The 121,896-nt window shown below is 50.1% G+C and overlaps 2 protein-coding genes, 1 long non-coding RNA gene, 1 other non-coding gene and 1 pseudogene across 10 annotated transcripts; 2 read left to right on the top strand and 3 right to left on the bottom strand.

Moving 5' to 3' along the window:
* The first annotated feature begins 1,098 nt into the window (after positions 1 to 1,098).
* Positions 1,099 to 65,012, top strand: DHRS7B (dehydrogenase/reductase 7B). 3 transcript variants are annotated; one of them, XM_054709865.1, is made up of 7 exons: positions 1,099 to 1,425; positions 34,802 to 34,983; positions 50,615 to 50,724; positions 54,401 to 54,617; positions 55,399 to 55,491; positions 62,688 to 62,840; positions 64,618 to 65,012. In XM_054709865.1, exons 1-7 carry the CDS (start codon positions 1,406 to 1,408, stop codon positions 64,821 to 64,823), a joined length of 981 nt encoding a protein of 326 aa, XP_054565840.1. In that variant the 5' UTR covers positions 1,099 to 1,405; the 3' UTR covers positions 64,824 to 65,012. The 3 variants fall into 3 exon arrangements, with proteins under 3 accessions (XP_054565840.1, XP_054565842.1, XP_054565841.1); XM_054709866.1 differs by lacking the exon at positions 1,099 to 1,425 and adding an exon at positions 11,484 to 11,551; XM_054709867.1 differs by lacking the exon at positions 55,399 to 55,491.
* Positions 8,535 to 8,667, bottom strand: LOC114227974 (small nucleolar RNA SNORA42/SNORA80 family). Its single transcript, XR_003614068.2, has one exon. It is a non-coding gene; the product is annotated as a small nucleolar RNA SNORA42/SNORA80 family (small nucleolar RNA).
* LOC103299338 (uncharacterized protein C9orf85 homolog) lies at positions 44,830 to 45,308 on the bottom strand (annotated as a pseudogene).
* A 1,546-nt stretch (positions 65,013 to 66,558) lies between the features above and the next one.
* On the bottom strand, positions 66,559 to 82,554 carry TMEM11 (transmembrane protein 11). 5 transcript variants are annotated; one of them, XR_008554859.1, is made up of 3 exons: positions 82,316 to 82,554; positions 67,744 to 69,983; positions 66,559 to 67,622 (listed from the first exon to the last, which is right to left on the bottom strand). XR_008554859.1 is itself a non-coding variant. In XM_054709862.1 (2 exons), the coding sequence occupies exons 1-2, from the start codon at positions 82,552 to 82,554 to the stop codon at positions 69,467 to 69,469; spliced, it is 756 nt and encodes a 251-aa protein (XP_054565837.1). In that variant the 3' UTR covers positions 66,559 to 69,466. The 5 variants fall into 5 exon arrangements, 4 of the variants coding, with proteins under 4 accessions (XP_054565837.1, XP_054565838.1, XP_027994021.1 ...); XM_054709862.1 differs by having other exon boundaries at positions 66,559 to 69,983; XM_054709863.1 differs by lacking the exon at positions 82,316 to 82,554 and adding an exon at positions 81,786 to 81,893 and having other exon boundaries at positions 66,559 to 69,983.
* A 3-nt stretch (positions 82,555 to 82,557) lies between these two features.
* LOC129147487 (uncharacterized) lies at positions 82,558 to 84,810 on the top strand. The gene is made up of 2 exons (XR_008554860.1): positions 82,558 to 83,109; positions 84,092 to 84,810. It is a non-coding gene; the product is annotated as an uncharacterized LOC129147487 (long non-coding RNA).
* Positions 84,811 to 121,896: the final 37,086 nt, after the last annotated feature.

Raw genomic sequence — 121,896 nt, 5'->3', positions numbered from 1 at the left:
TACAAGCCCAGCACAAGTAGCAACCATCTGCAGACTGCTTTGTAGCTCATGCTGAGTGGCCTCGGGCAGAACACAGGCAGTGGCTGACCGGGGCCTGCACCTCCCTTGGGGCTCCAGAGCCAGTGCACCTAGTGGACAGCTTCAGACCACCTTGAAGCACCACCACCCAACCACTTCCATAAGCAGACACACTCAAAGGGCGGACTCTGTGAGCACTGGAGTCCCGCTAAAGTAAGTCGTGCTGCATAAGGTGGGCTCCTGTGTTAGGGGCAGAAATATCCTCAGGTGAGAATGAACAACAACAAAAAAGAAAATATGAATAATAACATGGCAATAAGTACACATATACCAACAATTGAATCTAAAAAGGAAATTAAATGAACAAGCAACCCTGGCCGGTTTGGCTCCGTGGATAGAGCATTGGCCTGCACACTCAAGGTCCCTGGTTTGATTCTGGTCATGGGCACGTATCTCAGCTCCTCCTCTGCCTGGCCCTGGTGGGAGCTTGTGCAGGAGGCAACCAGTTTATGAGTTTCTCTCACATCAATATTTCTCTCTGTCTTTCCCTCTCTCTAAGATCAATGGAAAAATATCCTCAGGTGAGGATTAAAAAAAATGAACAAGCAAAACAGAGGCAGAATCATAGATACAGAGAACACTTTGACGGTTGCTAGATGGGTGAAAAAGGTGAAGGGATTAAGAAGTACAAATTGGTACTTTTGTGACTAGAGTCATGGGGCTGTAAAGTAGAGCATATGGATTATGGCCAATAACATCCTAACAACTGTGTATGGTGTCAGACGGTGTGAGATTTACTGGGTTGATCACTTAGTAAATTATGTAATGTCTAATCACTGGGGTGTATATCTGAAACTAATATAATAATGTATGCCAACGGGCATTGAAAAATAGAAAAAAAGATTTTAAAACAAAACTAAAAACTTTCCCTTTCTGTAGTCCTTTGGAGCTCCTGTTAACTGGGTGGGATGCTTCCCCAATCATGAATCACTTAATAAACCCAATCAGGTCTTCATATTTACTTGTTGAATTATTTTTTACATCATTGATTTTTTTGGTTTATATTTGCATCAATGTCATAATATTTTAATTACTATGGCTTTCTAATAAGTCTTGGTAAGTGTAGCACACATGTCCAAATTTGTCCCCCCTCTGCCCCAAATTTGGGGAGCCCCAAACAAGACCTTCCCACTTCCCCTCCGGAAGGTAGAGGGGAGACACTCAGGTAGGAAGAGGCCCAGCAGACACCTGCGTCCGGCGCGGCCTACGTGCGCCCGGAGGGGCAGCACGGCCAACGCGCTTGCGCAGCCTGAAGGCTGTCATTGGATGGAGCTTGGCGCAGGGAGTTGACGTCACTTCCGAGGCGGAGGACGCGGTTGACTGACCCATGGTCTCTGCGGCTCCCAGGTAGGGGCCGGTGGGAAGGAGCCCCCGGGCAGGCGCCTGAGTCCCGCCCAGAGGCTCGGCGCGCGGGCGTCTCCGGGCTCTGCGGTCCCTTCCCGGGCGCGAGGCGGAGCGAGGGTGCCGAGCGAGCGGGCGCGGTCTCGGGGCGCCGGCTCGGCGTCCTCTCCGGGGAGCCTGCGGCTTCGTCGTGTTCGGGTTGCGCGGCTGGAAACGCGCGTATTGAGGCGGCGGCCCGGCTCGCGCCGTCCTCCCCGCACTGGCGTGTGCAGGCGGCGGACCGGGCCGGCCGCGGACGCGGTGGCCCTGTAGCCAGGTGTCTCGCGGGGTTAGCGAGGAGGTGGGACGGAGTGCGAGCCCGCACCCCCGGCCATGGCGGGTTCGGATGCCGCACCAGATCCTCCTTCCTCGGACGCTTTCTGGCTGTGCCACCTACCCCCTCGCCGCCCGCGTCCTCGGCCGTCACCTTGGAGGGAATACGCCCGCTCCCCGGGTGGTCGGGCACGAGGGAGGGTACGCGCGGCAGGTGCTCAGCCAGTGTCTGGCCCTGTGAGCCGTCCGGATGAGCAGTGGACTGAAATGTCTGGAGTCCTAACACGACTGTACAAAGGAGGCGTCATAAAAGCGCACACAGCCCTGCTCTGTCTCGGACGGAGTTCAGCCTCCTCCTTCAAACGTGGTTAGCCCTCTGGCTGTCCACAGCATGGGAGATGGGGGTTAGAGGAGAGAGAAATACCTAAATGTGAGGCTTACTCGGCATTGGTAATTTGCACTGCACAGCCGATAGACAGAGTGCCATTGTTGTATTTCATTATATTCGTCTCTGGTTTGCAAAAACGATTTAACAAACATAGTTTTAGCCCCACTATGGTCCAAGCCCTGTGTTAGCCACCTAGGACACAAACATGCATAATTTCCTTTCACCATGGATAATTTAGTTAATGTTTTATTTGCCTTCCATGTCAGATGCTACAATTGTTTTATCAACATTATTCTTAGACATGTGTGTTTAGCATCTGCTATGTGGTAGGCACTGTCCTAGGGTACAGCATCAGCAAATAGGCAGGGTCTCTATCCTTATGGGACTTAGGCTCCCCGTGGGGGCTGCAGGACCGAGGGAGGGAGGAGTCAGGGAGATGAAGTTGGAGGGGTAAGCAAGAGTCAGACTACAGCGCTCATGATGGGAAAGAGTTGGGTCTCATCTTAAGAATGGCAGACGCCATCGGAGAGTTCCAGTCACTGGAGTAGCACCAGCAGGTCTGTGTGTATCAGAGATCACTCTGGCTCCTCCGTGGAGGGCCCTTTAAGGAGGCATGCTTAGTGGGGCTTGGTATAGGTTCACTCTGGGGTGAAAAGGGTGAGGGAGGTGTCAGGGCTGAGTCTTCCTTTTCTGGCTTGTGCATCGGGAATGGGAAACGGGAAAGAGCATGAGTTCAGTATTGAGTAGAGGTGCCACAGAGGCAGTGATAGAGAAGGGCCCAACAGACAGCAGAATGGGCCGTCTCTAAAGCGCTTTGGTCGGAGGGATATTTTTCCTGATATTGAGGGCGAGAAAGCCGCAGTGAGGCGGCCCCCTAAGGAGTGGAGACTGTTCTTCACATTTATGTGGGAAAGGTTAAACATAGAATCTACCAGAAAACCTAGAAAATTGTTTCTAGAAATGTAGAAAGGAAGAAAATAGTCCTACTATTGAATAAACATGAACCCAGAATTACAAAAACAAAGAAATCCCATCATTTAAAACATTACACACAAAGTCTCCAGATTCCTTTTGTAAGAAGACTTGATGGCACCATCTACTATGTGTGCTTTTATAGTTCACCCTAAATTCACCTGCTAATTGGGGTGGTCATCTGTGCTAGTTAATTACCTTTATCTGAAGGAAAAATAGAAAATCTCTAATCTCTATGAGCAGGTAGTCATGTAACCTCCCAGGGTGACTGAGTTTCTTCCTTGATGTTTGCATTGAAAAGAGATGGCTTCTAGGCCCTTCAGAAAAAAGTTTCTGGGTAGTATCTGTGGCTGGAGCTAGTTTGTTTACTTATTTATTTATTTTTAATATATTTTTATTTCAGAGAGGAAGAGAGAGGGAGAGAGAGATAGAAACATCAATGATGAGCGGGAATCATTGATCGGCTGCCTCCTGCACGTTGGACTGAGCCCGCAACCCAGGCATGTGCCCTTAACCGGAATCGAACCTGGGACCCTTCAGTCCGACACTCTGTCCACTGAGCCAAACCAGCCAGGGCCTTACTTATTTATTTAATAAGTATATTTTTTATTGATTTCAGAGAGGAAGGGAGAGGGGGAGAGAGAGAGAAACATCAATGAGAGAATAATTGATGGGCTGCCTTGTCCACACCCCACACCAGGGATGGAGCCCACAACCCAGGCGTGTGCCCTGACTGGGAATCGAACCGTGACCTCCTGGTTCGTAGGTTGATGTTCAACCTCTGAGCTACACTGGCCGTGCTAGAGCTAGTTTATTTAGCCTTTTAAAAGATTTGCAGACATACCAAAGGAACAGGAAGGAGTTAAAAATACTGGGTTTTTCAAGGAAATGCTTTAAGAAGAAGGAGGGAGAAAAAGACCTCTTTCCCTTTGGCAAAAGGGAAAAGTTCCTTTTTAAAGTTTATTTACAGTGCAGGAAAGTGTTGGACTGCAGAACACACAGCCTGGGGACTATCCTGGAGATGAGTCTCAAGTGAGCACCTTGCAGCTGTGCATGGCTAGGATGCCCTCCAGTGGTTAGATCTAGCCCATAATTTCTTATACCTACGCTGATTTCATGAAGTGTTATCTGTGGTTCCAGATCCTGCTGAATTCCAGTCAAAAGTTTTGTCTCTGGTAGTTAACCCTTTGAGGACTTGTCCTCTTTCATGTTAATGATGTCATTTCTCACACCCACCCAGTTATAACATATGAGGCCTTTCTTTGGTTGGTAATGTTATGATTTTAACGGGGAAGTGAACTCTCCATTAACCTGTTCTGCAAGGCCATAAGCATGGGAATGAAAATTGAGATTGAATGTCCTGTAAATTTAGCTTGGAAGCTTCTTGCCACCCACCAATGTAAGAAGTTCAACAAATTCCTTTCGATTCTACCTTCTGCATCTTCTTAAATTCACAGTAGCCCAAGACTTGACTAATTGGAGGAAGAGGCATGCTGATGGCCGCGGAATTAATTGAACATTGCTTATGATAGTTTGAGGTTCTTGCTGCAGTTAGCTCCTATTTTATTCAGTAAGGACATTAAGTTTTGAATGGAAGTGTAAATTTTTCCAGGTTTATGTGAGTAGGGCTTAGCTGTTGCTAAATTGGAAATTACTGGTATATTAGTAAACTATTATTTAAAAATTCTCTATGCATATCCTATCTAATAAAAGAGTAATATGCAAATTGACCATACCTCCACTACACCCACAAGCCACACCCACCAGCCAATCAGGAGCGAATATGCAAATAAACCCAACCACGATGGCTGCAGCCATGGAGAGAGCAGGAGGGAGACTTGGGTTTCCCCGGCAATGGAGGAAACCAAGCTTTCCGCCTGCCCTTGTAGGCCTAGGCTTCCACTCAATGCTACAAAGTTTCAATGATAGAAGATAAATAAATCCCAACAAAAATGGCAGCAGCCACGGAGCTGGAGATAGCAGGAGGCTAGGGTTGCCCCTGGCGATGGAGGAGCCAAGCTTCTGCAGCCCTGGTTGGCCTAGGCCTCCACTCCAGGCTACGAAGTTTCAATTGTAGGAGATAAGTAAATCCCAGATACCAGGGCCTCCACTTGGGTCGCTGGGGAGCATGGCCGGCCTGCAAACCACCACAGGCCCCTTGCCCAGGCCGCCCCACGCCCCAAGGGAACCCCCACCCTGATCCGGGACACCCTTCAGGGCAAACCAGCTGGCCCCCACCTATGCACCAGGCCTCTATCCTATCTAATAAAAGAGTAATATGCAGATTGACCATCACTCCAATATACAAGATGTCTGTCCCCATGTGGTCAAAGATCCTGCCCCCATGTGGACACAAGATGGCCACCACAAGATGGCCAGCAGGGGAGGGCAGTTAGGGGTGACCAGGTCGGCAGAGGAGGGAAGTTGGGGGTGACTGGGCCTGCAGGGGAGTGCAGTTGGGGGGGACCCAGGCCTGCAGGGGAGGGCAGTTAGGGGCAAACAGGCTGGCAGGGGAGCAGTTAGGCATCAATCAGGCTGGCAGTGGAGTAGTTAGGGGGTGATCAGGTTGGCAGGCAGAAGCTGTTAGGGGCAATCAGGAAGGCAGGTAGGGGAGCAGTTGGGAGCCAGCAGTCCTGGATTATGAGAGGGATGTCCGACTGCCCGTTTAGGCCCGATCCCACCAGTTGGACATCCCTCGAGGGGCCCCAGATTGGAAAGGGTGCAGGCTGGGTTGAGGGACACTCCCCCACCCCCTGTGCATGAATTTTGTGCACCAGGCCTCTAGTAGTAGTACAATCCAGATTGGCTTAACACATTAGGTAAAGTAGCTCAAGGAAATTGTACCGAGTTCCTGTTAGGCAATGAGCTTATTTACAGTCAGTTATCTCATAAAAGCCTTTGTATTCTGTTTGGGTGATCAGACTGAATTTAGGGATCTATTTACCACCTAGACCAGTGATGGCGAACCTATGACACGCGTGTCAGCACTGACATGCGTAGCCATTTCTGATGACACGCGGCCGCATGCCGAGGATGAAACATTTGCTGCTCCTAAGGATGAAACATTTGCGACTAGAGTCTTGGAGTTAGTTTTTTCCTCAAAGTGACACACTACCCGAGTTATGCTCAGTTTTTTGGCGAAGTTTGACACACCAAGCCAAAAGGTTGCCCATCACTGACCTAGACAGTATTAGAATCCTTCCTCTTTAAGGCTTCATTCAACTAAGGATCTTTTTTACATGACCCCCTATTTGATGCACTTAAGAGTAAAAAGTGGGCTTTAGAGTCTAAATACCTGGTTCAAATCTCTCTTGCTGTTAAAACAATTTTTTTTTTATTGATTTGAGAGAGAGAGAAAATATCATTGATTGGTTGCCTTCTGCACGCCCCACACTGGGGATTGAGCCTGCAACCCAGGCATGTGCCATGACCAGATCTAACTGTGACCTCCTGGTTCATAGGTTAACGCTCAACCATTGAGCCACATCAGCCAGGCCTTTTTTTTTTTTTTTTTTTTTTTTTTGCCATTTGCTAGCTATGCGACTTAAGGTGTTTTCTCATTTAGCAAATGGAAATAACTATCATACCTACCTCCTAGGATTGCCATGAGGATGAAATGAGATCATGGGTATGAAGTTTATTTATAGCCCAGAGTCTTGGCACATTGCAAACACTAAAAAAGTTAGTAATTGCTATTAATATTTTTTTCCACAACAGCCATATATGATAACAGGCTAAAAATTAACTTTAAAAAAATATATATTTTATTGATTTTCTGCCGAGAGGAAGGGAGAGGGAGAGAGAGTTAGAAACATCAGTGAGAGAGAAACATCGATCAGCTGCCTCCCGCACCCCACCTCCCCCACTGGGGATGTGCCTGCAACCAAGGTACATGCCCTTGACCAAATTGAATCCAGGACCCCCCAATCCGCAGGCCGGTCGGTGCTCTATCCACTGAGCCAACCAGTCAGGGCAAAATTAACTTTAAAATTTTTTTTTTTATTTTTAGAATCTGTGTAGTAATATTTTTTTAGTTGTCATGTATTTTTTGTTTCAAAACAAAAATTAATTATATTAGAAATAAAAATGTTCTTTTAGTTTGGTGTTGTTATAAATTTCTTTCTACTGCATTTAAAGGAGTGAAGGGTTGTGACGTTAGATCTCACGGCGCTCTGTAATGTATAAAAAGCACCTAAACGCAGCACATTGCCTTTTCCTGTCAAATGCCAGGTCTTTATAGAGGATGAGCTTTTTCTCTCATGTTAGCCTGGAGATTTATGACAACAAAACAGTGGTTCGTACATACCTGTGTGTGTACCTGCGAAGGGTCCAGTCCAGCAGCTTGCACAAAAGAGTCGTAGTTTTTGCGGGCCGCTGACTCTGTGGAATAGCAGTGGGGCCCTGAAGTCCCAGTTCCTGAAAACCAGGAGATAGGCCTCCTGTGAGGGAGCCCAGTGGTCAGCGTGCTCATTTCTTATGTGCTGCTTGTTTGTTCATCGTTCGTTCAGCAACATTACTACACACGTGCTTTGTGCTCAGCACGGAAACATCAATGAAGCACTGCTTCTTAGAACACGGAGAGACCACATGTTGATGGATCAAGTGCAACAGTTTTCTGGAAGTTCTGGCAGAGGGCACCAGACAATTCTGGGTTTCCTCCTCAGTCTTGTGATAGAAGATTACACTGTGTAGAAGCAAATCAATTAATGAAAAGGGGGATAAAAAAGAGAAGGTCACTTCATTGTTCATTGGTACATAAGGAGAGAGAAGGAAATTTAAACTAATTAATTTGGCCATCCATTAGTTCTAGGCACAGCAAGGAATGAGATTGATATATTCCTTTTCTTTGTTTCTTCTCTGTACTCTTTCTGACATTACCTGCCATCTTTCTAGATAGAAAACCCAGCAATTGTTGTGATAATTGCTGTCATTTATCTGGGCTTCTTAACATACATATACTTATCTAATCCTTACTGCAACTGTGTAAGGCAGATATTAGATATATTTTGCAGGTGAGGAAACTGGTTGAAATATTAAATAGCTTATCCAAAGACACTCACTTAGCCTGGTTATTGGCATTCAAACCAAGGTCTGCCTGGTTCCAAACACAGTTTACTGTATCGATAAACAGTTGAAATTATTATTCACACCTCATTTATATTCTAATAGAAAAATGGTAGCTGGCAACTTGATCTTAGTGAAAAAGCAAGACAGACTTAAATTTAAAGAAATATTAGTTAGGGAGGAAAACCCACTGAATTGTAAGAAATAATTATGCCAGAGGGAAGGTGTGGTTGGACATCTGTAGCAGCTGACACCAGGCCAAGGGTTCAGTGAGGAAATGTGAATTTATACAACAAGAAGAAAGTTTTGCAGTGATTAGTATCTCCACCCCTAACATTAAATGACGGATAATTGCTTTTTTTCCTCTCAACATTTTTTCCCCTGTGCAACCTGCTTCAGTGCCTGCAGCCTAGGGGCAGAGGCTGGGCAATGGTTCAAGGCCGCAGCTTGCTCTGGCGTGGGGCATGTGAGAGACCCAGGGGCACAGGCCTGCCGTCAATCCAAACCCATGCACTCCTCTCAATGTTTTTAATTTAACTTGGCACAGAGAAGACATTTAAATAGGAATATTTGAGACACATTTCTCTTTGATTAGGTTTGTACTGTTGTCAGAGTATTTGTTTCTAGGAGTAGAAAAAATTCTACTTAAAAGTCCTTGCGATAGGGGAGAAGACTTCTGGTATGACAGAGTGAGGAAATTGGCAAATCTCAAAAAAACAGCAACTATAAAGCAGGATAAAATTGTCAAAAACAGTCATATCAGAGGTCTGGAAATCGACCAAAGACATACAACAAATTGGGAAACATTTTTTTTTTATGAAAAACCACTGAACATTGGGTAAGACCCGTGAGAATCTAGTATTATTATCTGGGGTGATGGCTTCCATCCCATAATCCTAGTTCATCAATCAATGCAGTAGTTTTGTTTTTGTGTGTTTTTTCTTAAATGTAGATTTTTAAAAAATGTTTTTTATGGATTTCAGAGAGAGGAAGGGAGAGGGAGAGAGAGAAACATCAGTGAAAGAGAACATCAGTCCTGTACACCCCCTACATGCGCCCTGACCAGTAATCGAACCTGTGACTTCCTAGTAAATGGGACGATGCTCAACCACTGAGCCACGCCGACCGGTCACTGCAGTCGTTGAACCACGGCAGGGCAAGCTGTGAAGACCAGCAGTCTCACTGTTGGAGGAGGCCAAGTATTTGGAACAGAAAACAGCATCATGCCAGAAACTTGGTCAGTAAGGGCAGCAACATGGGTGGCAAGTGAGTGCTGAAGTCTAACAGCTTTGCTAGTTTGAGGCTGTGGCCCTAATTGGGCAATTAGTGGGCGGGTGGACTAGCTGGAAGTTTCACAGGGGCCGGTAGTGAGACAGCTGTAGACGGGCTGCTAAACTCCCCCAGGTCCCGAGGTGCACATACAGAAGACGTGTGAGAGGGCCTGCTGGGAAGCGAAAGCTGAGGAAGACCTGAACATTGTCTGGACTCGGTGCTGTCCTCGCCACACAGACCCACCTGCAGAAGCTGGAAGCTGGTGTTTTTGTTTGTTGGTTTGTTTTGTGAGGTGTTTGGGCACAAACTTTGAGATATGTAATCGATTGTTACTAGAATGAGCTTTTGACCTAGTGAGCTTTTCCAAATTCTAATCAAGCTATGCTGCGAGCCAGGTACACCCACACAGTCTGTAGACAAAGGATGGGGCCATGGCTGTAATGGGCATTCTTATCTCCACCAATCTGAGTGCATGTTTATTTACCATGTTCATAGTTAGTTTTGAACTGTTCTGAGTTAACATGTTTAACCCCATTATAACCTATAGGTGACAAATCATATGTTGAAATTTCTGGTAATAAGAAACATGGGGTTATGCAATAAAGAAACATAAAATGTTTTGAAACTGACAAATATTGCAATTTGAGTGGTGAGTTGCAGTGGTTTTGAGTTGGAATGACTTTGGAGGAGAAAGATTAAACTGGACAAATTGAAGTATATTATGTTTCAGCAAGATTATAAAGTCATTGACAAAATGAAAATGAAACAAAACCCCCAAACCCCAAGTGTATCTTTTGGGAATGTGGCTGGGAAGTGGGCATCAACTCCTGTTGCCTTGTAGCCTGGTGTTGGTTCAGGAGAAGGCAAGGAGTTTGAGAACTGAAGAGCCAACCTCAGAAGAAGAGCTCCTCTGGAACTTTGACCTTTAGCGTCAGGTCCTGTGTCAAACTGGCCCCAAGTCAAAGGTGCAGATGAGGAGCTGGCAAGGTGTTCCCAGTGTCTGAGGCTTTGGGCGAAGATGGTTGGGTGCATTTCCTACAGAGAGAATGTTTGCAAACAACAGGAAGCGAGATAAAGGTAGGAATCTCAGAGGGCAGGTGAGTGTTGGTTGATGACTCCAGCAGAGAGTAGGAGAGAACCTGAGACCCAATCTTGAAGGTCGTGTGGGCCTCATCCAGGGGGCATTGAGGAGCTTTACAGATTTCAAGCAGTGCTGTCCCAGCTTAATTGCTACACCCTTCATGAGAATTTCCCCAGTCTCTCATCAAAATCAGTCACCTTCCCCTGTATGCTCTGTAACTAGAGTCATTAATTTATTTATCCAACAAATGTTTCTCGACACTATACCACATAGAAGGCAGTGAGAGGGAGACAGACAAGTAGACCCAGGGGAGAGATTGCTTTGTTAGAACACTTGGGGAATTACCAGAGCACAAAGTCTTCAGGGTCCGAATCAGGTTTGGGAATCTTGGAAGCATCCTGGAGTAAATACCTGAGGTGGAGGTAGTCAAACAAAATGGCAGTGGGAGAGGAGCTCATTAGCAGGTTTGAGATGGCAGAAGCAAGGATCGAGAAACATGAAAATATCAGTAGAAATTCAATATGAAGAACAGAACAAAGGTTGAAGATAAATTAACAGCCTCAAAAATCAGTGGGACATCGAATGAACTAACATTTGGGAGTCCCAGAAGAGTGGTGAAGGAATGAGGCAGAAAAAAATAACTTGAAATAATGTCTAACAATTGCCCAGTATGATGAGAAACACTGTGTTAGTTTCCTGTTGCTGCAGTAATGAGTCACCACAAACTCTAACAGTTTAACCCTCACAAATTATTGCAGTTCTGGAGAGCAGAAGTCCTAAAATCAGCTGTCAGCAGAGCTGGATTTCTTTAGCGGTTCCAGAGGAAAATCGGTTTACTGCCTTTCCCAGCTTCTACAGGCCACCAGCGTTCATTGGCTCAGGGACTCCTCCTCACATGCCTCCAGCCTCTACTGCTGTTGTCACATCTACTCTATGACTTCATCTCCTGCCTCTCTGTATGAGGACCCCTGTGATCTGGATAAGGCAGGATAAGCTCCCCATCTCCAGACTTTTATTCACATCTGCAATGTCCCTTTTCCCGTGTAAGTAAGATAATTTACACTACTAATAGGTTCTGAGGATTGTGGACATCTTTGGGGTATATTATTCAGGGCATAACACAAACATTAATATACAGATCCAAGAAACTCAATGAACTCCCGTAGGATAAACACAAACCTAGATACATCAGAGTAAAATTATTGACAAACAAAGATAAAACCTTAAAAGCAACAAGAGAAAATTTACTCCTTACATCTAGGGAAACAACCATATGATTAATGGCTAACTTCTTATCATAAAGAATGTTATGTACGTACTCTGTCCTTAAAGTCCTTAGCATGTAAGGAGCTTAGAAGTTGCCCTTTCATCATCATGAGTAAAAAGCTGAACAGACTGAAAAATCAACCAACACTTGCCCTGGCCAGTGTTCTCAGTGGTTAGAGCATTGGCCTGTGCATCCAAGGGTCACGGGTTCGATTCCTGATCAAGGGCACGTACCTGGATTGCAGGTTGGAGTGCCTGTGGGCGGCAACCACCAATGGGTCTCTCTCACAGCTATGTTTCTCTCTCGCTCGCTCGCTCTCTTTCTCCCCTCCTTCGCTCCTTCCTTTCCACTCTCTCCAAAAACATGGATGGAAAAAAAATACCCTCAGGTGAGGATTAACAACAACAAAAATCAACTCTTGGTAGATCCATCAGTTGAGGTCAAAAGGAAAACTACTGTCCCCACTCCCCCAAATTGGAGAGACAGGCGGATGCACGGAACCACAATGTGCTGGAGCAGAAGCCTGGGGTAGGAAAACCTGGACTAATTGACAAACTGCTGGCGGCTGAGTGTGGACAGTCTGGGAGTTAGAAACGCCAGAGGAGCCCAATCAAAAGGGGGCCCACACTGTGTGAGTTTTACCTCCAGGAGCTCTACGAGGCCCTCAGTGAATGTTGGGGAAAATGCCCTTGTGCTCCTGGCAGGGGGAGGGGGAAAGGAATGATTTTGAAATATGTCAGAGCATCCTGTTCTTCCTGAGGCCTCCCCTCAGGAGAAACTGTGTTAGCAGAGCCTAACCTACCTCGGGACGGGGAAATTCCTAACTCCACCTCTTTCTAGCCATCCTGGCCCACCTAAGAAGAGGAGGAAAAACCAACCAACCAACCAACAAACACTGAGAAGCACTGGTGAAGTTCACAGTCCAGGGCATAGTCTCACCAAAAGACTAAGACCTAATCATAGAAGTATATAACGCTCCCTTGCCCTAAATAACTAAAGGCCTCTTTACTGCAGTTCTTTTGAACTAGTATATCATGTCTGCCTTCAACAAAACAGGCATATTGCAAGGCAAAAAAATAATACAGTTTGAAAAGACTGAACAAGCATCAAAACCAGAGTCAGATATGTCAGGGAAGTTGGAATTATCAGACTTTTATTTTAAAATATATATTTCTATTGATCTCAGAGAGGAAGGGAGAGGAAGAGAGAGATAGAAACACCAATGATAAGAGAATCATTGATTGGCTGCCTCCTGCATGCCTCACAGTGGGGATCGAGCCCACAACCTGGGCATGTGCCCTGACCAGGAATCAAACTGTCACCTCGTGGTTCATAGTTGATGCTCAACCACTGAGCCATGACGGCAGGCAGACCAGTAATTTTTAAAAACTATGATCAAGATGCTAAGGACTTTAGGGAAAGAGTACATAACATGCAAGAACAGATGGATAATGTAAGCAGAGATGGAAAATCTGGGAAAGAATAAAAACAAAATTGTAGAGATTTTAAAAACACTATATGAGAAAAGAAAAATATCTTTGATGGGCTCAGTAGTCAACTCGGCATGGCTGAGGGAGGAATCTCTGAGCTTGAGAATACGATAGTAGAAATGTCCAAAACTGAAAAGCAGAAAGACAGTAGAATATCCAAGAACTGTGGAACAACTACAATGTGTGTCACATGTGTAATGGGAATACCAGAAGGGAAAAAATCCAGAAGCAATATGTGAAGCAGTAATGATTGAGAATGTTTCCAAATTAATCTGAGACACCAACTCACAGATCCAGGAATCTCAGAGAACACCAAGTAAGGCAGTGTAACCCCCACAAAAGAACCCCACAAACACATGACACCTAGGAATAATACCATAGGTAAACTTCAGAAAACCAGAGGGAGAAAAAATATTGAAGCCAAAAGAAGAAAACTACTTACCTCTAGGTAAGAACTACATCTGACTTAACATAGTGGAGTGAACTCTTTACAGCCTGGAGCGGGGAAAACAAGCCTACCAGCCTAGAATTCTGTGCCCTGCAAAATTATCCTTCAAAAGTGAAGCAGCAATAAAGACTTCTCAGACAAAAATGGAAGGAATTTATTTCCAGTAGACCTGCCTTAAAAGAACTTACAAATTCTCGTTCAGCCCATTTGTCTCAGTGGTTGAGCATCGATCCATGAACCAAAAGGTCGCTGGTTCGATTCTCAGTCAGGGCATATGCCTGGGCTTCAGGCTTGATCCCTAATCCCTGGTAGAGGGTGTGCAGGAGGCAGCCGATTGATGATGTTTTTCATCGGTATTTCTGTCCCTCTCCCTTCCTCTCTAAAAATCAATTAAAACATATGTATTATATATTTTTTAAATGTTCTTATTGATTTCAGAGAGGAAGGGAGAGAGAGATAAAAACATGAATGATGAGAGAGAGTCATTGATCAGCTGCCTCCTGCACACCCCCTACTGGGGATTGAGCCCACAATCTGGGCATGTGCCTTTGACCGGAATAGAACTTGGGACCCTTCATTCCCTAGGTCAAAACCCTATTCACTGAGCCATACTGGCTAGGGCTAAAATAATAATTAAAAAAAAAAAGTTCTTCAGAGGGAAGTTGATATAGGACAGAAATTCAGATCTATATAAAGAAAGGAAGCACATTGGTGAAGGAACAAATGAAAGTAAAATAAAAACATCTTTCTTATTGACCTAACACATAACAGTTTACTCAAAATAATAATAGAAAATGTGTTCAATTTAAAAATATGTATGTGTGTGTGTGTGTGTGTATGCATATATATCATATCTAGTAAAAGGGTAATATGCAAATTAACCATCACTTCATCACAAAGATGGCGGCGCCCATAGCCACAAGATGGTGGTACCCAGTCCTCTCAGCCCCGCCGGAGTCCCCCAGTGCTGGGGGAGGGAGCAGCCACGGAGAGTGGGCAGCGTGAGTAGCCTGGCGGAATGCTTGCTTCATCGCTGTGCCTGGCTCGGGCTGGCCCCCTGGAGCCGGAGTGGACACGGGCAGGGACAGGAGGTCCGGCCTGCAGCCTCTGCAGCCGAGTGCAGGCCCGGAGGGAGATGGTGGGCCCGCCTCCTGCGGAAGGAGTGAGGCTTCCTTCCACGTTGCTTCCGCCTTGTGTGGAAGCCGCACGCCTCCCTGCGGCGCGCTATGGTTCCTGCCGGCTCCTGCGGAACGTGACATTGCGCAATGGGCTACTAGTGTTTATATATAAGTGAAATGAATGACAGCAATGTTTTAAGAGATGGATGAGAGGAAGTGGGAATATTTTATGACTTATATTACCTGTGAAGTGGTATAGTATTGTTTGAAAGTGGGCTTGGATTCCATTCTCCATTGCAACCACTTTAAAAAGTATAATTGCTATGCTAAGGAAGGTGAGAAAATGAAACCACATAAATGTTTAGTTGAAACCACAAAAGGTGGAAAAACTGGAAGACAAAAATATGAAAAAGAAAAGGACAACAAACAAAATAGTTAATAAGTATGGTAGATATTAATTCAACTCTATCTATAATCACATAAACATCAATGGCCCAAGCACTTCAGTTAAAAGACAGAGATTGTCAGAATGAATCACAAAACAAGACATATCTATATGTTGTCTATAACAAATCTTCTTTAAGCGTAAAGACATATATTAAAGGAACAGAGAAATATACTAATTAAAGGAAAGCAAGAGTAGCTATATTAACCTTTTGCACTCGGATGTCGAGTGTGACTCGACACGGTTAGCATTAGAATAAAGGAATCGAGAAAAAAGCAAGCGAGTGCAAAGGGTTAATTCCAGACAGGGCAGAGTTCTGAGTGAAGAAAGTGATCAGGAATAAGAGGGCATTATCTCTATATATCTCTGTATATAAAATGCTAATATGCTAAGTGTCCAGCTCTCCGACCGGTCAGTATGATGTGCACTGACCACCAGGGGGCAGACGCTCAATGCAGGAGCTACCATGACACGCACTGGCCATTTACAGAGAAACGGCACCTTGGACCTGGTGCTGACAAAGCAACACTCGGCTCCCCCCAAGTGGAACACAGGCCCCGTCCCCACCCTGGAGCAACAGCCCACCAAATCACAGCCAGTGCTGCCAAGACCCCATGGCGCAAAATGCACCCACAGTCCAGCCCAGCCCAGCCCAGCCCAGAAATGGTGGCTGTGGGCGCAGGGTAATGACATCATGTAGCAATGCCCGGCTTCCTCTCCCTAGCCACAGGCCATTTATCAATGAACGGCACTGCGGAACTGGCGCCCACAAAGCAACACTCGGCTTCCCCCAAGTGGGACACAGACCCCGCCACACCCTGGAGTGACAGCCCACCAAATCATAGCAGACACTGCCGAGACCCCATGGCACAAAATGTGGCACACAGCCCAGCCCAGCCCAGAAACGGTGGCTGTGGACTCAGGGTAATGACATCACGTAGCAACGCCCGGCTTCCTCTCCCTAGTGACTAGCCTCCTTGCAGTTTCTTCACAACTTGCTTTATAGCCAGGTGCAAACATTTCACACTGTAACCATATGTCTGTGAAGTGTTTTCCATGCCTCATCTCATTTGATCCTCACAGAAGTCCTGGAGTAGGTCGATAGGAGACTCGGTGGAATCCTATTTTCTTTTCATTAGCCACAAAACGGAGGTTTAGAAAGCTTAGAAACTTGACCTGACTGAAAAGAAGTAAGAAATGGTGAATCTTGAAAATGACTTCAGGTTTTCTCACTGCAGAATATAGTCAAACACTTCTGCAGTTAAATATTTTACCCTTTGTTCTCCATGCGTGATCTACAATTATAATCTGCTTCGTGTTGATATTTACTGCTGTGTTGCTGACAATTACCTGAAAGAGAAGTTGGGGTGCTTCACTGGGCTGGAAAAGTTTAGCTACATCAGAAAGCAGGTCTAATTAAGCAAGTTTATTCTATATAAAAGGCTAAGTTGACTGGCGCATGCACAGTACATATAAAGCTCTTGCTGGTGCCAATCACACATGTGTGTTTCCATCTGTCATTGTCGATCATGAAGTTGGTTGACACTTCTATTATAGAGAAAGGGCAAATAGCGATATTAAAATATTTCTTCTAATTAATTTCCTTTCAATGTGCACGAATTTGTGACCTGGCCACTAGTATAAAGACAAAGGGTCAATGATCCATGAAGGCACAGCATTTCTTAACACATATGCACCTAATAGAGTGCCAAGATACCTGAGACAAAAATTGATAGAACTACAAAGAGAAATTGATGATGAATCTAATATTGTAATTGGAGACTTTAACACCTCTCTATCAGAAATGGAGAGATCTAGCAGGCAGGAAATCAGTAAGGATAAAGAGGAAAGCAGATTATAATAAGGAAGGTCCATAGGTGACCGTCTGACAGGAGTCACAGCAGGGTGGTTTAAGGGATGAATGAGAGGAAGGAGTGGAGAATAGTAGTGAGAAGCACAGATGAGCCCACTGTATCTTCCAGCCAGTATATGAGAGTTGTGGGAGAGAAAAAGGCCAACACTGCAGCGGTCTGCAGTGAAATCCATTTTCTCAGGAGGAAGTAGACGTTGTTGGAATAAGAGGTGAAGGGACCATTCAGAGTACAGATTGAAGATGCAGGGATTTTGCTGACGACAGACCAAGAGGACCACAGGTCTCAGAATATGGGGAGGGGTTGGAGATTGGGTCAGAACAGGGAGTGCACAGAATGATTTGGGGTTTGGGAGCCAGGGGATGTTGCAGGAGATATGGACTTCCTGTAGTGACTGACAGGGATGAAAGGGTTTGATGAGATTGGCCCAAGTCATTTCCAGGCAGACAGGGGTGGTGGGTTGGGCACTGCAATAGGAGTGGGAATGGAGGGCCTTCCTGGGAGCTTCCACTGACCTGTTGGTGAAGGTAGTTACTCTTTATCGTGTGGAGAGAGGTTTGCAGATAGCTTTGTCATCCCCAGGTGGCTCATTCTCTCTTGGTAGACAGCTATGGAGATCTTCAGGAGTTTCAATCTTTAGTACCCATTAAAACTACTAGAGAAGAGTATTAAGAGTCCAGATTCCCAGGTCTCATCCTTTGTGATATTATCAATTTCAAAGGTCTGCACTGGGCGAGGCCCTTGATTTACGTTTTTTAACAGGTGCTTCTAATGCAGGTAGTGATTGGATTACAAAGAGTAATGTGGCTCTGAACCATCTTCATCTTCTCTCTATATAAAAGCCTAATATGCAAAATGTCCCCTCGGGAGTTCGACTGACCGGGAGTTCGATTGCTCACTATGACATGCGCTGACCATCAGGGGATGGCTCCAAACAAAGGAAGGCTGCAGCCAGCAGCCGGGGAAGGGAGGCTCCGTGCATTAGGCCTCTAGTAAAATATATCAGAAAGTGAGGCCTGAAAAAGCCTTGTCACATACTCTGCAAGTCAGTCACCTGGTCTCAGGTCCCGTGAAGGGCCCAGATTAAGACCCCACCCACCATGCTGCCCCATGTAGATGCCACTATAACTTGACATTAGTCAGTTTGTTTCTCTTGGTGTTCTGCTTGGGGTATTTATTAGCTAATTTTATTTTACAAGGTTGGTACTTCTAATGTAGCTAATTAATCACTTTTCCTACTTTATTTTGGCAAAGTAGAGCATGAAGGAGAAATGATAGACATGTGCAAAGATGTACGAATTTAAAGTAATACAGCGAACCCTTATTTACTCATTACCCAACATCAACAACCATTAGTGTTTTGCCATACTAGAAGGAAACTTAAATCTTTCATTTTCTGACATATATTTGATTTTTAAATGGTTTGCTTTCACCTCATTCTGTGGCTGAGCTTATTAATGCTTATATGATTAGGGGGGTGGGGGAAGCTTTGTTATATAACAGTGTATATTGGCTTTCTAGTATAAATGCAATTTAAAAGATAGTCCTTATGCTATTACACTCTGACAATAATATTGTGAATGTATAAAATATATTTCCAATTTAAGGATTTTTTTTCTTTTAATATAGACTCTAAAATTTGTCAAATCTTGTTTAATTGAAAAGGCTTTGAGCCCTAACTGGTTTGGCTCAGTGGATAGAGCATCGGCCTGCGGACTGAAGGGTCTCAGGTTCGATTCCAGTCAAGGGCATGTACCTTGGTTTTGGGCACATCCCCAGTAGGGGGTGTGCAGGAGGCAGCTGATCAATGTTTCTCTCTCATCGATGTTTCTAACTCTCTATCCCTCTCCCTTCCTCTCTGTAAAAAAATCAATAAAATATATATTTTTAAAAAGGCTTTGAGAGAGAAATAGGTGGAAAATTATGCATGGGGAAAAGTTGGAAATCTGCTAACATTGGGTGAAATAAATAGATTGATCAAGTACTTACTGTGGACCTATCCTGACAAGGTGTAGCTAAGTCCTCAAGGAGGTATTTGCTAGGGTGCTGGGAAAATAAAGTGATAGGGCACTAACCAGGCTATCCTATCTAATAAAGAGGGAATATGCTAATTGACTGCCCTGCCCTCAAAGATGGCGGTGCCCACAGCCAATAAGGAGGGAATATGCTAATTGACTGCCACACCCTCAAAGATGGCAGCATCCACCTCCACAAGATGGTGGCGCCCAGTCCCCTCAGCCCCGCCAGGGCCGCAGGTGCATGGCATGGCTGGGCCTGCCCCCAGCCGGGTCCAGCCACTCCGCACGCCTGACTCCAGAGCCCCTCAGCCCCCCAGCCACCCAGGGCCAGCCCGAGGGATGACCAAATGACTGAACAACCAGGCTGCGTGGGGCAACCAGGCTGGCAGGGGCATTAGTGAGGGATGACCAAACGACTGAACAGCAGGCTGTGTGGGGTGACCAGGCCGGCGGGGGGGCTGTTGGGGGCAACCAGGCTGGCAGCGGGGGGGCAGTTGGGGATGACCAGACCAGCAGGAGGGCTGTTGGGGGTGACCAGACCAGCAGGAGGGCTGTTGGGGTGACCAGGCTGGCAGGGGGGGCAGTTGGGTGCGACCAGGCCGGTGGAGGGGTGCAGTTGGAGGCTACCAGGCCGGCGGGGGCAGGGGGCAGTTAGGGGCGACCAGGCAGGCAGGCAGGTGAGCAATTAGGAGCCAGTGGTCCGGGGATTGGAGTGGGTATAGGCTTGGCTGAGGGGACCCCCCCCCCATTCATGAATTTTGTGCACTGGGCCTCTAGTTTTTAAATGAAAGCATAGAGATTGGCAATGGAAAAACCCTCTCAGGTTGTTATGCTGTCTTTTTCCTTTAGTCCTTCCAGTATGTGAAATTCTTCTTTTATGTTTTCTGGCATTAAAGTCAGTGCACTAAAAGTTCTAAGTAGGAGCATTATGAAACCTGTTTCAGAATAAAGGCCATTTCTAGTTAAATTTCAAAATAATGTTTTCCAGGTCTAAAAATAGCTTGGAATTCAGGGTTACCCATCATCCCAAGTAATTACATTGAGGCAGATTGTCTGAGAGAGAGGCTGGTTAATCAAGTTCATGAAGGAAACCAAACAATTTGTTAAAATTCAAAATTATCTGATTTCAACCATTGATATTAGATAGCATTTAATATTTAATCCTATGTGAATGAAATAATTTTTTTTCCTATTTTTTCATTGTGATAAAATACACATAACATAAAAGTTACTGTCTTAACCATTTTTAAGCATACAGTTTGGTGGTATTAAATACAGTCATAATGTGCCACCATCATCACTGCCTGTCTCCAGAACTCTTTATCTTTTAAAACTTAAACACTTCATCTTTAAAACTTAAAAAAATAACTCTTCATTCTCCCCTACCCCAGTCCCTGGTGACCTCATTCTACTTTCTGTCTCTATAACATTAAAGAATGTAGAAGTGATTTCCTACAGTATTAGTCCTTTTGTGACAAATTTTGGCTTATTTCCCTTAGTATGTCTTCAGTGTTCATCCATGTTGTAGTATACAATAGTACTTCCTTCCTTTTTCTTGCCTTTTCAAAATATTTTTATTGAATTTTTAGAGAGAGAGAGGAAGGGAGAGGGAAAGAAAAGAAGAAACTTTGATGTGAGAGCAGAACATTGATCGATTGGCTGCCTCCTGCATCCTCCTAACAGGGATCGATCGAGCCTGCAACCTGGGCCTGTGCCCTAACTGGGAATTGAATCAGCAATCTTTTGGTGCATGGTACGATGCCCAAGAAAGACAGCCACAACGCCAGGGTTGAACTTCCTCCCTTTTTAAGGTCAAAATGTTTTATTGTATATACCAAATTTTGTTTATCCACTTATTGATTGATTGACATTTAGATTGTTTCCAAATTTTAACTATTGTGTATAATGCTGCTATGGGAAGATTAAAAATGGGGCAGAATAAGTGGATGTTGCATGGACATGCTTCCAGGACGAAACTGGAATTACAACTAAAATATAGGAAAATTTGCCCTAGCTGGTCTGGCTCAGTGGATAGAGTGTCAGACTGTGGACTGAAGGATCCCAGGTTCAATTCCGGTCAAGGGCACATGCCCGGGTTGCGGGCTTGATCCCCAGTTGGGGGCGTGCAGGAGGCAGCCAATCGATGGTTCTCTCTCATCATTGATGTTTCTGTCTCTCCCTCTCCCTTCCTCTCTGAAATCAATAAAAATAAATAAGTAAAAATAAAGTATAGGAAAACTTTCTGAATAGTCAACTGAAGACTCACTGGAGAGAACCCTCATATGCAAGGACTGAAAGTGGAGACCACATAGAGACTGGTAGGAGGGGTGGAGGCAGGACAAGGTTGGCTGGGCTCCCACAGACTGCAACTGAAGTTCTAGAGAGATATCTCAGTTCTGGGGGATTGCCATTAAGAATTCTGGGGTCTAATCCCCAAGTGGGCCCCCCGGTAGAGAGCACCAGAACTGAAAAGGGTACCCACATAACATCTGGCTATGAAAAGCAGCAGGGTTGCTGTCTGCCATGGACAGCAACCTCTTAAAGGCCAAAGCACAAAATTCTCTGTGGAGCCACCCACTGTGTGCTCTGGCAGAGGGAGGGCAGAGAGGACTGGAGCTGTGTGAGCAGAAGCCAGGGTTGGGGGCTCTGGGGTTAGAGCTCAGAAGGCAGACAGCCTGGTTTTCTGTGCTGAGTCATTCCCTCATACTGTGGAGGTCATCTTTTTCACATGACATTTGCTATACAGGTATCTTTGCCTGGGTGGAAGACAGTTGAGCCACCTATTGTAAAACATGTTGCCCCATGGTATGGAGATTTTGAGGCCCATTAAGAGACTGAAAATAACAATTATCCTCCAGGCAGAAGCAATTGCTCCAATCTGTTGAAAAAAACTCTCACACCTGTGGATGATTGCCTGAGGGCTATTCAAGACAAAATCCTATCAGTCTATAGGCAGAGGCGGTCTCTGGAGGCTTTGAGTCTTTGCCTGATCTAATTAGCTAGAAACAGCATTTGACACTGTCCTGCACTAGAGATTGAAAGGGGTAGCAGATCTGCCTAATACATAGTCACAAACCCAAACAGGCAGCCAAAATAAGGAGACAAAGAAACAACCTCCAAATGAAAGAACAAGAGAATTTTTCAGAATAAGAGATAAATGAAATGGAGATAAGAAATTTAAAATGGCAATAAGTAAGTCGTTATCAATAATAACCTTAAATGTAAATAGATTAAGTGCTCCAATAAAAAGACATAGGGTAGCTGAATGGATAAAAAAAACAGACCCAATTATATGCTATCTACAAGAGACCCACCTCAGAACAGAAGATACACAGGATGAGAGTGAAGGAATGAAAAAAATTTTCCATGCAAATGGAAAAGAAAAAAAAAGCTGTGGTAGCAATACTCATATCCAACAAAATAGACTTCAGAATGAAGGCCATCACAACAACGGTCACTACATAATTCTAAAGGGTCGATCCAACAAGAGGATAGAACCCTGGTAAACATATATGCACCCAATATAGGAGCACCTAAATATATAAAAATACTTCTAGAGGACTTTAAGGGAGAAATCAATAACAATGCAGTCATAGTAGGGGACTTTAACACCCTGCTGACAGCACTGGATAGAACTTCCAGACAAAAAAAATTAACAAGGAAACAGTGACTCTAAAGGACACAATGGATTAGATGGATTTAATTGATATTTATAGAACTTTCACCCCAAAGCTGCAGAATATACATTCTTCTCAAGTGCACATGGGTCATGCACAAAGATAGACCACATGTTAGGACACAAAACAAGTCTCTACAAGTTCAAGAAGATGGAAATAATATAAATCATCTTCTCAGATCACAGTGGAATGAAATTAGAAATCAACTACAGTAAAAACAAACAAATTTTGAACACATGGAGGCTAAATAGCATTTTATTAAACAATGAATCAGTTCCCAACGAGTTCAGGAAAGAAATAAAAACTTCCTTGAAACAAATGAAAATGAACACAGAACAACCCAAAATCTCTGGGACACAGCAAAAGCAGTCCTGAGAGGGAAATTCATAGCACTACAGGCCTACCTCAAAAAAAACTCACACAAAAAACACAAAAACAACAACAACAAAAGCCACAAGGAAAATCAACAATAAACTATTTAACTCTACAACTTAAAGAACTAGAAAGAGAATAACAAGAAAAGCCCAGAGTAGTGGAAGGAGGGAAATAATAAAGCTAATAGCAGAAATAAATGACATAGGGACTAAAAAGACAATACAAAAAAAAAAAAAAATCAGTGAAACCAAGACTTGGTTCTTTGAAAGGATAAACAAAATTGATGATCCATTAGCAAGATTCATCAAGAAGTAAAGAGGATCTAAAAATAAAATCAGAAATGGAAGTGGAGAAGTATCCACTGACCCCACAGAAATACAAAGGGTTGCAAGGAAGTACTATGAAAACTATAGGCCAACAAGCTGGGCAATGTGGATGAAATGGGAAAATTCCTAGAAAAATACAATCTTCCAAAACCAAGTCAGGAGGAATCAGAAAACCTGAATAGACCTATAACAAGTGATGAAATAGAAGCAGTAACCAAAGAATTTCCAGAAACAAAAGCCCTGGTCCGGACGGCCTCACAGGGGAGTTTTACCAAACATTCAAAGAACTGACATCTATACTTCTCAAACTATTAAAAAAAAATCCAAGGGGAAGGAACACTTCCAAGCTCTTTTTATGAGGCCCACATTATCCTAATTCCAAAACCAGATAACAACACTACAAAGAAAGAGATATAAACGCCAATATCCCTGATGAACATAGATGCTAAAATTTTTTTAAATATATATTTTATTGATTTTTTACAGAGAGGAAGAGAGAGGGATAGAAAGTTAGAAACATCGATGAGAGAGAAACATTGATCAGCTGCCTCTTGCACACCCCCTACTGGTACATGCCCTTGACCGGAATCGAACCTGGGACCCTTGAGTCCGCAGGCCGACGCTCTATCCACTGAGCCAAACCGGTTTCGGCTAGATGCTAAAATTTTTAACAAAATATTAGCAAATCGGATCCAGCAATATATTAAAAAGATCATACACCGTAACCAAGTGGGATTTATTCCAGGGATGCAAGGCTAGTACAATATTTATAAATCAATAAAAGTGATACATCATATAAACAAATTGAAGGAAAAAAATCACATCATAGCAATAGACACAGAAAAAGCATTTGACAAAAATCCAACACCCCCGTTTTTAAGAAAAAAAATATTTTTATTGATTTCAGAGAAGAGAGAGAGAGAGAAAGAGAAAGAAGACATCAGCAATGAGAGAGAATCTTTGATCGGCTGCCTCCTGCACCCGAGTCCCCAACATGGGCATGTACCTTTGATCAGAATCGAACCCGGGTCCCTTTAGTACAGAGGCTGACACTCTATCCACTGAGCGAACCAGCTAGGGCCAACACCAATTTTTGGTAAAAACTCTCAGCAAAGTGGGAATAGAGGTAGCATATCTCAACATGACAAACCTACAGCAAACATCATACTCAATGGTCAGAAACTAAAACCATTTCTCCTAAGAACAGGAACAAGACAGGGATGTCCATTTTACCACTCTTATTCAACATAGTATTGGAAGTCCTAGCCACAGTGACCAGACAAAAAGAAGAAATAAAAGGCATCCAAATTGGAAAGGAAGAAGTAAAGCTCTCATTATTCTCAGATGATATGGTATTGTACATAGAAAACCCTAAAGACTCCACCAAAAAAACTAGATTTAATAAACGAATTTGGCAATATAGCAGAATAAAAAATCAAAAGCAAAAAATCAGTGGCTTTTTTATACACCAATAATGAATTCTAAGAAAGAGAAACTTGACAAGCAATCCCATTTACCATTGCAACAAAAAGAAATTAAGATACTTAGCAATAAACTTAACCAAGGAGGCAAAGGACCTGTACTCATAAAACTACAGGACATTGAAAAAAGAGGTAGAAGAAGATATAAACAAGCTGAAGAATATACCATGTTCATGGATTGGTAGAATCAACATCATTAAAATGTCCATACCATCCAATGCAATCTAAAGATTCAGTGCAATCTCCATTAAAATACTAAAAACATATTTCACAAATCTAGAACAAGTACTCCAGAAATTTATATGGAACCACAAAAGACCTTGAATATCTAGCCATCTTGAAAAAGAAGAACGAAGTTGGAGGAATGACAGTATCAGATTTCAAGTTATACTACAAAGCCACCATAATCCAAAGAGCCTGATACTGGCGTAAGAACAGGCATATAGATCAAAGGAACAGAACAGAGACCCCAGAAATTGACCCAAGCCATTACTGCTCAATTAATATTTGACAAAGGAGGCAAGAGCATACAATGGAGTCAAGACAGTCTCTTCAATAAATGTTGGGAAAATTGGACAGATACATGCCAACAAATGAAACTAGACTGACAACTTACACCATCCACAAGAATAAACTAAAAATGGATAAATGTAAGTTGTGAAACCATAAAAATCCATCCTGTAAGAAAACATAGGCAGCAAAATCTCAGACATCTCTCGTAGCTATATATTTATAGATACATCTCCTAGGGCAGTGGTCGGCAAACACATTAGTCAACAGTGCCAAATATCAACAGTACAATGATTGAAATTTCTTTTGAGAGCCAAATTTTTAAAACTTAAACTTCTTCTAACGCCACTTCTTCAAAATAGACTCGCCCAGGTCGTGGTATTTTGTGGAAGAGCCACACTCAAGGGGCCAAAGAGCTGCATGTGGCTCGTGAGCCGCAGTTTGCCGACCATGGTCCTAGGGCAAAGGAAACTAAGGAGAAAATAAACAAATGGAACTACATCAAAATAAAAAGCTTCTGCACAGTAAAAGAAACGATTAACAGCCAAAGGGAACACACTGTATGGGAGAACATATTTGGCAATGATCCATCTGATAAAGGGTTAATATCTAAAATACATAAGGAACTCATACAACTTAACAAAAGGAAGACAATCCAATGAAAAAATGGGCAAAAGACCTAAATAGACACTTATCCAAAGAGGACATACAGATGGCGAAGAGACATGAAAAAATGCTCAAAGTCACTGATCATCAGAGAGATGCAAATTAAAACAACAATGAGGTATCAACTCACACCTGTCAGAATGGCTACCATCAACAAATCAACAAATGACAAGTGCTGGTGAGGACGTGGAGAAAAGGGAACCTTCGTGCACTGCTGGTGGGAATGCAGACTGGTGCAGCCACTGTGGAAAACAGTACAGAGTTTCCTAAAAAAATTAAATATGGAACTGCCATTTCACCCAGTGATTCCACTTCTAGAAACATATCCTGAGAAACCCAAAACACAATCAGAAAGAATATATGCACCCCTATGTTCATAGCAGCACAATTTACAATAGCTAAGATCTGGACACAGCCCAAGTGCCCATCAGCAGAGGAGTGGATAAAGAAGCTGTGGTACATTTACACCATGGAATACTATGCAGCTGTAAAAAAGAAGAGTCTCTTATCCTTTGAGACAGCATGGAGGGACCTGGAGAGTATCATGCTAAGTGAAATAAGTCAGTCAGAGAAAGACAAGTATCACATGATCTCACTCATATGTGGAATCTAATTAACAAAATAAACTGATGAACGGAGTGGATCCAGAGCCATGGAAGCATGGAACAGAGTGCGGAATCTCAGAGGGAAGGCAAGGGAAGAGTGGGGGCAGGGAGGTAATCAACCAAGGAGTTTTTATGCATATATACATGTCCCATGGACACACATGAGGCCATGCATATATAGGGTGGTGAGGACCTGGGGAAGGGGGCTGGAAGAGTTCAGTGGGGGCAAAAAGGGGACATATGCAATACTTCCAACAATACAATTAAAAAACCAAAATCCCAATAAAGATTAAAAATAAAATAAATGGTGGTCATCGAACGTAGAGGATGACTAGATCAACTCAGGGAGAACATCAACATATAGATAGTAAAAAAAAAATAAAAATCATAGAAGCCGTCAAAAAGAACCAGGCAGAAATTTAGAAGTCAATAACAAAAATGAAGGATACAGTAAAGGATCAAATCAGTGATTTGGAAGACAAGGTAGCAAAAAACACCCTGTCAGAACAGCAGGAAAAAGAAAGAGTTCCACCCCAAAAGAGGACAGTTTAAGGGACCTCTGGGACAACATCAAGTATCTCACCATTTGTATTATAGGAGTACCTGAAGGAGAAGAGAGACAGCAAGTGATTGAAAACCTATTTGATGAGATAATTACTGAAAACTTTCCTTACCTGGAGAAGCAAATAGACATACATGTCCAGGAAGCGCAGAGAGTCCCAAACAAGATGAACTGAAAGAAGCCCACACCAAGATACATCATAATTAATATGGCAATGGTTAAAGACAAAGAGAATTTTAAAAGCAGCAAGAGAAAAGCAGTTATCTACAGGAAGGCTCCCATAAGACTGTCAGTCAGCTGATTTCTCAACAGAAACTTTGCAGGCCAGAAGGGATTGGCAGGTAATATTCAAAGTGATGTATAAATATTTCTCTCTTTTCCACATCCAGCGCGGCTAGAGAGGGGTCCAGTTCCTGAGTAGGGGTGGCTGGGGATTGAGAAAATGAAAGAAAGAGACAGACACAGAGATGGAAGGAAAAAGCTGGGGCTGGGTGGGACAGCTGTCCTCTGATGGAGAGACAGTGACCCAGAGCCATTATAGCACATTTATTTTATACAGCAAAATACCAGGAAGTTTTACTAAAGCCCAAGACAAAGGAGATTATGTGCATTCTTGTGACTTCTTTGTAATCGTCACTTCTGGGTGGGCCTGGATAATCGTGTTTGTTCCTGGTGCCTGGCTGGATTTAGATACTGAAACCTACCCCCTGGCGCCTGAGCTGAAGGTCAGGGTGACAACATACCTGCCTCTGGCAAGGTATGTTTCCAGGACATGGCTCTGCCGGACACTGCTGGATTCAGATGACAATCAGCTCAGGGGCCTTTCACAGGTGCTCTCTACAGTGATGAAAAGCAAGTATCTGCAACCAAGATTAGTCTACTCAGCAAGGTTATCATTTAAAATCAAAAGAGATATAAGGAGACCTAGCTGGTTTTGTTTGGTGATTGGAGCATTGGCCCCTGGATTGAAGAGTCCCAGGTTCGATTCCGGTCAAGGGCAGATACCTCAGTTGCAGGCTCTATCCCCAGCCTTGATCGGGGCTCGTGAGGGAGGCAACCAATTGATTTGTCTCTCTCACATCAATGTTGCTCTCTCCGTCTCTTCCCCTCCCTACAATTTCTAAAAATCAATGGCAAAATATCCTTGGGTGAGGATTAACAATAACAACATCAAAATATATAAGGTACTTCTCAGATAAGGAAAAACTAGAGAAATTCATCACCACCAATTCAGTATTACAAGGAATGTTAAAGAGACTTCTTTAAGAAAAATAAGAGCAGGACAAAATGATATCTGAATAACAAAATGACAATAATTACTTATCTATCAATAATCACTTTGTGGTGAAGGCCCTGGGGGTGGGGGTGGATAGGGTCAGTGGGGAAAAAATAGGGACATCTGTAATGTTTTCAACAATAAAAATAAATTTAAAAAAATAATCACTTTAAATATAAGTGGTTTAAATGCTCCAATCAAAAGACATAAGGTGGCTAAATGGAGAACAACACCCATACATATGCTGTCTATAAGACACCCACTCTACCATCTACCATGTTACTCCTCACCTGAGGATACTTTCCATTGCTTTTTTAGAGAGAGTAGAAAGAAGAGAAAGAGACGGACAGACAGACATCAATGTGAGAGAGACAAATCCATTGGTTGCCTCCCACAGGTGCCTTGACCAAGGCCAGGGATCGAGCCTGCAACCGATGTACATATGCCCTTGACCAGAATCAAAACCATGACCCTTCAGTCCTCCAGCTGACACTCTAGTCACTGAGCCAAACTCAGTGGGTAAGGCAAGAGACCCGCTTTCGATTGAAAGACATCCACAGACAAAGTATTTTGGGCATTGTTGGTGGGATTATAAATTGTTGCTTTTTCTGCTTTGCCCCCACAATGAGCCTTGTTGGGTTTGTGTGTTTTCTAGGAAAAAGGTTGAGGTCACTCCGGCATCTTCCAGTCATACTAAGTTCATTTTATAAAGCACATTAGAAATCAGAATTGTTTTTGAGTCAAGATGTCTAGGTAGACAGCACAAGTGCTTGTGTGTGTGAGTGTGTGTGTGTGTGTGTGTGTGTGTGTGTGTGTTTAAGAGACTTCCAGTTTCCAGTGATAAAGTGCTGTTTTTTAAAAAACTGAACTAATACTTCGGCGCATAGTCAATGTTAGCCTCTGGCCCCTGTGGGCAGCCTGCATGGCAGGGTCGGAGGGGCCTGGCCCTGCCTCTGCTCTCCTGGTGGGGGCTGCGGGGCAGTGTGTGCCCAGCGTCTGGCTGGAGAGCAGAGCCCGCTCTCCCCGTTTCTCTTCCCAGGACTGGACATTCAGGAGCTGGTCTGGAATACTCTCCAGCCTTTCTTTGGCTTTTATTTTTACTGATGCCAGCCTGACTCATTTAAACCAGGGGCTCTAAGGCTGGCACCCCGAAGTACAGCCTACAGGCCACTCTGTAGCTCGATCCCGCATTCCAGAGGGGGCTGGCTGACCAGAAAGCGTCCTCTGGCCTCTAGTCTCCGTCACTCTGCCCAGGTCAAAACACGGGAGAGGACACAGCCCCAGGACCCACCTGTCACACGAACTGCTGTGTAAGGTCGGACCGTCTTTCTGTCCAGCCGAAGACAGCCTCGCAGCTGCTTCTCGTTTGTTTCACACCAAAAAAGAGCAGCTTCACTCTGGTTTTACTTTCTGAACATAGACACCTGTTTTCAGAAATGGGTCATAAGCATGGTCCTTAGCTTATGTCCCCTTTAACAGATGAGCTGCCTCAGGCTGTTCGCCGATAGGAAGTGTGAGCACGGGGGGTGTGGGGATGAGGCCCGACCTGCTCTTTGTGACACTAAGCTTCTTCTTGCCGCCTGATTTCAGCATCCTGCCCTTGAGCCTGCTTTTCTTCTGCATAACGTGAAAAATTACTTCATGACTAATCCTTTTACAGACCTGAGATTATTGTTAGTTCTTAACCTTGAAGGGTTTTCAGATTCCCTCCTTTGATTTTCACATGTGTCTTAGGGTTTGATTTCTGTGTGGTTTCAGAGTAGACGCCAACAATCCGTTTTTATTAATAGTACAAATTTAAATTTTTTTATAATTGCTTGAGGAAAGAAGGAATATTAGGAACTGATTCCATCTGTGAAATGTAGAATTTTGATCAAGTATGAGAAATGGAGCAAATGGCATACAGGTGACATTTCTGCTCAGTTGATTTCTTGATGATAGCCTTGTTTCTGGTTTGAAGTTCTGAAAGCCCTTTTAAAGAACCTCTCAGTGCATAGAGAGTTGGTCTGTGGACCAAGCGGTCCCAGGTTCGATTCCGGTCAAAGGCATGTACCTCGGTTGCAGGCTCCTCCCCAGCCCCGGTCCTGGTCAGGCTCATGCAGGAGGCATCCAATTGATGTGTCTCTCTCACATCGGTGTCTCTCTGTCTTTCCCTCTCTCTTCCATTCTCCCTAAAAATACCCTCGGGTGAGGATTAACAACAAAAGAACTTCTCAGTGGAAAAGCAGAGGGCAGCTGAGTTGTGATCACAGTGAGAGCCATGAGCTTTCTGGCTGCCCAGCCCCAAGGAGCTCTCCTGAGAAGGAGCTTTCCTCCTTTACACGCGTTGAAGTCTGTAGCTCCGTAGTCGTGATGCATTAAAATCCCAGCAGCTGGGCTTCGTGTGCGAACGCCAGCGGATGCAGCTCACAGTGTAAGGCCATGCTTCAGGCCACTTCCTGTCAGTGAAGAGAGGCCTGGCCGCCCGTGTGTCCGTCAGACAGTGCGCTCTACTTCCAGACCACGTGTGACCTGCGTTCCTGTTTGAGGGGGTGATCCCACCTTCTATCTTTTCTGGTCTCTCTCCCCCTCCCCACATCCTTGTCCTGCTTCCGGTGTGGTTCCTAGGGTGCTGGGCCACCTCTTCTCCTCTTTCTGCAAGCTGATCTCCAAATGCTGGGCGTCATGCGTGAGAGTCCCCCCAAATCCCCTTTTATGTCATCATCTTACCTCCCCAGTTAGACCTGAAACCAGCAGTTAAGAAGCCTTCTGGTATAAAATGCAACATTTACAAACATATTAAAGTCCTTGTATGCCATTTTCAGAGAAAACAGGCCCCCTTTGAACCTGCTTCGCACAGGAGGTTATTTCCTCACCTGGATCGTGGCCAGCCAGGACGCAGTGCTTCCTCCATCTGGGAGCTGCCCCTTCGCTTGGAGCGGGCCCCCAAGGCCCACAGCCCGCAGTGGGCTAAGCCACTCTGTGCCTCCTCTCGCGGCCGTGCTGCCTGCCCAGGTGAGGCAGGAGGGTTGGCTCCGCTGTCTCTAATTGCCCAGGGAGGCCGTGGCCCTGGGCACATGGTGACCACAAGCACTGCGGCGGGGAGATAAGTGGGCCCGTAGGAGTTTGAGAGACTCCCAGAAAGAGTTGCCATTGCTAACATGACCAGCTTCACCTGGTCAGGAAGGTTACCCTGAAACTGAACATGGTTCTCTCAAATGGACGGCTTGCTCTGGAGCGTCTTCCCATCATGCATCCTCATCTTGAGGGAGCTGGGCATGTCGTGCTGATTTGGAACTTCTCTGCCTTCTGATTCTGTGCGCCCTGGTCAGCCTGAAGGCAGATGTGTGCAGTCCCCACAGGAAGCTGGCCTGTGGGCGAGGCGGATCCTACCCGGCCTGGTGCCATGCTGGCCGGTGCCAGGAGGTCCTGGCTGGGCACGGTGGGCAGGTGCCCAGGGAACCTGGAAGTGTGCACACTGTGTCGCTTCTCTTTCCCTCGTGTCGGGGCTTGTCGGCTTGGGTGTGGACAGGCAGGCGCGTGCACGCGCCGTTGGCTAGCTTTGTGCGGCTCCAGCAGGAGCCTTGCCGGTGGCTTTGTCTTCCTCCCGCTCCTCCCTGGGCGAGGCAGACGTAGCAGGGACAGATCACAACGTGTCCGCTCTCCTGGCTGTGTTGGCCTTAATGGCTTCACAGCAGCCCAGTTTCTGAAACAAACCTTGGGATACAGGATCCTGATGTTTGACAAAGTTGTGTTTTTCCCCCTATTTGTTGATTTAATTAAAGGTGTGAAGGTATGAAATTTAATTAAAACCACAGAGAAGTATATGAGTTCCCTTTATTGAGAAGAAACCAGTTTTCATAAACTAGGGACGCCTGGACAAGCTTCAGATGGGCTGTCTGAAACCGGTGTCTGGGCCAGGAGTGAGCGAGGCGGTGGGAGGATGTGACGGCAGCTCCGCTTACTGGCACTCACCTGCACCAGGGCTGGGCACGCCTCTTCGTGAGCAGCTCGTCGGACTCACAGCAAACCTGTGAGTGGGACTTGCACCCTCATTCACAGGTGAGGGTTCTCAGGCTCGGCCGGCCGGGAAGTCCCTCACTGGCTGGGAAGTGGCTGAGCCCAGACAGGCTGGCGCCAGGCTCCTCCTGGGACCCTGCACTGCCTTTCCTCACACAGTTAGAGTGCATCCTCCAGTTGGTCCCTGACACCTCTGAGTTTCCGGAGGCAACAGGTTTGTTACCCTCCCCATACCCTTCAGTGTAGCGCGTGCGCGCGCACACACACACACACACACACACACAGCCTTCCGTGGAGCTTGCTCAGCCCCAGGCTGTAACACACACACATACACATGCACACACACAGCCTTCCGTGGAGCTGGCTCAGCCCAGGCTGTAACACACACACACGAACACACACACACACACAGCCTTCCGTGGAGCTTGCTCAGCCCCAGGGTGTAACACACACACATACACATGCACACACACACGCACACACACAGCCTTCCGTGGAGCTGGCTCAGCCCAGGCTGTAACACACACACACACACACACACACACACACACACACACACACAAACTCACACACAGCCTTCCGTGCAGCTAGCTCAGCCCAGGCTGCAGGTGGGAGCAGGCAGGCCTGGGCCTGTGGCGGGGAGCAGTGTGTAGTTTGTTCGCACCCGCTGACCTGGTGGAGCTCTGGTCCCTGTTGTGAGCAGTGTCCCCGCCCCCTGGCTGTTCTAGGCCCCAGCTGGCCCCGCGGCTTCTGGGCAGGCAGGGCCGTTCACGGCGGGACCTGCCTCACCTAAGGAGCTGGGGTTGCAGTGGGGAAAAGCTCTTCCCACACCGCCCTCCCGCTGGGCTGGAATCCTGTCCCATCCCCTCGCCCCAAGTTCATTACCTAGAACTTGTGAGCTATAATTACCTCGGGCCTATCTGTGTTTGATGTCAGTGCTATCATTTTCTGGTAAAGTGACACCAACACACTGGCCCAGCAGTCACCTCCCTGCTCCCAGGCGCCAGAGGGCCGTTGGGGCCCAGCACTACCCTGGGATCAGCTGGTCGTGGGCCAGAACGCCTGGCCTGTGCCTCCTGTTGGGGCGGGGCTGCCCTCAGTGCCCAGGTAAAGAGTCTGCCACCTTGGAAACCACTTCAGTTATCCGCTGGAGGCTTGGCACCATGGAGGGTGAGAGCGAAATGCAGCCACTTAGTGGACAGTGGCTGGGTCTTTCGGAAGCAGATTAAGTGGGGGTGGATGGCAGTCATTTTTACAGGTGCTTATCCGAGAATGTCAGTGCTTTTGGATAGTGACTGCGAATTTAAGTGCATTTGGAAAGCAAGTGAAAAAGAAACACTAAACTAGCTGGGTTCTCAGCTGAAGTTGGAGTGGAACCCTTTGCCGAAGAGCAGGTTCGTTCTGACAGGACGGCCCACCCCGACCTGGACCCGAGCAGCTCGGGGGGCGTGGGTCTGTGCGTGCTCAGTGGCCAGCTGGCTTCCCGGGCTGGTGTTGTCTGGGGAAGGGAGCAGAGGAGTTTAAATCGGAGGAGCTGCGGGGCGGGCATTTGGGAGGGGAGGGTGCTCCAGGGTTCCTCCCCGTTTGAGGAGTGACTGGAAGCTCCAGCCTGTCACAGGAGCTCCCCCAGGGTGCCAGCCTCTCTCCGGGGAGGCTCCCGGCGCTCCCAATGCCGCGGTCCTGGAGGTGGGCTGTGGGGGCCTCTGTGTGGCCGATGCTGGTCCACCTGGCAGGGCATTTCCTTCAAAGTGACCCACACAGTGGTGGTGCTCACTCACTCACCCTTGACCTTTAAATACCTTAAGTCTCCCCTCTTAGCTGTTGCTCTGGGCCTAGGGGCGTAGGTGAGTGATGGCGGAGGCCTGAGGAGGAAGGAAGTTGGAGGCAGTTGTGGGAGAAACAGATATGGCTCCTCAGGATTGACAGCACACTGTCTCCCAAAACAGGCCGAGGAGGGGAACGGTGAGGACTGGGGCCCCCTGGAGGCGCAGGTCCTGTCACCTGAGAGAGGCAGGACCACAGCCCAGACGGGTGTCTGCTGGACGCAGAGCCCAAGCCCTCCCGGGAGAGCTCGGGGCTCTTGTCCGACCCGGGCAGGGGGGTGGCAAGTTTCCCGTTCCCCGCGTTGCCACTAGTTTACTTGGTTTTGGTTCTTCCAGGAAGAGCTCGCTGACGGCGAGGGCCATGGACTTTGTCACCTCTACGGCCGCCCTGTCCCTGCTGTTGGGCTGCGTGGGCATCTTCAGCCTCTGCTTCCAGCTGCTGCAGCGCACGCGGATGAAGGCCCGCCTCCAGGGCGCCGTGGTGGTCATCACGGGCGCGACCTCGGGCCTGGGGCGAGGTGGGTCCCGGGGCAGTGCTGTCAGGCGTGGAAGGCGGCCTGGCTGGAGGAGCCGCTCAGCGCCATGGGGCCACCCCGCAGGTGGAAGTAGGTGGAGCCACTGGAGACTTGGGAACAAGGTCTGTCCCTGTGCTCAGTCCAGTTCCTAAAAGCAAGAGCGTCCGTGCAGGAGACTTCAGCCTCAGCATGGCGGCAAAGGCTCGGGAGGAAGACCGTGGCCCCCGGGAGGCGCATGTCCACCCACCGGGCAGCCTTGCTCAGCCCATGGTGGTTGAAATAGGGCTTTTCCCGATTTTCAAATATGGACAATTCAGGCCTCTGTGAGGGCCACACAGAGCACCCTGTTGATAGCCTTTTTGTGGTTGTGAATCCTCATCTGAGGGTATTTTTTCCATTGATTTTAGAGAGAGTGGGAGGGGGAGAGAAATAGAGAAATGTCGATGTGAGAGAGACACATCGATTGGTTGCCTCCCACACTGGGGCCAGGGATTGAACCTGCAACCCAGGTACGTGCCCTTGACTGGGAATTGAACCCATGACCCTTTGGTGCTCAGGCCGACTCTCTAACCACTGAGCACGCTGGCCAGGACTCCGCATCTTTTCTTGCCTGGGCCGTGCCTGCAGCTGTGCCCGGACACAGCGTGGCAGGGCTGGAGCCAGGATGCGTGGTGCCTCAGCTCCCAGTTTCTTCAGTCTAGTCCCTTCTAGTTCAGCGAGCACCTGAGCTGCTGGGTCCATCAGTCGCCGCCCCACCTCCCAGCAGGTGAGTTTGTAGAGCTGTCGTTAGTTCCCTTCCAAACCTGAGAAGGGGGCAGTACATGTCACCCCTCATTCACGCCCACCCTGCGTGTATTCATGTGGAGATAGTGAGACAGGTAGCGGCAGCCTTTCCCGAGTCCCACTCACGCTGCTGGCATTCTGCCCCTTGGACACGGTCGGGACAGGACTCCACGTATCTCTGGCCCTCCAGCCAGGGAAATGGGCCCAGATCATTTTGAATTAAAGTTACTTTAGAAACAGCTGGGGCAAGAAGGTCAGGCCACTCCGACCCTCCTTCGTTCCCTTGAAAGCAGGAACTGCATCTCCCAGGTGCTGTGAAGCTGTGTGTGGGGCCAGGTGGGCACTGGAAATATCGGGGACACTTTGTAAATTAGATGGTGGTCTAACCACTGGGCTGTGCACTGAAACCAGTGCAAACGCTATGGAGTGTCGGCTGAAACTGAGAACGTTCAGAAAGGCACCCCCCCTGCACCAGGAGGCAGAGGCCCTCTGGTCACCAGAGCTGGTGAGTTCAAGGATGAGAGGCTTTCTGAGCAAACCTGTGCATTCCTCACTGATTTACTGCTCACAGCGCCAACCTCTTGGTCTTGTCGGTTCTTCACAGATTTATTGTGTTTGTTTTTGTCTAAAAGATATAAAAGCTGCCTGCTCTGCTCACATCTTAGAGCTCCATATTTGGGGGAGGCTCCCGCACAAACATTACATTTTTTCCCTGAACCCTGTCTTACATCAAGTTAATTACAAGACCAGCCATAGAGCTGGGAGGGGCAGGAGGGAAGCACTCCTTCCTGCAGGGAGTGTACAAAGGCCACCGGCCCGGCCCTCGTTCTCAGCACCTCACACACATCGCATCACACAGCCCGTCGGCCACACTCGCGCTCGGGTCCATGCAGGCTCGCATTGCTGCCTCTTCAGTTGGCAGCAGTACAGCCGGCACTGATGGCACCTTCCCCGGCAAGGCTCTGGCAGGTGCTGGCCAGACAGATGGGAGAGGCTCCTGTCCCTCAGGAGGGAGAGAGGCAGGGACTTGCTCAGGACATTGCCGTTCAGGCGGGGATGATCGCAGCCAGCCTGGGAGCGCTGGCTGTGCTTTCTGTCCTGGATCCGGGCAGCGGAGTCAGGGAGGTCTGACCAGCCTAGCACTTCTAGCCTGAAAGGGTGAAGCCGAGATTGAAACCACATCTCTGACTTCAGAACTCAGTCTTGTCCGACCTGAGGGGGACACGGCTCAGGAAAAGGGAGGGAGGCATGCGGGCCAGGCCCGAAGCTGGGCCGCACAGTGTGCGGGGCTGTGCGCTCTGGTGCTGCGGGAACAGGGGAGCAGGTGGGCCCGTCTGCAGGGTGAGTGGCTGTGGGGCCAGAGGAGGGGGAAGCTGTGGGTGAGATCCCTCCAGGGGCCTGTGGTGCGGGCGAGTCTCTCCTCGGGACCTGGCCTGTCCTAGATCCGCAGACCTGCACAGGGCCAGTTGCCTCCAGGCCCTGGGCCAGCCGGTCCTCTGACCTCGCTCAGCACTATATATAGTCCAGTCAGCAGCTGCTTCTCTTAATCCCAGAGAGAAGCCCTCCTTCCGAGAGTCCTCGGGCATGTGAGAGTCGGGTGGCGGGGGAGGTGTGGAGTTGCAGGTGCTCCAGTTCTCATTGTCCTACACTTCCTCTTCCGGACACCACGCCCTGAAGGGAGCAGAAAATGCTGCTGGCATTCTGCCCCTTTAACATGGTCGGGACAGGACTCCATGTATCTCTGTCCCTCCAGCCAGGGAAATAGGCCCAGGTCAGGCCTGGCCGGTGTCGCTCAGTGGTTAGGGCGTTGGCTCACACACCGAAGGGTTGCGGGTTTGATTCCCAGTCAAGAGCGCGTGCCTGGGTTGCGGGTTCATCCCCAGCTGTGGTGGGGTCAGTGCAGGAGACAACCAATCGATATGTCTCTCTCACATCAATGTTTCTCTCCCCCGCACCCCCTTGCCACTCTTAAAATCAACGGGAAAAATAACCTCGGGTGAGGATTAACAACAAAATAGGAACAAAGTCTTACCCAGGCATCGCAGCCGCGGTGAGGAGGGCCGCAGCCCTGCGGTGGCCTGCCCACGTTAGCCGCTCCGGGGGCGGTCTGTGGCTCTGCGTCTCTCCCGTTGGTGAGTGAAGTCACACAGGTGTCCTTGTACCATGGCGGGGCCGCTGTCCAGAGGAGCAGCGTGTTCTGGAGGCCGCTCCGCCAGCCTGAGCCCTGAAGCAGCGAGCTGCCTTCTTGACTTGCAAGCCAGGAGGGCGCCTGAAGCCTAGACACATAGACCTGAGACTCCCTTTCCCCCGCCCCCCTGCCCCCCCCTTCCTGGGGCAGCTCTTTCAGACATGAAGATGGAGCCCTTCCGGCTGGTATCTGCCTCCCTGTCACTCCCGTGTGGCTTTAATGTCTCCCTGCTCTGCTAGGAAGCCGAGCTTACGAGAGCGCCAGGGGCCGTGGTCCGGAACCTCACCCCGCAGGTGCCTCCCTCCCCCTCTGGCTCTGCGTGTCCGTTCAGTGCCTGTGCCCTTCAGTGGCACCTCATAAAGTGCCCACTGTGTGGGGCAGGGCCAGAGGGGGTGAGGAAGCCAGCAGGACTGGACGTTCCTCATCTTGGGAATGGTTTGGTAAACTGGGGAGCAGTCCTGGCCTCAGGAATGCTGCCTCTCCACCCCCTTGGCCTTGCTGCCTGGTGAGAACAGCAATGCGAGATGGGCTGTGGCTCTGGCCAGACCTCCCAGGGGCAGGCCGGGCGGGGCAGGCCGGACAGGGGCAGGCCGGGCAGGGGCAGGCCGGGCAGGGGCAGGCCGGGCAGGGGCAGGCCGGGCAGGGCAGGCCGGACAGGGGCAGGCCGAGCAGGGGCAGGCCGAGCAGGGGCAGGCCAGGCAGGGGCAGGCCGAGCAGGGGCAGGCCGGGCAGGGGCAGGCCGGGCAGGGGCAGGCCGGACAGGGGCAGGGCAGGCCGGGCAGGGCAGGCCGAGCAGGGGCAGGCCGGACAGGGGCAGGCCGAGCAGGGGCAGGCCGGACAGAGGCAGGCCGGACAGGGGCAGGCCGTGCAGGGGCAGGCCGGACGGGGGCAGGCCGGGCAGGGGCAGGCCGAGCAGGGGCAGGCCGAGCAGGGGCAGGCCGGACAGGGGCAGGGCAGGCCGGGGCAGGCCGGACAGGGGCAGGCCGAGCAGGGGCAGGCCGGACAGGGGCAGGGCAGGCCGGGTAGGGCAGGCCGGGCAGGGGCAGGCCGGGCGGGGCAGGCCGGGCAGGGGCAGGCCGGACAGGGGCAGGCCGAGCAGGGGCAGGCCGGGCAGGGGCAGGCCGGGCAGGGGCAGGCCGGGCAGGGGCAGGCCGGGCAGGGGCAGGCCGGACAGGGGCAGGCCGAGCAGGGGCAGGCCGGACAGGGGCAGGCCGGACAGGGGCAGGGCAGGCCGGGCAGGGCAGGCCGAGCAGGGGCAGGCCGGACAGGGGCAGGCCGGACAGGGGCAGGCCGAGCAGGGGCAGGCCGGGCAGGGCAGGCCGGACAGGGGCAGGCCGGACAGGGGCAGGGCAGGCCGGGTAGGGCAGGCCGGGCAGGGGCAGGCCGGGCGGGGCAGGCCGGGCAGGGGCAGGCCGGACAGGGGCAGGCCGAGCAGGGGCAGGCCGGGCAGGGGCAGGCCGGGCAGGGGCAGGCCGGGCAGGGGCAGGCCGGACAGGGGCAGGCCGGACAGGGGCAGGCCGAGCAGGGGCAGGCCGGACAGGGGCAGGCCGGACAGGGGCAGGCCGAGCAGGGGCAGGCCGGACGGGGGCAGGCCGGGCAGGGGCAGGCCGAGCAGGGGCAGGCCGAGCAGGGCAGGCCGGACAGGGGCAGGGCAGGCCGGGGCAGGCCGGACAGGGGCAGGCCGAGCAGGGGCAGGCCGGACAGGGGCAGGGCAGGCCGGGCGGGGCAGGCCGGGCAGTGGCAGGCCGGACAGGGGCAGGGCAGGCCGGGCGGGGCAGGCCGGACAGGGGCAGGCCGGGCGGGGCAGGCCGGACAGGGGCAGGCCGGGCGGGGCAGGCTGAGAGGGCTGCAGGCGGCTGGGTCTGTGTCCTTTGTCGGGATGAGCCAGGGAACAACCAGCTGGAGCTTCGCCTGAGAATGTGCTGGTTCAGTCGCTCAGCACCTCCCCCTGGCTGTGCAGGAGGCGCAGGCCTGGGTTTGGCGGAGTAAACGCTGAAGAAGGGGCAGGGGTGCTGCAGGGCACAAAGGAAGGCTTTGCTCGGGGCGGTCCAGAGGTCAGCCTTCCTCTCCCCAAAGGTCTTGGCATTTCTTCTCCAGGTTCTGCAGCCTTTTAGCTGTCAGCAGGCTTCTCTCTGGGATTAAGAGAAGGGCTATCAGACCAGTGACCCTGCTTTACTCCGGAGAAGAAGTGACAGCCTGACCCTCACCCTCTCTGAGCGCCCCCGACCCCGCTGTGAGCAGAGGGCAGAGGACACCACGGGGCTGCCCAGCTCTGAGCTCTCCCTGACTGCGCTCAGCCGGGGCACAGGGAGGGCCTGTGCAGACTGCGGGCGGGCGGGCGGGTGCTGAGGGAGGCAGACTCGGGATGCCGTGAGGACAGGCAGGGGTGCCTCCTAAACCCTGGCCTTGCACGCCTCACCAGCAGTCTGGTTAACTAGTAGAGCGTTTAAAAAGGCGGCTGAGGCCCTGGCCGGTTTTGCTCAGTGGATAGAGCGTTGGTCTATGGACTGAAGGGTCGGTCCCAGGTTCGATTCCCGTCAGGGGCATGTACCTTGGTTGCGGGCACATCCCCAGTAGGGGGCGTGCGGGAGGCAGCTGATCAATGTTTCTCTCTCATCGATGTTTCTAACTATCCCTCTCTCTTCTTCTCTGTAAAAAAAATCAATAAATATATATATATATATTTTAAAAAGGGGGCTGAGCAATCCTGCAGTACTTTCTAAGGAGTGTTTGTACCCAGTCTACTTCAACGCACTCAGTTCCAGGGCTGTTTCTGTCTGTCCTCCCTCCGAGGAGAGGGAGACACGGCGTACAGCTAACCCAGGCCACAGGGCCAGGGTCGGAAGTCCGGTGAACACAGGCCGAACCCGTCCTCTGGCGCCCTGGGTGGTACTAGTTCCTATAAGCCGCTCGTCTCCAGGGCCTGAGCATGTAGTTAGAGTGTGTTTGGGGCAGGCCTCTCCCTCTGCCTCCCTCCTCCTCTGCAGTGGCCTGGGGGGCCTGCCCTCCTCTTTGACTCAGGGGAGTACGTGGGACCCCTGCTGGGCCAGTCCACACCAGAGCTCGGAGGAGACAAGTCGAAGCTCCTGCCTGGCAGGGAGCTGTGTGGACGTGGCACCGCTGCCTGGAGCCTGCACAGCTGGTGAGGAGCCGGGCTGCAGAGGGCGAGAAGGACGCCAGCCTGAGGGAGCTGCTTCCTGCTGCCACGGCCCTGGCGGCCACCACCCCGCCCTCCCACGTCTGGGCCATTCAGCTCTCTAGTGCGTGAGCTGTCCTGAGCCTCCTGATGAACCCTCCTGGCTTTGGCCCCGTGCGAGCCATGCCTCTTGCACTGAAAGGATGTGACTAGCAGAGGTGCCCACTTCCTCTGGCTGCGCCTCCGTCGTCCTAGGGGTGTCCTCACCATTGTCACCTGGAAGAGTAGTGGGCGCAGTGCAGTCCGGGCCTGTCCAGTCTCCTTCCTTCCCCGTGAGGAGGAGCCTTTAACGTGCAGCCCCTTCCTGCCATGGCTGCTGTAGACTCCAGGCTTCAGCTCTCTCCAGCTGTGCCCTTTCCCACCTAGCAGCGGAGGGACTCCCCACTGTCTGCCTCCATCCTGCCCCTCAGGGGCTCTGTGTGCTCTTCACCCCAGCACCCCTGCCCCCATCCCCTCTACCCCCTCCCCCCTCTGCTCCCCCAGCTCCCCCAGCCCCCTCTGCTCCTCCTGCTCCCCCTGCCCCCTCTGCTCCTCCTGCTCCCCCTGCCCCCTTGCTCCCTCTGTTCTCCCTGCTCCCCCTGCCCCCTGTTAGGTGGCCAAGGAGGAGGCCAGAATGATGAGGGATTACGGATTTATTCGATAGTCCGCACACCAGATGGAATGGAATGTGGTCTCAGCAAAAGGGAATGTCCATAGTGAAATGGCCTGAAGGTCAGTTCCCGGGGGAGGGGGTGTCTATTCAATTATTTGATCAGACCTAACACTCCAGCCTTTGTGTTTTATGGAATAGGGAAGAAGGTCATGTCTTCTGTATTTACTTCCTGCTGAGGGGGGACGTGGAGATCCCAGGGGAGTGGACTTCGATAGTAGTGAGCTGGACGAGGGAGGTTTGCAGCAGCATGATTTCCCCAAGAGACTGGTTGGTGAAGGCTTGAAAGTGGTCCTGAGTGACTTGGGAGGTAAAAGCTGGTCCTGAGGCGGCCGCAGTGTCACTTGTCTGGTTTTGCTGCTTTTCTGGGCCTGGAGCTGAAATACAACTGAGGCCTAGATGTTATCTTTAGGGAGGAAAAGATCAGGGGTCTAAGTTGCCTGACTAGTGATATGAAAGGGGAGGATAGGTTACCCTGGGAGTGAGGTTCTTGTTTTCCCAGTTTTGCCCCTTGCTGGGCATTCACATGTTTCCTGTAGGTCCTGAGACAGGGTTTCAAAGTAGGTAGAGCAGTGGTTAAGCTCCCTGTGGCAGTTCCAACTCCTGCTGTGATGCTGAGGGTTAGGAGGAGAGGGATGATCTGGACTGCCCTTTTGTGTTGGCTATGATAGGTTACGGGACAGGTAAAGACTGATTATTGGGGCTGCATCTACATTGGGTGAGAGACAGATGAGAGTACAGGCTCCTGTCCAGTTGGTGGGGAGGCAGATATATGTGTTCTCCCCACAGAGGAAGAAGAATCCCTAATCATGCCGATGAGCTATAAGGGGTAGGGAGAAGAGGTGACTAAAGGGTATGAGCTTCCCTTTCCTAGTTCTGCGCTCCAAACCGAGGGTCATCGCCATGGCGCTACCGATAAGGGTGACAGATGAGTGGTTGAGATTCCATTGCAGTGGAAGTGGGCAGGAACGCTAGGATGGGCTGTTATCCAAGGGAAGAGCGAAAGAGAAGGAAAGGAGCAGTTGAAGTCTCGGGCCTGGGTGGTTGGATAGGAAGTAAAACAGACCGGCTGTAGGAAATAACCACTGGCTTCCGGGAGACCTGGTAGTCAACCCACTGGGACCAACGGTCGTTTGGTAGTTCTAGGTTAACTGTGGTGTGGCCAGCTGATGATCGGAGATGGCTTGTTACACTGCCCTGTGCCCTTGTAAAGCATAAAGGAGCTTGGATGATTAGTGGGTGTAGAGTGTTAGGACCTGTGACGGGAGGGAGGGAGGAGCTGCCTTAGTGTGAGATAGAATATAATAACAGAAAAGGAGGGAGCCTGATTAGCCTGGGCTGCGGGATAATTCACTGGACTGCCTTTTTGAGAAATACAGTTTCCTTTCCCTTTTTATAAGCCAGAGTGGTTTTTTTCTGATTCCCTCTCTTGATTGGGGTAGGGATGGTGGTATACGCTGAAGAGGAGAGGGAAAGGCAGAGCCAGCAGTCCTGGCTAAGGAGGGAATGAGGGAGGATAAGTGTTCGAATTGAGTGGAGGTGGGAAAGTTCGTTAAGGGAGTAGGAGAGGAGGGCTGGGATAGGATGAGAAAGAGAGCTAATCCCCACTTCCAGGCAGGGATGGTCCCAAGGGGGGAAAGGGTATGTTCGGGATCTAGAAAGAAGGAAATCTCGCCCCATGGGTAACCCAAGTCCCTTTGTAGAAGGCAGTCCCATGGAAAGGTGTGGATCCTGATGCAAAGGGAGAGGGGGCAGCAGCTAGGACCGGGAGGGTTTGTACCGGGAGAGGAGGGGGCTTTCCGGGAGGTCAGGGTTATTAGGGTACATAAGGAGCACCTGCAGGAGTGCTCACTCCTTCACCCTCTTCTGGGGTGTGGGTAAGGCGGAGTCTGGGGGCCCCAATCTGGTGGCAGTAATCTTAGGGGACTCTAGCTCATGTGATGGAGGTGTTCCTGAGATGGGTTTGACCTGGAAAGGTGGAACCATGGGCTGTGCCCTGATAGTTTAGCTGCATTGGGGCGGTTCAGAGTACCTGGTAAGGGCCTTGCCCTCAGGCCTGTAAATTATTGGTGGATTTCCTTTAGGAGGAGTAGGGGGGTGTCTCCTGTAAAAGGTCGAGGGAGGACCTGATCAGCATGTCCTTCAGTAATGGAACGATGATATTTAAGATGGGGACACAGTCTCCTGGAGGGGTCTCTGTGGAAGGGAAGTTTCCTAATAAGAAGGGTCTTCCATACATGAGTTCAAGGGTCTTCCATACATTAGTTGTAGTTTTGAAATTGTTGTGCGAGGCAGCAGTTTAGGTGCTTACCTATGCCGCCATCTTGGTTTCTGTCTGATGATATATTTTTAAAAACTGCTACACACTTGTTAAACATTATTATTTAAAAAATTAACTTTTTGCTTTATAAAGCAACCAAACATTAAGTAAGGGAGCTTTTGTTTGAGTCATTTACTTGAGATAAATTTATCAAAAGGTACATATCTGAGGACCAATTTTTGAGGCTAGCAGTAATGTCATATGATTTTTTTCCCATGAGATAGTTCTTACAAAACCATCAATTCTGAATCTTGTTTACTTTTATATTCTTCTAAATACTCATTTGGCAGGTCTTCTAGCACCATGGTCAGCAAACTGCGGCTCTTTGGCCCCTTGAGTGTGGCTCCTCCACAAAATACCACGGCCTGGGCGAGACTATTTTGAAGAAGTGGCGTTAGAAGAAGTTTAAGTTTAAAAAATTTGGCTCTCAAAAGAAATTTCAATCGTTGTACTGTTGATATTTGGCTCTGTTGACTAATGAGTTTGCCGACGACTGCTCTAGCATATGCTATTTGGAAATTTATTGTAAGAAAACTGCATACGTTTTATAATTGTTCAAATGCCATACACAATTTATATTGTCCATGTATAAATGTTATTATTTTCTATAGGTTATTCTAAATTCTTATTAGGATTTCACAGTATTTTTCTATAAAACCCTCAAAGTCTAAAGTTGTTCAGAATGTTATGTTTTCACACTGACTTTTGATATATTAATCTATTTGATTGTCATCTTCTTCTGAGTCATCTAAATCGATATCAAAATCTAAATCATCATTTTCTTCTTTATTTCTTCTGCAGCTTCTTCTACAACTGGAATGTGGATTATTTTAAATGTTTTCTGACTTTTCTGGTTCTTAATTAAACGGAGTAACAATGTCTTCTTTCTTTCCACATTTCGCGCAAACTTCAAGTTCACAGGCACCTGGTCTCTACACATTATGTGAAAAGAATTTTTCACGGTCTTTTGTAAACATTTAACACATTTTTTAGGCTTTGACAATGGTTTGTATTTGCTGTATTTTACACGCCGTTCAAGAACTTCTTTACAGCGCTGACATATTCCATCATGAAGTTTTGTATTAATTTTCTTGGCCTGAACACTCTTATCAAACTTGTCATTTTTGAAGCTAAATGTATTTTGATGTTTCTGAGGCCTGGAATGGGTCACGTTCCCTCCCTGGGAGCTCATCACGAAATCACAATCACCAAATGCTGGGACAAGGAAGATTCCTATGACACACTTTAACCACACTCTTACTTTCAAGAAGATATACATTCAACCAAGTACAAGAGACCTTCTGACATAAAAACTAAGAGCAGGCAAATTAAAACTCATCTAGCAATCAATGTTTCAGTATTTTATGCTATTGTAAATTATTTAGATGTTTATCATTTAATCCAGCAACGCTCCCAAGTCTTTAAGTTAATGAAGACTTTGGAAAGTTATGTGTAGGCATATGAGGTTGGAGAAGAGAACGGGGGGAGGAGGGAGCAGGCCCAGCAGCTTGTTCCCAGGCCTCTAGCAGCTTGGATTTAAAACTGCCACATTTTTCCTTAGAACATGATAAGGTGTGGGTGATAATGAGTTCAGCTTCTGATAATAGCTGGACTGTTCAGTAAGCCTGTGCAGTAAAGAAAGTTGTTCTTTGGGAAGGGTGGAGTGATGGGGGTGAGAAGGCGCTGAGGTGAGAGCAGTTTTCAGAGCATTAAAGGGGTGAGAATGCGGCCTTGGGATCTGAAGGCTCAGTGAGGGGTCGCCATGTCATGACATAGAGGGGCTTTGGGAGAAGTCTGAAGTTGGGAACCCGGAGGTGAGAGTACCCAGTGAGCCTGAGAAAGGAGACCATTTCTTGTTCAGAGGAGGGGACAGTCATGGAGGAGATAAGGTGTTTACAGTCCAAGGAATGGCTCCGCCTTGTGGGGTGAGAGTGAACTGCGGTAGGGGACTGAGGTTTGGGAGAGCTGGGCTTTAGGAGGGGGTGCGTAGCCCGGTCGGTCACTGAGGTAGAACAAGAAAGGAGTGGATAAAGGGGGTGTCTAGTAAGATGCAGTGTAGACGTGAGGTGGCTAAGTCCCAGGGGGTCTGGGAGCTCCAAACCGGATCCAGCGGGCGGCCTCGCTGGATTGGCCGGGGTCTGACCGGGAGGGGCCAGACTACAGTCTGATTTCCAGTGGCCTTCCCTTCCGCACCTTGGGCAGGGCCCAGGCGGGGGCTTCGGGTTTGGGCAGGACTTGGCCCACGTCCTTCCTTGCTGCCTTTGAAGCGTGGGCCCGGAGGAGGCTGAGCCCCTGCCTTACCCGCGGTTGGAGGACCGGCACTTCGTTTGGGGTTCATGAGAGAGGTGGCCAGGAGCTGGAAGGCCTCCTAATGGGCCTCCGCCTTGGCCTGATCTCACTTGAGTTTTTGGACTTGGGTCTCTTTGTCTCTATTATTAAAGACCTTAAAGGCCAGGTTAATGAGGTCTTTTCGAGGGGTTTGTGGACTTGTGTCTAGTTTTTGAAGTTTTTGGCATATACCAGGAGCTGATCCTATATAATAAAAGCCTAACACACAAATTGTCCCCTCTACTGGGAGTTTGACCACTCACTGATGTGTGCTGATCACCAGGGGGCAGCGCAGAACATGGTGGGCATTGGCCACGTGGTGCTGGCAGCAGGCAGTGGAGGCGCTGCTGGCCCCGATGGGCCCTGACAAGAGCGGGACCACAGTGGGATGGTGGAGCAGGCGAGCGGGCAGCGCCAGGCCAAGGCAGGTGCGAGTGGGACCAGAGGCGACGGTGGTGGGGCCCGATGACTCAGGCAGAGGGGGCGTGTGGAGGCCCTGGGGGCCCGGGTGCTGCCCAGGGCCCAGAGGCCAGCTGGGACCTGCCCTTCCACACCAGACGCTCGTGCTTCTATTGCCGGCCGGGTTTCCTCTGGGGAGTGGGGTCTAAGGTGGTGAATTTCTGCAAGGCCTCCGTGAGGCAGGAGGAGAGCTGGGTCTTCGTCAGGGCCCTGAGTGATCTCATTAAGTTCGTCCTATTTGACCACAAAGCCCTCAGTTCCTGCGGCCTCCCTCAGGGGTAGGATGGGCGCGGGAATAGAAGAGGCTGTTGAGGGTGGCCTTTGGGTGGCCAGAGAGCGAGTGTTAGGTGGGAAAAGGCTGTTTTGGAGCTTGAGTTCTTGGGATTTGGGCTCTCAGGGGCCGGGGAGAAGATGGCTGCTGGTTAGGAGGATCTGGGTTTTGGGATCTACTGCAGGTGAGAGAGGGGATGTGCAAGGGGGTGGAGGTCGGTGGTCTATGGGGTCCAAAGTAGATTGAGAATCAGAAGTGTTAGGAATATGATGTTCGGTGTGAAGGAGAAGGATCTGATGGTAGAGCAGGACTGAGAGAGAGGATGGGACTGTAAGGTGAAAAAGGCCTGGACGTAGGGAACCTCTGACCATTTTCCATTGCGGTGACAGCAATTATCTAAATTGTGCAATGTGTTATAATTGCAAGTCCTGTTTTCAGGCCATTGAGACTTATTATCTAGTTTATGTTGTGGCTAGACTGTGTTACAAAAGAAAATGAGGTGCTTGGGTCTGATCTCCCCTCTGAGTGTGCAGAGGGAGTGTGGTGTGGCCCACGAGAGAAGAAGGGTGAGTGACCACAAATCCCAAGGTGACTGTTTAGGGCAGGTGTCCCCACTGCTAAACAAATCGCCAAAAGAAACGAGAGGGACCCTCTGGACTGGGCGTCCCCTATCCAGAAGGACCCAAAGCCAAACGGCTGAGGAGACTTGTGGCCTAGCGCTAGGACTTTTGAGATGAGAGACTTTCCAGAAATCAGGGAGAGTGAGTGGGCAGAGGACTCCAGACAAGGGAGTGTGGCGTGTCACTCACCTAGAGAAGATTGGCGGGTGTGGAATGGAGGGTCAGCAACTGAGAAGGAGAGATTCCCCCTTTGCTTCCCCTGCCCCTCTGCTCCCCCTGCCCCTCTACTCCCTCTGCCCCTCTGCTCCCCCTGCTCCTCTGCTCCCCCTGCTCCCCCTGCCCCCTCTGCTCCCCCTGCCCCTCTGCTCCCCCTGCCCCCTGCTCCCCCTGCCCCTCTGCTCCCCCTGCCCCTCTGCTCCCCCTGCCCCCTGCTCCCCCTGCCCCTCTGCTCCCCCTGCTCCTCTGCTCCCCCTGCTCCTCTGCTCCCCCTGCTCCTCTGCTCCCCCTGCCCCCCTGCTCCTCTGCTCCCCCTGCTCCTCTGCTCCCCCTGCTCCTCTGCTCCCCCTGCTCCCCCTGCTCCTCTGCTCCCCCTGCTCCTCTGCTCCCCCTGCTCCTCTGCTCCCCCTGCTCCCCCTGCTCCTCTGCTCCCCCTGCTCCTCTGCTCCCCCTGCTCCTCTGCTCCCCCTGCTCCCTCTGCTCCTCTGCTCCCCCTGCTCCCCCTGCTCCTCTGCTCCCCCTGCTCCTCTGCTCCCTCTGCTCCCCCTGCTCCCCCTGCTCCTCTGCTCCCCCTGCTCCCTCTGCTCCCTCTGCTCCCCCTGCTCCCTCTGCTCCCCCTGCTCCCCCTGCTCCTCTGCTCCCCCTGCTCCTCTGCTCCCCCTGCTCCTCTGCTCCCTCTGCTCCCCTGCTCCTCTGCTCCCCCTGCTCCTCTGCTCCCCCTGCTCCTCTGCTCCCCCTGCTCCTCTGCTCCCCCTGCTCCTCTGCTCCCCCTGCTCCTCTGCTCCCTCTGCTCCCCCTGCTCCTCTGCTCCCCCTGCTCCCCCTGCTCCTCTGCTCCCCCTGCTCCTCTGCTCCCTCTGCTCCCCCTGCTCCCTCTGCTCCTCTGCTCCCCCTGCTCCCCCTGCTCCTCTGCTCCCCCTGCCCCTCTGCTCCCCCTGCCCCCCTGCTCCTCTGCTCCCCCTGCTCCTCTGCTCCCCCTGCTCCTCTGCTCCCCCTGCCCCCCTGCTCCTCTGCTCCCCCTGCTCCTCTGCTCCCCCTGCTCCTCTGCTCCCCCTGCCCCCCTGCTCCTCTGCTCCCCCTGCTCCTCTGCTCCCCCTGCTCCTCTGCTCCCCCTGCCCCCCTGCTCCTCTGCTCCCCCTGCTCCTCTGCTCCCCCTGCTCCTCTGCTCCCCCTGCTCCTCTGCTCCTCTGCTCCCCCTGCTCCCCCTGCTCCTCTGCTCCCCCTGCTCCCTCTGCTCCTCTGCTCCCCCTGCTCCCCCTGCTCCTCTGCTCCCCCTGCTCCCCCTGCTCCTCTGCTCCCTCTGCTCCCTCTGCTCCTCTGCTCCCTCTGCTCCCCCTGCCCCTCTGCTCCCCCTGCTTCCCTTGTCCCCTCTGCTCTCCCTACCCCCTCTGCTCCCCCTACCCCCTCTGCTCCCCCTGTTTCCCCTACCCCCTCTGTTCCTTCTGCTTCCCCTGCTCCCCTGTTCCCCCTGTCCCCCCTGCTCCCCCTATCTCCTCCGGTCCCCCTGCCCCCCCCCGTCCCTCCTGTTCCCTCTACCCTCTCTGCTCCCCCTGCTTCCCCTGCCCCTCTGTTCCCCCTGATCCCCCATCCAATCTGCTTCCCCTCTCCCCGCCCCTGTTGTAGATAAGCTGGCAGGCAGAGCGGGAGAATAAGCGGGGTCAGGAGGAGCCTTTACTGCAGACCTGCAGGTGCACTAGTGCGGTTACTGGGGACCCAGCCTCCAAAGCCTGGGTGATGATACGGAGGAAACATTCCTTTTGTCCCCCACACATGGACCAGGCTTCCCGGCTTTTCATGAGCTTTGTGCTGACAACCCCCTCTGGAAGGCTTATATGGTTCATGCTTTATGGCCTCTAAAATGGGAGTATTCCGGGAAACAGGTTCTGCAAGGCAGGACAGGCATCACAGATAAGAATGGAGCTAATGATCTCCTAGCAAGCATGTGAGTCAGAATACTGGTTACTGGCACAGATTCAGAGTGCCAGTCCCATATTGTCTTATATTCCCCTTCCCCTCTGCTCCCCCTGCCCTCTCTGCTCCCCCTGTCCCCTCTGCTCCCCCGTCCCCTCTGCCTTATCCACAAAGAGCCCCTCAGGCCCCCCAGCCCCTCTCAACAGAGCCCTGTGTCCCTGGGTTTCCACAGACCCGTGTGAGGGCCCTGGTAGATCGTACCTGTTGCGTTAAAATGACTTGGGCAGCACTTGGGCTGTGCTAGCATTAGGCCTAGGCCAGCACAGCACAGTAGCTTGCACTGCCTGGTTGACCTTTCTGAGCTTCCTCCGTTGTGAACATGGGGGGAGCTCACAGGTTATTCGGAGCTAAAGACGGGATGCGAAGTTCTGAGCACAGCACCTGGCAAGTCTGTCCGCCAGGCGGCCTCCCCTCGCCCTGAGATGCCTGTCCAGCCCCAGATGCGAGCTCTCTGGGGCTCCTTCATCACTGGACCCCAGTTCCTGGCTCCATGCCTGGCCTGTGACTGGGGCTAGCACATACATGTTCTGTGCATGTAGAAACGATACAGGTTATGGAACATGGGTAAGTGGGAGCTGCACTGGGGAGGCAGGCACTGAATTGTCTCAGACATCAGGTTCTCTTCTCCTTCCAGAATGCGCCAAGGTCTTCCACGCTGTGGGCGCCAAGCTGGTGCTCTGCGGCCGGAACAGAGAGGCCCTGGAGCAGCTCGCCAAAGAACTCGCCGCTTCTCGGGCCTCCGAGGTGAGCCCACGGGCGCGTCTTCTGGGGCGAAGGGTCGGTCCGTCCTCTGCTGAGATAGTGGCCCCTGGGCTGCTGGACGTGGTCCCTGTACAGGTGGCCGCAGGCCGCCACAGCAGCTGCTCCGCCGCCGGCCAGACCCCCCACCCTGTTAGCACTGCTCCCTCCCCTTCCCCGGCGGGCACCTGGGCAGGTTAATGATGACTTTTAAAATTTTAATTATGGAAAAATAGGTATAACACAGTGTTTATCAGTTTACCCATTTGTAAGTGTACCACTCGGTGGCATTAAATACACTCACAATGTATGTAATTATCACCACTGTCTCTACCCAAACCCGTTGCATCATCCCTGACAAAATTTGTACCCATTAAACATGGATTCATTCTTACCCCCTCTCCCCAGCCCCTGGAAACCTCTGCTCTACTTTCTGTCTCTGAATCTGCCTGTTCTAGGTACCTCATGTAAGTAGAAGAAGACAGTATTTGTCCTTTTGTGTCTGGCTACTTCACTAAGCATCATTTTTTAAAAGCTCATGTTGTAGCGTGTATCAGAACTTCATCCTTTTGTGTCTGGCTACTTCACTAAGCATCATTTTTTAAAAGCTCATGTTGTAGCGTGTATCAGAACTTCATCCTTTTGCTGGCCTGTGTGGCTCACGTTGTCCCATGCACTGTAAGGTTGCCCGTTTGCTCCCCAGTCAGGGCACATGCCTGGGTTGCGGGCTCAGTCCCCGATAGAGGGGAGGCAGCCGATCAGTTTCATTCTCACATTGATGTTTCTCTCTCTCCCTTTCCTTCCTCTGTCTCTAATAAATTAAAATATTTTTTAAAATTTCATCACTTTATGGCAGAAAAATATTTCATTGTATGTGTACACCACGTTTTGTTTATCCATTTATTTGTTGATGGACACTATAGTTGTTTTTACTTTTTGGCTATTGTGAACATTGGTGTGCATGTATCTGTTTGAGTCCCTGCTTTCGATTTTTTTTGGATATACCAGGTGTACTGGTTAATAATGCCGATTTTTTTCAATAGATGGAGTTACACATGTGTTGATATATATGCGATTTGATATGTATGCTGTTTTGTCAAGCCCCGTGGATGGGGGGCGTGGCCTGAGGTCACTCATCAAGCCCCATATGGCAGGGGGCGTGGCCTGAGGTCTCCCGGCCTGGCACCAGGGTGGGGGGCACGGCCTCAGGTCCTCTGGCCCGGCACTGGGGGCGTGGCCTGAGGTCCCCCGTCAATCCCTGCTGGGCAGGGGGCACGGCCTGATGTCCCCCAACCTGGCATTGGGGCAGGGGCACAGCCTGAGATCCCCTGCCCTGGCCCAGCGCCACGCACCCTCAGGTCCCTGCTGATTGCTCCTTGAGGCTCGTTACAGTAACTCGGCCTCCTCTGTGGGCGCAGCCATCTTGTGTTACGGGATCCCTGCCTCTGCTGTGGGCACAGCCATCTTTGTTATGGTGTGATGGTCAATTTGCATATTCCCTCTTTATTAGATAGGATTCTTCAGTTTCTTTCATCAATGTCTTATTATTTTCTAAGTACAGGTCTTTTACATCCTTGGTTATATTTATTCTGAAGTATGTGTTTTTTCAAGCAACTGTGAATGGGATTGCTTTCTTTCCTTTTTTTTTTTTTTTTGAAAATTGATCTGTTTTAATTTTTTAAAAACAAAAAACACAACATGACATCGAAGTATGTTTTACATCTACACTTAGTTATATATTCAGACATTCTAAGCCCACACACCAGAGCAGGGAATTAAAATGAGGTGCACAGCCGAAACCGGTTTGGCTCAGTGGATAGAGTGTCGGCCTGTGGACTGAAGGGTCCCAGGTTTGATTCCAGTCAAGGGCACGTACCTTGGTTGCGGGCACATCCCCAGTGGGGGGTGTGCAGGAGGCAGCTGATCGATGTTTCTCTCTCATCGATGTTTCTAACTCTCTATCTCTCTCCCTTCCTCTCTGTAAAAAATCAATAAAATATATATATTAAAAAAATGAGGTGCACAAAGGCGAATGCTGAAGATCAAAGCACCAGCTGTGAGTCACAATCTCTATTCAAACACCCAGTGCTGCCCTGGCTGGTGTGGCTCAGTGGATAGTGTCGGTCTGCGGACGGAAGGGTCCCAGGTTCGATTCCGGTCAAGGGCACGTGCCTGGGTTGCGGGCTCAGTCCAATGTGCAGGAGGCAGCCAGTCAGTGATTCCCTCTCATTATTGATGTTTCTCTCTTCTTCTCCCTTACTCTCTGAAATCAATAAAAATACACTTAAAACAAAACAAAACACCCAGTGGTTTTCGTTTCACAGTCTGTGAAAGGGTTTTACGGGGAGTTCTTTAAGATCCTCTCCTCCAGTCACCGGGTGTCTTCAGGGACACCCGGCGCCGTGGCGTGGCTCGTCCGGCAGGCACACGAAGTGGTTTTACTTTCGTCTCTTGGTAGCGCCGAGAAGCTAGCGCCCAGCCAGATCCTTCGGTCCCCAGCGCGGGAAGGAGAGGGGAGAGGCGACGGCTCTTCCTGAGGGAGGGAGGGCGTGCCTTCAGAGTGGTGAAGCCGCGAAGGCCACGCAGCCGCCAGTGCTAGTCGTCCCTTCTCAGAGGATAAAGGAAATACCTAAGGACATAAAAACGGTCCGAAGATTCTTTCTGCGGTTCGTGCTCCCTCCAAAGAAACAATACAAAACGAACACGTAAGGGAGGCGGCCCCGCTGAGGTGCCAGTGCAGCGTGGCTGGCCCCCACAGAGAGGGGAGCAGGCACTGAGGTGTGTGAGATGCCAGTCGTCACCAGGGGGGTCATGGCCGCTTACTGGAGGCCCGTCCGTCGGCCGTGCCTGGTGTTTTCGGGCTGCCGTGCTCTGACCGCATTCAGCTACTTGGGAACTTCCTAGGAAGGAGCAAAGTACTTACCCCGAGATCCGTGTGCCGGGGTTTTAGCTCCCGTCTCCTGGGGGCCCAGAATGTGGCGGTGCCGGGGCTGCTGTTTCCCAGCCGAGCCGTTCCCGAGGGACCTGAGAAGCAGAGTGCCCTGGTCCTGGAACCTCAGGAAGGGGCGGGGCCCACTGGGTGGAACACAGGTGGCCCAAAACCTGGGGGTACGGGGGGGGGGGGGGGGGGCAGGCGATGTTCCCACAGCCCGGGGCCTGGGGCGGCGCAGCGGCTGCCGAGGGGGAGCTCCCGGCGCCTGGGCCGGGCTCCGCTTGAGGCCCGTCTGGCTCTGTCTTTCCCTTTCCCTCGGCTGCCTGGGACCTTCCCCTGGCACGTCGTGGTGCCAGCCACGGGCCGTCCGCTGAAAGGACTGCCCTGCAGCGGCCGCGGCAGCCTGCCCGTGGCCATCGTCCGGCCTCCAGAAGGGTGGGGTGACTTCTGAGGTCTGTCGCGGGAACGGGGTCTCAGGCTGGTCCTCTGGCGGGTCAGACGAGGCACAGTGTAGCCGCCTAGCAGCTGCAGCCACAGGGTCGGCGACTCCGCCCTGTCGGTCTCCAGTGCTCTGGGCATCAGCGGCCCCTGGTCCGTAAGCGCCTCACGTGTGCGGACTCCTCCGCTCTCCCTCCTTCCACCGGGCAGGCATCAGCTCTGGCGGGTACCCCAGCCCAGCTCTGGTGGAGGGACACGTGCCCACATGCCTGTCCCTCTGAGGTGCGTTTCGTTTCTGTCCTGTCTGACCAGGTGCAGACACACACGCCTTCCTTGGTGACCTTCGACCTGGCAGACACCGGGGCCACCGTCGCGGCCGCAGCTGAGATCCTGCAGTGCTTCGGCCACGTGGACGTGCTCATCAACAACGCGGGGGTGAGCTATCGCGGCGCCGTCCTGGACACGCCCGTGGCCGTGGACAAGAGGGTCATGGAGACGAACTACTTCGGCCCCGTTGCTCTGACGAAAGGTAACGTCTTCGATGAAAGAAAAGGACGTGTTGGTTTTGTGTTTTCACTTCACTCGGTTCCCTGTTAGCCAGACGTTGCCTGACCTCCTCCTCGATTTCACCCTGGGAACGCGCTGTCATTTACAGCTCGGTGCTTGTTCCCAGGCTTTTAAAAAATAGCTTTTTATTGATGTCAGAGAGAGGGGAAGGGAGAGAAACATCAGTGAGGAGAGAGAAGCATGGATCGGCAGCCTCCTGCCACTGAGGATGAGCCCACAGCCCTGAGTACGTGCCCTTGGCCGGAATTGAACCCTGGACCCTTTGGTCCGCAGGCCACACTTTACCCACGGAGGCCAACCGGCCAGGGCAGCTTTTTCAGACTTTTATCTGCGTTTCCTTTATCTGCTTTCTGGTCTGAAGTCAAGGTGGTCTCCTCAGTGGCACTTCCTTTGTAGAGCATCGTCCCCTTCCTCTGGGGGCGCGGTGAGCCCTGCAGAGCGGAGATGTCCTTGTGCCTGGCCGGGGCTCCGGGGAGGCTCTCCCCGGAACAGGAGGGCCGTGTGCGAGCTCTGGCTCCGCCTCCCTCTGCGGGGTCTGTGGGTGCAGGAGGCCCAGCAGTTCCCCGGACACGGACACGGCCCTCCCCACCCTCCCCCCTGAGGGCTTCCCCGTGCACCTGCTGGTGCCATGAGGTCCAGTGTCGCCTCCTCTCGCGCGGGCCGGGGGGGGGGTGGGTTGAGGGGGGGGGGCCGGGGAGCTGCGGCCAGAGGAGCTCCTCTCCTGAAGCCCCCTCTCCCCCCAGCGCTCCTGCCCTCCATGGTCCAGCGGCGGCGGGGCCACGTGGTCGCCATCAGCAGCGTGCAGGGCAAGATCAGCGTGCCCTTCCGGTCCGCATGTGAGTCTCCCCTCCGGTGCTTCTGCTGCTCCTGCCTGAGGCTGGGAAACCCTTCCAGCCGGGACTCGGCCTGGGAAGTGCTGGGTGCAGAGTGAGCAGCCTCCTGAGCGGATGGGATGCCCGGGTTCACGCAGGCCCAGCTCTGCCCCTTGCCCGCTCCGCACCCCGTCTCCACCTGCAGTGTGGGCCGGGCCGTCAGCCCTGCGAAGTCAGGAAGGGCGCTGGCCTGTGAGCTGCTCAGCGGAGGCGGGGGCAGCCGCGCAGCGTTCCCCACGGTCGTCAGTCCCATGTCCCCCAGGTCCTGTCGCCTCACGTCCCCGGGGTTTATGCCTCCAGATCTAACGCCCAAAATGAGTCCCACTACGCATGCTGTTTTGTGGTCTGCCCATCTCACTTGACAATGTGTCTTTCTACAGCAGCACACGGGTCTGCCGAGTGCTTCTCAGTGGACATATAGCGACTCAGTGAATAGGTCCATGACGTAATTGAGCCAGTTTCCTGGGCACTTCGTTTTCCCCTTCAGTCTGACCATCTACAGTGATGCACATAGGACATCGTAAATACTTGTATCTCTAGGCACGCAGGGAGGGTTCGGTAAGATGAATTCCCAAAGGGGAAACGGTAGGACCAAATGATTAAAACTGCCAGATTGACGTCCAGTTCACACTCCACCTCCATGGATGGGAGTGATGATGCCAGAAATTTGAGATAGCATTTCATTAATCTGTCTGCCATCATGTAGCACCAGCAAGCAAACTGAATCTGGGTTTTTAAATTTCTTTAAAAAATATTTTTATTGACTTCAGAAAGGAAGGGAGAGGGAGAGATAGAAATATCAATGATGAGAATCACTGATTGGCTGCCTCCTGCACGCCCCTTCTGGGGATGGAGCCCCCACCCCCCGCATGTGCCCTGACTGGGAATCGAACCTGGAACCCTTCAGTCCGCTCTACTCACTGAGCCAAACTGGCTCGGGCAGTCTAGTTTTCTTAAAAGATTTCAGAGGAATTTCTGTCCTAGTAACTCTTCCTTTGCTCCACCCTCTGGAAGTAAATACTTATAACAGACCCCTCTGCTCTCACCACCTCCCGTGCTGGGCTGCGCGTGCCCTCCACCCGCCCCCCGTGAGCCCAGGAGCGTGGCTGGGCGGAGGCTCACTGTCCTGCACCCAGCTCGCCGCTTGGCTCTAGTTGTATGTCCTCAGGCCGTGACGTGCCCGCAAAGCTGTTTGCAGGGAAACCAGACCTGGAGGTGAAAAGCCCCTGTGAACTGCAGAGCCCTGGCCCTTGCTTCTGGGTGGTGGTGTGGGTCAGGGCCATGGCATCGGACAGCCATCTAAGCTTGCCCGAGCCCGGGGATGACGACGTAAATCGCAGATGGTAAGGCACACGATGAACCGTTCATCATAGGTACATCAGAATGAAGGATGGTCCATGTTCCTGGTGCAGAATTATTTCCACACTTTACTTCGGTGTAATCTGAGTTCTGTTCTCCACTTGGCCGGTGACTGAAGGAGGGCATAGTGGTTGGTCTGGGCACTGTCATGACCAGACTAAACGTAGGGGCTCGGCCGCCGTGAACCCCGCTCTGAGCTGCTGTTCTGGGGACGAGGTGAGAGGAGCCAGTGTGCTGAGCAGGTGCCTGGCGGGCAGCAGGGCCGAAGGCGGCCGTCCCCGGTGGTGGTGAGTCGGCGGCCTGGCTGCAGATGCAGCGGAGGCTCGGGAGACGCCCTGCCAGGTGCAGCCTCTACCTGGGGCCCCAGGAGGACCCACTCTTCTCAGTCCCGGGGCCTGGGCAGCACTCCTGGAGCCCGCTGGTGAGCAGATCTCTCCACACCTGCCCGCCAGCTGCTCGGGCAGCCAGCAGCCTGGCCTGCCCCGAAGAAGCTGGCCCCAGGCCAGGTGGAAGGTCAGAGTTTCTCATGGGGCTCGTTTTATTGGCTGATGGATCCCCCCTTTCCTAGGGCTAAAGCACATGGAAGTCTGAGTTGGAGGAAACTGGTTTTCAGTGGAGATGCGCGTCTCCCGACACTGTCCTGTAGGGTCTGTGTCCCCGCGGAGGGCCTGTCCCGGGCTGTGAGCCAGCGGAGGAGCAGCGGTGGCTCCGGGGCGGAGGTGGAGCCGGCTGGGTAGCTCCTCCAGGTGAACGCGCCGCGTGGAAGCTCATCAGACAAGATACCTGGGAGAGCCGGCTGAGGCTTCAGGAGCGCGTGCCACGTGCTCACTGGGAGCCAGCCTCTGTGACAGACCTCGGGGCAGCCTGTGATGGCCCCTCCGGGCTGGTGCCTCACCCGGTGCCTTGTGGGGTGCGGGCAGGTCTGTGTGGCAGCGTGGAGGCCGTCTGACCAGTCTGCTGTCACCAGGTGCAAAAAGCTACTTGCAGGAATAACATGAATAGTATGAGCTCATTCTGTAAAAAAATTACTTACATGCAAAGTCACATGTGTGTACATAGGATATAAAAACTAAGGCAGACCATTCGCATCAGCTGCCGCTAGAGAGTGAGATTGGAAGGCAGGGCTTTAACTTCTCGACTTTATATCCTCTGTCCTATTTGAATATTGTACCCGTTAGGCATGAAGTGAGGTGTTTTTTTTTTGTTTGGGGTTTTTTCCTTTTTTAAAAAAAAAAAATCTTTATTGTTCAGATTATTACAGTTGTTCCTCTTTTTTCCCCCATAGCTCCCCTCCACCTGGTTCCCACCCCACCCTCTGCCCTTACCCTCCCCTCCACTGTCCTTGTCCATAGGTATACGATTTTTGTCCAGTCTCTTCCTGCACCCCCACAACCCTTTCCCCCGAGAATTGTCAGTCCACTCCCTTTCTATGCCCCTGATTCTATTACATTCACCAGTTTATTCTGTTCATCAGATTTTTTATTCACTTGATTTTTAGATTCACTTGTTAATAGATATGTATTTGTTGTTCATAATTTTTATCTTTACCTTTTTCTTCTTCTTCCTCTTCTTAAAGAATACCTTTCAGCATTTCATATAATACTGGTTTGGTGGTGATGAACTCTTTTAGTTTTTTCTTCTCTGTGAAGCTCTTTATCTGCTCTTTATCTGCCCTTCAATTCTGAATGTCAGCTTGGCTGGGTAGAATAATCTTGGTTGTAGGTTCTTCCTATTCATCACTTTGAATATTTTTTGCCACTCCAATCTGGCCTGCATAGTTTCTGTTGAGAAATCAGCTGACAATCGTATGGGTGCTCCCTTGTAGGTAACTACTGCTTTTCTCTTGCTGCTTTTAATATTCTCTCTTTGTCTTTTGCTCTTGGCATTTTAATTATGATGTGTCTTGGTGTGGTCCTCTTTGGATTCCTTTTGTTTGGGGTTCTCTGAGCTTCCTGGACTTGTAAGTCTATTTCTTTCACCAGGTGGGGGAAGCTTTCAGTCATTATTTCTTCAAATTGGTTTTCAGTATCTTGCTCTCTCTCTTCTTCTGGCACCCCCATAATTTGGATGTTGGTACGCTTGAAGTTGTCCCAGAGGGTTCTTACACTATCTTCATATTTTTGGATTCTTTTTGCTTTTTGCTTTTCCGGTTGGGTGTTTTTTGCTTCTTTGTACTGTTGATATTTGGCTCTGTTGACTAATGAGTTTGTCAACCACTGCTCTAGTCTGCTGTTGGATCTCTGTATATTATTCTTTATTTCAGTCAGTGTATGCTTAATTTCTAGTTGGTCCTTTTTCATATCCTCGAGGGTCTCACTAAATTTCTCGGGCTTTTCTAGAAAATTCTTGAAAAACCTTATAACCGTGGTCTTTAACTCTATATCCAGTCATTTGCTTTCCTCCATTTCTTTCATTTGTGACCTGATTCTTTGTCTCCGCATTTTGGCTGCTTCCCTGAGTTGATAGAGTGGCTTTGTGTGCTAGGTGTCCTATAGGGCCCAGTGGCTCGGCCTCCCCAGTTACCTGAGGTGGACACTCTTGGTACACCCCTTTGTGGGCTGTGTGCACAGTCTTGTTGTAGTTAAGCCTTGATTGTTGTTGGTATCACTGGGAGGAATTGACCTCCAGACCAATTGGCTGTGAGAATCAGCTGTGTCTACAATGGGAGAACTTCTGTGCTGGAGACACCCTTATGAGGCAAGACTTGCTTCAGTGGGGCTTTGGTGCTCACTGAGTCTGCCCCCTGAGTGTTTCCCTTATGGATCTGAAGAGTTGTAATCTGTATGGTCCCACTCTGACCCCTGGGTACACTGGCACTTGGATCTCCAAGGAGGTACTAATTTAGCCTCTGCCTGAGGCTACCCAGCAGGAGCTACAGAGAGATCTGCAGATTCCTCTTCTTTGTTTGGGGTTTGGAGGTGCCCAGATGAGGCCCAGCTGTGAAGCAATGCAAGCTGCTGTGGGGCCTTGGGCCTTCTATTGGATGTTCTGAGTCTCACTGACTCAGCTGCAGTTTGTTAGGTAAGTTTAGATTGCAAAGGGCCCGGCCATTCATATGCAAAAGCCTCTGCGCACAGATTGGATGGGGCGGAGTCTCAGGGCGGAGCAAACAGCAATGGCTTCCCATCTAAGAGGGCCCTGGGTCTCAGTGTCCCGCGGTAATCACTGCAAGCACCTCTGAGAGAAAGCCGCCCTTGAGTTTGGCCCGCTGCCAGACAGTCCAGTTTCACCCAGTATGAGTCTGGGTCCCCAGAATTTCACCAGGAACTGGAGTTCAGAGCAGTCGGGAGCTTGTGTCCCCCTCCAGATTGAAAAAGCCAGCCGCGTACTCAGTTGCCAGCCCTCTCCATGCTCAAGCCTCCATACCTCTGCACCTCCTCTGAGTCTCAGTGTGCTTTTCTCTTCCCTTCTAGTTGTAGAATTTCCACTCAGCCTGCCTTCCTGTGTTTCTGGATGATGTCCGTTTTGTCTTTTAGTTGTAGTTTTTTTTTCCCTCAGTGATGATTTATTTATTTATTTATTTTTTTAAATTACTTTATTGATTAAGGTATCGCATATTTGTCATCACCCCCCCCCCCGTTCCCTTCCCAAACCCCCCCACACGCATGCCCCCCTCCCCCTGTTGTCCGTGATCACTGGTTAGGCTCATATGCAAGCACACAAGTCCTTTGGTTGATCTATCTCCCTTGTCCCCACCCTCCCCTACCTTCCCTCTGAGGTCTGACAGTCTGATCATTGCTGTTCTTGTTCTTCAGTCTATGTTGTTCATCATTTCCCCTAGATGAGTGAGCTCATGTGATACTAGGAACACACTTATAGGAACCAAAAATGAGACAAGCAATAATAGTTATGCTGAGAGGCAAATGAATCAGTCTATAGTGAGTTTCTTTCTGGGCCAACAGTTCTTTTGAGTCCCGGTTTCTATGTCCAACAGTTGTTTATGTGTTCATAACAGCAATGATATTTCAGTTCTGGATGGTGGACAAATGGTGGTATTGCAGGTCCAACCCTCTCTGGTTTGGTCCTGGGCAATCTGCAGTAACGCATATCTGCTGACTGCTAGTATGGCAAGGCATTGTCAGCGTCTTCCATCTCTGGACTGTTTCTCTTCTGACTTCATGGCTGGAGCACTCCTGTCAATTCCTCTCTGTTGCAGGAATCCACATGTCTTGGAGTTGTTTTCTGAAAATATACAAACATATTCTCGACCAAAAGTTAATAAAGGAATATTTTCTATAAATTTGACTTGCGATCCTTTTTCATTTTTTTGCCCAAACGATTTTCCTTTGGCTTGTTTTGACACCATGTATGTTTTACCTGGGTGACTTGCTGTTAGCATTACAAATGAAAGTTAATTTTCTAAAGTAAAAATTTTCTAGATGTAATTTATTTACAGGATATTTTTCCTTACATGATATTCTTCTACTATCCCCCCTTTTTTGGTTTAAATATTGGGAGGCTTTTGGAAATTTTATGCTGTAATCTTGATAGCTTTTAAATTTTACTTTTTTGCACTAAAATGTGACTGCTTTAGGTTCATTATATGTTATGCAATTTTACCATGAGATGAACTACCAATAAAAATTTTAGTTAATACTTAGTAACAGCTTTTTTGTCCAGTACAATTGATTTTTCTAGAGTATTTGCTTATTTTGATTGGCCAATTTAAATTAGTCTGAAAACTTGACTACTATTTTACTGTCAAATTTAATACTCTAACAACCATCTTGTTTTACCCTGTAATTATTAGTGGAGAGGATTATTAGCCTTCTTGAGTAGGCCCTGAGCATTCCTGGTGCTAGGCTGGATTTAGATATCATAGACCCCAGTTCCCCGGATCCTGGGTGTAAAACATCTCCATCAAGTCTTGTTGCAGTGAGAGGGCATCTGCTGTCGGTGAAGTCTCTGTTACCTGGGTCCCGATTTGAGCTGGGCATGTGAAGCTGAGCAGCCATGGGGGCAGGAGATCTCCTTCAGCAGGGGTGAGGGTTCAGGCCCCTGCAAACTTGGGGGGGTGAAGGTCTGTGCCCCACCTCTGTTGACCCCCAAGTTCTCTCCTGATGGCCCCTATGCGACTGTGCCTGTCTTAGGTTGTTCCTTCCCTGAGGAATCTTACCCGTCTTTGGCTAACCAGCCATCCTCCGGGACCAAGCAGGGTGATGTGAGGTTTAGTTCTGTCTCCTTGGTAGCCTATGCCCCCATGGCCTCCGCGCCCAGCACCTGCCTTGGCATCCCCTCGCCTGCTGGCAGGGTCCCAGCACTGATCACATATCTTGTGGAATCCAGGTTTCTTCTCCAAGGAGGCCCAGCTCACTTTTAGTTGTAGTTTTGAAGTAGTTGTGCGAGGCAGCAATTTCAGGTGTTTACCTATGCCGCCATCTTGGTTTCTCCGAGGTTTTCCTTTTAAAGTGGAATAATTTCTGACTTAGAAAAGTTGCAGAAACAAGAGCCCCCATTGTGATCTTCACGCAGATCCCCAGTTGTTAACATTTACATGTTTGCTTCATGTTCTCTGCATGTGCACATGTATGTGTATATGAAGTTTATACTTTTTCTTTCCTGAACCATTTGGGAGAGTTGGAGACATGTCGTTCCTTTCCTCAGAAATACTTCAGGTACAAATCCTAATGGTGAGGATGCCATGTGCTTCTCTAAGGAGATGGGTGTTGCTATGATACTGTAATTGTCTAAGTGTAAATTATAGGGCCAGTTTCCTAAATAAGAGAGCATGAATATGTGGTCTCAGCCCAGGCCCTGCCCCACCCCAACTCACACCCTGTCTTTGGCCACCACCTTTGCAGATGCAGCCTCCAAACATGCAACCCAGGCCTTCTGTGACTGTCTGCGCGCAGAGCTGGAGCAGCACGGGGTCGCGGTGACTGTGCTCAGCCCTGGCTACATCCGCACCAACCTCTCCCTCAACGCCATCGCCGCCGACGGCTCCAGACATGGAGGTGAGGCTCCAGTTCCTCTTCCTTTATAAAAAGCCCTTATCTGATGATTGTTTGCTCACTCAGCTTAATGTATAAAAACCCTGGGTCCGTCACATCTGCAACGACCTGGAGGCTTGACCGTTCGCCAGGCTGCGCGCGTAGCAGGCAAGCCGGATGAACTGCTGACCTCTCGGAGAGAGAGGCGGGGCTGATCAGCAGTGGCAGTGGCTGCTGGCGAGGCCGGGAGAGAGAAGCAGTCAGACATCCCCCGAAGGGTCCCAGATTGGAGAGGATGCAGGCTGGGCTGAGGGACACCTCCCCCCCCCCCTGCCCCCAGTGCATGAATTTTGTGCACCAGGCCTCTAGTTTGAATATAATTTTAAAAATGAAAACTCACTGGGTGTTGGTCATATGCACTACCAGGTAATTACTACCAGGTAATCTTTTACCCCACACCACCCACTAAAGCCATCGGGCAGGACTTGCCGGCTGGAGGGCAGCCCCGAGCTGAGATGCTGCACTCTTCAGTGAACCCCTCTCAGTGCATTGACGTGAATCTAAAGTGAACAAACCTCAAGCAAACGATGGGTCGCTTGACCCAAGAGGTACCCTACCCACAATGCTTGAGAAGTAACTGATTGCAGGGCACTCAAACCAGTGAGCTTCTGGGGTGAGGTGGGTGCATCCCTCACAACCTCCCTCTGGCTTCAGCCAAAGAGAGCTGAGCTGACCTGTCACCCCCAGTGGCCCAGCTGCGGCCCAGGATGCAGATTCAGGCCGCAGAGACCAGTGGTTGTGCCTCTCAGGTAGGCTGGCCCGTGGGGTGTGCTGCGGTGGGAGCCAGCTCAGCTTCCCCCAGCGCGACAGGCCTGCTGGCCCCGAGCGCCCTCTGTGCTGCCTCCCTGGGTGTGCGCTCACCGGGCCTCCTGGCCCTGCGCGCTCCCCAGTTGGCCTGAGCCAAGACTGCCTGTGCCCTGGGGCAGTGGCTCTCACTCATGAGGCAAGACAGAGGCATAGACCCAGAGAGATTCATCTTTATATTACTTCTACTTAGAAGAATCTTTTTTAAAAACTCCCTCTGGAAATTTAAAATAAGCAACAATCAGAAACCTACCATTCTGTGTTAACAAAAGCACAATGAGAACAGATGCTGGTGGGAACGAACAAGCAGTTTCTAATGGTCTGTGACAGTGGCCTCCTCAGTGCCTGCCCACGGGTCCTAATTTTTTGGCACAATTGTCAGATGACTAGGGAAGAAGGAACCAGTTACTGTTAACCAGCCTAACACCTAAACTCCCACAGCTGTTACTAACCCTAACCCAACCCTAACCCTAACCCTAACCCAACCCTAACCCTAACCCAGATTTCTTCCTGCTCCGTGTGCAGGGAGCACCTGACCCTTTAGTGGTGGGAGCGCATGTGGGCCAGGGCCTTCCCCCACTGGCTGACCTCAGCAGCCGCCCGTGCTGACTGACGCTCACCTCCGGAGTCGTGGGTGCTTTCAAAGGCGCAGATTCTTGAGGCCGGGAAGCCCCTCCTGGGCTGTGGTGAGGGCCTGACTCTGACTCCATCTGGGCTGGTCCTGGGCACTGGCGGCTCCCCCTCCCTGTTCCATGTCCTGAGCCGTGGAAGGGCCCTCCTGTCCTGGTGCAGGGGAGTTAGGATGGTGGGTGCCGCTGCCTCCTGACAGACGGGAGGCGCTGCCCGATGGGAAAGCCGCACCTCGGTCTGGTCCATGCCAGCTCAGCCGGGAGGGCCTTGTGTTTCCAAGTTCATGGGTTTCTTTTGTCTCCGTTAGTTATGGACGAGACCACAGCCCAGGGCCGAGTGCCTGCGGACGTGGCCCGAGACGTCCTGGCTGCCGTGGGGAAGAAGAAGAAGGACGTGGTCCTGGCCAGCCTGGTGCCTTCCCTGGCCATCTACCTGCGAACGCTGGCCCCCGCGCTCTTCTTCCGCCTCATGGCCTCGCGGGCCCGGAAGGAGCAGAAGCCCAAGGACTCCTAGTGCCAGCAGGCTGCTGTCCGGGTCTTGTTCGGCCGGAGGCTGGGGGCACGCTTCCCCTGCAGAGCCCTGGCCGCCTGCTGGGCGAGACCGGCACACAGCAGCCACAGGCCCCCGCCGCGAGGCCAGCCCTGAGGAGTAACGAGCTGGGTTTTAACGCTGAGAACATGAAATAAATGAGTGGACACACGAGGCCTGGTCCTTGAGGGCTAGATAACTGCGCCTCCTTCGGATCCCAGCCTCCGCCGGCTCCCAGAGCGGGTTCCATCTGGAAATCAGCAGACATCCTGACGTTGCCTCGGCCTCGCGGTCCACATCTGACTCGCCCAGGACCACTCGCCTAATGGTTTTGGCAGAGTCCACTTCCCGTCCCCAAGGGAGAAGCCTGTGTATCAGATGCCATCCTTCACACCCATCCCAGGGGCTAACGTGGCCGTCACTGACCTCCCGGATGGCACCAGCTCTAGGACCAGAAAAGGATTCCCATTTCCCTGCTGACCCCCTGCCCCCCCCCCCCCCCCCCTGTCCCCCACAGCCCTGCAGGACCAGGCGCCACTCCGAGGAGATGCACTAAGGAGACCACCATCTGTGGGGAAAGGACACGCGCTCCACGGTCCTCTGGTGTGAGGTTTGGAATCTGGTCGCGGGTGGGGCTCTTTAAAACACAAATTTTTTTTTTTTTTATTTCAGAGAGAAAGGGGGAGGGAGAGAGATAGAAACACCAATGATGAGAGAATCATTGATCTGCTACGTCCTGCACTTTCCCCACTGGGGATCAAGCCCGCAACCCAGGCAGGTGCCCTGACCGGGAATCAAACCGTGACCTCCTGGTTCATAGGTTGACGCTCAACCCCTGAGCCACGCCGGCCGGGCTGGGGGAAGCAGCCGTTGGTTGGCTGTGGTGGCTGAGAGGAGCCAGAGAGGGTGCCCTGTTAGACTTACCAACAGTACACGGTTGAGGTTCCTTAGGTCAGCTTCATACCTCAAGTTTAGAAGGAAAGTTTCCCCTGCTGAAGCTGACAGTGGAAACGGTGGGTCCATTGTAGAGGCTTCCCCGCCTTGGACTAAGTCCCCTAGCATCTGAACCTATGGAGCTTGCAATTTAAGCAGCTACTCCCCAAATAAAAATGGCCAGAGCAGCCTGTGATTTGGGTGTTCAAGGCTCTCAAGTTTCCTGGAAGTTGGGGGACAAGGAGTGGACAGACGTGGTGACCTATCCCAGCTCCCACATGCCCCAACATCCATCCTGGACCCATGGCTGGAGCGTGGACGGATATAGACACAACACATGGCTTCTCACTTCCTCAGAAACCATCTCCCTCCCTCCTGGCGCCCTTCCTGAACGTTCCCACGAGGAAAGAGTGGGCTAGAGACGGCAGTGGCGGCCATGCTGACGCGTGGCTGGTCAGACACACCAATGCCAGCATCCCTCAGGGAGGCAGCCAGGACGCCGTCTCTGGAGGGGATGAGAACAGCTCTCCCTGGACACTCCTTGGCGGGTCCTTTCTAAAGGACCTTCCCTCTCCATTAAGTAAACAGCCAGCAGCTGGGCCAGTGGGGGGCCCTGCCCTCCAGGGCTGCCCGTTAGCAAGTGCAGGCGCCGCAGCGGCGGTCTGTGGAGGTGGCTGGTGTGGGAGCAGCTGACAGTGGCCTCAGCTTAGGCTGGGGAACAGCTTGGAGCAGACAAAAAGGGTCTAACCCAGATATGACACGGGAATCATTGAAGTATCACAATGTCTACTTGCCTAACGTTCTTTTATTATTTTTAAAATATATTTTTGTTGATTTCAGAGAGGGGGAGGGAGAGAGAGAAACATCAATGATGAGAATTATTGATGAGCTGCCTCCTGCACCTCACCCTGGGGATGGAACCTGCAACCCGGGCATGTGCTCTGACCAGGAATCAAACCTCCTGGCTCATAGGTCGATGCTCAACCACTGAACCCTATGGGTTGAACTGCCTAACATTTTTTTTTTTTTTACTTACGCTGCTCACTGTTTAAGGCTTAATGTAGAAACTTTGTATTCTACCGTATAAATAGAAAGTAACAGAACACAAACAAATCCATAAAACTAGCTGGGCCCACTGTCTGCCCAGCTCTCGGGCCGGCAGGGTCCGAGGTTCCACAGGTGTGCTCGCTCCACCGGTGCTCTGGCCTCAGCGACTAGGAAGAGGACTGAAGGGCCAGTGGCTCAGGGCCCTCTGATGCCCAGGGGACACCTCAGCCCTCCGGGGCGCCCTCCCTGAGAGCAGGCGGTAAAGGGGGGCTGCTGGGGCTGTGACGTGGATGGCAGCGAGCACTTGCTGAGGGTGAGTGCACCCCGCACAAGAGCACCCCAGAGAGGGAGCTGGGCCTTTGGCTCAAACCCACGTTTGAATGTCTGCCACCAGGGGTAGTGGTGTCCAGTTTCTCTCGTGTCCTTGGAGGTGGTTTTCCCATCTTTTATTCTTGACTTCAGATGGGTAGGTTGGAAAAGGACGATTCTGACTTAGTTCTGCCTTCAGATAAAGTTCAAAGACACGGTCCACTTTACAAGACTCTTGGTGTTTCACTGGTCCGAGGGTAAAGGCAAGCTGTCCTGTGCTTTATGCCAAAATCAGAGGCTGAAAACAAAACCGAGTTTTTCCCGACCGAGGCCGTGCACACCTGTGCCGAGGGACAGCGGTTCGTGTGAGGTGCACTCGGCCGGCTCCCAGCAGCACTGGACCAGCTGCCGAACCAGATGTGCACACTGCTCTGGCGGGAGCTGACAGACGGGACCAAGGAGAGACCGTCCAAGCTTGCCGGGGTCTGCTCTTCCCTGAAATGGGAGAGGCGGGTAGTTAAAACCGGACTCGGGTACTAGGTCAACTGCATGACCTCGTCACACACACACACACACGGACTCATGCCTGTGGGCTTGCAGAGGCGGCCCACCTCACCTGGCCTCTACCTCCTCTCAGGTGGCAGCGACTTCGTTTCTTCAGAGTGCTGTGGCCTGGAACGTGAGCATTACCCGTGTCAGCTGTGTCCAGGGGGAAGGTGGCACCAGCAGAGGGCCGGACACCCCTGTGTGGGAGGTGGCTCTACGGCTCCTTCCCTGCCTGGGGCACCGCTCAGCTAGAGTCTGTGCTCACTCCATGGACACCCGACAGCCATCACTTTGTCCCTCGTCCCTGGCCTCCGTGTCTGGTGAGGGCTCCTGCTCAGCAGACCTGGGGTGTCTGTCTGCCGCCCCGTGAAATCTGACTTGCAGGCAGGGCCGGGGGCTCCCTGTCCAAATCTGGGCTCCTGGGAAAGCACCGACCATTCCCGCCCAGCAGGCTCAGGGGCCAGCAGTCAGGCAGCCCAGTCGTTGCGGGCCTCACACCGTGGAGCTGAGGGCTGTCTGGGCTCACTGCCCATTGACCTGGGTCCGGTGACCAGACCTCCATGGAAACGGCAGTGTTTACCCAACACCGTTTCTGGCCCCGGCACTCAGCTGAGTCTTAGTGTCTCCAGGGCCGTACAATTAAGGCAGCTTCTCAAGCTGGGCGGCCGGGGGTTCCTTCTGTTTTGTCTTTGAATTTTTAAGCGTTTATCTGAACCAGACTGACAACACTGCCCAGGAGCAAGATCTCAAATGCTTGCCCCACCACGGGTCCCTTCCATCTTTAAAGCTCTGGGTCCCCCCTGGAAAAATGTCCATCACCCGAGGCTTCGTACAGATCGTCACTGCTCTCCAGTGGGACCTTCCAGATGGGCCTTACTCCGGAAGTGCTCCACAGCTCTTCACGGATGGCCGGGAGCAGGTTAGGAAAGCTGCCATTAAGGCAGGGGCCCACCTTCTTGGAGGGATCATTTCCGTTTACGCAAAGGCTTAGAGGGAACGTGGGAGACGGCGCTCACAGGCCTTTCGGGGTGGGAGCAGCACAGGACTCGGCGCCGCGGAACAGGCCTGTTCAGGCCACGTCAGGAACAGCTTCAGTGCTTTCAGTATGTGCAGGCATGAGCTTCTCGTGTCCTAAACCCACATCTGGGCAAGAGGTCACACCCCAGTTCTCCACATGCACCAGGGACCCGGCGACCTCCAGGCCTGTCACCCTCCCCTGCCCCATCCCTGCACGGCAGTGAGCAGTGCTGGCCTGGGAACCAGGCTGGGTGAGACCGGAGATGGCGCTGGGTGGGTCTAGGCCTGCCCTGTTCAGGGCCTGCTCTAGTCCCATGCTGGCACAGGCTGCAGCCAGACGCAGGGCGGCCTCTGCTGCCCATCCACGGGCCGACGGCAGCAGCTACCGGCACAGTCATGAAAAGCAAAGACACCTGGAGTTGAAATTCTCATCATTTTAATGGTCAATTGCTTCTGGTTGGCTCTGGAAGGTAGTTAAACAATCAACTTCAAGACCCCCACCCGGCGCGCACACACCCCTCAGCTTCCATCAACATTCCATGCCGTCAGGATCCACGGCCGCAGACTCCCTGTGGGCTGCGGAAGGCCACAGCTCAGTGTGGCGAGTTGAAAAAACCCTTGGTACATTTGTGATCTGTGTTATTTTTAAAAATAACAACTATTAAACCAAACACCTTCCCGGGCTCTGTTGCCTCATGGAGCAAAAAATGTCCCTGCGCGACCTGCACCGTCGGCTGTCTCCGTGGGCCGGCGGCCTGCTCGCTCGGGCCGTGCGATCATACGGCGTAGAGCTCGTACACCTTCTTTACACAGTACACCAGGGCGGCGAGCGCTATCGTGTTGTGCAGTCTCTTCCTGTGCAAGTCGTCCTTCCGGACCAGCACCACGGGGGTGGAGGAGGTGAGTGTGTGCAGGGGCAGGCGGGACAGTTTATAGGCGTCGTACTCCACTTGGTACTTGCAGCAGGGGTCAAACTGCCAGGAGATGCCGTAGAGGGTGCAGCAGGCCAGGCTCAGCACGCCCGCGGGCAGGGAGATGTAGTGGGAGTAATCTAGGGGCAGTGCCAGGGGCGTGAAGAGGCAGGCGGTGCCGGCCAGCACGGTGGTCTTGTGCAGACAGTTGCCCACGGTGATCCAGCGAGCGGTCTCATCTCCGATGCGGGTGGGCTCGATCACGATGTACTTGTACTGGGCTTCCAGGGCCTGCTCCAGCTCATACTCAAACTGGTCCTGGGCGTTCTCCCCATTGTAGATCTCGTGCACAATGTAACAGTCTGTGGCCGACAAGCTCACCCTTAGGAGGGAGAGGCAAGAAAAAGACAAGAGTTAGCTGGGAGCACTTGGGTGTCTTTGCTGAGACGCGGAGGGGAAGGCACTGAAGCAGAGTCTGGCCTCAGCTCAGCCGAGAGCCTGTGCTCTTGAAAACACCACGCCTCACTGAAGTTTCTATCACCCTTAGAACCCAATATTCAAGATCATCAGTAAAGAACTGTTTTTCTGAAAGAATACAATAATGGAACATAAAAAGGTGCAGGAGTACCCTAACCTCTAAGATGACAACCTGCAGTATCACTGCGCCAGGCGGTTGGTCTGCTGCAGTGGAGGGACAGGTCTGAGTTAGCTGAGCTCCAAGGAAACAAGGATGAGGTCAGCCCCGAGTCGCATTAACACACCCAACACCGAAGCCCAAGGTCAGCAGGGTGAAGTCAGGGCGACGGCAGGACCTGAGGCAGATCCCACCAAACACCCTGCCCGTGCATGGCTCAAAACCAGTCCCCTCGGGTCCGCTGGGCGACTGAGAACCAAACTCCTCTGACCCTTGTGGAAGGACACGCTGCACAAAGCCCCCGGCCCTCCCCAGCCAGCACCCCCAAGCACCCCAGCACACTGCTTAGCGAAACAAGCCCTTTGATTTAATCAGGAAAAGACACATCTCAAGAACAAGTGACTGACACTTAATGGACCTGGGAACCCACGCTGACCTGTACGCCAGGACTGAACTGACTCTCACTCAGAGACCCACTCCCAGGGGCTGAGCTAATCTGACTCCCCCCTGGGACCAGGGAGAGGTCACAGGACCCTCAAAGTGGAGGCTTACACATCAAGGCCAAAGGGCAGCAGGGAGGCAGTTTCCGGGTGCTCAGCCTGAGGGCCTCTCTACCGCCAACTTCCCACCCAGAGCACTCTTCCCACGCCCTGACGGGCACGCCTCCTTACAGACCTGCACACCTGGCGTTTTGGTGTGGCTTGTTGGGCCTGGCCCGATCGTTCTGAATCTCCACACAGCTGTCCAGGACAGCTTCTTCTCTCCTAGCTCTGTCACCTGTTCATCTGCTCAGAGGCCTTCATTAGCCCAGCCCCTGACAGGACACTGCTAGACACAGCTCTTGAGGCCAGAGCAAGTTGCTCAATCCATATTATTACGAGGCTGTGCAGAGCCACCTCGTCACGTGCCTCAGTGAAAAGCAGCCCTTGGCCCTGGCCGGTCGGTTGGGCGTTGTCCCAGGCACCGAGGTTGCTGGTTCTATTCCCAGTCAGGGCACATGCCTGGGTTTTCAGGCTCGAGCCCTGGTGGGGGGTGTGCAGGAAGCAGCTCAGCAATGTTTTACTCTCACATAAATGTTTCTCTCCCTCTCTCTCTAAAAATCAATAAAAAATCTTAAAACAAAATAACAGCCCTAGCTGGTTTGGCTCAGTGGTTAGAAGTGTCGGCCCACAGACTCGGGTTTGATTCTGGTCATGTACCTCAGTTGCAGGTTTGATTCCCGGCCCCGGTTGGGGGGACATGTGCAGGAGGCAACCAATTGATGTATCTCTCTCACATCAATGTTTCTCTCTGCACCCCCCTGCTCCCGCCGGCTCCACTGTCTAAAAACAAAAATTCAATGGAAAAAATATCCTCGGGTGAGGATAAACAACAATAAAATGTAAGTGATCATCCCCTAGAAGTGGAGTTCAGCATGAAGGGAGTCTCAGGCCTCCTTCAAAGATGAAAGCAATTACATGGTAGGGCTGGTGGGAACGGGATTGTTAGGGGCAGACGCTAAGGAACAAGGACGAGATCAGAGAGCGAGACTACAGCGACGCCACCGGTCACTGCCCCAGGCGGGACTCGGCACACGCGCCACCCGCAGAGGAGGCTCTCCCTCAGGCTGGATGTCTCCCTCTCCTGTGGCCGCGTCAGAAATGAGGAGGCACTGGTGCTGGGCTGGCGGTGCCACCAAGTCGGGGAGGAGCTCTGCTGAGAGGCCCCGCATGCCTGGGGCTCCGGACCAGGGAGCTCTTACCCTGAAAAGGTTCCCGTCATTCAGCGAGGCTGGGGAAGCCGCCGCCTCCACTAAGTCACCAGCCTCATTCAACTGCCCTGGGGTCCGACAAGCGGCCTAAACATGGATGCTGCCAAGGCGCCTGCTGCGTGCCCGTGGCCGGGGCTGCCTCTCCGGCGCGGTGACGGACGTTCTGTAAGAACCCACCGGAAGTGCATGGAACGGGAAACGTCGGTTTTCCTCGGGAAGGCCTTTATGGAGCTTTTCCATCTGATTTTAATTCAGAGAGAGAAGCAAGAGGCCATTTCAATCATCACTCCCAGGCAGGGATCAGCACTGAAGGCGGCAAAGAAAACCTCCTCGGACCACCTGGAACAGGCTGCCGGTCCCAGTTCCTCGGGTGGAGGACACTGGTTTCCAGGCGGATCACCCCGGCCCAGAGACTTCCTTTATGTTCTCAAGTTCATTAGCCAAGAGAGACAGAGGGGAGAGACAAGAACAAGGGAATGAAAAAAAAAAAAAAAAAAAAGAACAAGGGAATGGGGGTGGGTGCGGTGGGGGGTGGGGAGGGGTGGTCAACTCATCCATGAAGTGGCAACACTGCAGTCAGCTGTGTGTCCTGCTAGCCACCAAGGAGGCCAGGGACAGCGGCTGCTGCTGGAATCCGAGGCGAGCTTTCTGGCCAGAGTCCTCTGGGACACTCAAAGCAAAATGCAGGTGTCAAGGCTGAGATTCCAGAATGCTCTTGACAAACCCCAAAGCTACCTTAGTCACTCAGTGCCCTTCTGTACCCAGCAGATCATCGCTGTCCTGTCATGAAAAAACCCACCAAAATGCTAGTTGGGACCACAGCACCTCGATATACTACTTCATTTGGAAACTCAGTGAGCAGATCCCACCCCCCACCCCACGCTAACCGAGTCCTCTCCGGTCCTTCCCCGCTGCCCTGGCCTCTGTAAGCCCAGCTGGCGCCCAGGCCTTCCCAGCCATCCTGGGGGGCTGTCCCGGGTTCCTCGGGCAGGGGTGGTAGGCAAGGCCACCCGTCATTTGTCACCACAGGTGAGTGTGTGGGTCCACAGAGCCTGGGGACGTGAGGCACGCCACTGTCAGCCCAACAGCACAGGCGGCGCGCACCGCGGCTCAGGAGCGTGTGGGCCCGGTGCGCTCCTCGTGCGCACACCCTGCCAAAGCGCCCGCACGCCTACCGCCATCGCAAACCAGCTCTCCACGGTGTGCAGACGAGCACAGCCACACCGAGGTCACCCCCGGCACCTGCACACCAGGCAGGCGCGGCCAGCCCAGCGGGCGGTGCCCACACACGGCCACGGCCAGAGACGCAGCAGTTCCTTCGTCAAGCAGAGCGGCCACACCCAGGGCAGCGAGGGATGTGTCCCCGGGAAGGCATGGGATCTGGAGCCTAGAAGACTCCTCGGACCCCGATGTACAAAAAGGAAACAGCAAGGCTCCAAACAAACCCTGTGCCAGAGGCCGCCCACCGAGCAGTCAGCAGCGCCCCTTCCACCTGGGCTGTGGCAGCTGGGCACCGTCAGACCCTGCCATGTAGCTTTTCAACGCCCCATCACCAGACTCCACTCTGCATGAGGGCACTTCAGAAACCTGGTGACGAAGGATGCCCAGGAGAGTCATGTCCACAACAGCCCAGCTACCCAGCCATACACACACACACGCACACACACACACACACGCACACACACGAAGGATGCCCAGGAGAGTCATGTCCACAACAGCCCAGCTACCCAGCCATACACACACACACACACACACACACACACACACACACACGCACGCGCGGCTTGGTTGTTTCAAGGAAAGCACCCAATCAGAAGGTTGCCTTGAACCATTCCAGCCAACCCCCATGAACCTAGCACACGAGAGCAGATTGCAGAAAAGCTCATGTGATCCCGGGGCTTCCTAGGAGACGATATTTTAGCTTTTTATTGCAGTTGTGAAATATCACTAAGAGAGCGTAATAAAAAGAGTTCTAAAAAGAGAGAAAGCACTGATAATGGAAAAGTCTCTAAGAAAGAAAGTTAAGCGTCAGTTACACAGCAGTGTTTTGGTATACTGCCTTTAGTGTGTTTTTTAAACAGCATACATTTGCTTTTATATGCACAGGACCCTCCTGGACAGATAGACAAATACCTGAGGACTATGTCACTGGGGAGGGGACGGAAGCGCTTCAGGTAGTACTTACAGAGCAGGGCTGCTCTCCCAGACGCCTCTCCCGGGCTGGCCTCCCGGCCTGCCGGCAGCTGTGGGGCAGCTCCCACCTACCTTAACCCCGGGCGGAGGCTGCAGACACTGCCCCGGGATGGGCTCTGGAACCTGCTCCTCCTCCACCTTCAGCCAGTCAGCCGAGACCCGAGACCCCTCCTCGGAACCTGCTCCAGCTCGGGCAATGCGGGGCACTCACCAAGAGCCCACAGACACCGCCTCCCACGACAGGGCGGCCACCAGGAGGGCCGCAGACAGACTCCGCTTCCCTGGCTCTAGGCCAGCGGTCGGCAAGCTCCTCAGTCAACAGAGCCAAACACCAACAGGACAACGACTGAAATTTCCTTTGAGAGCCCAATTTTTTAAACTTAAACTTCTTCTAACGCCACTTCTTCAAAATAGACTCGCCCAGGCCGTGGTATTTTGTGGAAGAGCCACACTCAAGGGCCAAAGAGCCGCATGTGGCTCGGGAGCCGCAGTTTGCCGACCACTGACCTAGGCCCTTCTTGGTCCCCTGACCCACTGCAAAGCCGATCTCAAAGGAATCTGGGGTTACTGAAGTAGTCACCAACATGGGGTCCCCAAATCTAGAAACACCTCCCCACAGCCAGAGCTGCACTGCTTGGCCCCCATCGATGTGACGTCCTCCAGAGGGAAGGTAGAGGAGTTCCGGGGAGGGGGGAGGGGGGAGGGGAGGGGAGGGGAAGGGGAGGGGAAGGGAAGGGGAGGGGAGGGGAGGGGAAGGGGAGGGGAGGGGAGGGGAGGGGAGGGGAGGGGAGGGGAGGGGAGGGGAGGGGAGGGGAGGGAAGGGGAGGGGAGGGAAGGGGAGACGAGACGGAGCGGAGCAGGTGCCGGCCAGGGGACATTTCACACTCAATCCGAAAGCACACGGACAGAGGGTGTGCCATGAGGGTGTGTCTGTGCGCTGCCTGCGGAGAGAAGCAAGGAGAGCACAGACACCTCGGGGAGCAAGGTGCCGCTGCCGGGGGGGGGGGGGACACGTGGGCCAGGGTAATGCTAGTTTTCTGTTTCTCACGCTTAGTGGCGAGTACACAGGCTTATTAATTTTTTAAAATAGGGTAAAATACACAAAGTACTATCTGAACCACTTCTGATGAGCAGTTCAGTATCGGAAGGCACCTTCATATTGTTGTGCAGCCTGCCTCCAGAACCTTTTCATCTCGCAAAACTGAAACTGTCCCCATCCAACACTCGCACCCACACCGCCACCCCACTTCTGCTTTATGGACGCGCCTGTCCCAGGGCCGTGTGTGAGTGCAGTCACACGGTCTGTCTGTCCTCTGGTGACTGCTCACTTCACTTGGCACAATGTTTGCCAGGTTCCTCTGTTACACAGCGCGTGTCCGAGTTCCCTTCCTTTAAGGGTGAATAATATTCCAATGTATGTATAAACCACATTTTGTTTACCTCTTTGTCCACCGATGGACACTTTTCTTTCCACCTTCCAGCTATTGTGAGTAATGCTGTGAACGTGGACGTAAAGCTATGTTTGAGTCTCTGCTTTCACTCCCTGTGGATATATACCTGGAAATGGAACTGTTGGGTGGTAGTTCCTAGTTTCCTTTTCTGAGGAACCGCCATGCTGCTCCCCACTGCGGGGCGCCACCTGACCTCCTCGGCCGCCAGTGCAGGGGCCGCCCCCAGCCTCGCCCTCACGGGGTTCACAGCAGCCATCCTGACGGCGTGAGGGGGAGCTCACTGTGGATTTCATTTGCACTTGTTAAGATAATGGCTTTATTGAGACAAAATTCACACACCATGGGATTCACCCACTTAAGTGTACAATTCAACAGCTCAGCACTTTCACCCAGTTGTGCAATGACCACAATCAATTTTAGGACATTTCACCATCCTGAAGACCTGTCAATCCTCATTCCCCACCTCCCAGGCCCTGGCAACATCCATCTACTGCTCGACTCTGCGGGCTGCCTGTTCTGGGCCCTCCATGGACCTGCACGCACCCGTGCCCTGCTTCTATCACTCAGCATCATGGTTTCAAGGATCATACGTGTGGTGGCTAGTTTAAGACTTGTCAGAAATATACTTCTGAAGTGTTTAATATCATTTAAAAAAATCCAAGACAAATGATATGGGGGGCATCAAAGGTGCTATATACAAAAATGGTCAATAATGGTTTTGTTTGAATAGTGACATAGCAGGTGATTCTTAATTTTTTCCTCATGCTTAGAATTCTGTATTAAAAAATATAAATATGTGCTTTTATAATGGGAACATTATTATAAACATTTTCAGGGGAAAATATTGTTCAACAGCCCTGTATCCTTGGGGCGAAGAGACCAGAGAGCCACGCGCCCCCAAACGCAGGGGAACGGGAGCAGCCCGCTGGGCGAGGCTGAGCACAGCAGCTTCCGTGCTGAGGTGTGTGCGGCCTCACCCCGTCCTCAGCGAGGAGGAGATCCCAGCTCCCTGTTTCACACAAGCCAGCACCGCCACGCTGTCCTGTCCTGGCAACGCTAGAACCAGAGCCAAATACACAGAGTGGACGCACGTGCCGTAGACCCATTTCCCAGCGGGCCCTGGGCTCACAGGCAGGGCTGAGGTGTGAGCTCCCATCCCAACTACAAAAGGCTGTTGATTCTGAGTTCCCTGAAAGCAGAGGCAGCATTCCCCCAGCATCCCAGCCCTGGGCCTGGATGAGACAGGCGTGAGCAGAAGTGCGTCTGAAATGAGTGACGGAGAAAAACAACTGCAGTCATTAAGGGAACGGGTGGCTGAAAATTCAACCAGGTCCATATTCACGTTGCTTTCTCCTTAAGAAGCACGTGGTCACCGGTCACCCATGATACGTGAGGTGCTGGATTCTACCTCTACCCCCAAGTCTAGGAAAACCCACTGTTGGCTAACCAAAAACTGCTTCCTCCAGAGCCGCTGTGGATTTCAGGGCCGGCTGGGACAAAAAGGCACAGACACGCAGCCCCAGTGTTGAGGACAGTTCCAAATCGGACAAGGAACTTCCTGCACGGGCAGGACAACACCGCCCTCTGCTCGGTAGCAGCAGCCGCTGCTCTGAGAACAAGAACACCGCGCATCGAGGTGGGAATCGAGAGGCCCGCAGTCAAGTTCCCTCCCAGCCGCTCCCCGGCTGTGTGTCCAAAGGCAACCCCCGGCTGCTTGGAGCCAGCTTTGCGGGCCAAGTGGGTAAAGGCCCCGCTCTCCAGGGGCGGCAGCAGAGGGGGGGGCTGGGCGTCCAAACCAGTGACCGCCGAGAAGCACCCCCCGAGTTTGCACTGAGTAAAATCAGAGCGTTCAGTCCTCAGACACACGAGCCACACTGCAAACGCTTTCGAGTCCCAGTGGCTAATGGCTGCCCTAACCAACAGCCGGAGTGAAGGCCGTGAGGACTGCTAAGTGGTTCTGGGCTTTCCCCAGAACCTGGGCCGCATGGCTGCTGCTGGCACCAGGGACAGAACCCCGTGGCAGCTGGAGGGTCCTGTGTGTTCACTCTGTGGAGCCCTTCCCCGCCCCTCCCACTACCCTCACTCACTGAGGTGCATGCAGATGCACACACACACACACACACGCACACACACACACACGCACACGCACACGCACGCACACAGAGGCTTGGGCAGAGAAGCCAAACTCAGCCTTCTTCTCACCTCCCTGGACATAAGATCATTCCTCTTCTTCAGAAAGGTGGGCCTGAACTGGAATGCAGCCTAACAAGTTACCACAGCTGGAAATGCAGGTTGCTCAAATGAATCAAGTGAAACAAATTTATGCGTAAGAGGATGCACCCCAGCAGACCTAACCCACAAGGCCCAACTTCTGGGATCAGAAAGTATGGCCAGCCATGCACAACTCCACCTCCGGGGGCCAGCTGGACGGGACCCACCACCCTCCTGGCTGCACATGGACAGACATGGGTGCAGATGCTGTGTGCACAGCTCCTCGGGACCAGGAGGACACCGACTTTCAACCACACAGCAGAGCCGTCAAGGGCGTCTTTCAGGAGAAATAAACCCCTAAGGTTCTTCAGTGCTAAGAGGAAAGGAGCCGGTCAGAATGAGGGGATGTGCCCTGCCACGCGGCGCATGGGCCTTCTGTGCGGCTGGACTGGGAACTAAACCCTCCACAGCCATCCAGAGCCACATCCGTCTGGTTCACAGATTAAAGCGGAGCTGTCAACAGATCAAGTACCAGGAACAGAGCGTGAAAGACATGCAAGGAACCCCCCCGGAACGGGCTGCCTGAAAATGCTGCACAACCAGGGGAGGGCCAGGACGCAAAACGTGATTTCACCCTAAAACCCGAGCATTTGCTTCAGCGGGCCTGGCCCTCGGGACGCCACAGGCCTGCGAACAGCGCTGCTGCCCCAAGTCATGTTCGGCATCAGATCAAACACACCTTCCAGATAAACACAGGAACTGAGAGCATGTAGCTGTACTCACATTCCAACAAGCACGGAGAACTCGGGGTGCGCAGGGCCCCGAGAGAAGGAAGACAAGGAGCCCGAGGGACAGGCGGGGCCGTCTGTGAGCTGATCCGGGCTGGCGCCCAAGTGGCCGAGCACACAGGTACCTGCACTGTGCCTTCCTAGGTGGGCACGTGTCTCAGGGACGTCGACAGGCCAAGTGGCAGTCTGTTTCGTGTGCTGAATTCTGGACAAGAATTCAGGTTACAGCTCAGAGTCTGCTGTTCTTCATTACAAACACTGCTGGTTTCCTAGATTTAATGGAGTGGAGAGAAAAATCAACATGCAAGCAGCTTTCGTTTTGCTCTTTCCACCCTCTCCTAGTTCAGTCTAGACCAGCGGGGTCCTGGCGCCAGGACGTCCTGCACCGATGCCTGTCCTGTCTCTATCCACGACACAGTCACAGCCACAGGTGGCTGCCGGCACCCGAAATGTGACTAGTGTGACTGGGGAGCTGAATTTTTCATTTTACTTAATTTTAATTAATTTAAATGTAACTGCTACATGTGACTAGTGGCTACTGCAGTAACACAGTTCCAGACTCAAGAACCAGGTAAAGCAAGAATCCATATACTGTGTATCCCAAACTCGACCATCTGACGACAGAAATTCTCATGGACAATTTGGCACTGGAGCCTTTAAATACAAGGCATCCTGTGGACTCTGCAGCCACTGGCAATTCTAGAAAGTTTGCCCAAAGCATTGCTCTGCTCCAACCCGTGCACCAAACAAGACAGTTTCCTCCAGTTTCAGCATAAAGCAGATTCCAACCAGGTTTGTGCAGCAACTCAGGGAAGTGGTCTTACAACGTGGAGCTGAGGTCTGAATCAGCACAGATGTGACAGGGAGCAACGTCCTTTAGGAGAGCACTCAACAGCCACATTTCAGTTCTAAGAGCCAATGATACACGTGGGCCTCAATCTACGGTGCCTGCCAATCCACTAATCCAGCCTGCCCCACCCAGTCTGCCCACCCACACAGGCAGGAACGGAGGTCTGCCCAGGAGCCAGCTAGCTGGCAGGGGCCAGGGTGTGTGGGAGGGTTATGTTTCCATTCCTTGCTCACATGGGACACTGAGGGAAACCAGGTCCCCAGCGAGGGCCTCACAGCCAAGGCAAATGAAGTCCCCGTGTCCTCCCACCCGCACCTCCACCACGTCACCTGGAAGGCAGGTGGCGCAAACAGAGGGTCCCCCTTCAATAGTGCATGATATAGAAGGAGAGCTGGTGTCCCCCAAACCCACAAACCAGATGCCCATTGCTGGCTAGCACATCTGCATGTGTGAGCAGAGCCTTCCGTTCCAGGCCAAAGGTTGCAATCTGACACCTAAGGAGACCAGGCAGGTAGCCGCAGTGAGTCAAAGTGTCAGGTGAAGAATGATGGATGAACTAGAAAGCACCAGGGACAGAACCCCGTGACCTGACCAAAAAAGTCGGCCCCTACTCAGCTTTCCAAGTGGACCTGTGTGTGTGTGTGTGTGTGTGTGTGTGTGTGTGTGAAATCCCTCAATCTGAAAGTGCTGGCAACTAATCTAAATTCTCTTAAAGGCAGAGGGCCTATAATCAAGGAATGGATTCAGTCTATAGGCTGCTGGTTTGCAAACTCAGTTTTGAATTGATTGTCTCAAATCAAGGAGAAAAAAATCCCCAATATCTCATTTATTTTCTTTTAATGGTGTTTTTTTTTTTTAAATTGATTTCAGAGAGAGGAAGAGTTAGAAACATCAAAGATGAGAGAGAATCATTGATCAGCTGCCTCCTGCATGCCTCACACTGGGGATCAAGCCACAACCCCAGCATGTGCCCTGACTGGGAATCCTCCGGTTCCTGGATCCATGCTCAACCACAGCCACACCGGCTGGGCCCCAATATCTAATTTCTTAGGTCGGTTAAAGCTTAACAGCCCCTGCCTGGGGCATCCCAATATGGCCCCTTCAGCTGTTTTTATCCAGTAAGGAGAAATGCCTTTCTCTCTGATACTCTTAAAGTTTTCTAAACAGGTTATTTCCTATTACTAAAGGATTAATGTTTGCATTAAAGACCTTGAAAATGTTTCCTAGTTTTTAAGACGATTGGAAAAATCCTCGAGGTCACTTCTTTCTATGTCTGATCTAAGAAATACAAGGTCGGAGTTGGGGAAAAACAAAAATATATCTGCTTCCCATTCACTGCTTTTCCAAGAACCAGGAAACGCAGAACCCATGACACTGGATCTCTGAGCTCGGGAACAGAAGGCAAGCTGAAGGGCCCGTCTACCCCAGGGTCGGCGAGGCTGGGCACCGTCTGCGGGCGCCCGCGATGGACGTGGGGTGGAATGGCCCAGAGAACAGGCATCGCAGAATGGGGCAGCTGAGAGCGGTGAGGGAGGGAACTCTTCTTGACAATCCTCACCAAACAGACAAAACTGGTAAACAAAACAACTTTCCTTCCCGAGCGGGGCCCCCGCCGAGGCCCGGTGCACATCCTCCCTTCCCGCGGCTCCGGCGGCGGCCGCTTTCCAGAGGCAGGAACTGCACGTCCGGCTCGGCACCCGCTCCAGCGCCCCTTCCAGAAACCAGCCCTCCGAATGGAGGTCCTCGGAGGAAGGCACGCTCCCCGCTCCCTCCCAGCGCCATTCATTAGGAAAGGTCACTGTAAAGGACTTCCACCGCCGGCGCCCGCGGAAACCACCCAGAGTAGTCCGAGTCCGCTCCCGGGGCGGCGGCGGCCCGAGGCCCGAGGCCCCTGGGGAGGGCGGTGGCCGCCGGCCACGGAGCGGACCGCGTCCCCCCGCTGCGCCCCTCCCTCGGAGTCCGTCCCCGCCACGTCAGGGCCGCAGCCGGGAGGCGAGCGTGGCCGGCGGGACGGGATCCGGACGCCGCTCGGCCCGCGGGCAGCAGGCGGGCTCCTAGGGCCTGCGCGGCCCGGCCCGGCCTCGCTCCGGATCCCGAGCCCCCGCGGAGGCCGCTTCGGCACGGCTCCCACGCGGCAGCGGGTCGGCCTGCACCGGAGCCCCGCGTGCCCGGCGGAGGATCGGGAGGGAGGTGGGAGCGAAGGGGGCGCCCGGGGACGAGGGCAGGGACGGCGCTGCAGCCACAGGCGGCCTCGCTGGCCACGCGCCCTGCGCCTCAAGCCGGGGCAGCCGCCAGCGCCGGGCTCACCTCTCTCGGGCGCCTCCGCTGCCCGGGCCCAGGCGCCTCCGTCCCCACGCGGCCATCTTGCAGACTCCGGGCTCGCGGACGCCTCGCGCGGCGGCCTGCGTGGCGCGCGGGCCGACGGGAGGTGTAGTCCGGACCGCAGCCCGGGACGGCGCGGGAGGCGGGGACGAGCCGCCCCGGACTACAATGCCCACAATGCACCGGGCCGGCAGCCCCCGCCCCGCGTCGCTTGGGAAAGGTGGTACTTGCTGCGGGCGGGTGAAGCGTCGGCCTCGGCAGAGTGCGGATGGGCGCCTCCTTAGAGATCGAAGTTCTCCAAGTTCGCTGCCTGGGAATCAGGCCCCACCCGCTCCGACGCCCCGGGTTTCGGGAGCGGGAGCTGTGGGGGGCGCCCGGCTTCTCTGCCCACCGCTCTCTGGCGGGCCCGGCGTCTCGCTCCCTCCGCGAGCGGCCCTCCTGCCTTTCCCGGCCGCCTGACCGTTAAGGTCACCGGGCGGGAGGCGCTGCTCCTCCTGCTTCAGCCCCCAAATTACCTGGGTTCGGGGATCCTTTGGAGACCAGGCCGGCGGGGTGCCTGCTGCACGGAGGTGCCTGCTCGCAGGTGTGGAAGAGAAGCAAGCAAAGGAAGAGCTACGCCCGTGGTCCCTGCGGTGGAGGAAACGGCTCTGCCTGGAGAAAGCCCATTTAGGGCCGCAGGGCCCCTCAGCCCGCCACACCCCCGTGGACGCAATCTCAGAGTTTGGTGCCTGAAAGCGCTCGCCGAGAGGATCATCCCACCTGGTGGCGATAGCTGTGCTGAGCTGGTTATTAATCACAGGAAGGGAGCAAAGGGAAGGCCCGGCACTGCAGGCCTGGCATTTGTAAGGTGACCAGACGTCCGCTTTGGGCGGGACAGTCCCGATTTTTAACAATTTGTCCCGGGCCCGCGGCGTTTTAAAAAAGTCCCGATTTTTGGAAAGAATGCACGACACGCTAGGGAACAGCGGGAGAACGGGAAGGGAATATACGGTTTTCGGAGGCCATGTGGCTATTTAGCCAGGATATGAGTTTTATATTATTTTTGTTAATTTTATAATGTTAAACTTTAATAATAACAAATAATTGTTGAGAACTGATTATCGAGAACTGCTTATCAAAGTTCGCATTGTTGATCAGTTGTTAGAATTCGACCACCATTGTTTGGACTTAATGAACAATGGCATTTTTTGAGATTGGCAACGAGGAAAACATTTTGTAACTGTCTCTCAGACGATACACATCGTACTGCGTGCTAGTGAGCTAGTTAAACAAGTGATGTCATTACAAATCAGCTGTTCAGATAATTTAGGTAAGTTATTTATTTCATAAATACATAAATTTTCTTGAATTTAGCAGACAGTACTCATATTATTTATATTTTATAGTGGCGGCAAAAAGTCTAGCGCCGGCCTTGAAAGTGACACTTACGACTTACGTTTCGGCAAATTCAGAGGAAAAATAATACAAGTTAGTATTGTTATTATTTAGAAAGAAATATAGGATTAAAATAATTTTTAAAATATAGTTACTTTATAACAATCTAATTTAATTTATAAACTAACAATAAAATATGTTCATGTAATTATGTACCTACTTACTGTTTTTAAGCAATATGTATATATAATTTATAATATAATTAAAAAATTTTTTTTTAGATTTTTAACATGAGTAAGAAAAGAGGATGCAAATTCAACGATGATCTAAGAAGTGAATTTCCTTTTATTAAAAAAACCAAAAGCGATTACAATATAGACCAAATTTTTAATCAAGAACCTCCCCCCCCCCCCCCTCCCCGCCCAAAACCAGTTTGGCTCAGTGGATAGAGCGTCGGCCTAAGGACTCAAGGGTCCCAGGTTCGATTCCAGTCAAGGGCATGTACCTTGGTTGCGGGCACATCCCCAGTAGGGGGTGTGCAGGAGGCAGCTGATCGATGTTTCTCTCTCATCGATGTTTCTAACTCTCTATCCCTCTCCCTTCCTCTCTGTAAAAAAACAATAAAATATATTCCCCCCCCCGCTTCCGGTCAATAGTGTTCCGCTTTACCAATGTTAAAATCTGGTCACCTTAGTCATTTGGGCAACTTCATCAGGAAGCTGCAACTTCACACCCCCAAGGAAGGGAAGATGGGTGCATGCCCAGTAAAGTTGGGGTGACTGGAGAAGGTACTTGTCTGTCAATCATACCTGGATGGGAATGGTTGGCCAAAATGGGCATGGCCACTGCTAGCTCAGTGGCTTAAACAGAAGTTCGCTCTCTTATTGCTCTTCCCTCTTGGGCTCTTGTTGCTCCAGGTGTGTTCTCCTGCATTTGCCTGCATGGCCCATAACCGTGCGGACCCCATGCACAATGGACTGAAGGACTGCAGCGGCCTGATGCTGTATTGGACTATGTGAATATGGACCGGAAGCTCTGGACTCGCTCTGATTTTAGCTCTACTGAAACCTCAGCTACACTTCTAAGACTGGACTGAGGGAAACCGAGGGGTGTCATTCCACAGAAGTAAAGCTTTCTACCATCTCACATCCTCCCATGGGGGCTCTGGAAATGCTTATCCAGTGGCACCCCAAGAGCCCCACTTCCACCAGCAACCGGGGAGACAAGTCCCTCTCCTACTGTAATAATGGGAACCTGGGCAGAACCCGGCGTTTTCCTACCTGGACACTTGGAGAGTCAGGATGAACCAAAGGAACCCAGTGATTGCTAGGGACTTCTGGGCTAATTTTGGGGGAAATCCTTTGCAGGTTTTGAACTTCTAGCCCTATCCTGCTTTCCCTGGGCAATATTGCTAGACATTAATTGGTTTCATAAGTAATTGGTTTCATAAGTATTTGAGCAACTCCGGCCTAAATCTCCAGATTCAGAGACAGGAAGAAGCACAGCGCCTGCTCTCAGCACCCAAGTGTGGAAGAACTCAGCCAGCAGGGCGGGAGGGCCATCGGGTGTGGATGCAACTCACCATGAGGACTGCTGGGTTTCCTTCCGGCTCATGTTCTACAATAGTTTAAATGTTTGACAATCTCTCCGTTCCTCATTACCTACACAATGAAATTTAAGCTCAGCACAATCTAGAAACTCCTCCATAGTTTAGATGTTGCTTACCTCTCCAGCATCAACTGCCCCCCTTACCTGCCTGAAACTTACCAGGCTGGCCACTGCAGAGGGCTCGTAGGGCTCCAGACGGTTGGTGCTTTGCCTAAACACCTCTCAGTCAGCTATGCTTGACCAGCGATTTTCAGCCTGTGTGCCGCAGCATTTTCTTTTTAATCCTCCCCCAGGGATATTTTTCCATTGATATTTAGAGAGAGGGAAAGACAGAGAAATATCGATGTGAGAGAAACATATAGATAGGTTGCCTCCTGTATGTGCCCTAACCAGGGCCCGGGCTGGGGAGGAACCTGTAACTGAGGGATATGCTGTTGACTGCAATCGAACCTGGGACCCTTTAGTCTGCAGGCTGACGCTCTATGCACTGAGATAAACCAATACCTGACAGTTGAGTCAGGGACACTGACCTCTTTTCTCTGAGATGGTCTGTAGACAGTGCCTGGGAAGGCACATGGGCATTTCTTTAATTATTGTCAGCTGAACCCAAGGCGACAGGCAAAGCCGCGTCTTGGATCCACATTTACCAAAAAGGCAGATGTGTTCTCAGCACTGACTCTTACCTTTGCCCAGGTGTCGGGTAATGGGACTTTGATATGTAAATCCAGTCAAGCACCAGGAATGCTGGGGCCTACTCAAGAATGCAAATAATCTCCTTTGTCTTGACCTTTTGGTGAAGCTTCCTGGTATTTGGGATATAAAATAAACTCAATAGATTGGCTCTGGGTCATCGTCTCTCCAGCAGAAGAGGGCAGCAGTCCCACTCGGTTCCCAGCTTTTTCCTTCCATTTTGTGTCTTGTCTCTCTTTTATTTCTCAATCCCCAGCTGCCTCTACTCAAAACCGGTTCATCTCTTTTTGTGCTGGACGCGGAAAAGAGAGACCCCGCCATAATTGTCAAATAAGAAAATGTCAACATCCAACACAAGAATAGCCCTCTGTGTGAATGCCTTGTCTAAATATATAGGTCATATAATAGAATTGCACCTTATTGATCACGTCACGTAATAAGGTTGCATCTGATTAGTTAATTTTTGGTACTGAAGTCCTTATATACAAGTATAAACAGCTGAGTTTTTAAAAAATCACTTTGGAGCAAAAAGGATTTTGTAAATCAAAAGTACACCTTTTTTGGTCAGATTGGGAAAAAAATTTTTTCTGGTGTGCTGCAGAATTTTAGTGATTACGTGCCATGAGATGAAGAAGATGGACTATCGCTGTTGCTAGATCTCAGGCCTGTCTCAGAGTAACACACCTGTTCTCCTGCAGGGTGTTCTAGAGGGCACTGGACAGTTACCCCGCTGCGTGTCACTCCCTGCAGGTCTGGTTTCCGCCGGGCCGGTGTGATGAAGCGTGTTCCTAGGGATTCGAGAACAGCTGGGCTGGAAGTCTGACGCCACACTGACCGGGGCTGCTTTCCCTCACGCTCTGTTGGCAGCAGGAGGCTGGGATCCGCACCTCTCCTCAGGGACTGCTCTGAGCGTGACCGGATGGTGACACATGTCTGGGACTCAGAGCAGCACACAAGGCAGCAGTGAAAACTTGTCAATGCAAACCCTGTTCTAAACAGTTTAAGTTATTTACCTGGATCTTCACAACAACCCTCTGAAGGCGATGCGGTCCTGCCTGGTCCTCAGAAACCACCTGTCACTTCTCTCTCTACCCTTTTCACTGGTTCATTCTTCTAGCAAATACTTACCAGAGCCCCCGCAGCGGGTAAGGCACAGTGTTCCTGCACAGGTAACACTCCTGGGAGGCTTTCAGTTGCGCACCTGCCATCCACGGGATAAAACAGTTGCCACAGGTTTGCAACATGAGTCTGCGAAACATAGATTGCTCATGACTTACCCTGTGTCCTGCTCAGGGGCAGCCAAGAGCAGCCGGCAGGAGTAATGACCCACTCGGAAGGCGTGGGATTCTTTGGGGAGGTGCCACTCATTTGCGTGTCACCAAACCTTCATGAGCACCTGCCCTCGTGACAGAGGGATAAATGGACAAGGCCCGCGCCTTCCACCATCTCATGTGGTGGCCCCTCGTTCAGGGCTGTGGGCGAGCACAGAACATAGATACAGAGGGTGACATGGGGAGTCAGGGTTAGGACAGGGAGGCTCCTGGGCACCCTGGGCCATGCTTACACGAGTGGCATGAGCAGGGCACCATGGGCTGATGGCAACAGGGCCTCTGCAGCACAGCCCGCTTTCTAGCTCCTGGCACCCGCGCGACAAGCCAGGGACGTGGGTGAGACATTTACTAATGTTTTGATTTCACGAACAGACTGGGGCTGAGGGATGGCCAGGGAAGTAGAGAAATTTAAGATATTCTCAAGGCATTAAAACATATTCATATCCCTTTGCTAGGGCTTCCATAACAAAGTACCCAACTCGGGGGTAAACAAATTTATTGTCTTCGGATGCTGGAGGCCAGAAGTTTAAGATCAAGGTGCTGGCAGGGCACCTCTCCTTGGCTTGCAGACCACGGCCTCCCTGCTGTGTCCTCGCATGGCCATCTCTCTGCGTGGGTGCACCGGGAGTGTCCCCTGGTGTGTCCACATTTCCTCTTAGGAGGACACCGGTCAGGCTGGATTACAGTGTGACCTCACTGCACCTCACTTACCTCTTTAAAGATGCTGTCTCCAAATGCAGTCACATTGTGAGGTACCGGGGCTTAGGACTTCCACGTGTGAATTTGGGGGACACAATTCAGCCCAAAACACACTCTTTCCCAGGTTGGACTGAGGCCACAAACTGAAGCGAGGCCCTTCCTCACCTGTGCCCTGACCAGAAGATACTGAAGATCAAAGGGAAGGCTGGTTTGGGACAAGGACACGCGGGCCAGGGCACTGATTCTGGGTTTCCTAGATTGGGGCAGAGAGAGTGGTGGGTGGCCACATGCAGAGGCACCTAAAGGGGAGACGCTGCCTGTGGAGCTGGGCACAGAGCAGGAGGGGTCTGTGCTGGCGCCTGTGCCATTCCCCAGCTGGGCAGAGGGAGGTGGGCATGAAAATCTAACACTGTTTCACATTCTGTCCTGCCCAGGGGACACCTGAGGGATAAGGGCCCCACTGGGAAGATGGCCACAGATTCCGAGGGCTGGAAAGAAGAACCGAAAGGCTGGCCATCACAGGAAGTGGCAGGAAGAGCTTTGGGGTGGGACCTCTGCAAAGGCAGGGCAGCGACCATGCAGCACCGTGTTCGCAGCGATGCCTGTCCACTCTGTCCTCAGCAGCACTGTGTGTGATCGCCGAAAGGTGGGACAACCCAAATGTCATCCATGGGTATTGAGCCAACAAAATGGAGTAAAATGGAATGAAGTACTGACACACGTTGCTGCATGAATAAATCTGGAAAATATTTTGCTGAGTGAAAGACGCCAGTCACAATAGGAAATAGTGTGAGATTTTATGTGTGGGACTCGCCCACAATAGGCAGATCCATAGAGATAGAAAGGAGGTTAGTGGGGCTGGGGCTGGGAGGGGCATGCGGAGTGGCCGCTGATGGGAACCAGGTTTCTTTGAGAATGAAGAAAATGTTTGAAACTGGAGAGAAGGGGTGGCTGCACAACATCGTATATGCACGATAAGCCACTATACACCAGTCTTAAAATGGTTAATTTTGTTATGTGAATTTCACCTCAATTTTTAAAGAAGTTATCATGGGAGTGAAATTCAGCTTTAAACATCTGCTTTGCCAAGGAGACCACTGAGGGCTCAGGGGGAGCTCTGGCCCCTCATCTCCCTCCCACCCTGCCCACCAAAATGCCAGGCTGTGGAGGACTGTGGGGTGGCACACCTCACTTGCTCACTCACATGCTCACTTGCTCACTTGCTCACTTGCTCACTCGCTTGCTCGCTTACTTATTCACTCGCATACTCACTCACTCGCTCATTCAGTAACCAGTACAATTTTCCCACTAGGATGGGTCCGGAGATGAAGGAGACACCATCTCTGAGGGCTCCAGTCTAGCTTAGCACTGGCAATAAAGACATTGTACAGCCCACATATGTTCTTGTAAGTTTTCCAGTAGCCACATTTTAAAAACTAAAAAGAAACAGGTGAGTCATCTGTAATTGAAAAATAAAAATAAATTTAAAAAAGAAAATCCATGGATTTGTTAAAAAAAAAAAAAAAAAGTGGCAGGAGTTTAAAAATGGCGGCAGAGTAAGTGGATGTTGGACCAAATTGGAATTACAACTAAAATACAGAAAACCATCCTGAATAATCAATAGAAGACTCACTGGAGAGAACCCTGATAATCAAGGATGGAAAGTAGAGACTGCATAGAGACTGGCAGGAGGGGTGAGATGCAAAAGGGCTGACCACGCTCCCACAGACAGCAACTGAAGTTTTGAAGAAATATCTCAGCTGTGAGGGGTTGCCACGGAGAACTCTGAGGTCTAATCCCCAAGCTGGACTGCCCAGCAGAGAGCACCAGAACTGAGAAAGGTACCCACATAACATCTGTGAAATGCAGCGGGGTTGCTATCTGCCAAGAAGAGACAGCTGGAAATTCAGGCAGCCTTTTAAAGGGCCAATGCACAAAATTCCCTGTGTATCCACTCACCTTTGCTCCAGCAGAGGGAGGGCAGAGTGGACTGGGGCTGTGTGAGCAAAAGCCAGGTTGGGGGCTCTGGGGTTTGAGCTCAGAAGGCAGACACTCTGGTTTTCTGTGGTGAGTCATTCTTTCATGCTGTGGAGGTCATCTTTCTCACGCAGACAATCCCTATCCAGGTGGTTTTGCCTGGGAGGGAGACAGCTGATCCACCCCATTGGAAAACACCTTGCCCCACAGTGTGGAATTTCTGAGGCCCATTAAGAGACTGAGAATAACAATTAGCCTCCAGGCAGAAGCAATTGCCCCACCCTATTGGGAAAAAAAACTCATCGCAACTGTGGATGGTTGCCTGAGGGCTATTTAAGACTAAATCCAATCAGTCTGCAGGTAGAGGCAGTCTCTGGAAACTTTGAGTTTTTGCCTAATCTAATTAGTCAGAAACAGTGTTTGACAGGATCCTGCACTAGAGAATGAGAGGTTAGCAGATCTACCTAATACATAGTCTCAAAACCAAATAGGTGCCAAAATAAGGAGACAAACAACCCCCTAAATGAAAGAACAAGAGAACTCTCCAGAGGAAGAGATAAATAAAATGGAGATAAGAAATTTATCTGATATAGAGTTAGAATAATCATGGTAAAGATGCTCAACAGCATGAGAAATGATATAGTAACAATGAAAACAGAAATAAAGAATGACATGACTCAAAGAACACACTGGAAGGAATACATAGCAGGGGAAGCTGAGGATTGAATCAGTGATTTAGAAGACAAAGTAGAAAAAAATCACTCAGAGAACCAAAAGGAAAAAACAAAAAACAGGAGGACACCAGGAATGCTCAGGACCTACTCAAGAAGGCAAATAATCCTTTCCACTAATATTTACAGGGTAAACTAAGATTGTTGGCAGAGTATTAAATTTGACAGTAAAATAATAATCAAGTTTTCAGATTAATTTAAATAGGCTAATTGAAATAAGTGAATATTCAAGAAAATTTAATTGTACTGGACTAAAAGCTGTTCCTAAAGTAGTAACTAAAATTTCTATTGGTAGTTCATCTCATGGTAAAATTCCTGAACATGCAATGAACCTAAAGCAGTCATATTTTTGTGCAAAAAATTAAAATGTAAAGTTATCAAGACTGCATTATAAAATTTACAAAAGCCTCCATTAATCAAAAAAAGGGGGGGTAGTAGGGTAATGTCATGTAAGGAAAAATATCCTATAAGTAAATTACATCTAGAAATTTTTTACTTTACAAAATTAATTTTCATTTGTAATGCTAACAGCAAGACACCCATGAAAAACACACATGGTGTCTAAATAAGACAAAGGAAAATCATTTGGGCAAAAATAAAAAGGATCCCAAATCAATTATATAGAAAAGATTCCTTTATTAACTTTTGGCCGAGAATATGTTTGTATATTTTCAGAAAACTCCTCCAAGACCAGGTGGATTCCTGCAACAAAGAGGAATTGACAGGCCTGCTCCAACCACAAAGACAAGAGGAGAAACAGTCCAGAGATGAAAGACGCTGACGACGCCTTGCCACGCTAGCTGTCAGCAGCTGTGCGTCGCTGCAGGTTGCCCAGGACCAAACCAGAGAGGGTCGGACCTGCATTGCCACCATGTGCCCACCATCCAGATATCATGGCTGACATGTACACATAAGGAACTGTTTGACATTGAACCGGGGACTCAGAACTGTTGGACATCGAAATTGGGACTCAAACATTTTTTGTTATTATATGTTTATTTATAGTCTGCAGAGGCAAGATTTTTTAAAGGAAAGAAATGAGGGGGGGGGGGAATAGATACAGAGACAAAGAAGCATTGAACAGACTGTCAAACTACAGCGGGAAGGCAGGGGAGGTTGCGGGGTGGGGGCTGTAAGAGATCAACCGAAGGACTTGTACGCTTGCATATAAGCATAACCAATGGATACAAGACACTGGGGGAGGGGGCAGGTGAGGGCATGTACTGCGGGGTAGGGGAGGCCGAGGGGAGGTCAATGGGGGGAAAAAAGGAGACATATGTACCACTATTTGTAATACTTCAAACAATAATAATTTTAAAAAAACCACAGGAGGACAACTTAAGGGAGCTGTGGGACAACATGAAACGTAACAATATTCACATAGCAGGTGTGCCAGAAGAGGCAGAAAGGGAGGAAGGGATAGAGAATGTGCTTGAAGAAATAATAGCAGAAAATTTCTCTAACCTGGTGAAGGAAGAAGTCACACAAGTTCAGGAGGCACAGACTGTTCCAAGCAAGAAGAACCCAAACAGGCCCACGCCCAGACACATCATAATTAAAATGCCAAAAATTAAAGGCAGAGAGAGCATCTTAAAGGCAGCAAGAGAAAAGCAAACTGCTACCTACAAAGGCGCTCCCATAAGGCTGACACCTGATTTCTCATAGAAACTCCACAGGCCAGAAGGGAATGGCAGGAAGTACTCACGGTAATGGGAAGCAAGGATCTAAGACTGAGATTACTATATCCAGCAAGACTGTCATTCAAAATAGACGATGAAATAAAGAGCTTCCCAACAAAAAAGGCTAAAGGAGTTCATCACCACCAAGCCAGCATTACAAGAAATGCTAAAGGGCTGCTGTAATGAGAAGGATAAATATAGAGAGAAACCTAGGCATACAGAATTAAGATGGCAATAAATAAGTACCTTTCAATAATAATATTAGATATAAATAGATTAAATGCTCCAATGAAAAGGCATAGGGTAGCTAAATGGATACAAAAACATGACCCAAGGATATGCTATCTACAAGACACCCACCTCAGAACAAAAGACTCACACAGGATGAGAGTGAAGGGATGGGGAAAAATTTTCCATGCAAATGGAAAAAAAAACCAAACTGGTGTAGCAATACTCATATCTGACAAAATAGACTTCAAAATGAAGGCCAGCACATGAAACAACAGAGGTCACTCCATAATACTAAAGGGATTGATCCAGCAAGAGGATAGAACCCTGGTAAACATATATGCACCCAATATAGGAGCACCTAAATATATAAAAATACTTCTAAAGGAGTTTAACAGAGAGATCGACAACAACACAGTCATAGTAGGGGACTTTAGCACCCCACTAACTTCACTGTATAGAACTTCCAGACAAAAAATTAACAAGGAAACAGTGACTCTAAAGAACACAATGGATCAGATGGATTTAATTGATATTTATAGAATGTTTCACCACAAAGCTACATTCTTCTCAAGTGCACATGGATCATTCACACAGATAGACCACATATTAGGACACAAAACAAGTCTCTATAAGTTCAAGAAGATTGAACTCATATCAAGCATCTTCTCAGATTACAGTGAAATCAAATTAGAAATCAACTACAGTAAAAACACCCCAAAACATTCAAACACATGAAAACTAAATAGCATGTTATTAAACAATGAATGAGTTACCAATGAGATCAAGAAATAAATCAAAACTTCTGGAAACAAATGAAAATGAACACACAACCACCCAAAATCTCTGGGACACAGCAAAAGCAGTCCCGAGAGGGAAGATCATAGCACTACAGGCCTACCTCAAAAGACACACACACACACACACACACACACACACACACAAGAAAAATGAATAATAATCTATTTAACTGTACAACTTAAAGAACTAGAAAGAGAACAAGAAAAGCCCACAGTAAATAGAAGAAAGGAAATAATAATAAAAATTAGAGCAGACATAAATGACATAGAGACTAAAAAAAAAAAAAAAAAAATACAAGAAAGCAATGAAACCAAGAGCTGATTCTTTGAAAGGATAAACAATATTGATACACCATTAGCTACATTCATTAAGAAACAAAGAGAGAGGACCCAAATAAATAAAATCTGAAAAGAAAGTGGAGAAGTAACCACTGTCACCACAGAAATACAGAGGATTGTAAGAAAATACTATGAACAACTACATGCCAACAGGCTGGACAATGTGGATGAATAGACAAATTCCTAGAAAAATACAATCTCCCAAAACGGAACCAGGAGGAATCAGAAAACGTGAAAAGGCCAACAACAACCAATGAAATAGAAGCAGTAATCAAAAAACTCCCACCAAACAAAAGCCTAGGGCCCGATGGTTTCACAAGGAAGTTTTACCAACCATTCAAAGAAGAACTAACACCCATCCTCCTCAAACTATTAAAAAAAAAAAAACTCTAAGAGAAAGAAACACTCCCGATGTCTTTAAAATATATATATATTGATTTCAGAGAGAAAGGGAGAGAGAGATGGAAACACCAATGATAAGAGAGAATCATAGATCGGCTGCTTCCTGCATGCCCCCTATTGGGGATTGAGCCTGCAACCCGGCCATGTGCCCTTGTTGCATGTGTTCCTGGAATGGAACCTGGGACCCTTCAATCTGCAGGCTAACACTCTGTTCACTGAGCCAAACCACCCAGGGCCCAAAGTCTTTTTCTGAGGCTGGTATTATCCTAATTCCAAAACCAGATAAAGACACTACAAAGAAAGAGAATTACAAGCCAATATCCCTGATGGACACAGATGTGAAAATCCTCAACCAATTATTAGCAAATCAGATCCAGCAATATATTAAAAAGATCATATATCATGACCAAGTGGATTTATTCCAGGGATGCAAGGCTGGTACAATATTCGAAAATCAATAAATGTGATACATCACATAAACAAATTGAAAGACAAACATCATATGATCATATCAGTAGACACAGAAAAAGCACTCGACAAATTCCAGTACCTATTTTTGATAAAAACTCACAGGAAAGTGGGAATAGAGCAAGCATTCTCAACACGACAAAGGCCTTACATGGCAAACCCACAGCCAACACCACACTCAATGGGCAAACACTAAACCATCTCCCCTGAGAACGGGAACAAGACAGGGATGTCACTTCACCACTCTGATTCAACATAGTATTGGAAGTCCTCGCCACAACAATCAGACAAGAAGAAGGAATAAAAGGAATCCAAATTGGAAAGGAGAAAATAAAACTTTCATTATTTGCAGGTGACATAATATTGTATATAGAAACCCCTTAAGACTCCACAAAAAAACTACTAGATTTAATAAATAAATTTGGCAATGTAGCAGGATACAAAATCAACACCCTAAAATCGATGGCTTTTTTATATATAACAATAATGAACTCTCAGAAAGAAAAACTAAACAAACAATCCCATTTACCATTGCAAAAACAAAATTAAGCTATTTAGGAATAAACTTAACCAAGAAGGCAAAAGACCTGTACTCGGAAAACTACAGGATGTTGGAAAAAGAGAGAGAAGAAGATATAAACAAGTGGAAGAATATACCATGTTCATGGATTGGTAGAATCAACATCATTAAAATGTCCATACTACCCAAGGCAGTCTATAGATTCAATGCAATCCATATTAAAATACCAACATCATCTTTCACAGACCTAGAACAAATACTCCAAATATTTATATGGAACCAAAAAAGACCCCGAATAGCTGCAGCAATCTTGAGAAAAAAGAACAAAGTTGGAGGAATCACAATACCAGATCTCAAGTTATACTACAAAGCCACCGTAATCAAAACAACCTGGTACTGGCACAAAAACAGGCATATACATCAAAGGAACAGAACAGAGACCCCAGAAATCAACCCAAGTCATCACGCTCAATTAATATTTGACAAAGGAGGCAAGAGCATACAATGGAGTCAAGACAGTCTCTTCAATCGGCTGGGAAAATTAGACAGATACATGCAAAAAAATGAAACTAGATCACCAACTTACACCACACACAGGAATAAATTCAAAGTGGATGAAAGACTTAAATGTAAGTATGTAAACCATAAAAATCCTAGAAGATTCCATAGGCAGCAACATCTCAGACATCTCTTGTAGCAATATGTTTACAGATATATCTCCTAGGGCAAAGGAAACTAAGAAGAAAATAAACACATGGGAGCATATGAAAATAAAAAGCTTCTGCACAGCAAAAGAAACCATCAACAAAACGAAAGGGAAAAAAAAAAAAAAAAAACGAAAGGGAGCCCACTGTATGGGAGAACATAGTTGGCAATGATACATCTGATAAAGGGTTAATATCCAAAATGTATAAGGAACTCATGCAACTTAACAAAAGGAAGACAAACAATCCAATTAAAAAATGGCAAAGGACCTAAATAGACACTTCTCCAAAGAGGACATCTGAAAAAATGCTCAAAGTCACTGGTCATCAGAGAGATGCAAATTAAAACGACAATGCGGTACCATCTCACACCTGTCAGAATGGCTATCATCACAAATCAACAAACGACAAGTGCTGGTGAGGATGCGGAGAAAAAGGAACCCTCGTGCACTGCTGGTGGGAATGCAGACTGGTGCAGCCACTGTGGAGAACAGTATGAAGTTTCCTCAAACAATTAAATATAGAACTGCCATTTGACCCAGTGATCCCACTTCAGTGAATATATCCTAAGAAACCTGAAACACCAATCAGAAAGAATGTATGCACCCCTGTGTTCACAGCAGCACAATTCACAATAGCTGAGATCTGGAAACAGCCCAAGTGCCCATCAGCAGATGAGTGGATAAAAAGCTGTGGTACATTTATACCATGGAATACTATGCAGCCGTAAAAAAGAAGACTCTCTTACCCTTAGAGACAGCATGGAGGGACCTGGGGAGTATCATGCTAAGTGAAATAAGTCAGTCAGAGAAAGACAAGTATCACATGATCGCACTCATATGTGGAATCTAATGAACAAAATAAACTGATGAACGGAGTCGATCCAGAGCCATGGAAGCATGGAGCAGAGTGCGGAATCTCGGAGGGAAGGCAGGGAAGGGTGGTGGGTGGGGGGTAATCAACCAAAGGCCTTGTGTGTGTATATGCATGGCCCGTGGACACAGCCATTGGGGTGCTGATGGCCTGGGGTGAGGGGCGGGGGGCGGGCTGGAGAGAGTCAATGAGGGAAAAAAGGGGACACATGTAATACTTTCAACAATATTTTTTAAAGTAAATAAATAATAAATAATGGAAAATAGAAAAAAAAGACAGGTGAAATTAATTTTAATAATATAGTTTATTTAACCCAATACTTTAAAATATCCCCAAATACCCCCAAATCCCTAAATATCCCCCAAATCCAACATATCAATATGTAATCCATTTGGAATCTGTGAATAAGGTATTTCACACTCTCCTTTTTCGTACCAAGTCTCCGGTAAGTGTGGACTTTCCCAGGAGAGCCCATCCTCCTCGGGAGCCTGGCCTGTGGGTGGGGGTACAGTGGAAAAGCAGGGCCCACACCCAAGGTGTTGCAAACATACGAAGTTTCCAGTCAGTCGGTTGCATATTGGTTTTAACGTGTATGTTCAAAGGGAGAACTCCCCACCCGGTCGCTGAGGCAGCGGCTCGGTGACTTCCGCCCCTGCTGGGTGAAGGAGCAGGAAAGCTGGGTGCTGGGGTGTCTGACGACAGGCAGGGACGTCTCCATCTGGTGTGAGGGAGGACAAACTCCCGCAGGGACGGACGGACGGACGGACGGACGGACGCAGAGAGGAAAGCTTGGTGGCCGTGGTCTGGGAGCCGGAGCCCCTCTCACTGGCTCCTGCCTCCGCAGCCCCCGCCCCGGGAGGGAAGGAGCTGGAGGAAGGAGAAGCAGGATCATGCCTTCAAGGGTCAGCCTGTGCCGGGTCCCACTGAGCCCCCCGCCCCAGGGTGCACACAGAGGGGCCCCCAAAGCCGTGGGGCTTGGCAGCAGGAAGCCAGTCCTCAGAGCCAAAGGCGCCGGCCCCCCAGCCCTGCTCGCCCACCGCTGTGCACGGGGCAGAGTGCACCTGAGCCTGTGTCTCCTCTGATCTGGGGTTAGGGTGTAAGGTTCATTCGTGGAGCTTCGTGGGCGGGAACCAGGACCGGGGACACACACGGGTCCTCAGGGCCCAAGGCCACGGGAAGGACGGCCGCCCCTGTGCGGCTGGAAACCAGACGCGGTGCCGGGTCTGAGGACAAGGCTGGGAGGTCCCCGCCGTCCCAGCGCTCACGGCGAGGCTGTCCTTGCTCGTGGCCGCGTCGCTCCATCTCTGGCTCTGGCCCCGCCGCCTCCACTTCCGCGTGGACCCTCTGGGCCAGGCGTCCTCAACTACGGCCCGCGGGCCACATGCGGGTGTTTTTGCCATTTTCTTTTTTTACTTCAAAATAAGATATGTGCAGTGTGCATAGGAATTTGTTCATCGTTTTTTTTAAAACTATAGTCTGGACCTCCAACGGTCTGAGGGACAGTGAACTGGCCCCTGTTTAAAAAGGTTGAGGACCCGGGAGGAGAAAAAATGGTGACTGAATAGAGTCGTGTTTGGAGTCTGGTCCTGGGGCGGAGAGTAGGAGCAGCAGAGGCTCGCAGAGGGAGTGTATGTGGGCAAGCCAAGGGACAGCTAAACTCCAGGAGAAGGCGGGGGAGTGCTGGGCAGGGTTCCCCTGACTGTGCAGCACCCACAGGGGCTGGGTCCCCTCCCGGAGCTGCGGGCTCGCCGGGCGCCTCGCCATCTTGCAAGGAAAGGAGGATTTTATTGGAAACCTGACTTTCCGCGACAACAGCAAACACTGAACTGCTGGGAGCACCAGACCACCGGTCCCCTATCAGCGCAAACATTCGGATTCAAAGGAACTCTTCACTGCACCACGGAAAGGTCAGATTTCGCCTGAAATAAGGTGTGGTTTCTAATCCCCGAGGTGGGTGAGGGAAGCGCGCGCCGAGCCACAGGACCGGCAGGAACCGGGAGATCTGTGCCTAGAAAAATCGGCGGCAGTTGGAACTGCCGTGATCCGTGAATGTGGAAGGGGGTCCTCTGAGCTGCTAACAGAAGTGACCTCTTAAAAGCAACTCATTTTAATCTGACGAGGAGGGTCAGACTAAGAATTTTCAAAGGAGTGCAGGATCCTTAGTCTGGCGCACAGACCCACTGTCCGCACACTTGGGCTCTTTCCGACTCTGATTACTAAGCCCAATACAGAGGAAAACCCAGGTGGAAAAACCCTGAAAGACTGCAGGGGGAAGTTGTTTTTTCGGAACCTGGGGACCAGGGCTGGGTGTGACCATCAGAGAGACAGCTCTGAGGCGCACACCTCCACAAACGGGTAGTGAGGGCCATAGAGGGGAAAAAAAAAAAAAAAAAAGCTAGAGAGGCCCGGAAGTCAAGTCAGAAACACTGCCACCCAGGGGCTGAAACGCTAATTGTCTCTGGTGTAATCAAAAATAAATACGAGAAATTAAGACACAGCCGGCTTAAAAAGCAGGACTGGCTTACAACACTGAGGAGCAGTGGAACGAAGCTGAACTGAAATACCACCCAGACTGGGAAACAGGCATACCAAACAGAATAATAGAGGAAGTGAATGACAGCCGCTACTGCACATTTTATTCTTCCTATTTTTTAATTTTAAATTCTTTTTTCAATTTTTTTAAATTTTTTTATTCTAATTTTTTTATTTTCATTTTTTGCATCTTTTACTTAAGAACCTAGATTTTTTTCTTTTTCCTCACTCGATCTTCACCTTTTTAATTATTACATTTTTATTTTCAATCAGCATTATTATTACTATTATTTTACTTTTTTTTTTTTAATGTCATTTGATTTTCTCTTTCTTTTATTTTGGGATTAGTGTCCTACATTCTATTTGCATCTTTCCCTTACAATCGTTTTAACCTATCTCAACGCGAACATTATGCCATCACTCTCCTCCTAACCTTTCCCCTTTTGGTCTCCTGTTTATCTTAACCCTTTCTGGCTTTAGATTTTCCCTACTTTTTCAGTTTACCCTCTGCTAAAATTTCACCCTACTTATATATCTAATTCCCAACCCCCTGCTCCAAATCCATACAAACCTCTCTCTACGCTACCTTAAAAAAATTATCTTTCTCTCTGGCCTTTTGTTGTTGTTTGCTTGAATGTTGATTAGATTGAATTTTTATGCTTTTTTATGAGATTGTTTTGATTATTCTTTTTGTTTGTTTGGTTGGCTCTTTTGTTTGCTTTGTTTTTGTTTGTTTTTTACTTTTGTTTTCCCTTGCCTCTCTTGATATTAGTTGGTGTTGCAGTTTGTATTAATCTCCAGGCTCGTGTTGCTGGAATTTGCTGGGAATACTGGTTGTTCTAGTGGAGTTTACTCCCCATATATATAGTTTGTTCCCCTTTTCTCTCTTAGTATCGTTCTTATCTCTCTTACTTTTTTTTCTTTTCTTGTTTTTTCTGCTCTTTTCCCAAGTTCAGATTCACACTCTTTCTTTTTTGTTCTTTCTTTTTACTCTCCCTCTTCCACTCCTATTCCCTAATTTGTCTTTCTCTGGTGGTTACCTTTATTGGAGGTTATTAATATCGTGAATGCAATTCTGTTCAGTGCCTTGTGTGTTGTGCCTGGTTGTGTTGTATTTTGTACCTTTAAATCAACGCTGGAGAGAGAGATCTATATAACCAGACATCCGGAGAAGAGAGACCATGGGGAGACAAAGAAATAGCCACCATAGGAAAGAAAAGCAGGCATCACCAGAAAAGGAAGTAAACGAATTAGACTCAAACAACCTATCAGAGAAAGAAATCAGAGAAATGGTCATAAGGTGGCTGAAAAGGATGGAAGACAAATTCAACAATATGAGTAAGAACCAAGAGGAAATGAAGAAGAACCAAGAAGAAATGAAAAATGACATCGCTGCTGTAAAGAACTCAATAGAAAGCATGAAGAGTAGACTAGAAGAAGCAGAGGACTGCATAAGTGAGCTAGAAGACAAGATGGAAAAAAATACCCAATTACAACAGCTTCTAGAAACAAAAATTAGAAAGCATGAGGAGAGCCTAAGGGAACTTCGGGACAACACAAAACAAAACAACATCAGGATAATAGGGGTACCAGAAGGAAAGGAAACTGAGCAAGGAATAGAAAACCTGTTTGAAGAAATAATAACAGAAAACTTCCCTGATATAGGGAAGAAAAAACCCACACAAATCCAAGAAGCTCACAGAGTTCCAAGCAAAATGAACCCCAAAAGACCAACGCCAAGGCACATTATAATTAAGTTGGTAAACACCAACGACAAAGTAAGAATCTTAAAAGCGGCCAGAGAGAGACAGACAGTTACATACAAAGGAACCCCCATCAGACTAGCAACTGATTTCTCAACAGAAACTCATCAGGCCAGAAGGGAATGGAATGAAATATACAAAGTCATGCAAAGGAAGGGTCTAAATCCAAGAATACTGTACCCAGCAAGGCTATCAATCAAAATTGAAGGTGAAATCAGGAGCTTCACAGACAAAAAAGGACTAAGGGAGTTTATCACCACCAAACCAGCAATGAAAGAAATGCTAAAGGGTCTGCTGTAAAAAAAAAAAAAAGAAAAAAAGAAAGAAATAGGAAGCAAAGAAGGAACACAGGGGTATAGAATAAAAATGGCAACAAATAAGTACCTATCAATAATAACTTTAAATGTAAATGGATTGAATGCCCCAATCAAAAGACACAGGGTAACAGATTGGATAAGAAAATAAAACCCATATATCTGCTGTCTACAGGAAACCCACCTCAAAAAAAAAGGACACATACAGACTGAGAGTAAAGGGATGGAAAAAGGTTTTCCAGGCTAATGGAAATGAAAAAAAAGCTGGGGTAGCAATACTTATATCTGACAAATTAGATCTCAAAGTGAAGGACATAACAAGAGATAATGAAGGCCACTTCATAATACTAAAGGGAAAAATCCAACAAGAAGAAATAACTCTGGTAAACATATGTGCACCCAATACAGGAGCACCAAGATACATTAAAAAAACTCCTGAAAGATATCAAAGGAGAGATTGACAGCAATACAATCATAGTAGGAGACTTCAATACCCCACTATCACCATTGGACAAATCCTCTAAACAAAAATTAAGCAAAGAAACATCAATCCTAAATGACTCACTAGACCAGATGGAATTAATCAACATCTTCAGAACATTTCACCCCAAAGCCACAGAATATACATTCTTCTCAAGTGCACATGGGTCATTTTCAAAGATAGACCATATGTTAGGACATAGGCAAAGTCTCTCCAAATTTAAGAAGATAGAAATCATATCAAGCATCTTCTCAGATCACAGTGGCATTAAACTGGAAATCAACTACAATAAAAACAACCCAAAGAAATCAAACACATGTAGACTAAACAGCATGCTATTAAACAAGGACTGGGTTACCATAGAGATCAAGGAAGAAATAAAAAACATCATGGCAACAAATGACAATGAAAACACAACAATCCAAAATCTATGGGACACAGCGAAAGCAGTCCTGAGAGGGAAGTTCATAGCTCTACAAGCCTACTGCAAAAAACAAGAAACAATGGTAATAAATTACCTAACCCAACAACTCAAAGAGTTAGAGAGAGAGAAACAAGAAAAGCCCAGTGTAAGCGGAAGGAAGGAAATAATAAAGATCAGAGCGGAGATAAACGACATAGAGACCAAAGAAACAAAACAAAAGATCAACAAAACCAAGAGCTGGTTCTTTCAAAGGATAAACAAGATTGATGAACCTCTATCCAGGCTCACCAAGAAGCAAAGAGAGAGGACCCAAATAAACAAAATCAGAAATGAAAGAGGTGAAATAACAACAGACCCCGCTGAGATACAAAGGATTGTTACAAAATACTACGAACAACTCTATTCCAACAAACTGGACAACCTGGAGGAAATGGACATATTTCTAGACAAATACAACCTTCCAAAACTCAATCAGGAAGAATCTAAACAGCTCAACAGGCCAGTAACTATGGAAGAAATTGAAGCAGTCATCAAAAAGCTTCCGGCAAACAAAAGCCCGGGGCCAGACGGCTTCACAGGAGAGTTTTACCAAACTTTCAAGGAAGAACTAAAACCTATCCTCCTCAGACTATTCCAAAAAATTCAAGAGGAAGGAACACTTCCAGGCTCCTTCTATGAAGCCAGCATCACCCTAATACCAAAACCAGATAAAGACAACATAATGAAAGAGAATTACAGGCCAATATCCCTCATGAACATAGATGCCAAAATCCTCAACAAAATCCTAGCAAATCGGCTCCAGCAGTACATCAGAAAGATCATACACCATGACCAAGTAGGATTTATCCCAGGAATGCAAGGATGGTACAATATCTGCAAATCAATAAACGTGATACATCACATAAACAAATTGAGAGATAAAAATCACATAGTTATATCAATAGATGCAGAAAAAGCATTTGACAAAATCCAACACCCTTTCTTGATAAAAACTCTCAGCAAGGTGGGAATAGAAGGAGCATACCTCAACATAATAAAAGCTATATATGATAAACCCACAGCAAACATCATACTCAATGGGCAAAAACTAAAACCATTTCCCCTAAGAACAGGAACAAGACAGGGATGCCCACTCTCACCACTCCTGTTTGACATAGTACTGGAAGTATTAGCTATCGCAATTAGGCAAGAAGAAGAAATAAGAGGCATCCAAATTGGAAAAGAAGAAGTGAAGCTGTCCTTATTTGCAGATGACATGATATTGTACATAAAAAACCCAAAAGATTCCATCAAAAAACTAATAGACTTAATAAATGAATTCGGCAATGTAGTGGGATACAAAATTAACGCCAAGAAATCTATGGCATTTCTATACACCAATAGTGAACTTACAGAAAGAGAGACTAAAAAAGCAATCCCATTTACCATCGCACCAAAAAAATTAAGATACCTAGGAATAAACTTAACTAAGGAGGTAAAAGACCTATACGCGGAAAACTACAGGACACTGAAAAAAGAGATAGAGGAAGACGTAAACAGATGGAAGAACATACCATGTTCATGGATTGGTAGAATCAACATCATTAAAATGTCCATACTACCCAAAGCAATCTACAGATTCAATGCACTCCCCATCAAAATACCAACAGCATATTTCACAGATCTAGAAAGAACTCTCCAAAAATTCATCTGGAATAAAAAAAGACCCCGAATAGCCACAGCAATCCTGAGAAAGAAGAATAAAGTAGGAGGGATCTCAATACCAGATTTCAAGCTGTATTACAAAGCCACTGTTCTCAAAACAGCCTGGTACTGGCACAAGAACAGACATATTGATCAATGGAACAGAATAGAGAATCCAGATATCGACCCAAACCACTATGCTCAATTAATATTTGATAAAGGAAGCATGAACATACAATGGAGTCAAGACAGTCTCTTCAATAAATGGTGTTGGGAAAATTGGACAGATACATGCAAAAAAATGAAACTAGATCACCAACTTACACCATACACAAAAATAAACTCAAAATGGATACAGGACTTAAACATAAGACGGGAAACCATAAAAATACTAGAGGAATCCACAGGCAACAAAATCTCAGACATATGCCAAAAGAACTTCTTCACTGACACTGCCCCTAGGGCAATGGAAGCTAAAGAGAAAATTACCAAATGGGACTACATTAAAATAAAAAGCTTTTTTACAGCAAAAGAAACCATCAACAAAACAACAAGAAAGCCCACTGCATGGGAGAACATATTTGCAAATGCTATCACTGATAAAGGTTTAATCTCCAACATCTACAGGCAGCTTATGCAACTTAATAAAAGGAAGATAAATGATCCAATAAAAAAATGGGCAACAGACCTAAACAGAATATTTTCAAAAGAAGATCGAAGGAAGGCCAAGAGACACATGAAAACATGTTCAAAGTCACTTATTATCCGAGAGATGCAAATCAAAACAACAATGAGGTACCATCTCACACCTGTCAGAATGGCTATCATCAACAAATCAACAAACGACAAGTGTTGGCGAGGATGCGGAGAAAAAGGAACCCTCGTGCACTGCTGGTGGGAATGCAGACTGGTGCAGCCACTGTGGAGAACAGTATGGAGTTTCCTCAAAAAACTGAAAATGGAACTCCCATTTGACCCAGTAATCCCACTCCTGGGAATATATCCTAGGAAACTGGAAACACCAATAAGAAAGGATATATGCACCCTATGTTCATAGCAGCACAATTTACAATAGCAAAGATTTGGAAACAGCCTAGGTGCCCGTCAGCAGATGACTGGATCAGAAAACTGTGGTACATCTACACAATGGAATACTATGCTGCCATAAAAAAGAAGGAATTCTCATCATTTGCAGCAACCTGGATGGAATTGGAGAACATTATGCTGAGTGAAATAAGCCAGTCCATGAAAGAAAAATACCACATGATCTCACTCATTTAGGGATAGTAAAGGACATTATAAAGTGATGAACAAAAAGATAGATACAGAGGCAGTAAAGCATCAAACAGTCTGTCAAATTACAGCGGGAAGGTTAGGGAGAGGTGGGGGAGATAAGAGATCAAACGAAGGACTTGTATGCATGCATATAAGCATAACCAACGGATGCAAAACTCTGGGGGGTGAGGGCATGTATGGGTGGGGGGTGGGGGGCAATGGTAAGATATGTACACATATAATACCTCAATAAAAAAATGTCAAAAAAATAAAAATAAAAAGGTTGAGGACCCTGCTCTAGGCCTCTCTCGTAGCTACAAGGACACCTGTTGGGTCCAGAGCCCACCGGGGAATTGGGACGATTGCCTCCGCTCAAGTCCTGTCCTTACCTGCACTGCGAAGACCGTTTCCCAGGAGCTGAGGGGCCTGGGCTTTGGGGGCTCAGGCATGGGCATACTCAACCCGATACAAAGTGACGGGGTAGGTCTTCAGCTGGGGAGACCCCGTGGCGATCAGAGCTGCCCCCAGGCAACGGGGCTACCTGCCTATCTAGAGGGGCGAGGGCCGGAGCCCGTGGGCCCAGCCTGGGCCTGCACGGGGTGTGGAGGCTGCAGGAGGCGCTCAAGCCAGTGCCCCCAGGACAGGAGCCCACATCTGTGTACCTCTCCATGAGCTGCACTCCCCTCCGGCGAGTGCTCTGGAAGGTTCTAAGTGGGGCGCCCTCTGCCCCATTGCAGGCGTGTGAGGGGCGGGAGGCCTGTGTGGGAAAACTAGAGCCCGGCTTCTCTCCGACATCTTCAGGTTGCAGTGGCCAAAAGTTTAGGAGGGGTCCGATCTGGCCCATCTAACCTTTTTTTATTGAGAAAAAAGTGTAGTTTTCTTCATTATCTATTCATTCAATAGTCTTCACCTCCTCCTGTGAGTGCCTGCTCTGTCTGGTCTTGTTTGTGAGGTAAGTCCTATGGGCCAAGCTTGTGTGACGGTCAGTGTTTCAGAGGGCGCGGTGCCCTGTGAGTGCACGGGCCGCCTGCTCCCCGGCCCCGCCGCCCTCCACACCCGCGGGCAGCATGGAGCATCCTGTCTGTCAGCCCCGGGCAGTCCGTCTGCCATTGTCACTTGGGTGCCGTGAGGGCACCGGCAGGGGCAGACTGGGGAGCCTCTGGTAGCACCCCCACCCCGTCCAGCCCGTGGACATGGCCCTGACCTCAGCAGGACATCTGCCAACAGGGCCATTTCTGTTCCCGTAAAGCAGGTCGCCATGGGAAGGGCTGGCCAGCATCCTTGTCTCAGAACGCTGTCTAGGGCCACGGAGCCTGCGGCAGGCACGTCAGACCTGGGGCAGAGGCAGAAGCTTGAGATGGGGAAGAAGAGACCTGGGCTCTGGCCCCAGTGACCTCAGGAGTTGAAAGGGCCCTGGGACCGCTCAGAAGTGAACAGGCACCTGAGTCTGCTCTTTGGGCCAGATCCCTGCTGACTCTGAACACCGAACTATGAACATTTAAGGGGAAACTCTGCCGCCTGTATAAATGCGGCATCTGTAAATGAATACAGAAAACGCAAAAGGTCATTAAATCCAAGTTAGACATCGCCACCCCCCATCCCTCCCTTGCTTACAAGGCTGGGAAATGCCACTGAACTCGGGGATGGCACCCCCAGGATCGTGTCTCCGGCCAGCCCACCTTCGGGAGATGTTGCCTCACACTCTGAGCAGGGAGCACCCCACAGATCCCAGTGTGGGGATCAACACCTGGGCTCTCCCTTCCCGTGCCTGGACTCCACCGGTGGATTTGGCCACTGCTCGTGGCTGCCTGGGTTCCTCACTGAAAGGGCCATGGGGGCGGGGGATACACTGGGATGTGTCTAGGCCCATGAAGGTGAAGGTCTGGGTTCGAGTCCTGCCTCTGGCACTAAGCCATTTAGGGGACTGTTCATTCATTCCACAAATAATTGCTGCGCACTTCCTATGTGCCAGACACTGCCGGGCTCGGGTTTGGCAGGAGCACAGCTGAGACCCTGCCCTGGCCCGGCATTCGGAGCAGGGCAGGAGATGGCTGCCACTCGGGATGCACGTGAACGCCGAGAAGAGGGGTCACGGTGTCACCTGAGGAATGACCTTCGGTAGAAGGAGCAGCACGTGGGAAGGGCCTGGGGCAAGAACAAGCTGACGCCTCTGAGGACAGAAAGGCAGGGCAGCTCCGTGTGAGGGGCTGGAGGGACAAGGGGCAGGGGCTGCACCCAGCTCCTCGGTGTCCCCTCGGGGCGACGGGTAGTGGGGAGTTGGGAGCAGGAGAGAAACACAATTGGACTGAGGTTTAGGAAGGTCGTTCTGGCTCCCGTGTAGAGAGCCATCCACAGGGCAGGGGAGCAGGCAGGAGAGCCGCAGGCCGGGGGGGCGATGGGCCCGGCCTGGCTGGCCTCGTGGGTGGACTCTCGGAGTCCTGTGTGTACACACACCTCCACACACAGGCCCTCTTCCCCCGGACAGACCTCCCACCTGTCAGGCGTGGGACTCGGGGAGATGTTACTATGAAGCCTCAGACCGCCCCGTTTCTCTCCATCACACCCCCTGCTGGAGCCCAGGACACCCTTCTCCCTCAGCTAGGATCTGCACGGACTCCCAGCCCACATTCTGGTCCTTTCTCCACACCCCAGACACGATCATTTCTTTAAAGCAAATATGATCATGACTCTTTAATGGTTCCATAACCCCCAGCAACAAGTCTAAATACCTGACCACCGTCTTTGTATTAGTCAAGGGATTGTAGTCTAATAAATAGACTGAGTAATACTTCAGAGATCAGACAGAACCCAAGTCAGCGCTTCCTTCACAGTCGTCAGGAACCCTCTTGCCAGCGGATTCAGGAACCCAGGAGGCTGCCTCATGCCTCCATCACTCCCCATTTGTGTCCAGTCAGCAGAAGGGGAAGGAGAAAAGCAGGAAGGCACTGCTTTTTGAAAGCCTCAGTCCACATCTGTGACAATTAACTACTTCAGAAGCTAGAAAATACAGTTTGTCCAGGAAATGATTTCTGGTGAATTGCTGAGTCTGCACAGTCTTTCCTCTGGCAACCAGGGACCAGGGAGCAGGAATTGCTCCTGGGCTGTGTCTCATGAAATTGAAGAATGAAGCCGTGAACCAGAGAAGTTCAAGCAAGGCAGGAGTTTATTGCGGGCAAACGCAGACTCCGGCTCAGGGCGGGGACCCAAATGGGCTGCCATTAAAGCATTCTGCTCTCCCCCGTATGTCTGCTGAAGGCCCGCTCTTTGTCTGTCTGTGCCGCTCTCTGATTGGTTCCTGGCCTTTCTGCAACATTTTATTTCGCACTTACAAGAAAAACATCCTTGTCTCAAAACATCCTATTTTTCTGCTATCCTGTTTTTCTGCAAAACATTTTGTGGTTTCAGCGAGCTACATGCTTCCTCCTCCTTCCAGCCCTTATCCTGTCGGCCTAATCCTGCTTCTACCTCCTCTCACTCCCCCTCTGATCAGGAACCCCAACTGCTGTTGGGGGCGGGGCGACTACCGCTCTGGCTGCTTCCTGCTGAGTGGGAGCATCAGTTGGAAGCGGCTGTTGGGGTGCCATCGGAGGTGGGCGATCGAGGGGTCCACAGGAGAAGGTTGCTTAGGTTTGTGGTTCCGTTTGTAGGAGCATCTAGAGCTTTATGGCCTGGATAAGAAACAAAACCTATTAGGAGGCTTCTTTCCAATTAGTTAGAATTCCACCTTTTTAAAGAGATATTTCAAATAAAATACAGTTTTGTTTTCTTTCTTGGCAGGTGCCAGAGCTTCACTCAGGACAGATGGATCCAGGAGTCGCTGCTGCTGACTTGACCGCTGTGGGCGTGGACACGACCATAGGACAAGGACCCTCCCGTGGTGGTCCGGAGTGCCGTCCTCCTTTCCCTGGTGCAGTAGGGCTCAATGTCCTGTAGGGAGTCTTCCCAAACCGGGGTGCGGCGGGGGGGGGGATTCCACTGCCCACAAGGGTTCTCGAGCAGCGGCCTTGGCCTCCAAATCCGCTCGACAGGTTCCCTCTGTGATTCTTCTGTTCCCTCCTGATGGCCTCTGCAGTGTACACGTGCCACCAGTGGCTGGAAGACGCCAGAGAAAGGCCATCACAGAGAGGTGTGGCCTCGTTCCAGACGGCCCACGGCAGGTGAAGCCAGCAGGCACGTTGGGAATCAGTGCTGACATTCACTCGTTTCCCGCCGCAATCCTGGGCTCGGGGAGAGCAGCTCGCTCCGCTAGCTGGGCACCTGTGTCCGGGGAGAGGGCTGGCTTCCCACAGCCTCAGCCAAAGGAACTCCTGCACACCCTGCCTTTCCGGCACCGCGCTCCACGGAGGAGCTGCCGTCGGGAAAGAGGACGGAGTCGGGATGCCCAGGGGTTTCTCTTTCAAGGCCTCTCTGGCAGCATCTCCTTCTCCTTCCGGAAGGAATGGGGTGGGGTCAGAGCAGGACAGGTCCTATCTGGATGACGGGCCACTGAGAGCCAGGGGCCGCCTTTGGAGTTTGGAAGGGCGGCTGCATTGTGTGGCGTCTACACAGTCAGATCTCCGCCGAGTGCAGCTGGACGGCGTCAGGTATCAACGGGCAATGGCAGCACCACCCTCAGCTGAAGAAGCCCTTGGCCACAACATCAGCCTCCTGCTGAGGGGCCTGTGGCTGCGGAGAGAGCCGCTGTGGCTGGGTCAGCACTCCCAGTGCCACCCCTCCCTCCCTACACATACAGGGTGCACACCTGTCCTGTCCTGTGCCATCCCTCCCTCCCTATACATAAAGGGTGCACACCTGTCCTGTCCTGGGCCATCCCTCCCTCACTATACATACAGGGTGCACACCTGTCCTGTCCTGGGCCATCCCTCCCTCCCTACACATACAGGATGCACACCTGTCCTGTCCTGGGCCATCCCTCCCTCCCTATACATACAGGATGCACACCTGTCCTGTCCTGGGCCATCCCTCCCTCCCTATACATACAGGGTGCACATCTGTCCTGTCCTGGGCCATCCCTCCCTCCCTATACATACAGGGTGCACACCTGTCCTGTCCTGGGCCATCCCTCCCTCCCTATACATACAGGGTGCACACCTGTCCTGTCCTGTGCCATCCCTCCCTCCCTACACATACAGGGTGCACACCTGTCCTGTCCTGGGCCATCCCTCCCTCCCTATACATACAGGGTGCACACCTGTCCTGTCCTGGGCCATCCCTCCCTCCCTACACATACAGGGTGCACACCTGTCCTGTCCTGGGCCATCCCTCCCTCCCTACACATACAGGGTGCACACCTGTCCTGTCCTGGGCCATCCCTCCCTCCCTACACATACAGGGTGCACACCTGTCCTGTCCTGGGCCATCCCTCCCTCCCTATACATACAGGGTGCACACCTGTCCTGTCCTGGGCCATCCCTCCCTCCCTATACATACAGGATGCACACCTGTCCTGTCCTGGGCCATCCCTCCCTCCCTATACATACAGGATGCACACCTGTCCTGTCCTGGGCCATCCCTCCCTCCCTACACATACAGGGTGCACACCTGTCCTGTCCTGTGCCATCCCTCCCTCCCTATACATACAGGGTGCACATCTGTCCTGTCCTGGGCCATCCCTCCCTCCCTACACATACAGGGTGCACATCTGTCCTGTCCTGTGCCATCCCTCCCTCCCTACACATACAGGGTGCACACCTGTCCTGTCCTGGGCCATCCCTCCCTCCCTATACATACAGGATGCACACCTGTCCTGTCCTGGGCCATCCCTCCCTCCCTACACATACAGGGTGCACACCTGTCCTGTCCTGTGCCATCCCTCCCTCCCTATACATACAGGGTGCACATCTGTCCTGTCCTGGGCCATCCCTCCCTCCCTACACATACAGGGTGCACATCTGTCCTGTCCTGATCAAAGGGAAACAGACATTGAGAGGCTGGTGTCGGGGACGCAGACGAAGGCATCTTTGCGATCCAGTGCTGTAAGCCATTCAGCCTCCTCCTCGTCCTGGGCTAACAGAGCATGAGGATTTGGAACCACTGGGTGCCAAGGATGACAGCCTTGTTCACTAGCCTCAGATCCTGTACTAACCGCCAGTCCCCAATAGGTGTCTGTACCCCCAGTATAGGTGTATCGCAAGGGCTGTGGCAGGTTAAGTCATCCTGCGCCTTCACATGATCAATCATTATCCTGAGTCTTCGAGGGCTTCAGGTCTAAGGGGACACTGTCTCTGATGAGGATAAGGTGCGGAATCTTTAAGGCCGTGGTTCTCAACCTTTCTAACGCCGCGACCCTTTAATACAGCTCCTCATGTTGTGGTGACCCCCAACCATAAAATTATTTTCGTTGCTACTTCGTAACTGTAATTTTGCTACTGTTATGAATCATAATGTAAATATCTGTGTTTTCCGATGGTCGCGACCCACAGGTTGAGAACCGCTAGCAGGGTCGCCTAAGACCATCGGAAAACACAGATATTTACATTACGATTCATTAACAGTAGCAAAATTACAGTTATGAAGTAACAACGAAAATAATTTTATGGTTGGGGGTCACCACAACAAGAGGAACTGTATTAAAGGGTCACGGCATTAGGAAGGTTGAGAACCACTGCTTTAAGGGGTACGGGGCCAGGGGAGAGGTTAGAGCTCACCCAATTTTGCCCTGAATGGCCCAGACCTCGGGAGTTAACTTCAGTCTCAATCAGTGGGAGGCGCAGCACATGCCGCTCCTCTGATGACACGTGCCGCTCCTCTGATGACACATGCCACTCCTCTGATGACACGTGCCGCTCCTCTGATGACACATGCCATTCTTCTGATGACACATGCCATTCCTCTGAGGACACATGCCATTCCTCTGATGACACATGCCGCTCCTCTGATGACACATGCCAATCCTCTGGGATGACACGTGCCGCTCCTCTGATGACACGTGCCGTTCCTCTGATGACACGTGCCGCTCCTCTGATGACACGTGCCGCTCCTCTGATGACACGTGCCGCTCCTCTGATGACACATGCCATTCCTCTGATGACACATGCCGCTCCTCTGATGACACATGCCAATCCTCTGGGATGACATGTGCCGCTCCTCTGACGACACGTGCCGTTCCTCTGATGACACGTGCCGCTTCTCTGATGACACATGCCGCTCCTCTGATGACACGTGCCGCTCCTCTGATGACACGTGCCATTCCTCTGATGACACGTGCCATTCCTCTGATGACACATGCCATTCCTCTGATGACACGTGCCGCTCCTCTGATGACACGTGCCGCTCCTCTGATGACACGTGCCATTCCTCTGATGACACATGCCATTCCTCTGATGACACATGCCATTCCTCTGATGACACATGCCATTCCTCTGATGACACATGCCGCTCCTCTGATGACACGTGCCGCTCCTCTGATGACACGTGCCGCTCCTCTGATGACACGTGCCGCTCCTCTGATGACACGTGCCGCTCCTCCAATGGCTGCAGCCTCGGGGAGGAAGACTGAGAAAGCGGCTCCGCATCGAGGAGGAAGTTACCTTCCTGACCCGGGGGAGAGGACAGTCCTGCTGGGAGCTGGGTAGGAAGGCCCCGGGGACGTCCATCTTGGTGGACCACCTGGTTCATCAGCCCCGTCTCCCTAGGACCTTCGTCCCCGGGGGCAGTCCGACTGCCAGTGGTCTCCCTCCCAGACAGGACAGGGCGAGGGGCCATTTCCCTTGTCCCTTGGGGCAACTCCAGCGCCGATGTCCAGTGTGGCCACAGTTGTAACAAGTGACGGGGACTGACCGCGCCGCCCAGGTCCTGAGCAGAGGCCCTTGTTGGCCTCCTGGAGAGCAGCCGCCGTCACCTTTCCCATTTGAGTGGCTTCTTCCTGGTCCTGTCGTAGAATACAGAGGTTCCTCCTGATGTCTGGGGCCCATTGAGTAATAAATTTATCCTTCAAAATCAGTGTCCCTCTGACCCGTCGGGGCGTGTTAGCGTGCGAAACCAGAGCCTCCCGAGTCTCTCCAGAGGCTGAGGGGTTCCGTCTGCCCCTGTGGAACCGCGGCCACGCAGTGATTGACGGGTTTGGCTTTACTACGCCCAGGCCCTCGCTTATGCAAACCTGGCAAGGTCTTATTTTCCACATTTCTCCGTCAGCATCCCAGCTGGGGTCCATTGGGGCACTGCCTCTTCTCCCGTTAAACAATTTTTCTTCTCTCCTCTGGATCAGGGTACCCGTGGGCCACAGTAAGGTAGACCTGATCTCCAATTCCCTGGCTTTCTGCAAACATTTTGCTTTTCAGAGGAGGACAGTCTATCCCAAGAGCACCATGAGTTCCCTGGAAGGCAATTCAACATTTGGGAAGACTCTGGAAGACTTCTAGGTATTTAAAGGGATCATCTAAAAATGTCCCAGGTCCCTCTTGATCTTGCAAAGAGAAGGGACCTGGACCATGGAAAGGCCAAGTGCTCGCCTGCCTGTTCCACGAGGGGTCAATGCCCGTGGCTGGGTGGGGTCTGGCCCAGCCTTTGGAGAGGCCTCATGTTCTGAAAGGGCTCCTGGCAAGGAGGGTAAGGAGGGCTTGAGGGCTCACATGGGGAGCCAGGGGCTGCTCCAGCCTCCCCCTTTCCTTGCAGCCCCTAGGTGAATCTATTTCATCTTATTTTTTAAAATAGTTCTTTAGTGAAAGTATTACATATGTCCCCTGTCTTTCCCCATTGACCCCCTCCATCCCGCCCCCACCCAGGCCTTCGCCACCCTATTGTCTGCGTCCATGGGCCATGCATATATATACACACAAGATTTTTGGTTGATCACCTCCCACCCACCCACGCTCCCCTCCTTCCCTCCGAAATACTGCATTCTGTTCTATGCTTCCATGTCTCTGGATCCACTCTGTTCAGCAGTTTACTTTGTTAATTAGATGCCACATATGAGTGAGATCATGTGATACTTGTCTTTCTCTGACTGGCTTATTTCACTTAGCATGATACTCTCCAGGTCCCTCCATGCTGCTGCAAAGAGTATGAGATCCTTCTTCTTTATATTTTTTACTAGAAGCCCGGTGCACGAAATTTGTGCACGGCGGGGGGTTGTCCCTCAGCCCAGCCTGTACCCTCTCCAATCTGGGACTTTTGGAGGGATGTCTGACTGCCCAGGATCGGGCCTAAACGGGCAGTCAGACATCCCTCTCACAATCCAGGACTGCTGGCTCCCAACTGCTTGCCTGCCTGCCTTCCTGATTGCCCCTAACTGCTTCTGCCTGCCAGCCTGATCACCCCCTAACCACTCCACTGCCAGCCTGGTTGATGCTTAACTGCTCTCCTGCCAGCCTGTTTGCCCCCAACTTCCCTCCTCTGCCAGCCTGGTCACCCCTAACTGCCCTCTCCTGCAGGGTTGATCACCTCCAACTGCCCTCCCTTGCAGGCCTGGTCCCTCACAACTGCCCTCCCTTGCAGGCCGGGTGCTTCCCAACTGCCCTCTCCTGCTGGCCATCTTGTAGTGGCCATCTTGTGTCCACATGGGGGCAGGATCTTTGACCACATGGGGGCAGCTATATTGTGTGTTGCAGTGATGATCAATCTGTATATTACTCTTTTATTAGATAGGATAGAGGCCTGGTACAGGGGAGGGGGCCAGCTGGTTTGCCCTGAAGGGCGTCCCAGATCAGGGTGGGGTTCCCTTGGGGCGTGGGGCGGCCTGAGTGAGGGGCCTGTGGTGGTTTGCAGGCTGGCCATGCCCCCTGGCAACCCAAACGGAGGCCCTGGTATCTGGAATTTATTTTCCTTCTACAATTGAAACTTTGTAGCCTGGAGCGGAGCCAAGCCTGCTGCTCCCTCCGGGGCGGCAGCCATTTCTGTGGCAGTTAATTCACCTTCTACAATTGAAACTTTGTTGCCTTAAGCAGGTGAGCCCGGCCAGGGTGTGCGGAAAGCTTTGCTTCCCCTGTTGCCGCCGGCAACCCTGGCCTGCTCTCTCAAGCTCCATTCTGCCGCCATTTGTTTGAATTTGTTTACCTTCTATAATTGAAACTTTGTAGCTTGAGTGGAGGCTTAGGCCTGCAATGGCTGGCAGAAAGCTTGGCTTCCTCTGTTACCTGGGAAACCTTGCTCTCTGTGGCTGTAGCCAGCTTGGTTTGGGTTAATTTGCATACTCGCCCTGATTGGCTGGTGGGCGTGGTTTGGCTGGTGGGCATGGTTTATGTAGCGGAGTGATGGTTAATTTGCATATTACCATTTTATTAGAGAGGATTGTTTAAAGTATTACATAGGACTCCTTCCCCCCCTCCCCCCGATTAACCTCCCTGGCCACTCCACCCCTGACAGCAAGCCCCCACCGCCCCAGTGTCTGCGTCCATTGGTTAGGCTTATACACATGCATACAAGTCCTTCGGTTGATCTCTAACCCCCCGCCCACCTCCCCTGCCTTCCTTCATAAGTTGTATGGTTTGTTCAGTGCTACCTTGTCTCTGGATCTATTTTCATTCATCAGTTTATGTAGATCATTATATTCCACAAATGAGTGAGATCATGTGATATTTACCTTTCTCCGGATGGCTTATTTCACTTAGCATAGTGCTCTCCAGCTCCATCCATGCTGTTGCAAATGGTAAGAATTCCTTCTTTTTTACCGCAGCGTAGTATTCCACTGTGTAGATATACCATAGTTTTCTAATCCACTCATCTGCTGATGGGCATTTAGGCTGTTTCCAAATCTTAGCTATTGTAAATGGTGCTGCTGTGAACATAGGGGTGCATATATCCTTTTTGATTGGTGTTTCTGTTTTCTTGGAGTATATTCCCAGGAGTGGGATTACTGGGTCAAATGGGAGTTCCATTTTTAACTTTTTGAGGAAACTCCATACTGTTCTCCACAGTGGCTGCACCAGTCTGCATTCCCACCAGCAGTGCACGTGGGTTCCTTTTTCTCCGCATCCTCGCCAGCACTTGTCGTTTGTTGATTTGTTGATGATAGCCATTCTGACAGGTATGAGATGGTACCCCATTGTTGTTTTGATTTGCATCTCTCGGATAATAAGTGATTTTGAGCATGTTTTCATGTGTCTCTTGGCCTTCTGTATGTCCTCTTTTGAAAAGATTCTATTTAGGTCCGTTGCCTATTTTTTGTTGGGTTGTTTATCTTCCTTTTATTAAGTTGTATGAGTTCCCTGTAAATGTTGGAGATTAAACCCTTATCAGTGATAACATTGGCAAATATGTTCTCCCATACAGTGGGCTTTCTTGTTGTTTTGTTGATGGTTTCTTTTGCTGTGCAGAAGCTTTTTATTTTGATGTAGTCCCATTTGTTTATTTTCTCCTTAAGTTTCCATTGCCCTAGGAGCTGTATCAATAAAGATATTGCTACAACAAATGTCTGCTATTTTGCTGCCTATGGCTTCTTCTAAGATTTTTATGGTTTCCCGTCTTACATTTAAGTCCTATATCTATTTTGAGTTTATTTTTGTGTATGGTGTAAGTTGGTGGTCAAGTTTCATTTTTTTGCATGTATCTGTCCAATTTTCCTAACACTGTTTATTGAAGAGACTGTCTTGAATTTATTGTATGTTATTACCTCCTCTGTCAAATATTAATTGAGCATAATGGCTTGGGTCAATTTCTGGGGTCTCTGTTCTGTTCCATTGGTCTATATTTCTGTTTTTCTGCCAGTACCAGGCTGTTTTGAGAACAGTGGCTTTGTAATACAGCTTGATATCTGGTATAGTGATCCCTCCAACTTTGTTCTTCTTTCTCAGGATTGCTCTGGCTATTTGGGGTCCTTTTTTATTCTAGATGAATTTTTGGAGAGTTCGTTCTAGGTCTGTGAAATATGCTTTTGGTATTTTAATGGGGATTGCATTGAATCTATAAATTGTTTTGGGTAGTATTTTAATGATGTTGATTCTACCAATCCATGAATATGGTGTGTTCTTACATTTGTTTATGTCTTCCTCTATCTCTTTTTTTCAATGTCCTGTAGTTTTCTGAGTACAGGTCTTTCATCTCCTTAGTTAAGTTTATTCCAAGTTATCTTAATTTTTTTGGTGCGATGGTAAATGGGATTTTTTTTTAGTTTCTCTTTCTGTGAGTTCATTATTGGTGTAGAAAAAAGCCATAGATTTCTGGGTGTTAATTTTGTATCCTGCTACATTGCCAAATTCATTTATTAAGTCTAGTATTTTTTTATGGAGTCTTTGGGGTTTTCTATGTACAATATCATGTCATCTATGAATAATGACAGTTTTATTTCTTCTTTTCCAATTTGGATGCCTTTTATTTCTTCTTCTTGTCTAATTGCTATGGCTAGCACTTCCAGTACTATGTCGAACAGGAGTGGTGAAAGTGGGCATCCCTGTCTTGTTCCTGTTTGTAGGGGAAATGGATTTAGTTTTTGTCCATTGAGTATGATGTTGGCTGTAGGTTTGTCATATAAGGCTTTTATTATGTTGAGGTATGATCCCTCTATTCCCACTTTGCTGAGAGTTTTTATCAAGAAAGGGTGTTGGATTTTGTCAAATGCTTTTTCTTCATCAATTGATATGATAATGTGATTTTTGTCTCTCAATTTGTTTATGTGATGTATAACATTTATTGATTTGTGGATATTGTACCATCCTTGCATCCCCAGAATAAATCCCACTTGGTTCATGGTGTATGATCTTTCTGATGTACTGCTGGATCCAATTTGCTAGAATTTTGTTGAGGATTTTAGCATCTATGTTCATGAGGGAAATTGGCCTGTAATTCTCTTTCTTTGTGATGTCTTTATCTGGTTTTGGTATTAGGGCAATGCTGGCTTCATAGAAAGAGCTTGGAAGTGTGCCTTCCTCTTGAATGTTTTGGAGTAGTCTGAGGAGGATAGGTTTTAGTTCTTCTTTGAAAGCTTGTTATAACTTCCCCGTAAAGACATCCAGAGCAGGGCTTTTGTTTGCTGGAAGATTTTTTATTACTGCTTCAATTTCTTCAGTATTATCGATCAGCCTATTCAGGTTTCTTTATTATTCCTGATTGAATTTTGGAAGGTTGTATTTTTCTAAGAATATGTCCATTTCTTCTAGGTTGTCCAATTTGTTGGAATAGAGTTGTTTATAGTATTTTTTCATAATCCTTTGTATTTCTGTGGGATCAGTTATTCCTTCACCTCTTTCATTTCTGATTTTGTTTATTTGGGTCCTCTCTCTTTGCTTCTTGGTGAGCCTGAATAGAGGTTCATTAATCTTGTTTACCCTTTCAAAGAACTAGCTCTTGGTTTCATTGATTTTTATATATATATATGTATGTGTGTATATATATATATATATATATATATATATATATAGTCTCTATGTCATTTATTTCTACTCTGATCTTTATTATTTCTTTCCTTCTGCTTACTCTGGGATTTTCTTGTTGCTCTCTTTCTAATTCTTTAGTTGTAGATAAGTTATTACCAATTTTTCTTGTTTTCTGAGGTAAGCCTGTAATGCTATGAATGTCCCTTTAAAGACTGCTTTCACTGTGTCCCATAGATTTTGGATTGTTATGTTTTCATTGTTGTTTGTTACCAGAATGCTTTTTATTTCTTCTTTGATCTCTTTGGTAACCCAATAATTGTGTAATAGCATGCTATTTGGCCTCCAAGTATTTTATTTTTTTCATTGTTTTTATTGGTTTTGATTTCTAATTTTATGTGATTGTGATCTGAGAAGATACTTGATATGATTTCTACCTTCTTGAATTTGGAGAGACTTTGCCTGTGTCCCAATATGTGGTCTATTATTGAAAATGTCCCCAGTACATTTGAGAAGAATGTGTATTCTGTGGCTTTGGAGTGAAATGTCCTGAATATGTCAATTAATTCCATCTGATCTAATGAGTCATTTAGGATTGCTGTTTCTTTGCTTATTTTTTGTTTAGAGGACTCATCCAGTGGTGTCAATGGGGTATTAAGGTCCCCTACTGTGATTGTATTGCTGTCGATCTCTCCCTTGATGTCTTCCAGAGGTTATTTTTTTTATGTATTTGGGTGCTCCTGTATTGGGTGCATATATTTACCAAAGTTATATATTCTTGTTGAATTGCTTCCTTTAGTTCTATGAAGTGGCCTTCCTTATCTCTTGTTATGGCCTTCATTTTGAGTTCTAATTTGTCAGATATAAGTATTGCTACCCCAGATTTTTTTTCATTTCCATTCGCCTGAAAATCCCCCCCTCCCACCCCCTGCATCACTTCAGTATCAGTCTGTGTGAGTCCTTTGTTCTGAGATGGGTCTCTTGTAGACAGCAGATGTATGGGTCATATTTTCTTATCCATTCAGCTACCCTATGTGTTTTGATTGGAGCATTTAATCCATTTACACTTAAAGTTATTATTGATAGGTACTTGTTTGCTGCCATTTTTATTCTTTATGCCTGTGTTCCTTCTTCCCTTCCTATTTCTTCTCTTTACAGCATTCCCTTTAGCATTTCCTGCGTTGCTGGTTTGGTAGTAATAAAATTCCTTAGCTCTCTTTTGTCTGTGAAGCTCCTGATTTCACCTTCAATTTTGAATGATAGCCTTGCTGGGTACAATATTCTTGGATTCAGGCCCTTGCTTTCCATCACTTTGTATATTTCATCCCATTCCCTTCTTGCCTGATGTTTTTGTGTTGAGAATTCAGTTGATAGTCTAATGGTAGATCCCTTATAGGTAACTTTCTGTCTCTCTCTGGCAGCCTTTAAGATTCTTACTTTGTTGTTGGTGTTTGCCAGTTTAATTATGATGTGTCTTGGTATTGGTCTTTTGGGATCATCTTGTATGAGATTCTGGAGGTTCTTGGACTTTTGTGAAGTTTTTCTTCCCAATATCAGGGAAGTTTTCTGTCATTATTTCTTCAAACAGATTTTCTATTTCTTGCTCAGTTTCCTCTCCTTCTGGCCCCCCTATTATGCGGATGTTGTTTCATTTCGTGTTGTCCCAAAGTTCCCTTAGGCCAGTAATAACGAACCTATGACACGCGTGTCAGCACTGACACGTGTAGCCATTTCTGATGACACGCGGCTGCTGAGGCGGCCGCATGCTGAGGATGAAACATTTGCTGCTCCTGAGGATGAAACATTTGCAAAATAATGGTTTTTCCTCAAAGTGACACACTACCCGAGTTATGCTCAGTTTTTTGGCGAAGTTTGACACACCAAGCTCAAAAGGTTGCCCATCACTGCCTTAGGCTCTCCTCCTGTTTTTTTTTTTTTAATTTCTTTATTGATTAAGGTGTCACATATTTGTCCTCATCCCCCCATTCCCATCCCACCCACCTCCCCATGCATGCCCCAACCCCCTGTTGAACTTAACCGTTGGATAGGCTCATATGCATGCACACAAGTCCTTTGGTTGAACTCTCCCCCTCCCCCCACCCTCCCCTATCCTCCCTCTGAGGCCCGATAGTCCGATCGATGCCTCCTTGTTTCTGGTTCTGTTCTTGTTCCTCAGTCTATGTTGTTCATCATTTCCCCTAGATGAGCGAGATCATATGTCACTAGATATATACTTATAAGAACTGAATGTGAGACGAGCAATAATAGTTATGCTGACAGGCAAATGAATCAGTCTGTAGTGAGTTTCTTTCTGGACCAACAGTTCTTTTGAGACCCAATTTCAATGTCCACCAGTTCCTTATGTGTACATGTCAGCACTGACCCCTCAGCTCTGGATGGTGGACAAATGGTGGTAACGGAGAGTCCGACTCCCTCTGGTTTGGTCTCGGTCGGACCCAGGGGCACGGCTTCACCTGGACTAAGGGGAACGTGGCCTCACCCATACCCAAGGGGCGCGTGGCCTCACCCGGGCCCGGGACCCAGCCTCACCCGGATGGATCCAGGGGCACACGGCCTCACCCAGACCCAGGATCCGGCTTCACCCGTACCCAGGGGCGCAAGGCCTCACCCGGACCCAGGGGCACATGGCCTCACCCGGGCTCAGGGACCCAGCCTCATCCGGGTCCAGTGGCGCGTGGTCTCACCCGGACCCAGGGACCCAGCCACACCCGGGTCCAGGGGCGCGTGGCCTCTCCCAGACCCAGGAGCACGTGGCCTCACCCGGATCCAGGGACGCGTGGCCTCACCCGGATCCAGGGGCGCGTGGCCTCTCTCAGACCCAGAGGCACGTGGCCGCACCCGGACCTAGGTGCGCGAGGCATCACCCGGATCCAGGGACACATGGTCTCACCCGGACCTAGGTGCGCGAGGCCTCACCCGGATCCAGGGACACATGGTCTCACCCGGACCCAGGGACGCTTGGCCTCTCCCAGACCCAGGGGCACATGGCCTCACCCGGGCCTAGGTGCGCGAGGCATCACCCGGATCCAGGGACACATGGTCTCACCCGGACCCAGGGGCGCGTGGCCTCTCCCAGACCCAGGGGCACGTGGCCTCACCCGGACCTAGGTGCACAAGGCCTCACCCGGATCCAGGGACACATGGTCTCACCCGGATCCAGGGACGCTTGGCCTCTCCCAGACACAGGGGCACGTGGCCTCACCCGGGCCTAGGTGCACGAGGCCTCACCCGGATCCAGGGACACATGGTCTCACCCGGACCCAGGGGCGCGTGGGCTCTCCCAGACCCAGGGGCACGTGGCCTCACCCGGGCCTAGGTGCGCGAGGCCTCACCCGGATCCAGGGACACATGGTCTCACCCGGACCCAGGGGCGCGTGGCCTCTCCCAGACCCAGGGGCACGTGGCCTCACCCGGACCTAGGTGCGCGAGGCCTCACCCGGATCCAGGGACTCATGGCCTCACCCGGACCCGGGGGTGCGTGGCCTCTCCCAGACCCAGGGGCACGTGGCCTCTCCCGGGTCTAGGCGCACGAGGCCTCACCCGGATCCAGGGACACATGGCCTCACCCGGATCCAGGGGCGCGTGGCCTCTCCCAGACCCAGGGGCACGTGGCCTCACCCGGGCCGAGGTGTGCGAGGCCTCAACTGGATCTAGGGACACATGGCCTCACACGGACCCAGGGGCGCGCGGCCTCCCCCAGACCCAGGGGCACTTGGCCTCACCCGGGCACGGGACCCAGCATCATCCGGGTCCAGGGGCACATGGCCCCACCCAGACCCGAAATCCGGCCTCACCCGAACCCAGGGGCACGTGGCCTCACCCAGACCCAGGGACGTGAGGCCTCACCTATACCCAGAGGCGTGTGACCACACCCGAGCCCAGAGGCGCGCAACCCCGCCCGCACCCGGGTCCCAGCGGGGCCCCGTCCTCCCGATC

This window comes from Eptesicus fuscus, chromosome 20 (assembly GCF_027574615.1).
Source record: "Eptesicus fuscus isolate TK198812 chromosome 20, DD_ASM_mEF_20220401, whole genome shotgun sequence".
In the NCBI taxonomy this organism is placed as follows: domain Eukaryota; kingdom Metazoa; phylum Chordata; class Mammalia; order Chiroptera; family Vespertilionidae; genus Eptesicus; species Eptesicus fuscus.
Note: the sequence above shows the minus strand (reverse complement) of the source record. Positions and strands in the feature narration are given on the sequence as shown.

Coding starts and splice junctions, on each gene's coding strand:
- DHRS7B (XM_054709865.1), top strand. CDS start 1,406: ATGGTCTCTGCGGCTCCCAG. Junction 50,725..54,400: donor CCGCTTCTCGGGCCTCCGAG/GTGAGCCCACGG, acceptor CTGTCTGACCAG/GTGCAGACACACACGCCTTC. Junction 54,618..55,398: donor CCCCGTTGCTCTGACGAAAG/GTAACGTCTTCG, acceptor CTCTCCCCCCAG/CGCTCCTGCCCTCCATGGTC.
- TMEM11 (XM_054709862.1), bottom strand. CDS start 82,554: ATGATCCTCTCGGCGAGCGCTTTCAGGCACCAAACTCTGAGATTGCGT. Junction 69,984..82,315: donor CAAAGGATCCCCGAACCCAG/GTAATTTGGGGG, acceptor CTCCCTCCTAAG/GGTGAGCTTGTCGGCCACAG.